At 46.2% G+C, this 144,179-nt stretch overlaps 1 protein-coding gene across 5 annotated transcripts; it reads right to left on the bottom strand.

Moving 5' to 3' along the window:
- Positions 1–33,981: 33,981 nt before the first annotated feature.
- Positions 33,982–141,700, bottom strand: UBE3A (ubiquitin protein ligase E3A). 5 transcript variants are annotated; one of them, XM_040425118.1, is made up of 11 exons: positions 141,610–141,700; positions 119,256–119,300; positions 107,719–108,029; positions 102,979–104,225; positions 96,249–96,393; positions 83,123–83,328; positions 79,592–79,756; positions 75,141–75,296; positions 74,983–75,056; positions 68,071–68,214; positions 33,982–35,090 (listed from the first exon to the last, which is right to left on the bottom strand). In XM_040425118.1, coding segments are annotated over exons 2-11 (2,571 nt in total). In that variant the 5' UTR covers positions 119,258–119,300; positions 141,610–141,700; the 3' UTR covers positions 33,982–34,969. The 5 variants fall into 5 exon arrangements, with proteins under 5 accessions (XP_040281052.1, XP_040281055.1, XP_040281050.1 ...); XM_040425121.1 differs by having other exon boundaries at positions 107,719–107,833; positions 141,610–141,667; XM_040425116.1 differs by lacking the exon at positions 141,610–141,700 and adding an exon at positions 141,162–141,556.
- Between the last annotated feature and the right edge of the window lie 2,479 nt (positions 141,701–144,179).

The following is a 144,179-nucleotide window of genomic DNA, read 5'->3' as shown; positions in this document are numbered from 1 at the left end:
CGCGCTGTACGGCTCAGGCGGCACGATGACATCTGCACCAGCCTCTGATAGGTTGCAGGCCTATCCTACGCCTCTCCCTCCCCTGCTGCAGCACATCCATCTGTATCGCTGTCCTGAACACGAAGCACTCATCTCCCTGTGCCCTGCTGCTGCCGCCCCCCACTTGTCACCAGGGCCTGGATAGGCCCAACTGCCAGCCAGAGGCCAGATTGCCTCCCAGATATCGATGCAGTTCCCAAGATCTCTCAATAATCCTGGTGGTTTCTCCTTTTGGTACAGAACCTATTGGCGCACATAAACACAAGCTTAATCACAGCATATACTACTATCAAACTTTTGATCATCAGGCCCTTTTTTGTGAGACAAACTGCCAACAAGACATATGAATAAGTTCTTTAAAAGTCAAAGGGATTGCCAGATAAGGCATAGCTCTTGAACTGACGGGACTGTGAGTACAGATCCAACAGTCTTTAATTTTACTGTCAGTGTCATTGAGTCCTCTACACAGCACCTGGTGGTGTCGGATAAGTGCATTATCCCAATTATCCTTCAGTTGTTGGTACAGGGCCGTTGTTCCCAGGATTAGGGCGGCCATCAGCAGGAGGATCCTCATCCTCGAACGTCGGAACTTTCTTGCAATGAGAAGCGTGTATCCAGTTAGGCTTTCCTTCTACCTTTACTGCTGTATGAGTAGTCAACAGGACTTGGAAAGGAACATCAAATCTGGGATCCAGGCCTTTCCTCACATGTCTTTTTATCACCACCCAGTCTCCTCGTTGCATTCCTTCTACTAAATCTGGAAGGGAAGCAAACACTTGTTTATAGGTGTGCTCAAGCCTCTTTCTGAGGGCCCACACGTAGCTATCATGTAGGCTATCATGTTTGCAACTGTTGTGGAAAATACAATCCTAATCTGGAGGCGCTTCCAAACTGAACCTCAAATGAGGATAACCCTGTATATCTGTTTGGGGTGGTCCTGACTGAGTATAAGGCTAAAGGCACTCTGGCCAAGGCCGCTGAGTTTCTTGCATGGCTTTCTGAATTTTCAATTTGAGCATGCTATTCAGGCGCTCGACGCGGCCGCTGCCTTGGAGGTGATATGCTGTATGGAAAGCTTGGGTGACCCCCAAAACCTGCATCACTTCCCTCATTACTTCTCCTGTGAAGTGGGAACCCCTGTCTGAGTCAATAACTTCAGGGACACTATACCTGCACTCCAGTTCACTGACCAGCTTCTTTGCTGTGTTCTTTGCATTTGCCTTTGCTACTGGGAAGGCTTCCGGCCACCCTGAAAAGAGATTAACACACACAAGGACAAATTCATATAATCCTACCTTAGGCAGTCGTATATAATCGATCTGCAGCTCTGGACTGCGTAAAGTGGCCTGGGGGTGTGCTTGCTTGGAGTCTTCACCACTTGACCAGGATTGTTCAATGCACAGACCATACAGCCTTGTGCGAGTCGAGCAGCTACTGTAGAAAATCCTGGAGCAATCCACCCTGCATTAACCACACTTACCATGGCAACTTTTGATAGGTGAGTGGGCCCGTGAGCCTCCTGAGCCATAGCTGGGTGTAGATGGCGTGTGAGACAAATTTTGTCCTTGTTTCTCCAAATTCCATGTTCATCAGGTTTGGTCCCTTGTTTTGCCCAAAGTTCTTTTTCCTCAGGAGGGGCTTGTTCGAGCATTCTTTGAAATGTGCTTACTGAAATGTTCTCAGGTCTCAAGGCTATCACCGGGGTGGCATCAGCATTTAGTGGCTGGAGCGCAGCTCGTTTGACAGCCTTGTCTGCTCGATCATTGCCTTTTGCTTCCACCATGGTACATCTTGTGTGAGTCTTTACCTTAATAATAACAACCTTCTCTGGAAATAACAGAGAGTTCATAAGTTTAAATATAGAATCTTCATTTTTAATTGGCTGGCCTGCTGATGTTAGAAAGTCTCTAGCCTGCCATATAAGTCCATAGTCATGTGCAATACCAAAAGCATACCTTGAGTCTGTGTAGATGTTCACCTTCTTCCCCTTGGCCAATTTACATGCCTCAGCGAGTGCCTTCAGCTCCGCCTCTTGCGCTGACATGTGAGGTAGTTCAGCTATCCCTACCTCATGCTGTGTGACCACTGCATATCCAGTGTGGAACCGGCCGTCCTCTCCTATGAACCTGCTTCCTTCTACAAAATACTCAAAATCAGGGTTATCAAGGGGGTTTTCATGTACATGATTAATTCCTGACGTTTCTTGTTGCATTAATTGTACACAGTCATGTGGGTCATGTTCCATCATGTCATTTAGGAGGCTGCCTATACCTTCTATGCCCCCTTCCCCCATTTCTGAAAGTAGCAGGATTCTGAGTAGTTCACCTTTTGAATTTCTTTTTTTTGCGGTCATGAGGAGTGCACACTGGAGTCTAAGTTGCCTAGCCATAGAAATATGCTTAAGTTGAACCTCTGTTAATATGCCCTGTATGTGATGAGGTGTTTGTACAATCACGGGGTAGTCTAACACAATTTCAGAAGCTTTTTCTATCATTGCCTGCCCTGCCGCTACCGCCCTGACACAGGAGGGGGCGCCTCTGGCAACAGGATCTAATCTGGCTGAAAAGTACGCCACTGGCCGCTGGCGGTCACCATGTTTCTGAGTCAGTACAGCCATGCTGTGACCTTGCATTTTTGAACAGAACAGGTGAAATTCCTTGTCATATTTTGGAATACCCAGGGCTGGGGGCGAGGTTACGCTCAACTTCAATGTATAAAGATTATTCACTGCTTCTTCTGTGAGGTGAAATGGGTCAGATGACAGACAATCATACAGAGGCTGCATTAACATGGAGGCATGTCTAATCCAGGTGCGACAGTATGACACCAGCCCCAAAAACACCCTTAGGCTTTGTGCTCCTTTGGGCACTTGTATCCTTTCAACAGCCTCCTTTCTTTCTGGGGTTAGGTGGCAGTCTCCATGGGAGAGACAGTGTCCCAGAAATAGAACCTTGTTTTTAAGAAACTGCAGCTTCTGTTTTGAAGCTTTACACCCGTTCTGATGCAGGAAAATTAAAAGAGATATAGTTGCTTTAGAGCAAATGTCATTGGTTTCAGCACACAGGAGCAAATCATCCACGTATTGTAACAGGACCACTGAGCCGGGCAGTGCCCAGTTTGTAAGGACAGATTGCAGAGCCTGCGTATACATGGTTGGGGAGTTCTGAGCTCCCTGAGGAAGGACGGTCCAAGTAGACTGTTTACCCTTAAATGTAAAGGCAAACAGATACTGACGGTCAGGATGCAGCGGGACACTAAAGCAAGCATTTGCCAGGTCTATCACTGTGAAACACGTACCAGTGGATGGAACTTGCGACAGTAAGGTATGTGGATTTGGCATTATTGTAGTTTGTAAAACTGTCACCTTGTTAACTTCTCTAAGATCATGAACCATCCTGTAACTGACAGGCTGTCCCTTGACTGGTTTCTTCTTTATTGGGAACAGCGGGTTATTAGCAGGAGATACTGTTTTTATCAATACACCGGCCTGGAGGAAAGCATCAATTTGACTGGCCACTGTTTTCTCCTGGGCATGACTAAGGGGGTATTGCTTCACTAGAGGGGGCTGACATTCTGGCCTGAGATGCACTATAGCCAGAGACACAGGAAGTCTTCCAATATCTGTGTTAGATGTTGCCCACAAATCCTTCAGTACCACCTCAACAACAGCTTGGTCTACAAGAGTTAATTCTGCCGGTTTAGTCTCAGGCAGGGCCAGTGTCGCTATTAAGGCACATAATACTTCCTCTGGGGCTCCAAAATCTACATTGGTAGTGCCATCGGGATCAAAGTGAATGTGGGCTCCCAGTGCTTGCAAAACATCAGTCCCTAAAAGAGGTTCTGGCAGGTTTTCTTTAACTAACAATTGGGTAACAACCGTACTGTGTTTTATCTTTAGTTTAACTGGCTCAGATTCACGGACAAACTGTTTCTCCTGTAAATCCCACAGCCGGTACATGCCAAAGTGTTAACTTATGTGGCTGTAAGAAACTCTAGTCTACTACTGTTTTGGCTGCCCCATGTAAACCAGGAATGGTACTGCCTTTCTGTTGCCTATAGATACGGGTACATGAAGTTTAGCGCCCTTTTCTTCAGTTTTTGCGAGCAGTACCGGCACGGGGTTACCTATTTCCTAGCAGGCAGTATAAATGGCAGTGGAGGTCTGTTGATCTCCACTGTCAGTATCATTGGGTGCCTCGTGTTGCCGGCGCGGAGTGCGGAAATCTCGTTTTAGGCTACTTTAACACTAGCGTTTTCTTGCGGATCGTCATGGATCTGCAAAACCGCTTCCGTTACCATATTACAACCGCATGCATGGATCCGGTTGTATTATGTCTTCAATAGCCAAGACGGATCCGTCATGAACACCATTGAAAGTCAATGGGGGACGGATCCGTTTTCTCTGACACAATAGAAAACGGATCCATCCCCATTGGCTTACATTGTGTGCCAGAAAAGATCCTTCTTGCTCCTCACCACATCGCGGACAGGAAAAAGCTGCTTGCAGCGTTATTCTGGTACGTTTTTCAGGTGGACTGCGCTCAGGGCCGGCGCCACCTGTAAGGCGACATAGGCAGCCGCTTAGGGCGGTTTTAAAAAAAAGCGTTGCTGCAAGTTTTCTTTTTAAAGTATGGCGGCGGGCCCTCCTCCGCACCGAGCGGCTGCCACACTGCCCAGAGAGAGGGACTGACAGGAGGGAAGGGCGGCAGCACCTCTAATGTAGCGTGGCCGAGCTCTGTTCGGTCCGCGGTACAGGAGCTTTTGTTTCCTGTACCCGGCCGGACTGACAGGAAGTGCTCACTTAGTGTGCACTTCCTTTAAGTCCGGCCGGGTACAGGAAACAAATGCTCCTGTACCGCGGACCGAACAGAGCTCGGCCACACTACATTAGAGGTGGCGGTGGGGGGGAAATGGAATGAGAGTGACAAGGGAGGGGGGGGGGGAAATGATGAGAGTGACAAGAGAGCGGGGGGGGGGGGGGAAATGAGAGTGACAAGGGAGTGGGGGGGATGAGAGTGAGAAGGGAGGGGGGGAGGAAATGATGAGAGTGACAAGGGAGTGGGGGGGAATGAGAGTGACAAGGGAGGGCGGGAATGAGAGTGACAAGGGAGGGGGGAGGAAATGATGAGAGTGACAAGGGAGTGGGGGGGAATGAGAGTGACAAGGGAGGGGGGAATGAGAGTGACAAGGGAGTGGGGGGGAATGAGAGTGACAAGGGAGGGAAGAATGAAAGTGACAAGTGAGGGGGGGAGGAAATGATGAGAGTGACAAGGGAGTGGGGGGGAATGAGAGTGACAAGGGAGGGCGGGAATGAGAGTGACAAGGGAGGGGGGAGGAAATGATGAGAGTGACAAGGGAGTGGGGGGGAATGAGAGTGACAAGGGAGGGGGGAATGAGAGTGACAAGGGAGTGGGGGGGAATGAGAGTGACAAGGGAGGGAAGAATGAAAGTGACAAGTGAGGGGGGGAGGAAATGATGAGAGTGACAAGGGAGTGGGGGGGAATGAGAGTGACAAGGGGGGGGAATGAGAGTGACAAGGGAGAGGGGGGAAAATGAGACTGACAAGGGAGTGGGGGGGAGATGAGAGTGACAAGGAAGGGGGGAATGAGAGTGACAAGGAAGGGGGGAATGAGAGTGACAAGGGAGGGGGGGGAATGAGAGTGACAAGGGAGGGGGGGAATGAGAGTGACAAGGGAGGGGGGAATGAGAGTTATAAGGGAGGGGGGAATGAGAGTTATAAGGGAGGGGGGAAATGAGAGTGACAAGGGAGGGGGGAATGAGAGTGACAAGGGAGGGGGTGAGTGAGAGTGACAAGGGAGGGGGGGAATGAGAGTGACAAGGGAGTGGGGAGAAGAGAGTGACGAGGGAGAAGAGACTGACGAGGGGGGAGAAGAGAGTGACAAGGGAGGGGGGGAGAAGAGAGTGACAAGGGAGGGAGGGGGAAGAAGAGAGTGACGAGGGAGGGGGAGAAGAGAGTGACGAGGAGGCGGGGAGAAGAGAGTGACAAAGGAGGGAGGGGGGAGAAGAGAGTGATAAGGGAGGGAGGGGGGGAGAAGAGAGTGACAAGGGAGGGAGGGGGGGAGAAGAGAGTGACAAGGGAGGGAGGGGGGGAGAAGAGTGTGACAAGGGAGTGGGGGAGGGAGAAGAGAGTGACAAGGGAGGGGGGGAGAAGAGAGTGACAAGGGAGGGGGGGAGAAGAGAGTGACAAGGGAGTCCTAAGAGCCAGACCAAGAGCCAGACTGTAGCCAGAGACCAGATCATCTTATTGTCCTGGTGGTAAGTAGACAATGCAATATGTTTATTATTTAATTGTTTAGTTATTAATACTACATTGGAAACTAATTTACCTCACATTAAAAGGACACTATAGTCCCAGAACCACTACAGTTTAATGTAGCGGTACTGGTGTCTATAGCCTGTTCCTGCAGAGAAAAGACACTGTGCAGTACTGGTGTTAAAGGAGCACTATAGTGCCAGGAAAACAAACTCATTTTCCTGGCACTATATAGTTGTTAGGAGTGGGGCACCCTCGTGTCCCCCTCCCACTGGGCTGAAAGGGTTAAAACCCCTTCAGCCACTTACCTTTCTCCAGCGCCGGCACTGGGAACTCTTCTCCCCGATCCTCCTCTCAGCTGCGAATGCGCATGCGCACGCATTCAAAACTATGTTCCGAGTCTTCCCACTGTAATTTTCACAGTGAGAATCGCGGAAGCACCTCTAGCGGCTGTCAGGGAGACGGCTACAAGAAGCTTGATTAACCCTAAAGGAAACATAGCAGTTCTTTTTATTTAAATGTTGAGAAAGTGGTGGAACATATGTGATGTCATGATATGGGCAGATCATCTGATAAAGCGGGGGGGGGGGGGGGGGGGGGGTGGCAATTTTTATCTTGCCTAGGGCGGCAAAAGTCCTTGCACCGGCCCTGACCACGCTGCTCCAGAGCATACAGAAAACCCTCCTTTCCGAATCAAGCAAATATCACTGGATATGGGAAAGCATTCAGGTCACATAGATCCAATTTCTCCTTCCTTTGTGCACTCCTATGGAGGATCAAGGTTGCCGCAGATAGTGAAGTACAATCACAGAATTTAAACTGCAAAGGTTTTATTGTACTTACAAGATAAAAGCGGGTTACAAGCAGTGTACAAGATAACAATCACCCCAGGGTGATTGTTATCTTGTACACTGCTTGAAACTCGCTTTTATCTTGTAAGTACAATAAAACCTTTGCAGTTTAGATCCTGTGATTCTACTTTACTATCTGAGTTTAAATCCTGTGATTCTACTTTACTATCTGCGGCAACCTTGATCCTCCATAGGAGTGCACAAAGGAAGGAGAAATTGGATCTATGTGACCTGAATGCTTTCCCATATCCAGTGATATTTGCTTGATTCGGAAAGGAGGGTTTTCTGTATGCTCTGGAGCAGCGCGGTCCACCTGAAAAACGTACCTGTATACGTGAACTATACACACTTCACAACTGGAATCCGCAAAGCACCGTAAAAAGGCAACGTATTAAAGGCTGTTTTATATATTTTTATTTGCAGCGTTATTCTGTCCGCGATGAGAGCGCAAGCAAACGGAACGGAATGCATTTTGGTGCATTCCATTTCGTTCAGTTTTGTCCCCATAGACAATGAATGGGGACAAAACTGAAGCGTTTTCTTCAGCTATTGAGATCCTATGACGGATCTCAATAGCGGAATTGAAAACGCTAATGTGAAAGTAGCCTTATGTGGCCAGATTTCCCTCAGTTATAACATCTAAAATGTCTACAGGATGTTTGTTGCTGTCCTTGGCCCTGATTAACATATTTGACTGCAGTCCCTGAATTCTTTTTCATGTCCAGTTTTAAACCTTTTGCAGCAGCAATTAATTGTGGCAGTGGAGTGACTAGCTATTCAGGTTTACAGGCTTTTAATTTGGCTTGCAGAGCAGGTCTCAAGCCTTCCCTAAATGCTGATATCAACAATTTCTCATCCATTGGTCCAGTCTAATCACACCCCATGTCAGTCCAAATCGTCCACAGTCCAGCTGCATACGTCTCTACTGTCTCTTGAGGTCCCTGAACTACGTCTTTTAGGCTTCTGGAACTCTCATCTTTTTTTCCCCTTGCCCATTCTGTAAAAACTCGGACAAACTCTTCCCCTGATGGTAGAGTTTTCTCCCAGTCTTCTAGAGACAAATTGTCAAAAGCACTCCTATGTTCAGTCAGGAAAGGGCCCACAACCTGATACTGTGATTCCCCTAGTTTCAGCAACATCAAGTCCTTCAGGTCAGCCCAGGTGGCTCTGTATGTCGCCTGAATCTGTTGTAACATCCTGGCAGTGGGCATTGGTCTCATCAGGGGGTCTGGGAGTCTAGTCAACAGTTCTAATTGATCTTTAGGACTCCAAGGGTGATATTCTGTCACAGTAACGTAACCATATTGTCCTGACTGTTCTGGGGCTTCGGGAGCCATAGGGGCGGATGGGTCCGTGGCGTCTGTTTTGGGTGTCTGAGCAGGTAGGATTCTAGTCTTAGTCAATACAGGATAAATGCCTGCTGGTTTCTGGGGTTGACATGCCCCACAAACCTTACAAGTGTCAGTCCAGTCTGGGTTCTGATTTCCACAGACGTTACACGTCAATCCCTCTCGCTCTGGTCCACTCCTGGACCGTCTAAGGCCCCTTTCACACGAGTGAGAATTCCATGCGGGTGCAATGCGTGAGGTGAACGCATTGCACCCACACTGAATCCGGACCCATTCACTTCAATAGGGCTGTTCAGATGAGCGGTGATTTTCACGCATCACTTGTGCGTTGCGTGAAAATCGCAGCATGTTCTATATTCTGCGTTTTTCACGCAACGCAGGCCCCATAGAAATTAATGGGTCTGCATGGAAATCGCAAGCATCCGCAAGCAAGTGCAGATGCGGTGTGAATTTCACGCATGGTTGCTAGGAGATGATGTAAGTAAATTGATAAAAGTAAATTTACTATATTATTTTCCCTTATGACATGGTTATAAGGGAAAATAATAACATTCTTAATACAGAATGCTTATTAAAATGTGGCTTTAGGGATTAATTTTTTTTTTTTTAACTCCCCTCATCCTGTTGTTCGCGCAGCCAACACAATCTTCTTTCTTCTACTTTCAGGACCTACAAAAGGACCCTTAATGACGTACTCGCGTTCACCACATGGTGAGCGTGATTAGGTCTTTAAAAGGTCCTTTGGCAGGTCCTGAAAGATGAGGATGCCGTGTGCGCGAACAACAGGATGAGGTGAGTTAATTTTATTTATTTTTTTAACCCCTAAAGCCACATTTTATTAAGCATTCTATATTAAGAATGCTATTATTTTCCCTTATAAGCATGTTATAAGGGAAAATAATAAAATATACAGAACACCTAACCCAAACCTGAACTTCAGTGAAGAAGTCCGGGTTCGGGTCTGGGTACCACAGTCAGTTTTTTATCACGCGCGTGCAAAACACATTGCACCCGCACAATAAAACCTAAACATCAGAACGCAATTGCAGTCAAATATGACTGTAATTGTATACCTACTCGCACGATTTTCCCTGATCGCAGACGCAATGCATCCGGACATAATCCGGACACGCTCATCTGCAAGGGGCCTAATAGGGGCACTGGCCAGGGAATATGGAGGTGGCGTATCTCCAGTTTTCTCACATTTCTGTTTCTGAGTATACAACAATCTACCTCGTACAACTTCTCCTATCCGTCTTTCAGTTTCAACCTCAAAAGCTACTTTTATCCATATATCAACCACTTCTTCACATCCATGATCCTTTATCCAACCACAATGAGTCTTTCCCAGACTTCTAGGTTAAGATTCCCATACTGTCGGGCGGAGACAAAAAGAAAACTCACAAAGGAAACTGACCACAAGAAAGATATACCAAAAGAAACTTGGATTATATTTGGAGAACTGGTCCCATCTGAAACTCTGTCTACCTTTGACCCGGTAACGTATACTGTGCTTATTGCTCGTGATTAGAGTTGAGCGGACACCTGGATGTTTGGGTTCAACGAGTTCGGCCGAACGTAAAAAAAAATTCGGGTTCGGGACCCGAACTTGACCCCGAACCCCATTGAAGTCAATGGGGACCCTAAATTTTGGGCACTAAAATGGCTCTAAAATAGTCCTGGAAAGGGCTAGAGGGCTGCAAAAGGCATCAAAATGTGCTTAAGAGCATGGCAACTGTTCTGCAAACAAATGTGGATAGGGAAATGACTTAAAATAACAAAATACAGAAAAATAAAAAATAACAATCTGGATCTAGAAGTAGGAGGTTGAGGAGGCGGTGGATGGGTGGATGTGGTGGTGTAGGTTGACGTGGCGGTGTAGGTGGAAGCGGCGGTGAAGGAGGAATAGGTAGCCAACACTGATTTGTGTTATTTTTTATTTTTAAATTGGGGTATCCCCCAAAATATTGGGACATATAACAAAATAAAACAAAGAATAAGTGCACTTGAGTACAAGAATGGATGGTTGAGGCTGGTATAAATGTCTATTCTGCACAAGGTACGGACAAGTCCTGTGGGATCCATGCCTGGTTCATTTTAATAAACGTAAGCTTGTCCACATTGGCTGCGGCCTGTGATAATGCTCTCTGCCGTGCTAAACACACGTTCACACTATACACTGGCTACAGGGCAGGTCAGCACCTCCAAGGCTGACAAAGCTTTTCCACATTTTGGCCATGCTAACCCTGCCTTCTCAGGTGCTGGCGGCGCCCCAGCTGCGTTGGCGACCTCTTCCTCCTCCTCTGCCTTCGCCTTGTGCTTCCACTGTGCCCCCGCTGTCAGGTGGGAATGCTATCATCAGCGTGCGCTTGTAGTAGCACATCTTCCGATCAGTAACAGATGTTTTCACTAAATTAAGTTCCCTGTCAGCAATGCAGAGCAGGGGGTCATTCATGGCAAAAGGGGATTCATGTCACCCAGCAATAGAACAGAGGATTTTGAGAGATTTAGGCCCCTGTCACCCAGGCACAGCAGGGGTTCATTCATGGCAAAAGGGGGTTCTTGTCACCCAGCAATAGAACAGAGGATTTTGAGAGATTTAGGCCCCTGTCATCCAGGCACAGCAGGGGTTCATTCACGGCAAAAGGTGGTTCATGTCACCCAGCAATAGAACAGAGGATTTTGAGAGATTTAGGCCCCTGTCACCCAGGCACAGCAGGGGTTCATTCACGGCAAAAGGGGCTTCTTGTCACCCAGCAATAGAACAGAGGATTTTGAGAGATTTAGGCCCCTGTCATCCAGGCACAGCAGGGGTTCATTCACGGCAAAAGGTGGTTCATGTCACCCAGCAATAGAACAGAGGATTTTAAGAGATTTAGGCCCCTGTCACCCAGGCACAGCAGGGGTTCATTCACGGCAAAAGGGGGTTCTTGTCACCCAGCAATAGAACAGAGGATTTTGAGAGATTTAGGCCCCTGTCACCCAGGCACAGCAGGGGTTCATTCACGGCAAAAGGGGGTTCATGTCACCTAGCAATAGAACAGAGGATTTTGAGAGAACGAGGCCCATGTCACCCAGGCACAGCAGGGGTTCATTCATGGCAAAAGGGGGTTCATGTCACCCAGCAATAGAACAGAGTATTTTGAGAGAACGAGGCCCATGTCACCCAGGCACAGCAGGGGTTCATTCATGGCAAAAGGGGGTTCATGTCACCCAGCAATAGAACAGAGGATTTTGAGAGATTTAGGCCCATGTCACCCAGGCACAGCAGGGGTTCATTCACGGCAAAAGGTGGTTCATGTCACCCAGCAATAGAACAGAGGATTTTGAGAGATTTAGGCCCCTGTCACCCAGGCACAGCAGGGGTTCATTCACGGCAAAAGGGGCTTCTTGTCACCCAGCAATAGAACAGAGGATTTTGAGAGATTTAGGCCCCTGTCATCCAGGCACAGCAGGGGTTCATTCACGGCAAAAGGTGGTTCATGTCACCCAGCAATAGAACAGAGGATTTTGAGAGATTTAGGCCCCTGTCACCCAGGCACAGCAGGGGTTCATTCACGGCAAAAGGGGGTTCTTGTCACCCAGCAATAGAACAGAGGATTTTGAGAGATTTAGGCCCCTGTCACCCAGGCACAGCAGGGGTTCATTCACGGCAAAAGGGGGTTCATGTCACCTAGCAATAGAACAGAGGATTTTGAGAGAACGAGGCCCATGTCACCCAGGCACAGCAGGGGTTCATTCATGGCAAAAGGGGGTTCATGTCACCCAGCAATAGAACAGAGTATTTTGAGAGAACGAGGCCCATGTCACCCAGGCACAGCAGGGGTTCATTCATGGCAAAAGGGGGTTCATGTCACCCAGCAATAGAACAGAGGATTTTGAGAGATTTAGGCCCATGTCACCCAGGCACAGCAGGGGTTCATTCACGGCAAAAGGGGGTTCATGTCACCTAGCAATAGAACAAAGGATTTTGAGAGAACGAGGCCCATGTCACCCAGGCACAGCAGGGGTTCATTCATGGCAAAAGGGGGTTCATGTCACCCAGCAATAGAACAGAGTATTTTGAGAGAACGAGGCCCATGTCACCCAGGCACAGCAGGGGTTCATTCATGGCAAAAGGGGGTTCATGTCACCCAGCAATAGAACAGAGGATTTTGAGAGATTTAGGCCCATGTCACCCAGGCACAGCAGGGGTTCATTCACGGCAAAAGGGGGTTCTTGTCACCCAGCAATAGAACAGAGGATTTTGAGAGATTTAGGCCCCTGTCACCCAGGCACAGCAGGGGTTCATTCACGGCAAAAGGGGGTTCTTGTCACCCAGCAATAGAACAGAGGATTTTGAGAGATTTAGGCCCCTGTCACCCAGGCACAGCAGGGGTTCATTCACGGCAAAAGGGGGTTCATGTCACCTAGCAATAGAACAGAGGATTTTGAGAGAACGAGGCCCATGTCACCCAGGCACAGCAGGGGTTCATTCATGGCAAAAGGGGGTTCATGTCACCCAGCAATAGAACAGAGTATTTTGAGAGAACGAGGCCCATGTCACCCAGGCACAGCAGGGGTTCATTCATGGCAAAAGGGGGTTCATGTCACCCAGCAATAGAACAGAGGATTTTGAGAGATTTAGGCCCATGTCACCCAGGCACAGCAGGGGTTCATTCACGGCAAAAGGGGGTTCTTGTCACCCAGCAATAGAACAGAGGATTTTGAGAGATTTAGGCCCCTGTCACCCAGGCACAGCAGGGGTTCATTCACGGCAAAAGGTGGTTCATGTCACCCAGCAATAGAACAGAGGATTTTGAGAGATTTAGGCCCCTGTCACCCAGGCACAGCAGGGGTTCATTCACGGCAAAAGGTGGTTCATGTCACCCAGCAATAGAACAGAGGATTTTGAGAGATTTAGGCCCCTGTCACCCAGGCACAGCAGGGGTTCATTCATGGCAAAAGGGGTTCTTGTCACCCAGCAATAGAACAGAGGATTTTGAGAGAACGAGGCCCATGTCACCCAGGCACAGCAGGGGTTCATTCATGGCAAAAGGGACTTCATGTCACCTAGCAATAGAACAGAGGATTTTGAGAGATTTAGACCCATGTCACCCAGGCACAGCAGGGGTTCATTCACGGCAAAAGGTGGTTCATGTCACCCAGCAATAGAACAGAGGATTTTGAGAGATTTAGGCCCCTGTCACCCAGGCACAGCAGGGGTTCATTCACGGCAAAAGGGGGTTCTTGTCACCCAGCAATAGAACAGAGGATTTTGAGAGATTTAGGCCCCTGTCACCCAGGCACAGCAGGGGTTCATTCACTGCAAAAGGTGGTTCATGTCACCCAGCAATAGAACAGAGGATTTTGAGAGAACGAGGCCCATGTCACCCAGGCACAGCTGGGGTTCATTCATGGCAAAAGGGGGTTCATGTCACCCAGCAATAGAACAGAGGATTTTGAGAGATTTAGGCCCCTGTCACCCAGGAACAGCAGGGGTTCATTAACGGCAAAAGGGGGTTCTTGTCACCCAGCAATAGAACAGAGGATTTTGAGAGATTTAGGCCCCTGTCACCCAGGCACAGCAGGGGTTCATTCACGGCAAAAGGGGGTTCATGTCACCTAACAATAGAACACAGGATTTTGAGAGAACGAGGCCCATGTCACCCAGGCACAGCAGGGGTTCATTCATGGCAAAAGGGGGTTCATGTCACCCAGCAATAGAACAGAGTATTTTGAGAGAACGAGGCCCATGTCACCCAGGCACAGCAGGGGTTCATTCATGGCAAAAGGGGGTTCATGTCACCCAGCAATAGAACAGAGGATTTTAAGAGATTTAGGCCCATGTCACCCAGGCACAGCAGGGGTTCATTCACGGCAAAAGGGGGTTCTTGTCACCCAGCAATAGAACAGAGGATTTTGAGAGATTTAGGCCCCTGTCACCCAGGCACAGCAGGGGTTCATTCACGGCAAAAGGTGGTTCATGTCACCCAGCAATAGAACAGAGGATTTTGAGAGATTTAGGCCCCTGTCACCCAGGCACAGCAGGGGTTCATTCACGGCAAAAGGTGGTTCATGTCACCCAGCAATAGAACAGAGGATTTTGAGAGATTTAGGCCCCTGTCACCCAGGCACAGCAGGGGTTCATTCATGGCAAAAGGGGGTTCTTGTCACCCAGCAATAGAACAGAGGATTTTGAGAGAACGAGGCCCATGTCACCCAGGCACAGCAGGGGTTCATTCATGGCAAAAGGGGGGTTCATGTCACCCAGCAATAGAACAGAGTATTTTGAGAGATTTAGGCCCATGTCACCCAGGCACAGCAGGGGTTCATTCACGGCAAAAGGTGGTTCATGTCACCCAGCAATAGAACAGAGGATTTTGAGAGATTTAGGCCCCTGTCACCCAGGCACAGCAGGGGTTTATTCACTGCAAAAGGTGGTTCATGTCACCCAGCAATAGAACAGAGTATTTTGAGAGATTTAGGCCCATGTCACCCAGGCACAGCAGGGGTTCATTCACGGCAAAAGGGGGTTCTTGTCACCCAGCAATAGAACAGAGGATTTTGAGAGATTTAGGCCCCTGTCACCCAGGCACAGCAGGGGTTCATTCACTGCAAAAGGTGGTTCATGTCACCCAGCAATAGAACAGAGGATTTTGAGAGAACGAGGCCCATGTCACCCAGGCACAGCAGGGGTGCATTCATGGCAAAAGGGGGTTCATGTCACCCAGCAATAGAACAGAGTATTTTGAGAGAACGAGGCCCATGTCACCCAGGCACAGCAGGGGTTCATTCATGGCAAAAGGCGGTTCATGTCACCCAGCAATAGAACAGAGGATTTTGAGAGATTTAGGCCCATGTCACCCAGGCACAGCAGGGGTTCATTCACGGCAAAAGGTGGTTCATGTCACCCAGCAATAGAACAGAGGATTTTGAGATATTTAGGCCCCTGTCACCCAGGCACAGCAGGGGTTCATTCACGGCAAAAGGTGGTTCATGTCACCCAGCAATAGAACAGAGGATTTTGAGAGATTTAGGCCCCTGTCACCCAGGCACAGCAGGGGTTCAATTACGGCAAAAGGTGGTTCATGTCACCCAGCAATAGAACAGAGGATTTTGAGAGATTTAGGCCCATGTCACCCAGGCACAGCAGGGGTTCATTCACGGCAAAAGGTGGTTCATGTCACCCAGCAATAGAACAGAGGATTTTGAGAGATTTAGGCCCCTGTCACCCAGGCACAGCAGGGGTTCATTCACGGCAAAAGGGGATTCATGTCACCCAGCAATAGAACAGAGGATTTTGAGAGATTTAGGCCCCTGTCACCCAGGCACAGCAGAGGTTCATTCACTGCAAAAGGTGGTTCATGTCACCCAGCAATAGAACAGAGGATTTTGAGAGAACGAGGCCCATGTCACCCAGGCACAGCAGGGGTTCATTCATGGCAAAAGGGGGTTCATGTCACCCAGCAATAGAACAGAGGATTTTGAGAGATTTAGGCCCATGTCACCCAGGCACAGCAGGGGTTCATTCATGGCAAAAGGGGGTTCTTGTCACCCAGCAATAGAACAGAGGATTTTGAGAGATTTAGGCCCCTGTCACCCAGGCACAGCAGGGGTTCATTCACGGCAAAAGGTGGTTCATGTCACCCAGCAATAGAACAGAGGATTTTGAGAGATTTAGGCCCCTGTCACCCAGGCACAGCAGGGGTTTGTATACGCCAAAAATGGTAAAATGTCACCCGACAATTAAAAATAAGAATTTTTTCAATTTAGGGCACTAAAATTGGCACTTTTTTGCATTAAAATGGCTCTAAAAGGGGATGTAAAAGGCAGTAAAACGTGCTTAAGAGCATGGCAACTACTCTGCAAACAAATGTGGATAGGGAAATAACTTAAAATAAAATAAAATAACTAAAATTACAAATTTTTAACCTGCAACTCAGAGAAGAAGGTGGATATGGAGTCGGAGGTTGAAGAGGCGGTGAATGTGGTGTTGTAGGTGGAGGCAGCAATGGAGGAGGAGGTAGCCAACAATGTTTTTTAGTTTTTTTTTATTGGGGTAGGTAGCCCCCAAAATATTGGGACAAATAAAAAAAAAGAAAACAAAGAATCATTGCACTTGACTTGAGTACAAGAATGTATGTTTGATGGTGGTATAACTGTCTATTCTGCACAAGGTACAGACAAGTCTTGTGGGATCAAAGCCTGGTTCATTTTAATGAACGTGAGCTTGTCCATGTTGGCTGTGGACAGGCGGCTGCACTTTTCTGTGATGACGCCACCTGCCGTGCTAAACACACGTTCAGATAATACACTGGCTGCAGGGCAGGCCAGCACTTCCAAGGCGTAAAGGGCAAGCTCAGGCCATGTGCCCAATTTGGAGACCCAGAAGTTGAAGGGGGCAGACCCGTCATTCAGTACGTGTAGGCGTGTGCACACATACTGCTCCACCATGTTGGTGAAATGCTGCCTCCTGCTAAGACGTTCCATATCAGCTGGTGGTGCAGGTTGTTGTGGCATGCTGACAAAGCTTTTCCACATGTCGGCCATGCTAACCCTGCCTTCTGAGGTGCTGGCGATGCCCCAGCTGTGTTGGCGACCTCTTCCTCGTCCTCTGCCTTCACCTTGTGCTTCCACTGTGCCCCCGCTGTCATGTGGGAATGCCACCAGCAACGCGTCTACCAGCGTGCGCTTGTACTCGCACATCTTACGATCACGCTCCAGTGACGGAATTAAGGACGGTACGTTGTCCTTGTAACGGGGATCCAGCAGCGTGGCCACCCAGTAATCAGCACAAGTTAGAATGTGGGCAACTCGGCGGTCGTTGCGGAGACACTGCAGCATGTAATCGCTCATGTGTGTCAGGCTGCCCAGAAGCAACGAAAAGCTGTCCTCTGTGGGAGGTGTATCATCTGTGTCCTCTGTATCCCCCCATCCACGCACCAGTGATGGCCATGAGCTGGTCTGGGTGCCACCCTGCTGTGAACATGGTTCCTCCTCCTGCATCTCCTCCTCCTCCTCCTCCTCCTCATCCTCCAGAACTGTGCCCTGGCTGGACAATTGTGTACCTTGGGTTTGTGGGTGCAGGAACCCACCCTCGGAGCCACTTGGGAATGACTGGCCGGAAACCCTACGAAATGATCCCTCTTCCTCCTGTGCCACATACTCTTCCATCATCGCCATGAGCGTTTTTTCAAGGAGGCATAGAAGTGGGATAGTAACGCTGAGAACGGCGTTATCGGCACTGGCCATGTTGATGGAGTACTCGAAACAGCGCAACAAGGAACACAGGTCTCGCATGGAGGCCCAGTCATTGGTGGTGAAGTGGTGCTGTTCCGCTGAGCGACTCACCCGTGCGTGCTGCAGCTGAAACTCCACTATCGCCTGCTGCTGCTCACACAGTCTGGCCAGCATGTGCAAGGTGGAGTTCCACCTTGTGGGCACGTCGCATATGAGGCAGTGAGCGGGAAGGCCGAAGTTACGCTGCAGCGCTGACAGGCGAGCAGCAGCAGGGTGAGAACGCCGAAAGCGCGCACAGACGGCCCACACTTTATGCAGCAGCTCTGACATGTCAGGGTAATTTTTAAGGAATCTCTGCACCACCAAATTCAGCACATGCGCAGGCAAGGGATGTGCGTCAAACCGGCTAGTCCCAGAGCTTCTATGAGATTTCGCCCATTATCGCACACCACCAGGCCGGGCTTGAGGCTGACTGGCACAAACCACTCATCGCTCTGTTGTTCAAGGCCCGTCCACAGCTCCTGTGCAGTGTGGGGTTTGTCCCCCAAACAGATACGTTTTAAAACTGCCTGCTGTCGTATACCCCTGGCTGTGCTGAAGTTGGTGGTCAAGGTGTTACGCTGACCGGATGAGGAGCTGGTAGAGGATGAGGAAGCAGAGTAGTAGGAAGTAACAGGAGGCAAACTGAAGCACCCTGCAATCCTCGATGGTGGAAGGACATGCACCAAACTGCTATCCGCCTCAGGCCCAGCCGCCACTGCATTTACCCAGTGTGCTGTTATGGAGATATAACGGCCCTGACCGTGCTTACTGGTCCACGTATCCGTAGTCAGGTGCACCTTGCCACAGATGGCGTTGCGCAGTGCACACCTGATTTTGTCCCCTACTTGGTTGTGAAGGGAAGGGATGGCTCGCCTTGAAAAGTAGTGGCAGCTGGGCACGACGTACTGTGGGACAGCCACCGCCATACGGCCTTTAAAACTATCCGTCTCCACCAGATGGAATGACAGCATTTCAAAGGCAAGTAATTTAGAAATGCTGGCATTCAGGGCTAGGGATCGCGGGTGGGTAGGGGGGTACTTCCTCTTCCTCTCCAGCGTTTGGGATATGGAGAGCTGAACGCTTCCGTGGGACATTGTGGAGATGCTTGGTGACCCAGGTGTTGGTGTTGCTGGCAGATTCTCTGTTTGCGGGGTGGCAGGTGGCACTATCACTCCAGAGATGGATGAAGAGGCTGCAACTGCAGCAGAAGAGGAAGCAGGAGGAGCCAGAGACCTTTCTTGGTTTTTGAGGTGTCTACTTCACTGCAGCTCGTGCTTTGCACTTAAATGCCTGGTCATGCAGGTTGTGCTCAGGTTGAGAACGTTTATGCCTCGCTTCAGGCTCTGATTGCACAGCGTGCAAACCACTCCTGTCTTGTCGTCAGCACCTAGTCTGAAGAACTGCCACACCAGGGAACGCCTTGGAGCTGGCTTTGGTGTGCTTGGTCCCTTGCTGCGGTGGGCAGTATGAGGCGTACTGTCTAGAGGACGGCCGCTCCGCTTTTGCACCCTGCTCCCTCTTCTGCTGTGCTGGTGGCTCTGTGCAACCACCGCCTCTTCCTCCGAACTACATCGGTCACTCGCATGACCTTGATTCCATGTGGGGTCAAGGACCTCATCGTCCTCCACATCATCTTCCACCCACATGAATATATAGTGTTAAGCGCCTCCATAATGCTGATTATTCTTTTAGCAAAGATGCATATTGCTAATGGAAGATCTGACATTATTTAAAAAGAGTTCTAAACCCTTGAGAAGTTATATTCCGTAGTCTGATTGCCGAGCTGAATATTTTATCATATTAATATCATATATTTTTGATTGGTCATAGGGAAACAGAGTCGAGGGATAACATTTATTTCTACTGTATAATCCGTTTGGTTATAGCCTGTTTGGTAAACAGAAGATCCTAAGTTTCTCCTGGTATATAAATTATTGGTCTGTTTGTTAAAAGTATAACACTGGCGTTTTGTCATAAGTAATTTTAAGTTGCACTGGTGCTGGTGAGATAGTGGTGTGTTAGCACCACCGTGTGGCATATTTTGGATATTATTTTACAGCTTCATTGTTTGTCTTTGCAATTGTATTGATTTTATATTCTTGGTTATAATATAATAAATGACATATATTTTTGCATAGACGACTATCCCTTTGTTTCACTGCTTGCACAAATCAAATTAAGATACTCGATAAAAGAACTTAGAGGCGAATATGTCCGCCTGAAGGATCATATAATTTTTATGATCCTCTCTTTTATATGATTCTTTTTATATAGAAGATATTCGAGAATACTTCATCCCTGCCTTCTCCAACACTCTGTCGACATTCTTCAGACCCTCTTTACCACCCCTTTCCTTCACCAATGTTTTGGCTGCCTTATAACCTTCGGGTATACTGTACTAAGATTATTCCTCATTGCTCTAACTGTACCAGAACAACTATAGAATGTAACAAAATTCTGACGTCTATTTCCTCAGAGCTTCCTCACTATATTCAGTGTACTCTGTTTCTGAGATTTATTATACAAATCAAATGTCTACAAACCGGACATCAGAGTCCAAAGACTTTGATTTCCCTTTCTATAATGTTCTGCAATTTTACAAACACAGTAAAGAACAAACAAAACATATACAGTGAGACTAAAAATATCCCAATCAAAGTTCCTCATGATCAGAAACTAAACCAAACAATCATAGGTATTTTCAACTTTCAAGGTTATCAATATGGACTCGACTGTAAAAGGACTTCATACGTACGGTTCTCCAACAATCCCTTGAACCAGACAACCGGTCAGGGAGGCACAGATACAGTTATGTTCAAAATAATAACAGTCAGACATCACTAACCTGATAAATCACTGTTTTTGGTAGAAATGATATTTGTCCATGGCAAATAATTTACTAGCAAGTGTAGTAGAGTAATAGAAATCCAACAGACCCAACAGTCATGACATGCATTCTGCTGATTCTGTGTAATTGAAAGGGGCATGTTCAAAATAATAGCAGTGTGGAGTTCAATGAGTGAGGTCATTCATTCTTTGAAAGGTGGCAATTATTGCCCTTATTTAAGGAAGGAAGGCAGCAAATGTTGTACATGCTGGTTACAGTGCATTTCTCTCTTAAATTCTGAGGAAAATGTGTAGTTCCAGACATTGTTCAGAAGAATAGCGTACCTTGATTAAAAAGTTGATTGCAGAGGGATAAACATACAATGAAGTGCAGAAATGATAGGCTAAAATGATTGCAAATGCTTTAAAATGGCAACCAAAACCTGAAAGACGTGGAAGAAAGCGAAAAACTACCATTCGAATGGATAGAAGAATAGCCAAAATGCCAATAATCAGCTCCAGGAAGATCAAAGGTCTAAAGTTACCTGTGAGTACTGTTACAATTAGAAGACACCTATGTAAAGCCAAGCTATCTGCAAGAAGCCTCCACAAAGTCCCACTGTTGAAAAAAAGGCATGTGCTGAAGAGGTTACAATTTGCCAAAGAGCACATTGACTGGCCTAAAGAGACATTTTGTGGACTGATGAAAGTAAGATTGTTCTTTTTGGGTCTAGTGGCCGGAGACCGTTTGTCAGATGACCCCAAACACTGAATTCAAGCCACAGTACACTAAAGACAGTGAAGCATGGTGCCGTAAGCATCATGATAGGGGGATGTTCATGATACTACGGTGTTGGGCCTATTTATCACATACCAGGGATCATGGATCAGTTTGAATACATCAGAATACTTGAAAAGGTCATGCTGCCTTATGCTGAAGAGGAAATGCCATTGAAATGGGTGTTCCAACTAGACAACGACCCTAAACACACCAGTAAACGTGCAACATCTTGGTTCCAGACCAACAAGATTGACGTTATGGCATGGTCAGCCCAATCCCCGGATCTTATTCCAATAGAAAACTTGTGGGGTGACATAAAAAATGCAGTTTGTGAGGCAAAACCAAGAAATAGTGAAGAACTGTAGAATGTAGTCCAATCATCCTTGGCTGGAATACCTGTTCACAGTTGCCAGAAGTTGGTTACCCAACATGCAACACAGATGTACAGCAGTTCTCAGAAACAGTGGTTATACAACTAAATATTAGTTAAGTGATTCAAAGGAAAGCAAAATCTTCAAGCATTTTTCAGTTTAAATAGTAAATGTTTTAGTTTGTAAAGAAGAATACAAACACTGCTATTATTTTGAACAGTCTAATATTCACTTTTCTTCAATTTTTTTTGAGGAACAACACAAATTTGATATATTATTCTTCATGTTTTGGTTTGGAATAGAATGTGTAGTGTTCCCAATGCATTTGTGTGTATGGAAATAAAAGCTATTAGAAGGATTTTGAGCTTTATTAACTTTTTTAAACACACTGCTATTATTTTGAATACAACTGTATAATGTAAGATAAAGTCTCTTATCTTTCAGCGCTGTCTTTTATATCTGTCCATCCCGGTCCGGACTATCCAAGTTGTCGGAGGTCCTTTAGTCGAGCCCCATGTTGGGCGCCAAGTTTTTTTTGGGCAAAACCCCCTCTCTCTATGATTGTCGTGGTCCCAATTAATGTGGATGTATGAGCGCTCGGATAACTGACACAGACACAAGCTGAATCAGATTCTCTCTACATAACTCTCTTGCACGTCAAACTCTGATAAAAGAACTCCCCACACCCTTCCAGCTGGCTCATTAATTTTCCACATATGCACAAGATGGAGGAAATACTTGCACAAAATGTATTCTCATCCCTCACACACGGCATGCCCCCTAAATTGCCAGCTTGAAATAAATCTAGCAGAGCAATTACAACAACGAATGGGAGAATCTCTAAATCCAAATGAGGTACAAGGCTGGTCTAAAGGGGTTGGATGACGTTAAAAAGAAGTCAACACCCTCTTCTCAGACACAGCATTGTTTCTAGGGAGAGGGAATAGATTATTTTTTTTGTTTAAAATATCATACAACTCCTGTAGTACTTCCTATTTCACTGTAGAAGTCAATGTTTACATCTCCATGTTCAGTCAAGAGTCTCTGATGCAGATTCAGTCACATTTGAGGAAAAAACAAACAAAAAAAAACAGTGCTATGGCCACCTCGGGGTACACATGGTGGCATTGGTAGCCATTAGCGATAAGCCGAAGTTCTTCAAGAAATTCAATTTGGTCCAAATTAATTTTCCACAAAATCTAGATAAATCTGGTATACCCAGGCCACACTGCCTAATCATATGCATCCCACTTGGTGGCCCAATCTTAGTGTGAAGGCTTGGAACTTAACCACCTAACTGTCCAGCTTTGGCAGTGGGAAAGGTAGCTAACTGGAGGGGGGAGGACTGCTTTAGATGTTGCTATCTCCTGAATGGAAGCAGCTAGAAACATGCAACTGTTTGGTCTTGTTTGAAAGCTGACATTCCAAGATTTCAGACAATATCAGAATGACAGCAATATGTTCAGTACATGGGAAGTTATCACGGTTAGAAATCGGGATGCTATGAATGGAGTTGAAAGTGAAAGTAAAAGTGATTTCTCCTCTGTTGCTTGGTCAGCTTTCAAACAAGACCAGATGCATGTTTCTAGCTGCTACCATTCAGGAGATAGCAGCATCTAAAGCAGCCCTCCCCCTCCAGTTAGCTACTTTTCCCACTGCCGAGCTGGACTCAGGAAAAACAGTTAGGTGGTTAAACTGCAGGTAGAGTGCAGTAGAGTGCAAGTGCAGGGAGAGGGTATCACCATGTGCATTACGTTCTAGTGCACCCACATTCATAGTTAATCCATTCTGTAGGTACTGTGCCGTCAGTATTATAGGCAGTTGTAATTTATCACCATCTACATCACTGTGCAGGGCACCAAGATTCATAGCTAATCCCGTCTGTAAACTGTGCAATTACTGTGCGTCAGCATTACAGGTGAATTAAGTTGTCAGGTCTAATTTATCGCTGTGGACTTAACCGTGCATTGCCCCAAGATTCAAGTAGTGGCCCCATGACAGAGTGGGGACGGTGGCAGCAGCAGCAGCAGCAGCAGCAGTAACCATGACAAATATGGCCCCATGACAGAGTGGGAGGAGGGGTAGCAGCAGTGGCAGTAAGGCTAGGTTAACATCACTGTTTGTTTCCGTTCTTCTGATCTGTCAGAACATAAAACAAAAATAAAAACAATCCTGTACTTTGAGCATCCATAAAGACTCTTTCAGAGGGTTAGCATTTTGTCAGTGTTTTGCATCACTTTTGGATAAGTAATTGTAAGCCAAAAACAGGAGTGGGTCCAAAATAGAGATAAAATGTAATGGAATTATTTGCATCTCATCTGTGTTTTGGATCCACTTCTGCTTTTGGCTCACAAATTCTGATGCAAAACACTGACTAAAAGAACATATTAGCTACGATGAATTTGAGTCGAGTTGGTGGAGTAATTTGTGTGGTTCATTCCAATAACCAACAACACTTCTTCCATATGGCAATAATCCAGTTGCCAGGTTTGATCCATCCAGCAAGTTTGGCTCATCTGGTGTTAACCCTAATAAACGTTAAAAACAAAATACCATTTACTTCATAGTTTGGAGGGTTCCTGGACCCTATAGAGGGATGCACATGGAATAAAATTTTTGTTGCACTGCACAGGGACATACAATTTGTTTAAAATTTGTCGTGGCTGTCAGAGTGATAAAGAATAACATTTTCCATAACAGAACGTAGTAGCTAGGAATGATGAATTTGGGTCTAGTTGGTGTTGCAATTTGTCTGGTAACACCATCGTAGTGCTCACCATAAACGATAACAACAACGATGCAGACAAATTTTTTTCGCTAAAAGAACGTTTTTGCTACGATGAATTTGGGTCCAGCTGGTGGAGTGATTTGTGTGGTTCATTCCGATAACCAGCACTCCTCCCGTATGGCAATAATCCAGTTGCCAGGTTTAATCCATCCAGCAAATACAAAGAGTTATTATACCCCAGGTGTTTCATGTCTAACTTCCGGGAGGGCCAAGCAGTGTTCAGCACTAACTGTTCTGTGACGCCCCTTACATGTCCAGGGCTGCAAACGCACTGCACTGAAAGGATCGCTGTGTCTCTACCCTTTGCTGACAGGTGCGGGTTACCCGCTCAACAGTCATCATAGGGATCGGGGATTGTAATACTGGAGCAGACTAATTTATTTATTAAAAGAGTAATTTTTTCACTACAAGACTCGTTTTTCAGATAGAAAAATTTTTCAAGAAGAAAAAAAACTAACTATCAACTTGTGGGCAACACTCCTGTGCGAAGAATCAATTTATTTGCACTGCCCACAGGGCGTTAAATAAGACCGCTCTGTAACACTAAATCACAGTAACTGTTTGGCTAACAGAAGCAGTTAGATATCAATGTGTACACGCCACAAACAGTAGAATGAGACAGGTGTATCACTCAAATTTGTGAATCAGGGCCTAATAGAATTGCTTATATAATAATCAAAGTGGAAACGGCACAAACAGTAGAATGAGACCGGTATATCACATATATTGATTAATAGATAAGCAATTCTATCTATAACAGAACAGATTAAGTATTACTGGCGTGGCAAGTGAACTAGATAAACGTGCCTGTTGACAATGAGTCTGATGCACAGTAAGTCTATGTACAACAGAACAGATTAAGAATGAATGATGCAGGGGGGCGGAGCCAGCACCGGAGATAGATGGACGTGAGAAGTGTGGCTCTCCTGCTAGCATATCCCTCACAGCTTGTTTCAAACAGCCTACTGGACCCAAAAATGGTCAAGATCGGTGGCCCAAAGCCCACAGACCTGACGGGACACAACCGTTCTTCGAGCCAGCCAGGTGAAATTCATTAAAAAGGCAGTCGCAGCAGCGGTGAACAAAGACTCCAAGATGGCGCCCTGAACTCCACGCGCAGCAAGCCACAAACAGGCAGCAGCGGCAAGCGCTGACAAGGTAGGGGAAGATCCCACTGAGACTGCCTTCCTATGACTCGGGCTAACCTGAAGGAAGCCCTGGCAGACGCGATGGGACCCCTTAGCCAATATCTCTCCTCTAAAGAGGATGTGCGCCACATAGGCCGGAGGGTGGAATCTCTAGAAGAAACCCAGGCTGTAATCATAAATCATCAAATCGAGGTGTCTACCAGCCTGACAATATGCCAAAACCACATCAACTCCCTGTATAACGCCATAGAAGACCAAGAAAACAGGAGTAGACGTAATAACCTGCGTTTCCGAGGCATTCCTGAAACAATATCTCCGGTCGATATTCCTGAAACAGTGATTCAGATCTGTCTAAAATTACTGGGGCCGGACTCTGCTCATGAAGTAATAATCACATAGGGCTCTCCGCCCAAAGCCACAACTTACAGAACCCCCCAGAGATGTGATCTGTAAATTCCTACATTTTCCTGTTAAAGAAGCTATACTGGCCAGTGCCAGAAACACCAACTCATTAGAATGGGAGGACAATGTTATCACCATATTTCAGGACTTAGCCCAATCAACACTTAGGAAACGTAGAGAAATAAAACCGCTTACAGATTGGTTACGTGATCGCAAGATCATCTACAGTTGGACCTTCCCATTTGGTCTTTCATTCCTCCATTATGGTCGCCACATCACTATCTCCTCCTACAGCGACCTGGATAAAGCCTATGACCACCTCCAGATTTCACCATTACCTAAAGTTGCACCATGTGAACTTCCTCGCACTCCAAAGAACCAGAAGAGGGAACTTTCCATCTACATCAAAGAGACTCTCACTTATGGATAAGTAATCTGTTCACAATCACTCTCATCTAGCTTAAAAAGATAGTCTATGGACTTACTATATGAGAGTAGTTGTTAACAATGTAACAGCGTTACGTATTCAGCCTCATATTGCTCTCCCTATTGAGCAGAGATAAAGGAGTACTTATCTCCACACTATCTAGTCCAGATATAATCTCTGTTCGATATGGGACAGTAGAAGTCCTCCCTGCATATCTTCCGTCTAAGGCCTCATGCACAAGGCCGTGTTCCGCGGCAGAGAGCGGTCTGTGGCAACACGGCCTGGATTCCTGTTGAGAGCAGGAGCGCACGGCGTCATTGGTTGCTATGACGCCGTGCGCTTCATGCCGCCGCTGCACTACAGTAATACACTCGTATTACTGTAGTGCAGCAGCGGCATGAAGCGCACAACGTCATAGCAACCAATGACGCCGTGCGCTCCTGCTCTCAACAGGAATCCAGGCCGTGTGCATGAGGCCTAAGGCAAACTTGCAAATAGTGAATTGTTCTCAGGGTTCACATCCCTTTGCATTTAGCATTATAGCATATACCGTTTTGCATAAAGCTGGGGGAGCATTCACTCCCATATCATCAGTACCTCACTAGACTCTCTACTAGGGATCGACCGATATAGATTTTTTTTAGGGCCGATACCGATAATTTGTGAATTTTCAGGCTGATAGCCGATAATTTATACCGATATTCTGGGAATTTTCATTTTTGAAAAAAAAAAATTCCTACACAAATTTGCTGAAAATGAATATGTTTATTGTTAACGTGTAGTTTTTTTTTTTTTGTAAATCTTTATTTTTCATTTATACTTAATATATTTTTTTTTTTTACTAACTCTTAGCCCCCTTAGGGACTAGAACCCTTGTCCTATTCACCCTGATAGATCTCTATCAGGGTGAATAGGAGCTCACACTGTCCCTGCTGCTCTGTGCTTTGTGCACACAGCAGCATGGAGCTTATCAAGGCAGCCAGAGCTTCAATAGCGTCCTGGCTGCCATGGTAACCGATCGGAGCCCCAGGCCTACACTGCTGGGGCTCCGATCGGAGGAGCAGGGGCTTGGGTGGGGGGCGTACTGCGCCACCAATGATTAATACTGGGGGGCTGCACTGCGCCACCAATGAAGAGAAATCTCTCATTCATTCATATACAGGAGGCGGGAGCTGGCTGCAAAATCACATAGCCGGCTCCCGACCTCTATGAGCGGTAGCTGCGATCCGCAGCACCTGAGGGGTTAACTACCGTAGATCGTAGCTATTGCTCATAGAGGTCGGGAGCCGGCTATGTGATTCTGCAGCCAACTCCCGCCTCCTGTATATGAATTAATGAGAGATTTCTCTTCATTGGTGGTGCAGTGGCCATAACCCCTCCCCTTCTCTTGTCCTCCTTCCTCTCATTGGCGGCGGCTGCAGCACAGGGGGAGGGAGACACTGCTTCCTTCTCCCCTGTGCTGCTGAGGGAACACGGAGAGTGCTGTCAGCAGCGCGATCTGTGTTCCCAATAAGTTATCGGAATATCGGCAAAATAGATGCCGATAACGGTCAAAATACTGAATATCGGTAAAACCCTACTCTCTACTCCAGTCGGGCCAGGGGGTTTTACCCCCTTTTCAATTAATTAGGGAAACCTTAATATTTGCGATCTTCCACAAATAGAAGATTCCTTCAGATTCCTGTTATTGCAACTCTCCAGTATTAATAGTTCCAAAGAGGGAAATGCCTCATGGTATTTTACCTATTCCCCCTTATGTTGCCTGAGCAGAAATGCTCTACTACTCAATCCTCACCCGATTTACAAAACTGCTGTTTGTTTTGTTTTTTATTTTATGTTCTAAGTTCTTGTTATTACGACAGGTACCACCGACTAGCTTTGCTAAATACCCGTAGGAAGGAGAGACGTCTTTGGAACTCTGCAGCTCCATCTTGGGAGGCTAAGTACCCACAACGTTTATTTACATATATTACTAAATCAACCAGCAGCTGTACTCACTCAGTCACCTTTCTAAAAGATGGCTGACCTGGGCATAGCCTCATTCAATGTCAAAGGTTTTCACGCCCCATCTAAACGTTGCCAAATTTTCGCTTATGCGAAAAAAGAAAAATGCTCTGTCCTGATGCTTCAGGAGACACTTTGACTTTAACAAATACCTGGATCTTACTCGCTCAACATACCCACATTGGTATCACTGTGGCTCTAATTCTTCTGCTTCTAGAGGAGTAAGCATTGGGTTCCAGAGAGGTCTCCCTTTCACATACGTATCACACATCCAAGATGTTGAAGGTAGATACATCTTTGTTAAAGGAAGTATTGCCAACCAGTTATATACCTTTGCAAATGTATATGCCCCTAATGTTCATCAGGTGTCATGGTTTGATGAGGTGTTCTCCCTCCTGGAAACGTATAAGGAGGGTGTGGTTGCGCTTGGGGGCGATTTTAACGTAACACTTGACCCCTCAGATTCATCATCCAAGAAATTCTCGATTTCTACTAAAGCACTTAGGACACCTTAAGAGAAAACTACATCAAGGATCTATCTGTGATACATGGCGTATCCTCAATCCCTCCACGTGGGACTACACCTTTTCCCCGCCCCATGGCTCTTACCATCGGCTGGATTATATATTCCTGTCTAAAGAACACCTACACTTATGCACCCAAGCCTACATAGGCACTATGCACCTCTCGCACCATCCTAGCTCCCACATTAGAGCCTCGAGAATTTAGATGGAGACTTAACGAACAACTTATTTCCACAGAGGAAAACATGAATCGCACACAAACACTAATGGAGGAATTTTTTTCTCTTCATTCTCACACGGAAACCTCCCCACATGTACTATGGGACACTCATAAGGCTTACATGAGAGGACAATTTATTAGCATGGGGGAAAGACTTTAAAAAAAAAAAAAAAAAAAGAAAAGAAAGCTCGTACAGAGAATCTTTTATCCCAGATCCAGCGACTAGAAACCCTTCATAAAAAATCCCTGTTGGACTCATCTTGCAGAGCTAACTGAATTAAGAACAACCTTAAAAAACCTCCTTAATACTACATCAGCTAAATACTATCTTCACTGGCAGTTTAAATATTATGCTCACGGTGATAAAGCTTCTAAGTTCATGATGCACTGCATCAAACAGGGGAAATCCCATAATTATATTCATAGGATCAGAAATAGCTAAACAATTTTAAAGCTTCTATTATTCCTTATATAACATACATAAGGCTGAAACAAACACATGCACCCCCCAGTTCCTCCCCTGAAAGAATCGATGTCATCCTTTCTCAATTCCCTTTCCGTACCGACCTAATCAGACACCCAAACCCATGCTCTTTCAACATCTTTCACTTTAGACGAACTCATGGCAGCAATTAAACAACTCCCAAATGGGAAGAGCCCAAGTCAGGATGGTTATCCAGCTCTTTATTATTACTGTACTTTTCGCAATACACTAGGACCATATTTACTCTCAATATGCAATAGCTCGTCAGGCATCCCGCTATCTACAGACATGACCAGAGCTCACATGATGCTGATCCGTAAGGAGGGGAAAGATGGCTCTGATTGCGCTAATTACCGCCCAATCTCCCTGCTAAATTTAGACTTAAACTACTAGCTAAAATGCTAGCCACTCGCCTTTCCAGATTTCTCCCCAGTCTGATCAAAGGAGATCAAGTTGGCTTTGTCCGTGGTAGGGAGGGCAGAGATAATACCGCTAAAGTCTACTTTGCAAAAAAGACTAAGCGCCCATTGGTCCTACCTAGCACGGACGCTGAGAAAGCCTTTGATAGGGTGAGTTGGGAATATATGAGAGAAGTACTTTTAGCTTTTAAATTCCCCGATCAGTATATCAAGGCTATCTTCTCTCTATATACACATGCCTCGGCTTCTATTATTATAAATGACATTTTGTCCCCATCCTTCATAACCCGAAATGGCACTAGACAGGGCTGTCCATTATCACCATTATTATTTGTCCTAGTCATGGAATCCCTTTTGCAAACAATCAGGAGAGAGGGAAAGATTGAGGGCATTAAAGTAGGTCAGTGCTAATACAAAGTAGCTGCCTTCGCAGATCTACTTATATTGAACACCAACCCAGTAACTGCTCTCCCACTAATATATAAGATAACATGAATAAATCCCATATCCTTAGTATAGACCTCCCAACCCCAATCAAAAACACATTGAAAGCCAACTCCCCTTTTTAACTGTGACACCCCTCAGTTACTTAGGAGTCAAGATAGGACCCGACCCTTCATCACTTTTCAGATTGAACTATACTCCTCCAATCGATAAAAGACCAACTAAACATGCTAAAAACTCCAATGTTGTCATGGTTTGGTAAGAAAAATATGGTTACTTCCCTAGTACTGCCCCGACTGACATATCTCCAACAGGTTTTACCTATTCCAGTACCAAAGATATATTATACTAAAATAAAAAAGCAAATCAGCTCGTTAATATATGGGCTGGGAAGAGGGCCCGACTGGCTCGCTCTGTTCTCTGCAGACCCAAGCAATGTGGGGGAATAGGACTTCCTGACCCTGAGTTATATGGGAGATCTGTTCTACTTTCAAGGTTAGTCGATTGACTAGCTAGGCCATCGGAGAAGCCATGGGTTTGCATGGAGCAGTGCGATCTAGGTTCTGATCCTTTGGGTCTTTTAGTTGGACAGGGAAATTTCCCAACCCAAGGCAGACCTCTAAACCCAATTGTGAAAGCAACACTCAGCATGGAAATGGCTACCATCACCACTGATCCAAATACGCGACGTTTTGGCTTATGCACCCATAACTCTGCGGGAATGCCTACCACACGCTATTCGGAACTCTACACTTCCGATACTTTCTTTGTATGGAGAAGATGGAGTAGATTTTGAACAACGATAACATTTTACAAATCTTCCCAGATTTCAGGCCCTTTCCCCCTCTATTATCTTTTCTACGCTCATTTGTTTCCAAAAACATCACCATGGAGGCATTAATGCGCCCTCTGACATAGCTCGAAGGGTTAATAATCGACCATTCAAAACATACTAGATTAATAACCCAGCTTTATAAGAAATGAAGTAACCCAGTTTCTTTGATTAAACCAGCATTTGTGGGCCTCAGAGAGAGATCTAGGTTCTTTTTCTCAGGCCGACGTCTCGAGGCTCTTATTGCTTCCACAAAAATCATCCAGATGTGTCCGAACACAGGAGAATGGATACAAGATTTTAACCCGATGGCATAGGACCCCTGATATAACGTGCAGATATAACCCAGAGGGCTCATATACCTGCTGGAGGTGTAAAGAACAAAAAGGCTAATTTTTTCATATATGGTGGTTATGTCCCCTTATCCAGACTTGGTGGTCTGAGATCTTTAACATGGCTAACAAAATACGCAAATTAAAAATACCAGTTTCACCTCAATTGGCCTTGTTGGGTCTCTCACTATCCAACTCTACTTTAGCCCCTCCCCGGCTTTTCCACATTATGTTAAGTGCTGCTCGCCTCTTAATCCCAAGATTTTGGTTATCCACGGAACTCCCCTCCATATCCCAATGGATAGGGAAAATTGACCAGATATACAGATTTGAAGAGAAAGCAGCATGGGAAAGCCGTAAGATACATCTTTTTAGCTCCAAATGGAAAATATGGATCTCCTATAGGAACTTTTTGTGAACTCCTTTGCATTAATATGTCTGACCTCCAGAGATTGTTTCTGCTTTGTTTAGTATCCAAAGATTGCCTTCTTCTCGAAACATGCATTGTACATGTTATTTCAACACTTACATTTGTACAATGTTTACAATATGTGTACATTTACACTTTTTTTCAATAAAAATCTTAATGTAAAAAATTGTAACGCTATATTAGCTAAAAAAAAAAAAAAAAAAAAAAAAAAAAAAAAGAAGAATAAATTAATGATGAAGCAGGGGAACAAGATGCACAGGGCGATTAGCGATTACACCGAGCCTGCACTGTCCCTTCAGTCTACATATGCTCTCCCTACAGTGTCTAAAAACTCTCCCTACACTGTCCCTATCCAAAATTCTACAATTAAAAGCTTTCTAACACACTGTCCCTAGCGCTTGCCACATTTCTCCCTATGCTCAGTTCACAGTGAAATGGTGGCTACCACGCGGGATGAGGCTTTTATAGGGCTGTGACATTACAGAGGATGGTTATCTACTTATTGGCTGGCTGCACGGCATTATGGGTCATATCACGTTCCCGGGCTTCTTATGTTCACTTTGTAAAACGAGTAGCTGCCATTTTAGGGACAAAATGATTTGTTCCCTCGAAGCAGAAGGAAATTCGGATCAAAGTCAATTTGTTTCACTTCAATTTTCTCAACACTAGTAGCCATCATACAGAAATGGCACTATTTTGTGATTTAAATTATACGTATACTGTATATACAGTATCTTTACAAAAAAAAAAATCACAGGGAAAGGGGCACCAGCTTTCAGTTAGGCTTTCTATTCTCCTAAGGCTACTTTCACACACTCGTTTGGTGCGGATCCGTCATGGACGGATCCGTTTGTATTATCTTTAACATAGCCAAGACGGATCCTTCTTGAACACCATTGAAAGTCATGATCCGTTTTCTATTGTGCCAGATTGTGTCAATGAAAACAGTTTGGCTCAGTTTCATCAGACGGATCCGTCCCCATTGACTTACATTGTGTGCCAGGAAGGATCAGTTTGCAAGCAGCGTTTTGGTGTCAGTCTCCAAAGCAGAATGGAGACTGAACGGAGGCAAACTGACGCATTCTGAGTGGATCCTTTTCCATTCATAATGCATTAGAATGCAAACTGATCCGTTTTGGATCGCTTGTGAGAGCCCTGAATGGATCTCACAAACGGAAAGCCAAAATGCGAGTGTGAAAGTAGCCTAAAGCTACTGTTCTCATTTTACAGATAATAATCATAATCCGCTACTCTAAGGGTCCATTCACACGTGCGCAAAATGGGTCCACATTGCGGACAAGATTAGGCATTTTCTATTATAGTGCCAGCGATGTGCGGTCCGCAAATTGCGGAATGCACATTGCCAATGTCCGTGTTTTGCAAAACACTTACGGACGTGTGAATGGACCCTAACATGCACAGTAGATTTCTAAATGATAAACCAATTATGTTGTCAGTTAAAAATGGATATTCCCTTTATTTCATATTGCAACATGAGTTAACAATACACACGAAGAAGTCCAGGAAAGAGAAAACAAATACATTCGGGTATAGTATTTTTGAGGTTACCTACAATTAATCCAATTACAGATCAGGAGTCTAGTTATAATTATTGTCTATAAAAAATTGTGTACATCACTTTAAAGAGATTGGCCTGAAAAAAGGAGGTTGTGTGTTTCAGTGCCATGGTAAATCCTTACTGATGATACAGTGGCACTGCTCTAGTGCCTTGGGTACAAGTCATATGAAAAGAATAGGATACTGACAATGTATAGGGAAGACTTTGGATTGTCTATTTAAAAGGTTTATTTAATATGCAATTCATATTTCTCATGTAAGTGCACTTTCACAAGCTTATTTTTTCATTTAGGGTGCAAATGTTCATTTTAGGTTTTTTTTCCTCAGACATCCCACCATCTACTGTACATAGTTTGGCTGAAAATGCACTTGTCAGTAAACACAAATCAAAAAAAAAAAAAAAAAAAAAAAAAAGGTAAAAGCGCTAAATTCTACCCCCTTTCACAGACCCAGATAAAGGATCTCCTAATGAAACACAATATACCTTACAAGACGTGAAGACAACAAATTATGAAATGTTTTTTTTCCCATATCTTTAATTTGTATTTTTTTTTTGTGCTGTGGCTAAAGTAAAAGGTTGCAAGGCTGTAGTATAACATTCCAAGTACTCCCTTCCATCTTTAATGACTACATGATTTTTGGGGCTAGAACAGCAGTAATCGTCTCACACTGTTTCCATCAATTCAAGTTTTATAAGCAAACTGTAAAAAAAGAAAAAAAAGGAGGGGGAGGAGGTAAAAAGAAAAAAAAAAGAAAGAGAAAGAAAAAACAGTTCATGATTTAAGTAGATGCAGGACAAACTGAAGCCGTAACTTGAAAGTCTTGAAATTCCTGTAAATGATAGCATATTTCATGAGAGTATCGGTCGAAGACTCAAGTAGGCTCAATTTCAAGCAGTATTAAACACAAGCAAAAGTGATTTAACCCTTAAAATAAATATTTAGGAAAACCTCTCTGTACATACATGTGAAAGATTGTACAACACTTTCACGCAAGGGGAGGGAGAAAGACTTTGTTCATATAAGCAGCAGAAATCTGCTGTTCCAGCCCAATGTCCCAGTGGAGGAGGGAGGCACACATACAGTTGACTACATGTAGCTGACTATCTTATGGCCTTTGTGGATAGGGACTTCAATACCACGGATTGTTATCCCTTTCGTTAAGCTTCCTTTGACTTGCATGTTACAGCATGCCGAATCCCTTGGCATACGTGATAGCCTTTAATAATCGCTCTTTCAGTTTCTCTTTGCTTGAATACTCCGGAAGTAAGAGGACATTAAAGCATGTATGAGATGTTGGTAACCTGCAGGGAAACATACAGCAAAGGGTTAAGTCACATTACCAGCATCTATTTGGCTGATCATTTCTTAATGAGGATTATTTTAAGGAAATCTATCTTGATACAACCTAAACATTCATGAGACACTGACATTTTATAAAGTCAGTTAAATGAGAAATCCCCCCCCCCCCCCCCCACCAAAGAAGGGGTTATCCCAGGAAAAGTATTCCTATGTAATGAATAGGACATTTCAGTTTAAGTATTACTGCAATATACAGTAAATGCAATAAAAATATTGTAAAAAATTTTTAAAGTACATTTTACAAGTTTCTCTCTGGTAGCGCCCCCTGCTGTTTACCATTTTGGTCCACTTACTCCTGCATTCAGCGGTGGACCAACACCACTTTCCCAGCTCCTTTTTTCCTTGCCTCAGTGCTGATGTAGTGATATCATAGTGAAGCGGCTCAATCATCCTTCATTTATTCATTCACCTACAGGTGCATCTCAATAAATTACAATATCATCGAAAAGTTAAATTCAGTAATTCAATTCAAAAAGTGAAACTCATATATTCTATAGATTAATTACATATAGAGTGATTTATTTCAAGCATTTATTTCTTTTAAAGGGGTTTTCGGGGATTTTAATATTGATGACCTATCATTAGGATGTTATCAATATCAGATTGACTGGGGTCCGACACCTGGCACCCCCGCCGATCAGCTGTATGAGAAGACTGTGCAAGTGCCGTCTCGCGTCTCTCTTCCTGCTCGCTGCTGCTTTGTCATAGATAAAGGAGCAGCGAGCAGGATGACAGACGGGAAACGGCACTTGCACAAGGCGTCTCTTTATAAGGCTGATCAGCGGGGGTGCCAGGTCTCGGACTCCAGTCAATCTGATATTGATGACCTATCCCGAGGATAGGACATAAAAATTAAAAGCCCGGAGAACCGGAGAATGTTGATGATTATGGCTTACAGCTAATGAAAACCCAAAAGTTCTCAGAAAATTAGATTATAAAAGGCAAATAAAATAAAAATATTTTTAAACACAAAAATGCTGGCCCATTGAAAAGTATTGTGGTAAGGTGCATATTTCACCCAGTATCCTCAAATGGGTGAGGTACATTAAATCCAGAAAGATGCAGTGGTTTCAGCAAAGTGTAGTTTGCTGAGACAGGTTTGGTTAGATTCTAGTCTGGGTTGGATCTAGGGTCCATTCACACATCCGTATGTGTTTTGCAGATCCGCAAAACACGGACACCTGCAATGTGTGTCCGGCATTTTGCGGAACGCACATCACCGGCACTCGCATAGAAAATGCCTTTTCTTGTCCACAATTGCGGACAAGCATAGGACATGTTCTATTTTTTTGCAGAATGGAAGTGCAGATCCGGAGGTGCGGATCCGCAAATGCAGATGCGGACAGCACATTCAGGCCCCTTTGAAAATGAATTAGTCCGCACCTGTTCTGCACAACGGATGCAGAGCCATTTTGCAGACGTGTGAATGGACCCTTAGGCAAAATGCGAATCCGCAAAATACACGCGGCAGACACACCAATAGAACTGCCTATTCTTGTCCGCAATTGCGGATAAGAATAGGACATGTTCTATTTTTTTCCAGAGCCGCGGACTGGAAGATCGGGAGCGCGCTCTGGAAATGTGAATGCGGAGAGCACATAGTGTGCTCTCCGCATCCATCCCGTCCCCATAGAGAATGAATGGGTCCGCACCCATTCCGCAATTTGCGGAACGGATGCGGACCCATTATACGGACGTGTGCATGGAACCTTAGGCCTCTTGCACACACTTTTTTTTCCCCCCCGTTTATGGACCGTATACAGAACTATTCATTTCAATGAATCCGCCAAAAAAACAAAACGGAAGGTACTCCATATGCCTTCCGTTTCCGTTCAAAGATAGAACATGTCCTATTATTGTCCGCATAACGGACAAGGATAGTACTGTTCTAGCAGGAACCATCTGTTCCTTAAAAAATAGAATTCCACACAACGTCATCCGTATTTTTTGCCTATCAGTTTCTTGCGGATGCAAAGTACTGAAAAAGCCGTACGGTCGTGTGCAAGAGGCCTTAGTAGGACTTCCACACCCTTCCAGCATGGCTATTTCTCCTAGCCTGAGGTAATCTCAGGTATGACTGCTAGGATCATTACTGGGGAATGACATGTGGCCTCACAGATTTCTTGATAGAGTGTAAGCTCTTGCTAGCAGGACCCTCATTCCTCTTGTTCTAATTATTCACTATGTTATTTATGACTGTTTGTACATGAACCCCTGAATTGTAAAGGGGGCGGAATATGATATATATATATATATATATATAATTTATATATATTACACACACACACACACCTCTCTATATCTATATACACACACACCCTGCAATTTTGCAAGTTCTCCCACTTAAAAAATCATGGAGGGGTCTTAAATTCACATTGTAGGAACATTCCCACTCAGACAGAATAAACGAAACAAAAAAACAGCAAATCATATTGTATGATTTAAGAATTTATTTGTCTTGCACTGCTGAACATAAGTATTTGAACACCTGAGAAACAACAAACATTCTGGCTCTCAAAGACCTGTTACTGTGCCTTTAAAAAGTCCACCACTACTCCACTCATTAATCTAACTTAGTAGCACCTGTCTGAGCTCTTTAAATGACACCTGTCCACCCCAGTCAGTCAGACGCCAACTACTACCATGGGCAAGACCAAAGAGCTGTCAAAAGACACCAGAGACAAAATTGTGGACCTCCACAAAGCTGGAAAGGGCTACCGGGCAATTGCCAAGCAGCTTGGTGAAAATAGATCAACTGTTATAGCAATTGTTGGAAAATGGAAGAGGCTAAAGACTACTGTCAGTCTCCCTCGGACTGGGGCTCCATGCAAGATCTCACCTTGTGGGGTATCACTGGTGATAAGAAAGGTAAGGAATCAGCCCAGAACTACAAGTGAGGAGCTGGTCAATGACATGAAGAGAGCTGGGACCACAGTTTCAAAGTCACTGTCGGTAGAACACAGTCATGGTTTCAAATCATGCATTGCACAGAAGGTTCTCCTGCTCAAGTCATCAAATGTCCAGGCCCGTCTGAAGCTTGCCAATGACCATCTGGATGATCCAGAGGATGCATGGGAGAAAGTCAGGTGGTCAGATGAGACCAAACTTTTTGGTCTAAACTTCACTCGTCATGTTTGGAGGAAAAAGGATGAGTTGCATCCCAAAAACACCATCCCTACTGTGAAGCATGGGGGGTGGCAACATCATGCTTTGGGGGTGCTTTTCTGCGAAGGGGACAGGACGACTGAACTGTATTAAGGAGAGGATGAATGGGGCTATTAATTGTGAGAATTTGCGCAACAACCTCCTTCCCTCAGTTAGAGCATTGAAGATGGGTCGCAGCTGGGTCTTCCAACATGACGACCCGAAGCACACAGCCAGGATAACCAAGGAGTGGCTCCGTAAGAAGCATATCAAGGTTCTGGAGTGGCCTAGCCAGTCTCCAGACCTAAATCCAATAGAACATCTTTGGAGGGAGCTGAAACTCCGTGTTGCTCAGCGACAGCCCCGAAACCTGACAGATCTAGAGGAGATCTGTGTGAACAAGTGGGCCAAAATCCCTGTTGCAGTGTGCGCAAACCTGGTCAAGAACTACAGGAAACGTTTGACCTCTGTAATTGCAAACAAAGGCTTCTGTACCAAATATTAACACTGATTTTCTCAGGTGTTCAAATACTTATGTTCAGCAGTGCAAGACAAATTCTTTAAAAATCATACAATGTGATTTCCTGAATAAATATTTGTTTTTAAATTCTGTCTCAGAGTGGAAATGCACCTACAATGTGAATTTCAGACCCCTCCATGATTTCTCTAGCCTTCCTAGGACCCCCTTGCATGAGCCCTGGCACAATAAGCAGTCCCCAGCCCCACCATTGCGGGACCAAGGGGACAGCAGCTCTCCTCTCCCCTCTGGGCCAGATCTCCAAGCCCTCCATCACTTGCTGTTATGGACCCCCCACCCCTGCCTGAACCTCCACAGCCCTGGGCAAGCTATTTTAGCCGTTTTCCTACAAAAGAGGACTTTTGGGTTCTTATCTCTGAAGTTACAGAAGCCTGTAGAGCTGAAATTGCGCAGTTCGCACTGATATTAAACATGTGGTGCACTGGGTTGACTCCCTGGAAAATTCCCATGATGACACCAGGCAATATATATCCACTCTTCGTGAATCAATTTCTGCCCAAACGGCAGTGCTCAGGGGCATGGGGCGGCATTTAGAGGACTTGGATAACCGAGGCCGCCAGAATAATATCCGGGGACGGGGCCTTCCGGAGACCAGGATCTCTTTGCTACACTGGAAGCCATTTTTAACATGATCTTGGGACAACGACCCTCACATAAGATCAAGTTGGACAGAGCTCATAGAGTACTCAAGCCTAAGGGCTCTGCTGCATGTTCTAGGGACGTAATTTGTTGTGTCCACGACTTCACCCTTAAAGAAGCCATCATGGCTAAGGCGAGATCTCTACGCAACATTGACTTTGATGGCGCTCCGGTACAATTGTTTCCTGACCTATCCTGGTTCACACTCCAGAAAAGGAGACATCTCAAGCCTCTCCTCACATCACTCAGGGACCGCCAGATTGCCTACCGCTGGGGATTCCCCTTTGCACTGACTGTCAGTCATCAAGGAAGAACTGAGACTCTCCGTTCCTTCTCGGATCTTCACCCTTTTTGCGAATCACTCGGAATTCCTATCCCCGACATGTCGGATTGGGAGTTTGAGTCTCCAGTGCTTCCGTCACTACACATTTGGTCTCCTGTAACCAGGAAAAGGAGGCCTGGTCCAAGTGCATCCTCTTCTCCGCGGTCTCCTCCGTCATCAGGGCATCGTCCATCTGCCTGACCGCCAATGGATTGGAGGACTTGGTCGTCCAGAACTTTGCCCTTAATCCTTTAAGCCCTCAGGATCGACGGTCTCTGATGGGCCCCCATATTGGTTGTTTATTACCTCTGTTAAGCCAGTTATTGCTTTCCTGTTGCTACATTACGGTGCGGGCTATCTGAAGGGGCCCACCTCGTTGTTACTTGTTTCTTTTCTCTCAGATACTTGTAGTTGGCTCCTTGGCCAGCCTCAATTCGTTGGTCTCCGACACTTACACCCCCAAAGGGGCTTCTTATTTGCCCCTAGCAGGGATTATATCGCTGGGAATAGTTGTTTGTCTGTCTTTGTGTTGTCTCGTCCTGTCTGCCCCCCCCCCCCCCCCCCTTGTGTCCTTTCTCCTGTTGTAGGTGCCTGAACTTCCTTGCCTGTGGAGATCATGTACCTCAGTTTTGCCTTTGATCCGTTGTCCAACTAGTGCGAAGCCACTGACGTATACGGACTCCCTCGGTGAGCTGTACTCTGCATATATTATATATCATCACATACTCACATGATGCGGTGCATAACCTTCAATGTCAAGGGGCTCAACGCCAAGAGGAAACTCTACTCATAGCCGTCGGAAGGCGGGGGGTTGCCATCTTGGTATCTGCACGATGTCCCCTCAGGATTGAATCCTCAATTATAGACCCACAGGGGAGTTATATTATTCTCCGTGGCCGTTTAGCAGATAAACCCATCACCTTATGTAACATTTATGCCCCAAACACTTCCCAGATCTGCTTTCTCGGCGGAATCTTCCGCAAGGTTTTTGTTGAGGGAGTGGACTCTTCGGAGCCCCTGGCCCTCCTAGGTGGGGGACTTTAATGCAGTGTTCTCTGAATCGATGAATCGCATGGCCCTCCCGGGCAGACCAATACATTAGACGCAGCAGCGCTTAGCCAGGGACTAATGCGGAAATACTCCCTGTATGACCTCTGGCGTCTCACTTATCCCACTGATAGGTCCTTCTTCTTTTACTCTGCCCCACATGGTTCACACAACAGTATTGATTACCTCTTTGGTACCATCTCGACCCTCAGAATATTAGAAGGAGCGGACATGGGTCATATCTCCTGGTCAGACCATGCTCCTGTACTAGTGGACATTAGAAGTGAGTCGGGCCACGTTCGCCATTGCCACTGGAGACTTAATGACTCCCTCTTGAAGCAGATCATTAGGTAGGAACTCTGCGAACACCTGAAAACGTACTTTGAACTAAAGGAGGGATCAGTAGGGGATGTCAGTCCTTTGTGGGAGGCGCATAAAGCGGTCATGAGGGGACACTGTATTGCAATGAGCTCAAAATTAAAGAAGGACTCGACTGCTTTGGTCAAAACCCTTAAGTCTCGCTTGCTAACACTAGAAGACAAGATGGCTGCTCACCCCTCCCGATGCACACTCAGACGAATTGTTGATACCAGGGCCCAATTGAAGAGTCTAGCTTTAGGTCGTGTCAGCAAGTTATTACTCTACACACGACAGCGTATTATGCTTGGGGGAACAAACCTCACACTTTGCTGGCCAGACAACTCAGGAATCACAATTCCCAAACGGGTCCGAGTGCTATTAGGGGGGCTGATGGAACAATCCACTATGACCTCAGATTGATAGCAGAGAGGTTCTCGACCTACTACTCCTCCCTGTACAATTTACCCTCCGACCTCCCCTCAGATGAGGGACTTAGAGATAATACAATCTGGTCTTATTTGGCATCCTGTCACCTTCCTACCTTGCCACCCTTTATAGTCCGATCACGCCGGAAGAGATTGGAGAAGTGGTGAACCATCTACCCGAGGGTAAATCCCCAGGGCCTGATGGCTTTTCGTACAATTATAATAAGACTTTTAAGACTGAACTAATCCCTCACTTAGTAACCCTTTTCAATCATTTTTTAGCTGGCAACGCAGTACCTGCCCCAATGTCTCACTCTTATCTCACGATGATTCCGAAACCTGGGAAAGATCCTCACGAATGCCATAATTATAGGCCCATTGCCCTGCTTAATTCAGACCTTAAGATTTATACCAAAGCCCTAGCCTCCCGAAATAAACATTTTTCTCCCCTCCCTGATTCACAAAGAGCAGGTGGGATTTGTCCCAGGCAGTCAGGGGGCAGACAACACATGAAGAAACATTGACTTGATAGATGTCATATCTCGCTCGGTGGGGAGGCATTACTTCTTAGTTTAGATGCTGAAAAGGCGTTCGACCGTTTAGGTTGGCCTTTCCTTTTTGCTACCTTGCAGGCTTATGGCCTTTCTGGCCCCTTTGTTAGGGCAATTCGTAACCTATACTCCTCCCCCACAGCGACAATCAGACTACCTCATGCTCAATCTCGACCCATACGCATTGCTAACGGGACGAGACAGGGCTGCCCACTGTCTCCCCTACTATTTGCCATGTGTATCGAACCCCTGGCAGCCAAGATCAGGGCATGCCCAGACATCAGAGCTGTTATGGTCAAGGACAGGGAGTTTAAGCTATCGCTATATGCAGACGACATCCTTCTTACCCTTACCAAGCTTCATATTTCCCTACCAAACCTCCACTCCATCCTACAGGAGTTTGGTCAACTCTCGGGGTATAAGGTCAACACCCATAAAACTGAGGCCCTCCCTCTTAATCTTTCTCAGATGGCCCTGAGCTCCCTCAGGGTTAACTTCCCTTTCCATTGGAAGACAGACTGCCTGCGATATTTGGGTGTTGACCTCACTCCCCAATATGGGGAGCTTTATAAAGCTAACTTCCCACGCATATATGCGGAGATCAGGGGTCTTCTGGATAAGTGGCACGCTCTCCCACTCTCTCTCATGGGACCTATTGCTGCGACTAAAATGACGATCTTGCCCAAGCTTCTGTATCTTTTTGAGACCTTACCGATTATAGTTCCCCTCAAGGATCTGAGATCCACTCAATCTCACCTCCTTAGATTCATATGGGCGGGAAGGCGACATAGAATCCCACAGTCAGTCCTTCTATCTAGTAGGCATCAGGGTGGACTAGGGGAAACGGATCTGTCCAAATATTACTGGGCGGCCCAGCTACGTTCTGTCACAGCCTAGGCTTCCTTGCACCCATACTCTGTCTGGATGCAGGTAGAAAGACTGGCTAGCTCCTGTACATCCTAACTCCAGGTTATGGTCCGGACCTGACAGGACTCTACCAGCCAAGGATCTCCTAGGTCCCATGGCTTGTACCAGACGCATCTGGCAGCAGTGCAGTGGCAAATTCCCTCTTGTTTCCAATCACTTTGCCATGACCTCCTTTTTGTATCACCCTATGCTCCCTGCTAGTCTTACTACGTCCACAACGAGGTTTCAGCGGGGGTGTGGGGGGGGGGGTGGTTTAGGTTTGCAGATATTGTGGACCCCTTCACTAGGGACCTTTTGCCATTTTCTACCCTCCAGACCAAATATGATCTCCCCCCCTCCTCCAATTACTTTTATATCCAGATTAGTCACTTCGCTCAGTCCATTTTTTCAGGGATCACAGTCTCCCTCCCGACTGCCTTTGAACGCCTTTGCAGGGAAGAGGTACATGCGAAAGGTCTAATTTCTGAGATTCACTCCATATTGCTGACTCCCTTCCCTGATCGGGTTCAAAGGCATTCCTACATGGTGCGGTGGGAGGAGTATCTGGGGAGGGCCTTACCGGACACACTCTGGCACCTTATATGGAGGAGGGCAGCGAAATCCTCTGTGTCGGTACTTCATCAGGATAACCAATATAAAATCTTAATGTACTGGTACCACACTCCTGACCTCCTCCATAGAATGAACCCAGTAGTCCCGGGAGACTGCTGGAGATGCGGCTTACATAGGGGTACATTGCCTCATATTTTCTGGGACTGCCCCAAGATATGCTCCTACTGGACCGGAGTAGGCACCCTCCCGAGTGATATTTTTGGAGTTGAAATCTGACCTGATCCTATGTCCTTCCTGCTTAATGTGGTCCCCATTCAAGTTAAACACTCACTCAAGTTATTACTATTGATACTAACAGCAGCTCGTTGTCTAATCTCCGGAGCTTAGAAAAGCCCCGAATGCCACAGTTTTCTGATTTGTATGCTAGGGTGATGAAGGTCCGAACAATGGAATATTCCACTGCTATGTTTCAGGACAAAATAGCACTCTTCAATGCCATATGGGACCTGTGGGATAATTACTGGGCCACAAGGCAACCTTAATGACCTCATGTGAAAGAGGTGTTTCTCACCCCCCCCCCCCCTAAGACTCTTCCGCTACTACCCGATGTCCTTTTGTCTAGGATACAACGCTAAGTAGTCCTTCGGACTGATTACAGATAGACACAGTCTCCATTAGTACACTTTATTGTTATATTTCTGCTCGGTGTCATTTTTCATCACTGATTATTATCGAGTGTTACAAGTGCTCAATCAATATGAATGTGATGTATTTCATGTTTCATCCTTTACCTTGTACTATTGTGCATTATTCTATTGTAAATGTGCATTTTCATTTCCATATTATTTAATAAATACACAATTACAAAAAAAAAAAAAAAAAAAAAATTTTGGTGCTTACTCAGCTTCTGAGCGGGTGCCATGTTTAACCGCTGAACTTCCGTGAGACATGTACGGTGGAGGTCTGGAAGGGGTTAATCACAATCACCAGCCCTAAAGTAAATTTCTGTAAATAGATATATTATGAGACCCCTCCATGATTTATAAGTGGGAGAACTTGCAAAATAGCAGGGTGTTCAATTACCTCTGTTCCTCACTATATATACAGTGGATATAAAAAATCTACACACCCCTGTTAAAATGTCAGGTTTCTGTGCTGTAGAAAAATTAGACAAAGAAATCATTTCAGAACTTTTTCCACCTTTAATGTGACCTATAAAAAAACTGTACAACTCAATTGAAAAAACAAACAAATCTTTTAGGTAGAGGGAGAAGAAAAACTATAAAAATAAAATAATATGGTTGCATAAGTGTGCACACCCTTAAACTCATACTTTGTTGACGCACCTTTTGATTGTATTACAGGCACAGCACTCAGTCTTTTTGGGTATGAGTCTATCAGCATGGCACATTTTGACTTGGCAAGATTTGTCCACTCTTCTTGGCAAAAATACTCCAAATCTGTCAGATTGCGAGGGCATCTCCGGTGCACAGCCCTCTTCAGATCACCCCACAGATTTTCAATCGGATTCAGGTCTGGGCTCTGGCTGGGCCATTCCAAAACTTTATTCTTCCGGTTAAGCAATTCCTTTGTTGATTTGGATGTATGCTTTGGGTCGTTGTCATGCTGAAAGATGAAGTTCCTCTTCATGTTCAGCTTTCTAGCAGAAGCCTGAAGGTTTTGTGCCAATATTGACTGGTATTTGGAACTGTTCATAATCCCCTCTAGCTTAACTAAGGCCCCAATTCCAGCTAAAGAAAAACAGCCCCAAAGCATGATGCTGCCACCACCATGCTTCACTGTGGGTATGGGTGTTCTTTTGGTGATGTGCAGTGTTGTTTTTGCGCCAAACATATCTTTTGGAATTATGGCCAAAAAGGTCAACCTTGGTTTCATCAGACCATAACACCTTTTCCCACATGCTTTTGGGAGACTTCAGATGTGTTTTTGCAAAACGTAGCCTGGCTTGGATGTTTTTCTTAGTAAGAACAGGCTTTCGTCTTGCCACTCTACCCCATACATATGAAGAATACGGGAGATTGTTGTCACATGTACCACACAGCCAGTACTTGCCAGATATTCCTGCAGCTCCTTTAATGTTGCTGTAGGCCTTTTGGTAGCCCCCCCAGACCAGTTTTCTTCTCATCTTTACATCAATTTTGGAGGGACGTCCAGTTCTTGGTAATGTCACTGTTGTGCCATATTTTCTCCACTTAATGATGACTGTCTTCACTGTGTTCCATGGTATATCTAATGCCTTGGAAATTCTTTTGTACCCTTCTCATGACTGATACCTTTTAACAATGAGATCCCTCTGAATTTCAGGAAAGACTAACTAGAGCAGCTGAACTTTATTTGGGGTTAATCAGAGGCACTTTAAATGATGGCAGGTGTATGCTGACTCCTATTTAACATGATTTTGAATGTGATTGCTTAATTCTGAATACAGCTACATCCTCAGTTATAAGAGGGTTTGCACACTTATGCAACCACATTATTTTAGTTTTGTTTTTTCATTCCACCTAAAAGACTTTAGTTTGTTTTTCAATTGAGTGGTACAGTTTGTAGGTCACATTAAAAGGTGTAAAAAGTTCTGAAATGATCATAGTCTAATTTTTTTTACAGCACAGAAAACTGACATTTTAACAAGGGTGTGTAGACTTTTTATATCCACTCTATATTAAGATTATTATTATTAGGCCTCAGATTGTCATTCAGTGTCAAAGCCCGGGAAGCTAGCTGACCTACTAGCAGTGTGTGCCCGATTCCCCCGTGTGGACTGTGCTTTAATGGTGAGAAAGACGACCTGTCACAGTAGTGCCCAGACGGGAAGGAGTTTATTTTGTTGTTTATGTTATGTTGGCAGGGCCGTCTTTACCAAGGGGCAAAAGGGGCAGCTGCCCTGGGCCCAGTTGCTCCTGGGGGGCCCAAGGCAGCTGCCTCTTGAGTCCTGCTTGCCACTGCCCCGGGTGTCAGGCAGTGAGCTGTGATCTAGGATCTTAGCTGTGATCTAGGACCTTAGATGACATCATCACCATGTGACCAGTAACCTAGCAATATTACTGGTCACATGGCTATGAGGTCATCAAGGTCCTATCAGGAGTGTTGCAGGAGAAGTTTGCCTTAACTGTGGAGCTTTTTTTGTGAAGATTACATCAGAAAAAGGTGACAGGGGCTGTTATGCTAATATACTGTAAACTACTGTATAGTGGGGTGCTGTATAGTGTGGGGGGGCCCTGTATAGTGGGGGGGGCCTGTATAGTGAGGGGGGGGGGCCTGTATAGTGTGGGTGCTGTATAGTGTGGAGTGCTATACTGCTGTACTGTATACTGTGGGGGGCTGTATACTGTGGAGTGCTATACTGCTTTACTGTATAGTGTGAGGTGCTGTATCGTGTATAGTTTGGAGTGCTGTATACGGTGAGGTGCTATCCTGCTCTACTGTATACTGTGAGGTGTTGTATGCTGTGGGGTGCTGTATACTGTGGACTGCTATACTATATACTGTGGGGTACTGTATAGTGTGGGGTGCTATACTGCATACTGTGGGTTGCTGTATACTATAGGGTGCTATACTGCATACTGTGGGTTGCTGTATACTATAGGGTGCTATACTGCATACTGTGGGTTGCTGTATACTATAGGGTGCTATACTGCATACTGTGGGGTGCTGGGGTGCACTGTAACACTAGGGTGAGCCGAGCCCTGGTCTCCTTCCTGCAGAGCGGTGCCCACTTCCAGCCTGAGCCCAGAGCACTGATCCTGAGCCGCTGGAGTCTTCAGAACTGGAAGTATTTCCAGTCATTCACTGTACTCTACCAGATGTGTGGATTTTATGTGTGTGTGTTGTGGTGGAGGGCGTGATTGCCTGCTAAGGTGTGGGAAGGCGGGATCCAGGGGGCCCAAGTAAATTTTTTCGCAGGGTCCAATCAATATTAAAGAGTTGGTGCCACAGCTTCATTCAACCAAGTGAAGTTATAACTTGGATGTGTTTTTTGTTATGCGGTGTAACAGAAAAATAGGCTTTTTTTGTGCTTACCTGTAAAATCCTTCTCTCGCCGAGTTCATTAGGGGACACAGGAGACCATTGGTATAGCTGCTGCCACTAGGAGGCGACACTAAGCAAAAAAGTGTTAGCTCCTACTCTCAGCTATACCCCTCCTGCATACACCGAGCTAATCAGTTTGTACAAAGGCAGTAGGAGCAGCCAGGAGAAGCCAATGGAAAATAAGAGTAAGAAGAGAGCTGATGATGGGTCAGAACCAAGAAAGATGGGACCCACCAGGAAGAGCCAGCAATGTACTTATTGTGTGGGAGCTGTGTCCCCCAATGAACTCAGTGATTAAAGGATTTTACAGGTAAGCACAAAAATTTTATTTCTCGCTCGTATCATTGGGGGAACACAGGAGACCATGGGACGTTCTAAAGCAGTACTATGGGGAGGGAACAAAAAACAAGAACAAATCTAAGGCTGGCAATAAGATCCCGCCAGAAAATGTGGGGAAAGATTCACAGGAACCCTGAATAGGACAGCAAGACTAGGCAGGCCAGCCAGAGAGAATATAACACGCAGCGGCAGACCGGGCCGACAGAAGAAAACCCAGTGAAATAAAGCCAAAGGGCTGAAGCTACATCAGAAGAAGTCGATAGCAGCACAGAATATCCACAAGAGGAATAAGCAATTCTGACGAATGAAATTGATGTCCAGATGGAACCTGTGGATATCGAATACCACAGAACTGCTGTGGAAGACTGGACTGGAAAGCCAGGATATCTTGCATGACAATAGGCAGCACGGAAAAACAGAGTGAGGTCTACCCAATAAAAATGGGTCTGTTAGATCCGGTTATGTCTGAGACGAGGCCAACAAGCAACAGGAGGGCCCAGACAAAACTATCAAATGTGTAATTCCCGAGAAAGGACATAGGGAAAAAACATGGTAATCTGAAAGAAATCAACTAGGCAGTAGTCAGAGGACCAGTTCTGGAGTGACCTCCCCGGTAGAGGAGGAGACATCTGTAGGCCAATTCATAAGCGAAATTAGGGATGGCCACGGAAGATTTATCCACAATGGGAACCGGAATAGGTGGTATGGAAAAACCATATGCAAATGGCGAGTAGTCCAGGAGTAAAAACTAGTGTCCTCAGGGAAAAGTAATATCCCAGCCACACTTGAGAGAAAAAGCTGCCTAAGAGCCGTACGAACTGCCGTCACTAGACAAAAAGAAGACTGAATGATGCCGGATCCTGGACAACAGCATGATAGCTGCTAGGAAGCAGAACAGAGACAGGGTAACTGCACTGAGAAAAGAGAGTAGGCGTGAGAGAACACAGACTTAAACCAGGGATATCTGGGGATGTTGCTTTGAGTACACTCATGGAAGCAGATTAAGCAGCGTACACCTGCTAAAAAAATAAAAACTCCCTGAGAAGGTAATATGGCCGGCAGATGCCCCCAGAGCCGCAGAGGATCGTTGTAAGTTCCCTAACAAGAGATACACCACAGACGAAACTGTCTGGACCGGACAGCACTAAAGGCAGGCTGAAGTGATGACGACGCTAGAAACATCGGAGGAGGGCAGACTCATCAGACCATCTCCCGCCCAGAGGAATGCACAAAGAGGCCAGAAATGGGTGAATACACTGTCCTAAGGGGAGTATAAAGTCGATGTCCACCTCCACAGAAGTAAAAGTGAAAAGACATGTAGTCATGTAGGAAAAAAATGGCGGGAGCGTGGGCGCTCCGGGGCAGTCATGGGTAAACCCAAGACATGAATACTGGTCAGGGACAGAAACAGCAGCTGTGGGGGGAGGGGGAGTTGTGCAACTACACTGCTCAAAAAAATAAAGGGAACACTAAAACACAATGTAACTCCAAGTCAATCACACTTCTGTGAAATCAAACTGTCCACTTAGGAAGCAGCACTGAGTAACAATCAATTTCACATGCTGTTGTGCAAATGGGATAAACAGGTGGAAATTATAGGCAATTATCAAGACACCCCCAATAAAGGAGTGGTTCTGCAGGTGGTGACCACAGACCACTTCTCAGTTCCTATGCTTCCTGGCTGATGTTTAGGGCACTTTTGAATGCTGCCGGTGCTTTCACGCTAGTGGTAGCATGAGACGGAGTCTACAACCCACACAAGTGGCTCAGGTAGTGCAGCTTATCCAGGATGGCACATCAATGCGAGCTGTGGCAAGAAGGTTTGCTGTGTCCGTCAGCGTAGTGTCCAGAGCATGGAGGCGCTACCAGGAGACAGGCCAGTACATCAGGAGACTTGGAGGAGGCCAACAACCCAGCAGCAGGACCGCTACCTCTGCCTTTGTGCAAGGAGGAACAGGAGGAGCACTGCCAGAGCCCTGCAAAATGACCTCCAGCAGGCCACAAATGTGCATGTGTCTGCTCAAACGGTCAGAAACAGACTCCATGAGGGTGATATGAGGGCCCCACGTCCACAGGTGGGGGTTGTGCTTACAGCCCAAAACCGTGCAGGACGTTTGGCATTTGCCAGAAAACACCAAGATTGGCAAATTCGCCACTGGCGCCCTGTGCTCTTCACAGATGAAAGCAGGTTCACACTGAGCACATGTGACAGACGTGACAAAGTCTGGAGACGCCGTGGAGAACATTCTGCTGCCTGCAACATCCTCCAGCATGACCAGTTTGGCATTGGGTCAGTAATGGTGTGGGGTGGCATTTCTTTGGAGGGCCGCAAAGCCCTCCATGTGCTCGCCAGAGGTAGCCTGACTGCCATTAGGTACCGAGATGAGATCTTCAGACCCCTTGTGAGACCATATGCTGGTGCGGTTGGCCCTGGGTTCCTCCTAATGCAAGACAATGCTAGACCTCATGTGGCTGGAGTGTGTCAGCAGTTCCTGCAAGACGAAGGCATTGATGCTATGGACTGGCCCGCCCGTTCCCCAGACCTGAATCTAATTGAGCACATCTGGGACATCATGTCTCGCTCTATCCACCAATGTCATGTTGCACCACAGACTGTCCAGGAGTGGGCAGATGCTTTAGTCCAGGTCTGGGAGGAGATCCCTCAGGAGACCGTCCGCCACCGCCTCAGGAGCATGCACAGGCGTTGTAGGGAGGTCATACAGGCACGTGGAGGACACACACACTACTGAGCCTCATTTTGACTTGTTTTAAGGACATTACATCAAAGTTGGATCAGCCTGTAGTGTGTTTTTCCACTTTAATTGAGTGTGACTCCAAATCCAGACCTCCGTGGGTTAAAAAATTTGATTTCCATTTTTTTATTTTTGTGTGATTTTGTTAGCACATTCAACGTAAATGTAAAGAACAAAGTATTTCAGAAGAATAATTAATTCAGATCTAGGATGTGTTATTTTTGTGTTCCCTTTATTTTTTTGAGCAGTGTACTTTGCCTGTGGACGGGCATAAAATAGAAAGGGTGTTTCAATATTGCAACAGATCCCCCCATGAGCGGTGACAACCAATGACAGCACAACCGCTCAACTGGAGAGAGGAGAATGTAGTCAACTCACAGCATGTGAATAGGTATGTCCGCTACAGCCGGACATGTCCAAGCCATTACTCAATCTGCCAAGAGATGCAATGCTGAAGCTGTCACAGAGTCAACCTTTAGCGTCAATGACCCACTTGTGCAGGAAAAAATACGGTAGATGAGCGTCAGAGCAACGAGGGGGTCACATCAGCTGAGGGACTCGTTAGCTATAGCAGCTCATGCAATTGCACATACTGGTGAAGAAATTAATGTGGACGACCAGTACCATTAGGCAGGGCTGTGGAATCGGAGTCCAAAAATATATAATAAATCGGTACAGTTAGGCTGTCTGCATTGTGGTGAGGAGCAAGACGGATCCGTCCTGGCACACAATGTAAGTCAATGGGGATGGACCCGTTTTCTCTGACAATAGAAAACGGATCCGTCCCCCATTGACTTTCAATAGTGTTCATGACGGATCCGTCTCGGCTATAGAAGACATAATACAAACGGATCCGTTCATGACGGATGCATGCGGTTGTATTATTGTAACGGAAGGGTTTTTGCAGATCCATGACGAATCCGCAAAAGACACTAGTGTGAAAGTAGCCTTAGTTCAATGCAGTATGTGCTGAATATATTTTCATAAGAATTTGGAAAAATGATGAAATGTCCTATAAATGTCTGTTCTATTCCTGACGCTACGCCCGCGAGAGGGGCAGGTAAGGTCAGCTTGGTACAGTTTACACAGACACCTCCTGTCCACGCGGGCACAGAGAGGCAATGAGCTGAGAGCCTTTTCACTGCCGCCGTGAAACAGCGCCTTCTCAGCCCGGGTATACTGCCACCAGCTTCTCGTTTGATATAAGCCTGGTCCGCTAACGGGATTATATAGGGTGAGAAACCAACCCGCGGTAGCTTATGACTAGGCCGAAACACGGACGTGGGGATTCGTGATCGAGATACAAGACAGCACAAGATTAAATTATATATTTAATCGCCTTAAGGGCACACTTACCGTAAGTGACTGAGGAGGCACTGGGACTACCGGATCCTTATACTTACAACTTACTGGCTATCTGTATGGACTGAAGGAATGCTTGGGATGTACCCGTGAGCCCATTACGCTTTATGGCAATCTATGCAGACTATATCTGAAGTGAACTTCACGTAGGCCCCGGGACGGGCATGACTGCCGACCTGTGCTAGTCCTTTGGTCATACTGTCAGTTTTTTTGTTGTCTAAAATATGAAAGTTCCTCCTGTCAATGATTATTGGTGCCTTGGTATTATATCATTTGATATTGTTTATCTAGCTACAGATGCCATACTATCCATCACCCATATCAAAAATTACAAGGTTAGTGATTTCTTGATTGTGTTAAAACATAACTTTTAATATAGAATTTAAGAAAATTGGGCCAAAATACATATATACATATTATAGTCAGAGCGGCGGTATGACAGGTAATTGTGCACAGCGGCACCCGATGATAAATTGAGGGTACTCGGCGGCACCCAAAAAGAACCCGTATTCCTACCGCTCTGTTGTCTGCGTCCAGATGATACCACGATGATGCAGACGCTCAACTGCTAAAGGGACGGCGGGGTACAACTAAGGCCCTGATTTGGCCCTGTAAAGTGATCTATGGCTTACCCTGATACTATTGAGGGATAGCAGCCTAACCACAGGGCACTGTGTCAGGTTAAGCCATACCATATCAAAAAACCGCTTTGCAGTAAATATAAGTGAGGGAAGAATAATTATCATGCACTAGAACACCTTCCCAATTAAAATATAAAATATATTTTAATTGGGAAGGTGTTCTAGTGCATGACAGGTTAAGCCATAGATCACTTTACAGGGCCAAATCAGGGCCTCAGTTGTACCCCGCCGTCCCTTTAGCAGTTGAGCGTCTGCATTGGAGTCCATCATCGTGGCATCATCTGGACGCATTCTGCACCCTGGACGCAGACAACAGAGCGGTAGGAGTACGGGTTCTTTTTGGGTGCCGCCGAGTATCCGCCTTAATTTATCATCGGGTGCCGCCGTGCACGATTACCTGTCATACCGCCGCTCTGACTATAAATTTGTATTTATGTATATATGTATTTTGGGCCAATTTTCTTAAATTCTATAGTAAAAGTTATGTTTTAACACAATCAAGAAATCACTAACCCTGTAGTTTTTGTTATTCGATATACAGTGATCTTTATCCTTAGGACCTAGTCCACCAACCCGTTTACCATCACCTATATTCTATAACCCCATGATGAACCCGTGAAAGGGGGAAACGCATCGGGGTTGCATATATCATCTTAATCACGAGGTGGATTATACATTCATTCATAGGTCCCCGACAACATCATGACTGATAGTATGAATGTTATCCACCATTAAGCCCTTTTACACAGGGTTGGGTGTTGTGTTTTTTGTATCTGTTTTGTTGGTAAGCACTTTCCCTTTTTCTAGGGTGTTATCAATTTACTCACCCTCCTTTCCATACCCCTCAGGGTCTGTTGAGGGTAATAACAGCCCAGGTTCGAGGACAGGGAGTCCCCACCATTAGGGGCCGTCCCTGGGCTGAGGAAAAGAGTAGGGAAAGACGAGGGATAGTTTCCCCATTTCCCTTACAATATATGTTTTTAGGTGCTTCCTTTTGGTCCTCATCGATCAGACCTTCAGTGATCATTGTCTGTCCTTTTTTTGGGAGACAGATTCCCAGATTTTAAATTAATTGAAATAAAGTATATTAGACTTTAGGGTTATATTTTTCTGGAATTTGGTATTTTGATAATTAACCTAGGTAGATCTAAGTATCTGCTAATCAGCTGGATCTATCAATGTGGTAGAAATCACAGATCCAATACCTGGTGCAAATGTGCCATGTAAGGGAGGAAGCAACATGGGCGCCATGATAGCATTCAGGAAGAACATAGGCAATAAACCTGAGAAGGGAACTATACAGTTGTAGGCATAAAACATAGGGCTTCCGAAAGAAGTCCACTTGAGAAGGGAGGCATACAGTAGAGAACACAGCACCTAGTGCTCGTGCAACACCCTACACAAGAGGGAGGCCATACAGTAGTAGCCACAGCGCCTAAGGGTAGTGCAATACTCCACCTGACGGGGAGGCCATATCCCACGGTATTTAGTGTCAGCATAGGACTCTGTCTAAGGAGGGCCCGCAGTAGTTGCCACTGAATCTCCACCTGAGGAAGAGGCCATACAGTAGCAGTCATGGTGGTATGTAGTGGTAGCGCAAATACTCCACCTGAGAAGGAGGAGCGCTGGACTTAAAGATGGCATACTGAGTCAACGAAATACATAACCCACCAAGCGGGTGAATGTGGAAGTAACCACCGTATTCTGTGCTAGCACAGCTCCACCTATTGGAGGTGACAATGACTACCATTGTAAAGTGGATTCCAACCGGGACTTAAAGCACAAGAAAGGTTGTAGTGTAGGGAAACACCCTGAGCAGGCAGAGGACACATGTAGTTGCCCAACACCAACATACATAAAATTTATCTGAGGAAGAGGATAATTTTGAAGTAGTGCAGTATCCAGCAGTGTCGCCCGCACACCACCTACTGAAGAGGATAAGGCAATAGTAGGTAAGGTCTCTTTTCAATACTCCACCTGTGAAGGGGAAGGAATATGACGGGAAGTATGGAAGCCAGAGTTAGGACCAATACTCCTAAGTGGCATAGCATTCACAGTATTTAACCATAAGGTAATCACTCCACTCATTAGGGTGATTACCTGCGAAAGAAAGTGATGGGATAGAATATAAAGCATCTAGCGGTAGTCTCATCACTCCACCTGTGGAAGGGGGGGGGGGGGGCAGTTTTTTTTTTAGGGGAATATTACAGGAAGTATAGCAGCCGCTGCTGGGACCAATACTCCACAATATCCAATTATGGTGTAATCACACCACCTGATAGCATGAGTGCCCAACCTGTGAAAGGAGATAAAGGGATAGTATAAACTGTATCCCGTGGTAGCACCATTACTCTGCCTGTGGAAGGGGAGGAATAATTATAGGAGGCACCATATCCGGTGCTAGTAGCACCATTTCAGTGTGGCGTAGTAGTCACAGTATGCAAATGTGGGTGTGATTACTTCACCTGTAAAAGGAGGGAATAAGATAGGATATCCAGTGGTGGTGCAATTATTTTGCAACAGGATATACCATGCCCAGTGGTAGAGCTATCACTCCACCTGTGGAAGTGTGTAATGTGACAGGCTGTACAGCATCCAATGGTAGTGCAAGTGCTCTGTCTATGGACGGGAGGTAATGCTACAGCACTTTATCCAGTGGTAGCCCAATCACTCCGCCTCTGGGAAGAGGGTAATGCAACAGCATCTCATGGTAGTGCAAGTACTCCACCTATGGAAGCAGGGTAATACGACAACATGCAGTGGTAGAGCCGTTACTCCGCCTATGGAAGGGGGTAATGCTACAGGGTGTACGGTATCCAGCAGCAATTACCCTGCTTATTGAGGGTGCGGTAAACACAGCTGTGGAACTGCCCGAACCATGGGACCGAGGAAGATCAGGGACGGGCATATTCAGGGTGAAAGCGGCGGCCGTCACCCCAAGAATGGAATCTTGGAACAGCACTAGCGGGTCCTGGAGGGAAGAAGGTGGAGGGAATAGTACAAGGCGATGGGAGGGGGGAGCTCAAGCACCCGGCAAAAGAAGGAAGGGGAGTACCTAGCCAAGGGGGAGTGGAGTGAGTGAGTGATGGTGGTTAATGGGGATGTTGATGGTGGCGAGTGGGGGTGGTGGAGTGGATGGAGGGAAATATACTCACCCTATCTTCATCCTCTTCTCTTCACCCCCCCCCTCGGGGTACCAGCAGGGTCACCTCCTCAGCCACGAGCACCGAGGTGGTAGTGAGGCTGAAGTGGAGGGGGAGACTGCAGAAATGCAGGTGACCCCATGGCTGTTGGGATGCAGGGGAGCAGGTCGGGTGGTGAAGGGAACTGACACTGGCCTTCCTTCCCAGGTAAACAGAGAGGCCAGGCGTCTCTGCTTCCCATGCCTAAGTGGGAAAAAGGTAAAATAAACTAAAATAAGAAAAAAGGTTTAGCTCAGTGTATGCAAAAGGGGTATAACCGAGAGGAGGAGCTAACACTTTTTTGCTTAGTATCTCCTCCTAGTGGCAACAGCTATACCCATGGTTTCCTGTGTCCCCCAATGATACGAGAGAGAAATAAACTTTTTGGACTTTTTAACCTGCTGTCTCTCCTGAAGTCTGTCATTGTCAACCCCATCCTGAGTACAGATCCCGACAGTATGCACAGTATATGAACTCAATAGTTGGTCAGGGCTCCTTTTGCATGAATTATTGCATCAATGCGGCATGGATGGAATATGTATTTGTCTGTAGTTAGAACCATTAGGTATATACACTCACCTAAAGAATTATTAGGAACACCATACTGATATGGTGTTGGACCCCCTTTTGCCTTCAGAACTGCATTAATTCTACGTGGCATTGATTCAACAAGGTGCTGATAGCATTCTTTAGAAATGTTGGCCCATATTGATAGGATAGCATCTTGCAGTTGATGGAGATTTGAGGGATGCACATCCAGGGCACGAAGCTCCCGTTCCACCACATCCCAAAGATGCTCTATTGGGTTGAGATCTGGTGACTGTGGGGGCCATTTTAGTACAGTGAACTCATTGTCTTGTTCAAGAAACCAATTTGAAATGATTCGAGCTTTGTGACATGGTGCATTATCCTGCTGGAAGTAGCCATCAGAGGCTGGATACATGTTCTCATTCTGTTTACGCCAAATTCGGACTCTACCATTTGAATGTCTCAACAGAAATCGAGACTCATCAGACCAGGCAACATTTTTCCAGTCTTCAACAGTCCAATTTTGGTGAGCTCGTGCAAATTGTAGCCTCTTTTTCCTATTTGTAGTGGAGATGAGTGGTACCCGGTGGAGTCTTCTGCTGTTGTAGCCCATCGACCTCAAGGTTGTGCGTGTTGTGGCTTCACAAATGCTTTGCTGCATACCTCGGTTGTAACGAGTGGTTATTTCAGTCAACGTTGCTTTTCTATCAGCTTGAATCAGTCGGCCCATTCTCCTCTGACCTCTAGCATCCACAAGGCATTTTTGCCCACAGGACTGCCGCATACTGGATGTTTTTCCCTTTTCACACCATTCTTTGTAAACCCTAGAAATGGTTGTGCGTGAAAATCCCAGTAACTGAGCAGATTGTGAAATACTCAGACCGGCCCGTCTGGCACCAACAACCATGCCACGCTCAAAATTGCTTAAATCACCTTTCTTTCCCATTCTGACATTTAGTTTGGAGTTCAGGAGATTGTCTTGACCAGGACCACACCCCTAAATGCATTGAAGCAACTGCCATGTGATTGGTTGACTAGATAATTGCATTAATGAGAAATAGAACAGGTGGTCCTAATAATTCTTTAGGTGAGTGTATATACACATAGGTACATCAGGATTTTTAAATATATAGTTGCGATGTGCTTTAATTTTTTTTTTTACAGTTTTTATTGTTTTTCATAATTTTTATAATATATACATTATAAGGCCTCATGCACACGACCGTTGTGTGTACCCGTGGCCGTTGTTCCGTTTTCCGTGATTTTCTGCGGACCCATTGACTTTCAATTGGTCCGTTAAAACTCGGAAAATGCAGTTTGTCATCCGCCTCCGTGATCAGTGTATCCTGTCCGTCAAAAAAATATGACCTGTCCTATTTTTTTGACGGACAACGGTTTACGGACCCATTCAAGTCAATGGGTCCGTGAAAAAACACGGATGCACACAAGATTGGCATCCGTGTCCGTGATCCGTAGGCTACTTTCATACAGACGGATCCGAAGATCCGTCTGCATAAAAGCTTTTTCAGAGATGAGTTTTAACTTTGTGAAAACTCAAATCCGATAGTATATTCTAACACAGAGGTGTTCCCATAGTGATGAGGACGCTTCTAGTTAGAATATACTACGAACTGTGTACATGACTGCCCCCTACTGCCTGGCAGCACCCGATCTCTTACAGGGGGCTGTGATCAGCATAATTAACCCCTCAGGTGCCGCACCTGAAGGGTTTAATTGTGCGTATCATAGCCCCCTGTAAGAGATCAGGGGCTGCCAGGCAGCAGACCCCCCTCCCTCCCCAGTTTTAATTTCATTGGTGGCCAGTGCGGCCATCCGCCGGCCACCCCTCTATTGTATTATTATTGGTGGCCAGTGCGGCCCCCCCTTCCTCCCTTTATTGTATTATCATTGGTGGCCAGTGTGCAGCCCCCCCTCCCTCTATTGTATTCTCATTGGTGGCCAGTGTGCGGCCCCCCCTCCCTCCCTTTATTGTATTCTCATTGGTGGCCAGTGTGCGGCCCCCCCACTATTGTATTATCATTGGTGGCCAGTGTGCGCCCCCCCTCCCTCCATTGTATTATCATTGGTGGCCAGTGTGCGCCGCCCCCCCGGCCCCAACTCTATTGTATTAATGTCATTGGTGGACAGTGTGCGGCCTCTCCTCTCCCCCCCCCCATCATTGGTGGCAGCGGAGAGTTCCGATCAGAGTCCCAGTTTAATCGCTACTGCAGTCCTGGTTGCCATGGTTACCGATCGGAGCCCCAGCGATTAAACTGGGACTCCGATCGGAACTCTCCGCTGCCACCAATGATCGGGGGGGGGGGGGGGGGGGGGGGGGGGGGGGGGGGGGGGGGGGGGGGGGCGGAGGAGGGGAGGCCGCATACTGGCCACCAATGATATTAATACAATAGAGGGGGGGCCGGGGGGCGCACACTGGCCACCAATGATAATACAATAGAGGGAGGGAGGGGGGCCCGCACACTGGCCACCAATGATATTCAAACTGGGGAGGGAGGGGGGTCTGCCTCCTGCTGCCTGGCAGCCCCTGATCTCTTACAGGGGGCTATGATACAAACAATTAACCCCTTCAGGTGCGGCACCTGAGGGGTTAATTGTGCTGATCACAGCCCTCTGTAAGAGATCGGGTGCTGCCAGGCAGCAGGGGGCAGTCATGTACACAGTTCGTAGTATATTCTAACTTGAAGCGTCCCCATCACCATGGGAACGCCTCTGTGTTAGAATTTACTGTCGGATATGAGTTTTCACGATGTAACTCAAATCCGATGGTATATTCTAACAGAGGCGTTCCCATGGTGATGGGGACGCTTCAAGTTAAAATATACCATCGGATTGGAGAAAACTCCGATCCGATAGTATATTAACTCCTGACTTTACATTGAAAGTCAATGGGGGACGGACCCGTTTGAAATTGCACCATATTGTGTCAACGTCAAACGGATCCGTCCACATTGACTTGCATTGTAAGTCAGGACGGATCCGTTTGGCTCTGCACGGCCAGGCGGACACCAAAACGACTTTTTTTTTTATGTCCGTGGATCCTCCAAAAATCCAGGAAGACCCACGGACGAAAAACCGGTCACGGATCACGGACCAACGGAACCCCGTTTTGCGGACCGTGAAAAAATACTGTCGTGTGCATGAGGCCTAAGTTGAATGTACTAAATATGGCAGTTTGAATTGTGTTGAAAATAACTAATGTATTGCAGTATGAGGATTCTATTGTGCAGTTTGGGGAAATGGGAATATATGGAAAGACAAAACATTCGCCCAAAAAGAAGATCTATCCCAGGTTTTTGGAATACCTTACCCACTATATAAGAAAGGAGTCTTTGGGGGACTGGTAGCTACTGATGAAGGGGTTATTTGATACCCTGAAACGCATCTAGCTAAGACAGAACCCCCAAGTCTGGGACTACTTGAGAAGCTGGAATAACTTACCGGATTTTCACACAGAAAAATAGTCCGCCACACTAATGGTAATTTTGAAAAGCAACACGCAAGACCTGATTCCACAGTGAAGGTCTGACTGCACGTGCCAAACATTTGCCAGCATGGGAAGCAAGAACGAATATCGCTCGTAAACTATTGGTCTTCACACTCACAGGACCACTGTTCAGAGCGACTCTGTGATGGACAAATGATACGGTAATACTGTTTGATTTTATTCCGGCAGAATTTAAAACTTTCGTTGCTAACATTGCAGTGTGACGCCGCTGGTCCATGTAATTAGCGGGACGCCGCTACGCCTTGCCTGTTCATACTGTACTGGGACATTCGAACATCCGATTACTACTGCTAACTTATCGAATTGGGCATATTTTAGGACATTACCAATATCGCTGCCAATAGATTCGAGATTTTTTCCCATTTGAAATTTATACCATTTGCACTAATCGACATCAACCTATCTACTGTGAATCGATTTTTCCATTTTATCTACTCCTCGATTTTTTTATGATATATTGTATCCTATTCGTTTTTACGATGTATTTTTAGCGATTGCTGCTTCCTACTATTAGCCTATGCACTTCAGGTATGCCATTTTAGTTATCCATGTTATATTGCTCACCATTGACCGCTGTTATATATTGCCGCAAATTGAACTACATATTAATTTTATATGCTAATAAATTCCATATGGTTCAGATATCCTGAGAGTGCCCAGTTACCTTTGTCATACTCTGAACCGACACTGGCCTTCCTCCCCAGGTAAACAGAGAGGCCAGGCGTCTCTGCTTCCCATGCCTAAGTGGGAAAAAGGTAAAAAACTAAAATAAGAAAAAAGGTTTAGCTCAGTGTATGCAAAAGGGGTATAGCCGAGAGGAGGAGCTAACACTTTTTTGCTTAGTGTCTCCTCCTAGCGGCAACAGCTATACCCATAGTTTCCTGTGTCCCCCAATGATACCAGAGAGAAAAAAACGTTTTGGACTTTTTAACCTGCCTTCTCTCCTGAAGTCTGTCATTGTCAACCCCATCCTGAGTACAGATCCCGACATTATGTACAGTATATGAACTCAATAGTTGGTCAGGGCTCCTTTTGCATGAATTATTGCATCAATGCGGCATGGAATGGACACGATAAGCCTGTGGCACTACTAAGTTGTTATGAAAGCCCAGGTTGCATTGATAGCGGCCTTCAGCTTGTCTGCATTGCTAGGTCTGGTGTCTCATCTTCCTTCTGACAATATCGAGCACAGTGATATCATGGTTATTAAAACAGGTATTGGTACTTTGGCAGTGTGGGCAGGTGCCAAGTCATGCTAGAAAAGGATATCAGCAGAAGGAAGCATGAAGCGCTCTAAAATTTCCTGGTAGACGGCTGAGCTGACTTTGGACTTCATATAACACAGTGGTCCAACAACAGCAGATGCCATGGCTCCCCAAACCATCACAGAGTGTGGAAACTTCACAACTTGGAATTGTGTTCCTCTCCACTCTTCCTCCAGACTCTGGGATCTTGATTTCCAAAAGAAATGTAAATTTTATTTTCATATGAAAACAGGACTTTGGCCCACAGAGCAACAGTCCAGTCTTATTTGCTTAGCCCATGTAAGGCACTTCTTATGTTCTCTCTGGATCGTGAGTGGCTTGACACAAGGAATGTGACAGTGGTAGCCCATGTCAGTGTGGTAGCTCTTGAAGCACTGACTCCAGCTGCAGTCCACTGCTTGTGAATCTCCCCCAAATTCTTGGATGGCTTTTTCTTGACAATCCTAACAGGGCTGTGGTTATTCCTGTTGCTTGTGGACCTTTTTCTACCACACTGTTTTTTTCCTTATGCTCAACTTTCATGAATACACTTGGATACAGCACTCTGAACAGCTTCTTTAGCAAGGACCTTTTGTGATTTACCCTCCTTGTGGAGGGTGTCAAAGACTGTCTTCTGGACAACTGTCAGGTCAGCAGTCTTTCTTCCCCATGATTGTGTAGCCTGCTGAACCAGTCTGAAGGACCAATTAAAGGCTTAGGGAAGCTTTGCAGGTGTCGTGTGTTGAGTAGCTGATTACAGTGTGACTTCATGAGAGTCTACAATGAACCTTTTCACAATAGTCACATTTTCTGAGTTACTGACTTTTGGGTTTCCATTAGTTGCAAGCCATAATCATCAACATTAAAATAAATAAACGCTTGAAATAGATCATTCTGTGTAATGAAACTAAATATAAAAGTTTCACTTTTTGAATTGAATTACTGAAATAGATTAACTTTTCAATGATATTCTAATTTACTGAGATGTGCCTGGACATATTTCACAAAAATATCTAGCTATATGTCTCTCTAGACAGTGGAGAAGGAAACTCTTGGGACATTACATGCCATATGTATCTCTGGGGGCGATATGTGGGAGACTTTCCTATTCTTGGGAGGAAGGGGTTACCAAAAGCTAATTGCAATGCATCCACGGAGATGCAGGTGCTTGACTGTCTTATGTGAGCTGCTGCCCATCCACAGGAAGGGGAGAAAGTGCTTCAGATAAGCGAGTAAAAGGGTTTTAGATTAGTAAGATAACACATCTTCTAACATAGTGACTTGGGTTAAGAGTAGTGTTCAGCGAACTTGTGTTTTAATTTAAGTTCTGCGTGCAAAGTTCGGGTTATCGAAGAATCCCGTTATGGATTCCAAATTCAGTTATGGTCCGTGGTAGCGGAATCCATAATGGGATTCTTCGGTAACCTGAACTTTGGGCGCAGAAGTTAAAACACAAGTTCGCTTAACACTAGTTAAGAATAGATTCCCATACAGATCACAAAATTTGAAATGGATAAAGTGACATGTCAAAATTAAAAAAATGGGGCTCCGGCAAACTTGCTGTTGCTTAAAGGGGTTAAAGGTTTATCCCACTTTTAAATGGTAAAATGAAAAACACTAGTTTTGGCTGCTATACGCAGGGAGAGGACAGAGTGAGACAAAAGTCTGGACACAGCCTTTTAACTGGTGTAATTTGTAGAAAATTGACTGCCAATGTACGAAAGTATTAATTGGGACAAAGGCTGCATTATTTGGTGGAGGAATCATTTTTGGATGCCATTTTGAAGTTCGTGATATTGAATTCAGCTCCGGTTCTTCCAATGGGAAGAAAGTCATGTGATATATCAATATATCAATCTTGGTTAAAATTTAGTCATTTTAGGCGAGCCATTTCAGGGGAGCCAAAACAGCTCACCTAAAAGGAGAGAAACCTACAATACTATGAAGTATATCCTGCGGTTCTTCAGTGTGTTCACGAAGGCTGGACTAAATGTTGGGTATATAAACCTGAGTAAATTTTTATCTGGTAGTTGTATGTAGGAACACTATCACAGGGGCCAACTACCTAAAATATAACTTTTAATCAAAAATAGCTAAAAAATACACACACATATGTCCCTCACATGGGGACTGATAGACATACAGAAAACACACACAGACAGAAAGCCAATGAAAGGACCAGGTCAGGAGGGCTAGGTGTGATGGTATAGCAGGGCCAGAATCACATGGGTCACTAGGTATATCCCTGTGATATCCCTGTGCTTATCTCAGCCCAGAGATGCACCCTGATGGTGGGAACACTCCGTCCCCGTGCCTAACCTGCCTGTCCTTAAAACGACCCATATGGATGTCTGGGTCCCGAAAAGGCTACTATACAAAAATAGCGTCCTAAATGGAGATCCAGAGAGATATCTGGATCAATCAATAGCGGAGTCACAATTTACATAGATGATCTCCAATCAGTGCTCTAGATCTCAGTCTCGACGCGTTTCCCCTCAAAGATGTGGTTCATCAGGAGACCAGTAAAAATTTCATCAATAGACACAGTGTATGGATGAACAAGTTGCCGCAAAAATCCGGCGACTGCATACCACTGGTTTATCAGTACAGCGACTGTGTCACGATGACAAAGATAAGTCCGCGATCACAGTCCACATAAATGAAATGAAAAAACCAAGGTGACTGGAGCACCACCATGCAGCACTATACTGCTTAGATTAAAGGGTTTCTGTCACCCCATTAAACCGTTTTTTTTTTTTTCTTTACTAATATTCCCTATAGTGCGATCTCATGATACATAAGCAAATTAATCATTTTGGTTCAGTAGAATTTGCTAAAAATCGATTTTTAAAATATGCTAATTACCTTGCTACCAGCAAGTAGGGCGGCTACTTGCTGGTAGCAGCCGCATCCTCCGATCGTAATAACGCCCCCTCGGCATGCTGATTGACAGGGCCAGGGAAGGGAATCGTTCTCTGCTGGCGCTGTTAGAATTTGAAATCCCGCGCCTGCGCCGTACCTGTCTTCAATCGGCGCAGGCGCACTGAGAGGCGGCCGCTCTCTCGACCGCTCCATCCTCAATACGCCTGCGTCGATGACGTCATCAAGTACACCCGGAAGAGATTTATTATTAATAATCGTTGGTGGTATAGTGTTAATAACTGTCATTTTTATAAAATTATTTATTCCCATTTCGTTGGTGGTTTTTGTGGCAGCATGCTTATTATGTACATACTTACCTGATTCGAGCATCCAGCGACGTCACCAGACTCTCCGCCTCCTTCCAGCGATGCCGGCATCTTCTCTTCCGGGTGTACTTGATGACGTCATCGACGCAGGCGCATTGAGGATGGAGCGGTCGAGCGAGCGGCCGCCTCTCAGTGCGCCTGCGCTGATTGAAGACAGGTACGGCGCAGGCGCGAGATTTCAAATTCTAACAGCGCCAGCAGAGAACGATTCCCTTCCCTGGCCCTGTCAATCAGCATGCCGAGGGGGCGTCATTACCATCGGAGGATGCGGCTGCTACCAGCAAGTAGCCGCCCTACTTGCTGGTAGCAAGGTAATTAGCATATTTTAAAAATCGAATTTTAGCAAATTCTACTAAACCAAAATGATTAATTTGCTTATGTATCATGAGATCGCACTATAGGGATTATTAGGAAAGAAAAAAAAAAAAAACGGTTTAATGGGGTGACAGAAACCCTTTAAGGCAATAGAGCTAGCATAGCTAAGTGGACATTACTGATAATGATAAAGTACTTATCCGTTACCTGTCTCCATTTAGGACGCTAGGACAGGCAGGTTAGGCACGGGGACGGAGTGTCCCCACCATCAGGGTGCATCTCTGGGCTGAGATAAGCACAGGGATATACCTAGTGACCCATGTGATTCTGGCCCTGCTATACCATCACACCTAGCCCTCCTGACCTGGTCCTTTCATTGGCTCTGTCTGTGTGTGTTTTCTGTATGTCTATCAGTCCCCATGTGAGGGACATACAGTACAGACCAAAAGTTTGGACACACCTTCTCATTCAAAGAGTTCTCTTTATTTTCATGACTATGAAAATTGTAGATTCACACTGAAGGCATCAAAACTATGAATTAACACATGTGGAATTATATACATAACAAACAAGTGTGAAACAGAAAATATGTCATATTCTAGGTTCTTCAAAGTAGCCACCTTTTGCTTTGATTACTGCTTTGCACACTCTTGGCATTCTCTTGATGAGCTTCAAGAGGTAGTCCCCTGAAATGGTTTTCACTTCACAGGTGTGCCCTGTCAGGTTTAATAAGTGGGATTTCTTGCCTTATAAATGGGGTTGGGACCATCAGTTGCGTTGAGGAGAAGTCAGGTGGATACACAGCTGATAGTCCTACTGAATAGACTGTTAGAATTTGTATTATGGCAAGAAAAAAAGCAGCTAAGTAAAGAAAAACGAGTGGCCATCATTACTTTAAGAAATTAAGGTCAGTCAGTCAGCTGAAAAATTGGGAAAACTTTGAAAGTAAGGGCTATTTGACCATGAAGGAGAGTGATGGGTTGCTGCGCCAGATGACCTGGCCTCCACAGTCACCGGACCTGAACCCAATCGAGATGGTTTGGGGTGAGCTGGACCGCAGAGTGAAGGCAAAAGGGCCAACAATGCTAAGCATCTCTGGGAACTCCTTCAAGACTGTTGGAAGACCATTTCAGGTGACTACCTCTTGAAGCTCATCAAGAGAATGCCAAGGGTGTGCAAAGCAGTAATCAAAGCAAAAGGTGGCTACTTGAAGAACCTAGAATATGACATATTTTCTGTTGTTTCACACTTGTTTGTTATGTATATAATTCCACATGTGTTAATTCATAGTTTTGATGCCTTCATAGTCATGAAAATAAAGAAAACTCTTTGAATGAGAAGGTGTGTCCAAACTTTTGGTCTGTACTGTATGTGTGTGTATTTTTTAGCTATTTTTGATTAAAAGTTATATTTTAGGTAGTTGGCCCCTGTGATAGTGGACTAAATGTTTAACTACAGGTGAAACTCGAAAAATTAGAATATCATGCAAAACTCCATTTATTTCAGTAATGCAAATGAAAAGGAATTGCATTAATGCAGCTTAAATTCTAATTTTGTGAAAAGGTTCAATATTTTAGGCTTAAAGTGTCACACTCTAGTCAGCTAATTAATCCATACCCCCTGAGCAAAGGGTACCTGAGATTCTGACTTTGGGGTTTTCATAAACTATAAGCCATAATCATCCAAATTATAACAAATAAAGGCTTGAAATATCTCGCTTTGCAAGTAAAGCGTCTATCTCATATGTTAGTTTCACCTTTTAAGTTGCCTTACTGAAATAAATGAACTTTGCACGATATTCTAATTTTTCGAGTTTCACCTGTATGTGCATCCAGAAGAATGGGGACACATGGAACACATCATATAAAGAAATTTAGGAAGCCTTGACCTTGGTTCAACTCCTAAACAGGTAAAGATAGGTCAAAAATGAAACTTCGGGTGTGTTTCCAAATAAATTCTAGCCAAGACTGATATATCGCACAAACCATTTCCACTGAGCACCTGAGCTGAATTCAATATGGCGGCCAAAAACATGTCCTCCACCAAATAATGTAGCCTCCCTCAATTAAAGTGGTTGTCCGGGTTCAGAGCTGAACCCCGACATACCCATATTTTCACCCAAGCAGCACCTCTGATGTTAGCATCAGAGCATCTCATGCTCCAATGCGCTCCCTTGCCCTGCGCTAGATTGTGCAGGGCAAGAGCTCTTTTGTTTACAATAAACACACTGCCAGGCGGTGGCTTCCGCCCGGCAGTGTGTTCGGTGACATCACCGGCTCTGATGGGCATGCTTTAGCGCTGCCCTAGCCGTTTTACTGGCTAGGGCAGCGCTAAAGCACGCCCATCAGTGCTGGTGACATCACTGGCCTTTCTGGAAGCTCCATGAAGAGCCCGGTACGTCACCGGAACTTCTGAAAATGCCTTTGCCCTGAGCGATTTAGCGCAAGGCAAAGGAGAGCATCGGAGCATGAACTACTCCGATGCTCAAGTCAGGGGGCTGCCTGGGTGAAAATAGAGGTATGTCTGGGTTCAGCTCTGAACCCGAACAACCCCTTTAAAACTGTCACACGTTAGAAGTCTATTTTCTACAAATGACACTAGTTAAAAGGGTATGTCCAGACTTTTGGCTCAACCTGTAAATATATCACCCTAAACAGACATCCATATGTAAACACCCAATGAAAAAGATATATATTGTATGTATTAGACGTTTAGCCTTTCTGTCTAGGCTAGAAACTTCACTTCTCCGCAGACTTATGTGAATCATCCTGATAAAAATTTCAGTTCCTTCCCGGCAATCGTTAGCGGAGGAGACCGCTGCTATTACGTGCAGCAATCTCCTCCTCAGTATAGGGAGGAGCGATCATTATACCATCGCTCTTCCCTATAGTAAATCATTGTTTGTCTGCAGCAGATTGTGATTACACACCACGATCTGCTGCCTGCAAACAATGATTTTCTAACTTGTCAAAACATTTGTACTGCCCCATGAACTTGCGCTTGCTTGTTCATCGGGCAATCGGCGGACGTATTACACTGCCAGATGATCGCTAATGAGCGTTACTACAAACGCACATTAGCGATCATCTGCCGGCAGGTGAAATACACCCTTTTAGAGAATAAATTACCCATTCTCTTTCAGGTGATCATCAAGCACCGTATTACATTTCGTGTGCACATGAAGTGTGTATCAAGCATGGTATCACTATGTTATATACATAAAGGGCCTTACCGGTCTGTGTCTGGGCCATTTTTGGCTATAATCATCTTTAGTTTTCCTAGTCCACCCACAGGAGCTCTATCTGTGCCAGTTGTAAACTGTAAGAACAATCTTTTCTGCTCATCGGTAAATGAATGTACTATATCCCAGAATTGTCTAAAAAAGAACAATAATGAAAATGTATTAATGGGTCACACATTTTAAATATGGAAAAGTGACAAGTCTACTCTTATCAATCTTACAAACAATTATTTCAATAAAACTGAAAAGACAGGAAAGTGTTTTCCAATGTCCTGTATTAACAGTTTCTTGCTTTTGTTAGATACAAAGGGGAAGATTTATCAGATTGTACACTTTTATAGCGGGAATAAAAGGGCACAAATATGGTGCAATATAATCTGCACCTTTTTACACTTTTTGGCACTTTTCAAAAGTGGTAAGAAAAATGAGCAGAGAGTCACTATAATTTATGTTACAAACTGGTATAAAAGGAGATTTTTGTGAAACTCACCTGTAAAATCTTTTTTCGTCTTTTCCATTGGGGGACACAGACCATGGGTATAGCTTAGAGATATTACTAGGAGGGACACTATGCAAAAAAAGAAGCTCCTCCTCCTCGGGCTATACCCCCAGGCACCTCCAGGAGAACTTCAGTCGTTGCAAAAGCAGTAGGAGAAGGAGAAAGGAAATAAAACACAATGGAAACCATCACACCGCACACCATAAGGCGAAAAACCATAAAAAAAGGGGCGGGAGCTGTGTCCCCCAATGGAAAAGACGAGAAAAAGATTTTACAGGTGAGTTTCACAAAAATCTCCTTTTCTCGTTCATTCCATTGGGGGACACAGACCATGGGACGTCCCAAAGCAGTCCATGGGGTGGGAACAAGAAACAAACCCAACACCGCCTGGAATAAACGTCCCGCAGTTAAACAGGAACCACAGCCTGCAATACCCTGCGCCAAAAAACAGCATCAGCCGAGGCCAGAGAGTGTAGCTGATAAAACTTTGTGAAAGTATGTAAGGACGACCAAGTGGCCGCCTTACACAACTGGGAAACGGATGCGCGATTGCGTCTAGCCCAGGAAGCTCCCACTGCCCTTGTGGAGTGAGCAGTAATCCGAGACGGCGGAACCTGGCCACGAGCGCGATAGGCCGCAGCAATAGCGGAACGGATCCACCGCGCCACGGTGACCTTGGAAGCCGCCAGGCCCTTACGAGACCCTTCAGGAATCACAAGGAGAGAGTCTGAACGCCGGAAGGAGGCAGTAGCCTCCAGGTACACCTTCAGAGCCCTGACGACGTCCAGAGAGTGGAGAGCGCATTCCTTGGGGTTCGCCGGAGAAGGACAAAAAGAGGGCAGGACAAGATCTTCGTTAAGGTGGAAGGGAGAAACCACCTTGGGCAAAAAAGAAGGCACCGGTCTGAGCACCACCTTATCCTGGTGAAAGACCAGAAAAGGTTCTCGGCAGGAAAGTGCGGCCAGCTCCGAAACTCGCCTGATGGAGGTTATGGCCACCAGAAAAACTACCTTCCAGGTGAGTAAAACCAGAGATCTCCCTCAGAGGCTCAAAAGGCGCCGACTGAAGGGCGCGCAGAACCAAGTTGAGATCCCAGGGGGGCAAGGGAGGCACATACGGGGGAACAGAATGCGCCACCCCCTGCAGGAAGGTTTTCACAGGTCTCAAAAAGGCAATGGACTTCTGAAAAAAGATAGCCAAAGCAGAAACCTGACCCTTCAAAGAACTGAGCGACAGACCCATGTCAAGGCCGGATTGGAGAAAGGACAGCACCACTGGGACAGAGAAACGTAGGGGCGGGTAGCCCGACTTCTCACAAAAAACCAGGAAGGCCTTCCAGGTGCGATAATAGATCAGTGAAGAAGCCGGCTTCCGATCATGGTTCTTACCACCGCATCAGAGAAGCCTCTCTTCCTTAGGATGGAGGGCTCAACAGCCACGCCGTTAAACGCAGCTGCCGTGAATTCTGGTGGAAGAGTGGCCCCTGAGACAGGAGATCCTCTCTGTCGGGTAGCGGCCACGGAACGTCGACCAACATACGAGCGACGCTGGAGAACCAGGCGCGGCGAGGCCAATCCGGGGCGACGAGAATGGTTGGTATCCCCTCCGCCTCTATCTTGCGCAGCACCTTCGGCAACAGAGGAATCGGAGGGAAGACGTAAAGGAGGCTGAACCGCTGCCATGGAGCTACCAGCGCGTCTACCCCGTCCGCCCGCGGGTCTCGAACGCGGGCTAGATACACCGGCACCTTGTGGTTGAGCCGGGAAGCCATCAAATCTACGTCCGGACGGCCCCATCGGTTGCAGATGTCCTCGAAAACCTCCCGGATGGAGAGACCATTCTCCCGGATCCACCCTGGTGCGACTCAGAAAATCCGCCGTCCAATTGTCGACTCCCGGGATATACACTGCCGACAATACTGGAACATGCGACTCCGCCCATAAGAGGATCCTCGCTACTTCCTGCATTACTGCCCGACTGCGGGTCCCGCCCTGATGGTTGACATAAGCCACAGCCGTGGCATTGTCCGACTGAACACGCACCGGGCGAGGTTGCAAGGAGAGGAGTCCAGTGGGAGAGGGAGTGGAAAATCGCCCTTAGTTCCAAGACGTTTATCGGGAGACGGGACTCCTCCGTCGACCAGACACCCTGAACTGTGAGGTTCCGGAGAACACCTCCCCAACCGATGAGGCTGGCGTCGGTGGTGACTACCGTCCAGGAGAACGGAAGGAAGGACCTTCCTGACGATAGGTTGAGGGAAGACTGCCACCAAGGGAGAGAAGTTCGAACTTGCCGGGACAGAAGAACAGGAGTGTCTAGACCCCGAGGGCTCTTGTTCCAGAGGGCAAGGATCATTTGTAGTAGCGGACGAGTGTGAAATTGGGCGTACGGAATCGCCTCGAAAGAGGAGACCATAAGGCCCAGCACCCGCATGCACTCCCGAATGGTGGGACGTGGAGAGCGTAGAAGAAACACCACTGCCAGTCGAATCTGGGAAACCTTGGAATCCGGAAGAAACACCCGAGAAATCGAGGTGTCCAAGATCATCCCCAGGAACGAGAGTCTCCGGGAGGGGTGAAGAGAGGACTTGGGAAGATTAATCAGCCACCCGAACCGTTCCAGGGATTGAACGGTGATTCGGACGCTGTCCTCGGCCTGTGGAAGAGACGGAGCTTTTATCAAGATGTCGTCTAGGTATGGTAACAAAGAGATGCCCCTGGTGCGAAGAAGCGCCATGAGAGGCGCCAGAATCTTCGTAAAAACCCGAGGAGCGGTCGCCAACCCAAAAGGTAGGGCGACGAACTGGTAATGACGCCCCCCCTATGACAAAGCGCAGAAAACGATGGTGGGACTCTGCAATAGGGACGTGCAAGTAGGCGTCTTGAATGTCCACAGACGCGAGGAATTCTCCTGGACTCAGAGAAGCAATAACGGAGCGAAGGGACTCCATGCGAAACTTCCGCACCCGTAGAAACTTGTTGAGAAGTTTTAGATCCAAGATCGGACGCACTGACCCCTCCTTCTTTGGAACAACGAACAGGTTTGAGTAAAAACCTGTTCCTTGCTCTTCTGGGGGAACGGGGGAAATGACACCACGGTCCAGAAGAGAGGAGACCGCAAAAAAGAGATCCGAGGCCTTGGCCGGATCCCCCGGAACGCGAGAAGGGAAAAAACGTTCCGGCGGACTGGACGCGAACTCCAACTTGTAACCGGACGTCACCACTTCCAGAGCCCAGGCGTCCAGAACGTGAGCCCTCCAAACTTGTTGAAAGGAGAGCAGACGTCCCCCCACCACGAGGGGTGGGGGCACCCCTTCATGCGGAGGGTTGCTTGGGAGCAGGACGACGGGCTGACTGCGCCCGAGGCCGCCAAGAAGGCTGGGGCTTGAAGAAAGGCTTCTTGCGGGAGTCCTGGGACCCCCCTGCCGATGAGGACGACGGCGTCCTGGCAGTGGAGAAGCGACGAAAGGACTGCGCTGGAAACCTGAAGGCCGAGACCGAAAGGGAAGCTTGGTCCTGGGCTGAGGTAGATGAGTGCTCTTGCCCCCAGTTGCAGCCGAAATAAATTCATCTAGTTGAGCCCCAAAGAGCCTGGACCCTTCAAAGGGAAGGTTAGCGAGTGAACGCTTAGATGAGGCATCAGCATCCCACACCTTCAGCCAGACCTCCCTGCGCTGAATGACAGAGAGGGCCGAAATACGGGCAAAGAGGGAGCCGATGTCCATTGAAGCCTCACAGAGATATTTGGAAGCTTGAGACATCTGAATGATAAAATCCAGAGTATCTGCAGAGGCGTCCTGCTCTGACAGATCCTGGTGGTGGCGCTGCAACCACATTGTAAGGGCTCTGGCGACCCAAGCTGACGTGAAGGCCGGTCGCAGGGAAGCGCCCGCCAGGGAGAAGATAGACTTGGAAAGTGAATCCAAACGTCTGTCCACCGCATCCTGCAGAGAGGAACCGACTAGGACGGGAAGGGCCGTGTTCTTGGCTAACCTGGCCACCGGAGGATCTACCTTAGGGGAAGAAGTCCACTTTTCCACTGTGTCAGCTGGAAAAGGATACAGTGTATCCATACGCTTGGTGGCCGAAAATATTTGATTAGGATGATCCCAAGCTTTTGATATGACCGCAGTGAATTCCTCATGAATAGGGAACACAGCGGACTCCTGCTTCTTAGGTGGAAAAAGGGAGAACTCCCGACTAGTGGAGGGAGGAGAATCCCCTTGTATATTAAAAGTGTCACGGACGGCTGCCACCAACTCGGTTACCATGGTGGAAAGCTTAGGCAGGGGTTCCCGCTCCGTGACTTCGTCCGATCCGGACAATTCCCCTTCGGATTTGCGCTCCCTGCGGGGGGGGGAGAGTCAACCGGGCATGCCTCAAGGCGAGGGGGAGAAGCGGAGTCATCCAAGGAAGAATGCTGCCGCTCACGCTGCCTTTTAGAAGTCAGACGCCCTCTGTGAGAGTCACTGAGAGGAGATGGAGTGGTGGCTGCCACAGGGGTAGTAGCCGCCATGCGCTCCATGAAGGACATGGCTGCCTTGGCAACTAAGGCCAGATCAGCTGCCGCATTAGACATGGCGGAGGCCCAGGCGGGTACCGCTGGTTCCGCAGGGGCAGAGGGAGGACCGGGCTGAGCAAGAGAAGGAGGCTGATCCTGTATAGGAGCAGGGCATGAGTCACAAGAACCAGTGACAGAAAAAGGCCTAAGGCATATCTTACATGACTCCAGTGGAGCCTGAGAGGGAGCCTTGGAAGGCTTAGGGGCCCCAGGTTTAGGCATGATGGATTCCAATGTAAATCAGATTTCCTACCAGGTTGCTGCAATTCCTACCACCCAGGCAAACAGCAGAAGTCTCCGGTCACTGAGGAGCTGCACGGCCACAATCCAGCAGAGTCTCCGGAGTAAGGAGAAAACAGGCCGGACGCCGAAGCTCCGCCCCCTTGAGCACGTCATTGCAGCGCGAAAAAAGCGCGCGCGCGATTCAAACTACACCCCATAGCCGTACGGCGCGGCGGGGGTTAATGAATGACGGAGCGGTCCGGCGGGGAGCTGCAGAGAGCGCAGCGGCCGCAGTCTAAAGGAACAGAAATAATCATATGCAGAGGCGTCCTGTCTCTGCCGATCTTAAGCTGCCGTTTGAGCTGTAGGCAGGTAGGAAAAATGAAGATAGGGAATCATCAGCCCTACCCGGAAGGCCCCCTCCCCTAGGAAAAAATGCCCCCAGCAGGTCCTTTTCCAGCTCACCCAGGCGGCCTCAGAGTGCCAGACAAACGACATGAAGATAGGGGGGAGGGAAGAGAGAGAAGGGAGATTGAAGTAGGCAATACTTATCTGCTCAGCATGCTCCCTCAATGTCCAGACCAGCAGGGAGTCACCTCTTCAGACATCTGACTCCAAGGGAGGGCAGTGCTCTGGGGAGGGTAGGCAGCAGGTGTCCCAGCAGCTGGTGGGATGCCAGAGCTTACATGTCGAGCCTGGATCCACTTTTCTTCTGTGGGGGAATGGGAGGTAGCCAGGAACCTTCAGAAGACCGTGGCAGACACTCCACAGGGGCCAGGAAAGCGCAATGCTGACCTGCTTCCCCATCTGAAAACAGAAAATAACAAACAGGAGAAGAGTAAGAGTCAACCTCCTTGGACGGACACTAAGCAAAGACTGAAGTTCTCCTGGAGGTGCCTGGGGGTATAGCCCGAGGAGGAGGAGCTTCTTTTTTTGCATAGTGTCCCTCCTAGTAATATCTCTAAGCTATACCCATGGTCTGTGTCCCCCAATGGAATGAACGAGAAATTATAGTTTGAATCTATAGCAGCTAATAAGATGCCATAGATTTGATTTTCTGGCGCATGGAACTCCAGAAAATACTGTAAATATGCTGCATCTTACTGAAACGGCGTGCTCACTAAAGCTGGCATATAAGACGCCAGTCTGAGTGAATCTGCCCCATAGCAGGTCTCTAAATTTGTGTAAAAAGAACCTGAAAGTAGTATGTTTGTGGACATAAAACCTGCAGAAGAACCTTTGCAATGAAGCAAAGTATAAGATGTTCACTTTAATGCCTCCCAGATGAAAGGAAAAGCCCTATAAGGTTAGGGCTACACGACGACATGTGTCGTGACTCCAGATGAATAATTTGTATGCAGATACCCGTTCTGCTGTGTGCACGCAAACTGCTATGGAATGCATAGAAAAGACTTCTCCTGGAGTCCTCTCAATTATGCATGCATGCACAGGAGTCCTCTCAATGCATTCTATGGCTGGTTTGAGGGCACAGAGCAGGGGGTGAATATCGACATAAAAATTACAGATCTGGAGTCAGCAATACATGTATTACTGTACTTATTAGGACTTGTCTGAGGTGACAAATTCCTTTTACGCAACACTGTAATCATTGGTCCCCTCACCTAATAATTTGAGAATCTCTGGTGTAGCCTCCATCATATTCAGTTGTTTCTTTAAGAGCTTGGAAGTCCAAGTTCTGTGGAGAAAACACAGGAATAAGCAACTGTCTTGAATGATGGAATGTGCTGTGTGACACTGGAAATACGCAAAAATCACTTACCCTACTTCCACAGATGAGCAGTTCAATTTCCTCTGGTCTAAACAGATATTTGAGAGGGGATTCATTGGTGACCATGTGAAATCCCCTCCGGAAAGCCCTAAACTGTTTCTCCACAGATTTATTTAAAATGTAATCCGTATAGAGATTGACAAACTCCTGGAAGAAAAAAAGATGAGGAAATTCATAAAAAATAGAAGACTTGGATATCTGACCCGTTTCTCTATATTTTTGCTGGTGTTTTAAACAGTATATTTTTTTTTTTATGCTGCACCCAGATGTCACTTTAATGTCTATAGAACAATTCTTGAGAAGTCTACAGACACAAGGTTCTTGTTTTTTTGTGGGTTTATAGCATGCTGTATGTATTTTCCCAGGCTTCTTTAAAGGACTTGGGAAAAAAAGTGTCTTAAATGTTTCAAAAGAAACAAAAAAACATTTCTAAAAAACCTATGATAAACACTTGACATGAGGTGAGATGTCTAATTGTCAGAGAAATGTCAAAAACATGAAAATAGATAGAATATAATTCCATTCCTACATAGCATCTGTGTGTATGGAATAGCTGCAGTAAAAACTGGATTATACAGATCAGGAAAATAATTAAAGAGACCCCTGAAAATTTTGTGTGTCTTATAGTGTGAATGCTAATGACAACTTCCATTTTTTTTCTTCCATTTAAAACCGATATAAACACATATCCTTTTTTTTGCTAATCTCTTTATTTTCAGAATGCTGATTATTTTTCTTTATAAAATTGCTTTATGGCAGCCCCATGGTCCATAGACACAATAGTCAGTAGGGGACCCTATTGACTTCTATGGGAGAGTCTTCTAGACATGCTCTCTGACCTGTGCAAAGGTCATTGTACGAGAAAAGAATAGATCAGCTTTGACAATCACCTATTGCTGGATCATGTATTATCTATCATTATAATCCTGCCTATAATGATATCACCTCTCTATACAGATAAGCAGATAAACGCAGTAAAGTGATCTGTACAGACCAAGATGTGGCATCTATTATCATTCTTAGTGGCCAGTATGAAAACTGCAGGATTTTATATTTTTTGTTTAAATATACATATTGACAACCCTATTTTCACCCACGCAGCCCTCTTATATCAGCATTGGACCATTTCAGGATTAGATGCTCTCCTCTGCCCTGCGCTGAATCGCACAGGACAAAGGCTTTTTCTGGAGATCCGGTGGCTTACTAGGCTCTCCATGGGTAAGTGTAGGGCAAGGGAGAACATTGGACCATAACATAGAAACATAGAATGTGTCGGCAGATAAGAACCATTTGGCCCATCTAGTCTGCCCAATATACTAAATACTATGGATAGCCCCTGCCTTTATCTTATATGAAGGATGGCCTTATGCCTATCCCATGCATGCTTAAACTCCTCCACTGTATTTGCAGCTACCACTTCTGCAGGAAGGCTATTCCATGCATCACTACTCTCAGTAAAGTAATACTTCCTGATATTACTTTTAAACCTTTGCCCCTCTAATTTAAAACTATGTCCTCTTGTAGCAGTTTTTCTTTTAAATATTCTTTCCTCTTTTACCTTGTTGATTCCCTTTATGTATTTAAAAGTTTCTATCATATCCCCTCTGTCTTGTCTTTCTTCCAAGCTATACATGTTAAGGTCCTTTAATCTTTTATGGTAAGTTTTATCCTGCAATCCATGTACCAGTTTAGTAGCTCTTCTCTGAACTCTCTCCAAAGTATCAATATCCTTCTGGACATATGGTCTCCAGTACTGAGCACAATACTCCAAATGAGGTCTCACTAGTGCTCTGTAGAGCGGCATGAGCACCTCCCTCTTTCTACTGGTAATTCCTCTTGCTATACACCCAAGCATTCTGCTAGCATTTCCTGCTGCTCTGTGACACTGTGTCTGCCTACCTTTAAGTCTTCTGAAATAATGATCCCTAAATCCCTTTCCTCAGATACTGAGGTTAGGACTGTATCACTGATTTTATATTCTGCTCTTGGGTTTTTACGTCCCAGGTGCATTATCTTGCACTTATCAACATTAAATTTTAGTTGCCAGATTTTTTACCATTCCTCTAGTTTTCCCAAGTCCTTTTCCATTTGGTGTATTCCTTCAGGAACATCAACCCTGTTACAAATCTTTGTGTCATCAGCAAAAAGACACACCTTACCATTGAGGCCTTCTGCAATTTCGCTGACAAAGATATTAAACAATATGGGTCCCAGAACAGATCCCTGAGGTACCCCACTGGTAACAAGACCTTGGTCTGAATATACTCCATTGACTACAACCCTCTGTTGCCTGTCCCTCAGCCACTGCCTAATCCATTCAACAATATTGGAGTCCAAGCCCAATGACTGCACTTTATTGATAAGCCTTCTATGTGGGACAGTATCAAAAGCCTTACTAAAGTCTAGATAAGCGATGTCTACTGCACCTCCTCCATCAATTATTTTAGTCACCCAATCAAAAAAATCAATAAGATTAGTTTGACATGATCTCCCTGAAGTAAACCCATGCTGTTTTCATCTTTCAATCCATGGGATTTTAGATGTTCCTCAATCCTCTCCTTAAGTATGGTTTCCATTAATTTCCCCACTATTGATGTCAGGCTTACTGGCCTATAGTTGCCCGATTCCTCCCTACTACCTTTCTTGTGAATGGGCACAACATTTGCTAATTTCCAATCTTCTGGGACGACTCCTGTTGCCAGTGATTGGTTAAATAAATCTGTTAATGGTTTTGCTAGTTCACCGCTGAGCTCTTTTAATAGCTTTGGGTGTATCCCATGAGGCCCCTGTGACTTATTTGTATTAATTTTAGACAGTTGACTTAGAACCTCTTCCTCTGTAAAGACACATGCGTCAAAAGATTCATTAGTCTTCTTTCCCAACTGAGGTCCTTCTCCTTCATTTTCCTTTGTAAAAACTGAACAGAAGTATTCATTGAGGCAGTCAGCTAGTTCTTTATCTTCTTCCATATACCTTCCTTCTTTAGTTTTTAATTTGGTAATTCCTTGTTTTAGTTTCCTTTTTTCATTATGTATCTGAAGAATGCCTTATCGCCTTTTTTCCCTGACTGAGCTAATTTCTCTTCTGCCTGTGCTTTAGAAGCTCTTATAACTTGTTTGGCCTCTCTCTGCCTAATCTTATAAATTTGTCTGTCATCCTCGTTTTTTTTTTTTTTTTATAATTCCTAAATGCTATCTTTTTGTTTTTAATGATTTTGGCCACTTCTGCTGAGTACCACAGTGGTCTCTTCCTTTTTTTGCTTTTACTGACAAGCCTAATGCAATCTTCTGTTGCCTTCAATAGTGCCACTTTTAAGTAGTCCCATTTCTCCTGGACTCCAATGAAACTGTTCCAGTCTGATAGGGACTCATATACCACTAATCTAATTTTAGAAAAGTCAGTTTTTCTAAAATCTAAAACTTTTGTTTTTGTGTGGTGTGACTCAGTCACTGTACTTATAGTAAACCACACTGACTGGTGATCACTAGATCCCAAGCTTTCCCCTACAGTAATATCAGATACCAAATTCCCATTTGTGAATACTAAATCTAAAATGGCCTCCTTCCGGGTTGGCTCCTCCACTACTTGCTGTAGAGATAATCCCAGTAGGGAATTTAGAATATCTGTACTCTTGGCAGAACTAGCTATTTTGGTTTTCCAGTTTACATCTGGAAGATTGAAGTCTCCCATAATGATAACTTCCCCCTTCAATGTCATTTTAGCTATTTCCTCAACTAGTAGATCATCTAATTCTTTGACTTGGGTAGGCGGTCTATATATAACACCTACACGAGTTACCTTATGATTATCAAGCTGCAAGGTAACCCAAACTGACTCTAAATTGTTCTCGCTAACTTGTATCAAATTCGATTTTATACTATCTTTCACATACAGGGCCACCCCTCCCCCCTTCTTGCCTTCTCTGTCTTTTCTGTATAGAGAGAACCTTGGTATTGATATATCCCAGTCATTACTCCCCTTGAACCACGTCTCAGTAACAGCCACTACATCTATATTCTCAGATGCCATTAAAGCCTCAAGCTCATTGATCTTATGCTCCGATGCTCATATCAGGAGGGTGATAGGGGTGAAAATGGGGATATGTCCATGTTCTGCTCTGAACTGGGACAACCTCTTTAAATAATGTATCATTTTTGGATGAAACATTCTTTTCAGGAGGGAAGATTGAACTGAAAGCTAAACATGGCAAAATTGCAAATAGACATTAGAAAATCCCTCCAGGGACAAGTTGACTCACGGGTTAGTCCCACTTGTAAGTGCGGCAAACTGTGCAAGAAGAAAAATTTGCTAAATACACACAATGGCCGCCTGCCATAGTTTGGACATTTGCAGTGGCTCAGTGCTCGCCCCAAATTTTCAGTGCACACAAAGAAAGTTCTAGTAAATGTGTGTGACATTAGTCAGGTGCCAAGAGTCATTACCTTCCTGTTCTCATTTGTAATTGGGATTTTATCTCCATTTTCTTTTAAGTCGTGCATCAGTGGATTTCCAAAGAGATCATTATGAGATATCTGAAATGTCATCATCATGTCATCTTCAACGTTGCCTTCGTACTCCAATAGATCTTTTAAACTTTGGTAGAGGACCTGCAAGACACGTCTTATTATTACATATAATTTATCAGCTAAAAAAAAAATGCAGAAACGTACCCTCTGCTCATGCAGATTAGTACATTAGAGAACTGCATGTTTCATAAAAGGGTTTATCCGATTTCTGATCAAAATCGTTTTTATTGATTTTCAATAAAGGTATTCACAAAAAAAAAATTTTTTGTATACATCAACAAATATCTTGTCAGTCCATACATTAGCGTCTTTCCAGCATAATGAGGCTGTCGCCATAATAACATGAAAGCATCATAGTACAGAATAGAAAGACAGGTACATGTTATTATAATACAGGACATTGCATAATTAATATTAGATTATTGTATAATATTAAATTATTGTAAAACTTAACATTTAACCAACCCCTCCCTCCCCCCTTTACTTGATCCAACAGAGAGGCCGTTGCAGCACCTTTATTTCTCTATTAATTACGTCTCAGGAAGGCCATTTCAATGAGAGCTGAGATTAAAGTGATCTAGCGACGTCCCCCTTCAACAGCATGTGCTATGATAACTGACCCAATAGGGAAAACTGCCCTCGTATGCAATCTCTTGATAGAGCCGCAGAAACCCAACTCCCATTCTCCACCCAGCCCCTCCATATCGACAGGAATTTGTTGGGACATTTTCTCTTGATATAGACTCCTCTTTCGAGGCATAAAACTGTATTCAGCCTATTTATATACTCCTGTTTGTTGGGCGGATTACTTCTTATCCAGTATTTATCAAGTAAAACCCTCACCTGGAACAGCATTCTATGAATGCACAGTGACAGCTTGTCTATTTCTGAAGATTCTAGAATACCCAATACACAGACCCTTGGATCATTAGGCAATCGTATCTGGGTCGTAACGGTTATGATTTCACGTATATCTTCCCAGAATTTCTTCAGTTTTTGGCAGTTCCAAACCATATGAAGCAATGTTGCTTCTGTTTCTCCACAGCGAGGGCATGAGGAGTCCGGTCGAGCGCCAATTTTGAATATAAATTTTGGGGTTCTATACACACTGTGTATTAGATATAGCTGGGATTCATTCAATGTGAGACTAGTTGTTAAAGCCAGAACGTCAGTCCATTGTTCTTGAGATATTGTTCCTACGTCCTCTTCCCATTTTCCTTTTACCACCAAGGGAGTTGAGGAGGCATTGGCGTCAAGTATAAATTTATATAGTCGTGATATCAGACCTTTTGTGGACCTGCCCTACAGTAGCTGTTTCACTAGAGGATGGGGGTGGCAACCACCATCCCCTTCAGAAATTGTATATGACAAGCATGCCTCAATTGGAGAAATTGAAAAAATGCCCTCTTGGGTAAGCCAAATTCTTCCTGAAGCTGAGTAAAAGATTTGAACAGTCCTTGAGATTGAATTTGACCCAGAAACAATGGTTTATCCTATTTCAGAAACAATTCCCCCCCCCCCTCCAATGTGTTGGGTCCCTCACAGGTAATATACTTGCGTGATGTGCCAGCCAGACTTTGCAATGATCTTTGTGAGTAAACACCATGTTAATGGTATATGATTTTGTCACTGTGTAGATCGAGAGGAGGAATATATTATTGGTTTTAATCACAGGTGGATGAAAAGAGGATGCACTATATTGGTGTAATTTTCACTTCATTTACATGTTTAATTGGGACATGTGACTTACTGGGAGGGATTGAATGGGTATATATGTCTGTTACTATTCACTCTGTATGTTGCTTGAGAAAGACCTTTACGGTCGAAACGTCACTTTTTTTTTGCTGGTGAAATAAATTCCCCTGAATTGAAGACAGGAGAGTGCTGCGGTTTCTTCTATATGACGCATCCAAGGGGGAACTTCTGACTGGCTCCCAACACGGCTGGCACCACCACAAGATAAGACTTTAATTTTTCGTTGTGCTGCTATACGCATTTTTTCCTAGGTAATATACTTGCACCGCTCCTGGTCCCCGCACTGCCGCAGCTGCTTCTCCCTGCACACTGATCCGGTGTCGGGGGGTGAGCAGCCAATGGCAGGCAGGGACGAGCCTCCCTAGAGTCACCCGCAATGCTAGGGAGGCGCCCCCCCCCCCCTCCCGACACAAGATATTTTCATCGGTGTGCAGGGAGAAGCAGCAGCGGTGGTGTGGGAACCAGGAGCGGCGCAAGTATATTACCTGTAATTGCAGCATGTTCTTTCCTCCCCCAGGCACTTCAGTGGTGCGGCTAAAACAGCGTTGCTAGGTGTCCTCCGTCTCCTATCTTCTATATACAGAAGACGGAGGACGTAGTAGTGGGCAGTCCCGAACGCTGCATGCGCGCTCCTGTTGGACAGGGATAGTGCCGATATGCGCAATAATAATTTGCGATTAGAATATTCACGATCAACTACTCAGGAGGAAGAGGGCGTGTTTAAGTCTGGAGAAAGACGATTGGTTGGGGTGCGTGTTCCTGAGAAGAGCCAAATGAATTCTGGGTAGTTAGGGAGGGAGGGAGGTCTTAGTCTCAGGGTAAGGGCATCAGTGGCCATCTTAAGAAGATAGTCAGAAAGAAGTCTTGTGGGGAGCGGTTGCTATGGACAGAATCTTATTAAACAAGTGGTATGTGAACACAATAATTAGTAATTATGGATTATCACCACAGCAGCAACAACATATATGAAAATTGCATTTTGAGTGAAAATAGGACAGTTATCCTTTAAAGGCTCAAAATCCCTCTAAAAAGAGCCAACAGGAAGCACAAAAATGAGAAACGTATGCAAAATACATTAAAGGCACTAGTATATTGATGACCTTTCCTCAGGATAGGTCATCAATATCAGATCGGCAGGTTTCTGACTCCCAGCAACCTCAGGATCAGCCGTTTAAGAGGCTGCAGCACTAGTGTGAGGACTCCGGCCTCCTCACTGTCTACTGCAGGCCATCTAACTAGTAGAAGCGGTGCAGTGTAACTACTACTGCTCGCCCCATCCAAGCCAATGTGAAGAGCAGTTGTATTTGCACTGATCCGCCACTACAAGTTAGATGGTGTGCAGTTAAACAGTGAAGAGGCTGGAGCACACACAAGAGCGCTACGGCCTCTTCAAATAGCTGATCAACAAGGTTGTCGGGAGTCAGACCCCTGCCGATGTGATATTGATGACCTCTCCTCAGAATAGGTTATCATCAATATATACTAGTGCTGAACAACCCCTTTAAAATGACAAAGAATACACAGCTCATTTCACTTTTTATGTATTTAACATCAAATCTACTCAAAAACCACGGAAGCATTTCCTTCCCTACATCAACTGCACTGCTACAGGCATCTTATGGTCCATAGAACATACAACCTCAGAAAGCAGTAAGACATTTTGGACACTAGAAATTTTATAACAAGACTTACAGGGTGAGAATCGGCCAAATCACGAAACGTTCCTTTTTTCCCCATCAGCTTTCTATAAACAACCATTGGAAAATGCACATCTAGAATGCAATTATTGTAAATTGCAAGGCCCAGAACAATTCCAATGAGCGTAAACTGTCCTTCAGTTTCATATGAAGATGGATTGAACCAGAAGAATCTTGTGGACTCATCGTAGGTAAACATGCCTGCAAATTAGAGAGAATCAGAGAGATGTTAACACAATGCAATGTAGCAAATTCGTGGAATCGTACATGAAGAAAAACACCGTCCGACACTGAACCTGGGTAAAACGTCTCCATATTAGAGCAAAAACTCCACATGAAGGGAAAATGATGATTACGCACCAGGAGAGAGGATCCTCTGCCCAGGACAGGAAACCCACAGATATTTAAGAAGGAGGGGCCCCTCCATTGCTCAGTGGCCTTCAGAGACTAAAGAGAGCATCCTTGATATCCAGCCTTCTGATTCATCTGAATCCATCGAGTTTAATGCAAACTTTTTTTATTTTTATTTATTTGCGCACCATAACAAGACCCATCGTCAACACTAACAACAAAGGGAGGGAATATAATGGTGCTGTCATGGACTCTGGAAAATCAAGTTACCGGTAAGAGTCATCATCATTTTTCCCTTCGTCCTATAACAGCACCAGGAGAGATCCCAAAGATAGAGAGTTAGGGTGGGATAACAGCCTGCAAGACCTTAAAGGGGTTCTGCACTTTCATTTAACCGATTATCTATCCTCTGGATAGATATCAGCTTCTGATCGGCGGGGGTCCGACACCCGGGACCCCCGCCAATCAGCTGTTTGAGAAGGCAGCGGCGCTGTTTACCGCCGGCCCACTGACATCACGACTAGTATCAACTAGCGTGGGCGCGGCTAAGCTCCTTTCAAGTGAACAGAGCTTAGCCCCGCCCATGCTAGTTGATACTAGTCGTGATGTCAGTGGGCCAGCGGTAAACAGTGAGAAGGCCGCAGCACTGCTGGAGCGCCGCTGCCTTCTCAAACAGCTGATTGGCGGGGGTCCCGGGTGTCGGACCCCCGCCGATCAGAAGCTGATATCTATCCAGAGGATAGATAATCGGTTAAATGAAAGTGCAGAACCCCTTTAAGACCAAAAGAAAGGTCAGAGACAGAAGAGAGGTCTAGTCTATAGTGCCTATAGAAGGTTAGAGCAGAAGACCAGGTAGCCGCTTTGCAATATCGTGGATAGATGCAACCGCTCTCTCTGCCCACAAAGTAGATACCGCTCCACGTCCCCCGACCAATCATTAAGCCAAAGGGCTCTACGAGCAAAATTAGCCAGGGAAGATGAACGAGCAGACAAACTAACAGCATCGACGGAAGCATCCGCCAGAAAGTCAGCTGCCTTGGCAATAACAGGGATGGCTTCTAATAACTGGTCTCTGAGTCTTATCCCTAATCTGGTCCTCTAACTGCTTAACCCATAAAATAAGGGCCCTAGCAGAACATGGGGCCGCGATATATGGTTTAAGGGAAGCCCCCGCTGATTCCCATGTTCGCCTTAGGAAGCCATCTGCTCTCCTGTCTAGGGCATCTTAAAGCTGCCCTAGATCATCAAAAGGCAAAGACGATCTGCGCGAAACCTTAGCAATTGGCAAGTCAATTTTCGGTGCGCGGTCCCAGAGTTTTGAATCCGCGGCGTGAAAGGGGTATTGGCGCTTAACCGACGAGGGAATAAAGCTGCGCTTGTCCAGATTCTTCCACTCGTTCGTTATCATAGCTGCCACGGTTTTGTGAATGAAAAATAATCTCTTTTCTCCCTTCCAACCCCTCAAACATTACATCCTGTACTGATCTCACCTCCTTGGGGTCCTCAATATTCATTGTACACGTAGCTCTAACGGCTTTCAGAAGTTGATCAACATCCTGAATGGGGAAGAACGGTCTACCACCCCTACCCTCCTCCGAGGACGAGTCGGATAAAACTTCCCCACTTTCTACCGCCAAGGTATTTTCATCTGAACTAGAGACATCCGAAAACTTCTGCACAGAAGGGGATCTGTCTTTCTTTCTATGGTGGTCTTTTTTAGATTTAAGTGCATTACCCACTTCTCCTCTAATCAGTTTTTTCATACATTTGAACATTGAGGGGGACTTTGGCTTTACATATTCCACATTCCTTATGCTTTGTCTTAGTCGACACCTTCCTGGGTTTATCCTAAAAGACAATATGCCACCATAAACCCACATGTCAAGGAAAAAAAAAAAAGGGGGGGGCCCTACAGTCTGGATAGATCATCCGCATCTGATCGGCGGGGGTCCGACACCCGGGACCCCTGGCGATCAGCTGTTTGAGAAGGCACCGGCAGTAGTGCCACTGCCTTCTCGCTGTTTACCGCAGGCCCAGTGACATCACGACTAGTATTAATGGCCTGGGCGGAGCTAAGCTCTGTTGACTTGAATGGAGCTTAGCCTCGCCCAGGCCCTTGATTGATGCTAATGATCTATCACGAGGATAGATCATCAATTTAAAAAAACTGCAGAACCTCTTTAAATATCTGTGGGTTTCCTGTCCTGGTCAGAGGATCCTCTCTCCTGGTGCTGTCATAGGACGAAGGGAAAAATTGAATCTCCATACAATCTCTAGCGCTTGTGAAATTTATAGAACTTTCTATAGCTACATGGAACTGTACTGGTTAATATGAACAGCCACAGTGGCGTGCTAAGGAAGGTGGGTGGGGGACATCATGGCGGTCCACCCCAGGTGCCAACTCTCAGGGGGTGCCAGAGCCCAGAAGCAATGAGCGCTTCCATCAATACAGACAGAAGCGCTCATTGCTGGAGCGCAGGGAGCTGCGGTCTGGTCACTCACTGCTCAGCTCCCTGCTCTCCTCCTTTCCTTCAGGCCGGGAGCGCGCTGAATGGTGAAGCAGGAAGACTTTGAAGGAGGCACAATGGGGATTATTACTGTGAAGAGGGCACAATGGGGATTATTACAGTGAAGGACACAATGGAAATTATTACAGTGAAGAGGGCACAGATAGGGCATTACTACGGTGAAAGGGGCACAGAGAAACCATAACTACTGTGAAGGGGGCACAGAGAAACCATAACTACTGTGAAGGGGGCACAATGTAGGGATAAGTACTGTTAGGGGGGCACACATATGTACAAAATTACTGTGAAGGTTGTACAATGAGGGGGTACAATTTTTTTAAAGTATTTGGGGGTGGGGGAATGCCAGAGAAAGGATCTGCCCCGAATGCCAAACAACCTAGGCATACCACTGAACAGCCATACAATAATTTTCATCAAAAGAAGTTTTCTGGGACTTATTGATGACCTGCCCTCAGATGTCTGAAGGGGCAGTTCGGCAAACTCTTCATGGTGTACCAAGCACAATGTCCTACATTGTGTAGTGCAGCTCAATCTCATTCACTTGAATGGGACCGAGCTGCACAAAGGTCATGTAAACCCTGGAAAACCTTTTCAAATAAAATGATGATCATTTTTTGGGAAATTGCTAGTCTCATTAGGGAGAATCAGAACTTTCCGATTTCAGGCAGTCCCTCTTGGGATATATGCAAAAAGCCCTCCTCCAAAGAGAAGAAACTAGTCACAAAAGTTATGGATATCTTATTATTATTATTAAAGCGCCATTCATTCCATAGTGCTGTACATATGATAAGGCTACTTTCACACTTGCATTCGGGGTTCCGTTTGTGAGCTCAGTTTGAAGTCTCTCACAAGCGGCCCCGAACGCATCCGTCAAGCCCCAATGCATTCTGAGTGGATGCGGATCCGCTCAGAATGCCTCAGTCTAGCTCCACTTGGCCTCCGTTCTGCTCAGCAGGCAGACATCCTACGCTGCTTGCAGCGTTCTGGTGCTTGCCTGGCCGTGCGGAGCCAAACGGATCCGCCAGACTTACAATGTAAGTCAATGGGGACGGATCAGTTTGAAGTTGACACAATATGGTGCAATTTTCAAACGGATCCGTCCCCATTGACTTTCAATGCAAAGTCTGGACGGATCCGTCTGACTAACTTTCACAATTTTTTTGTGAAATATAATGCAGACGGATCCGTTCTGAACGGATACCATAGTTTGCATTATAGGAGCGGATCCGTCTGTGCAGACACCAGACGGATCTGCTCCGAACGCAAGTGTGAAAGTAGCCTAAGGGGTATACATACATAATACAGACAATTGCACTAACCATGAAGAAGAGGAGTTATAAACTGGTACAGAAGGAGAGAGGGCCCTGCCTGTGAGGGCTTACAATCTACATGGTATGGGAGAAGGACACAGTAGGTGAGGGTGAAGCTGGTCATGGCGGTATAGAGGCAGGAGGGTCACGGGTTGTAGGCTTGTCTGAAGAGTTTTTTTTTTTTTTTTTAAGGACTTCACTGTAGGTGAGAGTCTGATATGTTGGGGTAGCGATTTCCAGAGTATAGGGGATGCACGAGATAAATCTTGGAGGAGATTGTGGGAAGAGGTGATAAGAGGAGAGAAGGAGGTCTTGTGAGGATCGGAGATTGCATGTGGGGATGTATCGGGAAAGTAGCTCAGAGATGTAGGGAGGGGACAGGTTGTGGACTGGGCAATGGGGAGCCAGTGAAGGGAATGGCAGAGGGGAGAGGCAGAGGAGTGACGGGGTGAGAGGTGGATTAGTCGGGTAGCAGAGTTGAGGATAGATTGGAGGGGTGCAAAAGTGCTACCTTTGTTGCAATTTTTTTTTAAATCACTTGAATTAGGCTTTAATACAATATTTCAACTAATTTAGGCCTCATGCACACGACCGTTATTTGGGTCCGCATCTGAGCCGCAGTTTTTGTGGCTCGAGTCCGGACCCATTCACTTCAATGGGGCCACAAAAGATGGGACAGCACTCCATGTGCTGTCCGCATCCGTTGCTCCGTTCCGTGGGCCCGCAAAAAAAAACATGTCCAATTGTTGTCCGTTTTGAGAACAAGAATAGGCATTTCTACAATGGGCTTCTGCTTTTTGCAGATCCGCGGTTTGCGGACCTAAAAAAACTTAACGGTCGTGTGCATGAGGCCTTAACTGTACAATTTCCACTTTCAGTGCATTTGCAGACATTAACTGAATCTGTCACAGAGCAGCTCTGTCGGCTGGATCTGTATCCTGGATGCAGACCAAAAATACGGTTCCAAGAAAGGGGCCTTATCTGTACTTTCCTAAGCGCTCCTATACACTCCTAGACAGCAACCTTTTCATCAATTTGCTTAAATGAGTTTTAGATGATGTTTATGAGCTGTCAGTAGTTGACACATAAGGGCTAAAAATCCAGCCGTCAGAGCATGGATTCACTGAGAAGAGGCATTAAAAAATGAAAGCTGTAGAGGAAAAACTGTTGAAATGAAAACGTGATTTATTCCAAAATGAGCTAAATACAATGATAAAAAACTGCCCCAAAAGAAGCCCTTAGGCCCCTATTCACACGGGCGAGTTTTCCGCGCGGGTGCAATGCATGAGTTGAACGCATTGCACCCGCACTGAATCCTGACCCATTCATTTCTATGGGGCTGTGCACATGAGCGGTGATTTTCACGCATCACTTATGCGTTGCGTGAAAATCGCAGCATGCTCTATATTGTGCGTTTATCACGCAACGCAGGCCCCATAGAAGTGAATGGGGCTGCGTGAAAATCGCAAGCATCCGCAAGCAAGTGCGGATGCGGTGCGATTCTCACGCACGGTTGCTAGGAGACGATCGGGATGGAGACCCGATCATTATTATTTTCCCTTATAACATGGATATAAGGGAAAATAATAGCATTCTTAATACAAAATGCATAGTACGATGGCGCTGGAGGGGTTAAAAAAATAATAATTTAACTCCCCTTAATCCACTTGCTCGCGCAGCTGACATCTCTTCTGTCTTCGATTTCTGCTGTGTGCAGGAAAAGGACCTGTGGTGACGTCACTCCGGTCATCACATGGTCCATCACATGATCTTTTACCATGGTGATGGATCATGTGATTGACCATGTGATGACCGGAGTGACGTCACCACAGGTCCTTTTCCTGCACACAGCAAAGACAACAGAAGAGAAGCCAGACTGCGCGAGCAAGTGGATTAAGGCGAGTTAAATCATTTTTTTTTAAAATCCCTCCAGCGCTATTGTACTATGCATTCTGTATTAAGAATGCTATTATTTTCCCTTATAACCATGTTATAAGGGAAAATAATACAATCTACCCAGCACCTAACCCAAACGTTCGGGTACCAAACATGCCTATTTTTGTCACGCGAGTGCAAAGCGCATAATGTTTTGCGCATGTTCCCGCAACGCACCCGCACCTTTTCCCGCCACGCCCGTGTGAAAGAGGCCTAAGCCTTACGTGTTCTTTACATTTCCTCCTTGCATTGCTTCTTTTTCTTTTATCTTTTTTATTGAAAAAAGGTACAATAATAAAAGTATACATGTACAATTCCTCCTGTGATCATTAGACAATCAGACATTCCAAATGAGAAAGCAACAGGAATGACATTACAGATACAGCATCAAAAAGCAGCTCAAATCAAGTCCAGACAAATAACGTCTTATCCTAAGAAATCCCGAGAATCGGGAAAATGAGTTACATACTCTGTTATGATATTAAAAATAGTATGAGAAAACAATTAAGAGACAAGACAAGACACGAGAGGAGAGACAAAAGAAAAGGGGAAGGGGGTCCTAGTCGCTCACATCAAAGAAAATATCCCAAGGCTGCCAGACCGTATTAAATTTATCTACTGTGTTATTAATAACTGCTGCTTCTTCTTTTTCTATGGAAAGCTAGTTTTCAAGTAAGGTAATAGCCACCACTACTCAACAGCTAAAGTTATGTTATGTCATCTCTGAATGGATGAGGTCCAAAGCAGACCCGGCCATTGATAGGCGATGTGCTGAGTCATGTGTCCTCCTAGCAACCGTCACAGACAGATTTGGGCCAATATGATGTTTTAAAAGGGGGTTATCCGACTATTTCAAGAGAATGGGTCTGAGCTGTGCCCAGGCCACGGCCTCTCTTACCTAGGGCAAGCAGTGTGAAAGCCGCGGCACTCACAGGTGCCCCAGGCCTTCTCAAAAAAGACTATACAAAGGTAAAGGACGGCTCACCTCTGGCTCAAGATGGCAAGGTGCGCCAAACAGATGTCGTACCCTAATCACCAAAGAACAATTGAAAAATAGAAAGAATGGGCACTCTTATACCTGGTTCACAAGGTTAGCAAAGTGACACTAGTTTATTAATAACAATTCATAAATATACAAATAGTCACCATACATAAATGAAAACATATCCTAAACAGAATGTTACCCTAAAAAATGCTGCAATAAAACATCAAATAAAATAGCAAATGTATCAGTCCACTGATATAACTACTAGACGGGGAAGTGGACCTGTGGGTCCGGCCGAAGTTAACCAGGCTGCATAGGAATAAGCGGACTGTCTGTCCTCTATTAATTATAGCAGTGGCCGATGCCGAGGAATTCTCCAGACAAAAAACGTGAAAATAATTATAAATCAACGTGTGTACGTATAAAAATCAATGTGATAAATAACAATAATTGTATAAAACAGTTCTATAAAGTGAAAATGCCTATAAGGAAAAATAAAATAATTATGTGACTAAATATATAGCGGTGCTCAAATTATTCAAGTGTTTGAATGCCTAGATAGAAGCATAAAGTGTCGCTGGGGACCCGGCAATAATAAAGGACGGTAAGTCTCACTGATGGTTCTATTCCTAAACAGCGATCTTCCTGTTGTAATACAGATCTCCTAGGGATCGGCTTAATATAACACTGTTCAGTCGGCACAGTTCGTCAGAGTGCACTATATTACACAAAGTTGCGATCCAGCGATGTAGCTAGTTAAGCAAACTTTACATTCCAAAGTGGCAGTGCCGTGTAGATGGATTAATTGTGCAGCGATACATATAACTGCAGCAGTATTCAGTTCGTTACTCACGTACAGTCCTGTGAGCCCCACCGTGGCGTCCCACGTGGTGTAGAATCAGGGTGAGTTTTCCTTGTGGGCAGCAAATTAAAAAGCTGCCTTACTGCTGGATAAAGGTGCTGCGCAAAGGGTCTTTCAATTTTGCAGATCCGGCTGTGAATAGAGACGCTCGTTCTCTTGCGCTATAGATTCACAGATTCACATTCAGTTTCATTAATTGGAGTAGGTGTTCACGGTGGGGCTTACAGGACTGTACGTGAGTAACGAACTGAATACTGCTGCAGTTATATGTATCGCTGCACAATTAATCCATCTACACGGCACTGCCACTTTGGAATGTAAAGTTTGCTTAACTAGCTACATCGCTGGATCGCAACTTTGTGTAATATAGTGCACTCTGACGAACTGTGCCGACTGAACAGTGCTACATCAAGCCGATCCCTAGGAGATCTGTATTACAACAGGAAGATCGCTTTTTAGGAATAGAACCATCAGTGAGACTTACCGTCCTTTATTACTGCCGAGTCCCCAGCGACACTTTGTGTGTCTATCTAGGCAAACACTTGAATAATTTGAGCACCGCTATATATTTAGTCACATAATTATTTTATTTTTCCTTATAGGCATTTTCACTTTATAGAACTGTTTTATACAATTATTGTTATTCATCACATTGATTTTTATACGTACACACGTTGATTTATAATTATTTTCACGTTTTTTGTCTGGAGAATTCCTCAGCATCGGCCACTGCTATAATTAATAGAGGACAGACAGTCCGCTTATTCCTATGCAGCCTGGTTAACTTCGGCCGGACCCACAGGTCCACTTCCCCGTCTAGTAGTTATATCAGTGGACTGATACATTTGCTATTTTATCTAATATTTTATTTGATGTTTTATTGCAGCATTTTTTAGGGTAACATTCTGTCTAGGACATATATTTTCATTTATGTATGGTGACGATTTGTATACCTATGAATTGTTATTAATAAACTAGTGTCACTTTGCTAACCTTGTGAACCAGGTATACGAGTGCCCATTCTTTCTATACTTCTCAAAAAAGATGCTGGTCATCAGTTACAAATAGTCAGACAACCCCTTACACTTCTACATGTAAATGTTTCACTGCCAGCACAGAACCAGATGAATGCAATAGTGGTGCACAATAACAAAAATATCAATAAAGTAGAAAAATCCTAAAATGCTGTATACCAACAACCAGAGGTCGCGGTAATTTTTTTTTTGGAAGAGTAAAAATACTCGTCTTACCATTTTTGAGGAGTACTTTCAGCCAATGAGGAGTACGAAAGTTACAGTAATTGAAATGGCTAATACGAAGGCCTACATAACATTAAGGGGTTGCTATTTATGCAGGGAAACCATTACTAGTACTCTAGAACTGTCTTCCATGCATAAATCGCACATTTAGACAATTTTAAATTTAGCTGACATCATATACAAAACATAAGACCACAGCCACCTAAACAGGGCCACCAGTTTTTGCAGGTATAGATGCGAACAGTAGATGCCTTATTACAGTCATTCCTCCAACACCTAAAGCTGGGGACACTGTTACACTCAGCGGAAATGGAGTTTAGGGGCAACTGGGTACAAAGCACGGGCTCATGAGGGCTTCCCCCTCTGCAGCGGTCTCGGATTGGATGCTATGTAGGGTCAGGGTGGCACAGAATGAGGCTATGTAGGGTCAGGGTGGCACAGAATGAGGCTATGTAGGGTCAGGGTGGCACAGAATGAGGCTATGTAGGGTCAGGGTGGCACAGAATGAGGCTATGTAGGGTCAGGGTGGCACAGAATGAGGCTATGTAGGGTCAGGGTGGCACAGAATGAGGCTATGTAGGGTCAGGGTGGCACAGAATGAGGCTATGTAGGGTCAGGGTGGCACAGAATGAGGCTATGTAGGGTCAGGGTGGCACAGAATGAGGCTATGTAGGGTCAGGGTGGCACAGAATGAGGCTATGTAGGGTCAGGGTGGCACAGAATGAGGCTATGTAGGGTCAGGGTGGCACAGAATGAGGCTATGTAGGGTCAGGGTGGCACAGAATGAGGCTATGTAGGGTCAGGGTGGCACAGAATGAGGCTATGTAGGGTCAGGGTGGCACAGAATGAGGCTATGTAGGGTCAGGGTGGCACAGAATGAGGCTATGTAGGGTCAGGGTGGCACAGAATGAGGCTATGTAGGGTCAGGGTGGCACAGAATGAGGCTATGTAGGGTCAGGGTGGCACAGAATGAGGCTATGTAGGGTCAGGGTGGCACAGAATGAGGCTATGTAGGGTCAGGGTGGCACAGAATGAGGCTATGTAGGGTCAGGGTGGCACAGAATGAGGCTATGTAGGGTCAGGGTGGCACAGAATGAGGCTATGTAGGGTCAGGGTGGCACAGAATGAGGCTATGTAGGGTCAGGGTGGCACAGAATGAGGCTATGTAGGGTCAGGGTGGCACAGAATGAGGCTATGTAGGGTCAGGGTGGCACAGAATGAGGCTATGTAGGGTCAGGGTGGCACAGAATGAGGCTATGTAGGGTCAGGGTGGCACAGAATGAGGCTATGTAGGGTCAGGGTGGCAAAGAATGAGGCTATGTAGGGTCAGGGTGGCACAGGGTGGTAGGCTTAGGGTAGGTGTGATTGTGTACTGTTATACTATTATAATGTACATAGTAGGGATCGACTGATATTGATTTTTTAGGGCCGATACCGATAATTTGTGAACTTTCAGGCCGATAGCCGATAATTTATACCGATATTCTGGGAATTTTCATTTTTGAGAAAACAAAAAATTTCCTACACAAATCTGCTGAAAATTAATATGTTTATTGTTAATGTGTATTTTTTTTTTGTAAATCTTTTTCATTTATACTTAATATTTTTGTGTTTTTTTTTTTTTTTACTAACTTTTAGCCCCCTTAGGGACTAGAACCCTTGTCCCATTCACCCTGATAGATCTCTATCAGGGTGAATAGGAGCTCGCACTGTCCCTGCTGCTCTGTGCTCTGTGCACACAGCAGCATGGAGCTGAACATGGCAGCCAGGGCTTCAGTAGCGTCCTGGCTGCCATGGTAACCGATCGGAGCCCCAGCATTACACTGCTGGGGCTCCGATCGGAGGAGGAGGGGAGAGGGGATCCTGTGGCCACTGCCACCAATGATTAATACTGGGGGGGGGGGGGGCTTGGGTGGGGAGGCGCACTGCGCCACCAATGTTTTTACTTTTGTGATTGGGATGGGGGTGGGGGGGCGCACTGCGCCACCAATGATTAATACTGGGGGGCTTGGGGGGGGGGGGGGGGCGCACTGCGCCACCAATGAAGATAAGTCTCTCAATCATTCATACACAGGAGGCAGGAGCTGGCTGCAGAATCACATAGTCGGCTCCCGACCTCCATGAGCGGTAGCTGCGATCCTCTGCACCTGAGGGGTTAACTACCGCAGACCGCAGCTATTGCTCATAGAGGTCGGGAGCCGGCTATGTGATTCTGCAGCCAGCTCCCGCCTCCTGTATATGAATTAATGAAAGACTTATCTTCATTGGTGGAGCGGTGGCCACAGCCCCTCCCCTTCTCTTATCTTCTCTCCTCTCACTGGCTGCAGCGGCATCACAGGGGGAGGGAGACACTGCTTCCTTCTCCCCTGTGCTGCGGAGGGAACACAGAGAGCGCTGAGAGCAGCGCGTTCTGGGTTCCCAATACGTTATCGGTATTTTGGCAAAATAGATGCAGATACCGATAACGTTCAAAATCCTGAATATCGGCCGATAATATCGGTCAAACCGATAATCGGTCGATCCCTAGTACATAGTGTGATAATGTGCTGTACATACTGTTATAGTGTACATAGTTATACGGTATATAGTGTGATAGTGTCCTGGACTATAGTGCACATTGTTTAATAGTGTATGGTAAAAAGTGGGACAGTGATGCTTTTCCTTGGCCACTACTGTCTGTGTGTGAACCCGACCCTGCCCCTCATGCAGCCTCTTGTTTCATGGTGCTTGCAGCATCCTCTCTTCTCCCCCTGCCATCTCCAGGATTTGCATTGGCAATGAGAGTAGGGGTATCTGTAAGTCAGTCATGCTGTGACATCTGTGTATCAGCCAGGAGGCTTGTGCTGGGCCCAGCATCGGGTACACAGGCACATCACAGTCTGCTGCATCTATAAGCTGCTCCTCCTTTATTTTTCTGGCTACGGGACAATAGAATGACCTGCCCTGAGGGTCTACCTCCCATGTCCTCGCTGTCTTGCAGCTGGTGGTCAGACCCAAGTCTGAGGTTGGTGTTGCTTGCTGCTGGTCTCCTGTTGGTGTGTCCAGCGCCGAGACCCTCGCTGACTTCTATAAGCAGGAGTCTGAAGCGCTCAGCCACTTTTCCTCACTGCTGAGCGCAGTAGTGAAGACTGTCCCCTAGACCTTCTATTGAGGCCGTCTTCAGTACTGCACTCAGCAGGGAGGAGAGACTGCGCTCGGCTGAGCGCTTCACATCATTATAGAGAAAAACAAGGCGCTCAGATCTGGGACCCCCACTATATTTCACAGCAAGGCCCCTTACCCCGCCAGTGAGGATCTTGCGCCTCCTTCCTTCAGAGCGGTGTGCTATAAGATCCGGCAGCCCGCTCAAAACGACCAATCACTAAGCTCCTTAGGGTCCATTCACACGTCCGTAATTCCGTTTCGAATTTTGCGGACCCATTCATCGTGCGGCCCGGCTCCGGAAATGCGGACCCGCACTTCTGGGTCCGCATTTCCGTTCCCGAAAAAAAAAATAGAACATGTCCTATTCTTGTCCACTATTGCGGACAAAAATAGGCATATTCTATTAGTGCCGGCGATGTGCGGTCCGCAAAATGCGGAACGCACATTGCCGCTGTCTGTGTTACGGACGTGTGAATGGAGCCTTACTGTAAGGAGCTTTGTTATTGGTTGTTTCAGGCAGCAGCATCGCTGCGCTGCCTGGGCCGTTCACAGCGCTCACTGCACTGATGAATGGCAGGGAAAAGTCTAAGGCGTATTGGTACACCTTAGACTTTTTTACCAGGGAGTAAAATGGCCTGAACAGGAGCCTATGACGCTTGTACAGGCGTTATTGCGACCTCTGCCAACAACCCATATGTTCATTTACAAGCATAAGTACTGAAATACATTAGGACTAGTGACACTTACCTATATCAGGGTTAAATATTTCCTCAACAACCAGTTGGAAAAACTCTTTGGAAACTCCTCCTTCGTCTACTCCCTGCTCGCCCTCAAACTCCACATACAACTGCTTCTTTAGGTCTGCCGGGTTTTCCATAGCAATCATCTCTAGCTGAAGGGAGGGAACAGGCATATGGATATATAGTCATTAGCAAAATTCATGTCACTTCATTCGTCGGAAGTTGATGCGGTCACAGAAAAACAGTTTAACTGGTTCCTTTCTAAGTAAAGGCTTCTAATCACAAAGGGAGTCTGTCACCTCCAAAGCCGGCTTCAAAGTTAGCATAGTGACATGTAGTGTATGTGCTCTGAAACAGGACCATATATTTTACAATCTGCTCCTGAAAATTGGCTCCTTATATTTCTATGTAAATAAGGTTTTCGGTGCACCGTGGGCATGGCCGTTTAATGTGGTGCAACGGGCTTCCCTATGTCCTTGCTACTGGTTCTGAGATCTCAGGGACAGTCACTCAAGCAAGAGGGGGAAACGTTGGGAGGAGTTATGGTGGAGTGAGTGCACCAAATGGGGTGGCCCCACCCACAGTGCACCAAAAATATTATTTACATAAAAATAAAAAGCAGCATTTTTTTAGGATTAGAGAAGTGGATTTTCACAAGAAAGGTATGGTAATGTTTCAGGTCACCAATCCTTCATGACTCTAATGCTACACTGACTCATCCTGGCGGCTGGTTAGAGATTATTCAGATATTATAGACGAGCTCTGCGTGTGGGAGTCCTAAATGTAGCACAAAAATACCAAATCAGAACTTATAATAGCAACAAAGAATTTATTTTATTTTATTTCTTTAAAATGGAGCAGTTTGCCTGCACTGCCCTGATAGGACCTGATCGTCTTTTGGTGCAATATGCACCATTTTCACGCGCCTCTAATACACACGTCTGAACATGATCTTAGAGACACTCAATAGTGGAATTTCCCGTTGTACCATGTTAGCCAGAAAAATCTGTGAACTTTAATACTTTTTTGTTAAAAAGCAGAAAATTATTATAGGAGTAATACATTTACTGCCTAAAAAACTAAACGATATTTGAAAACTTTCGGGGCTCTGGTATACGAATTAATGAGCGAGAAAAGCAGAGCATTTGTACACAGGGGTGATACATCATTGAAGGACCCTTTACACAGAACTATTATCGGGCAGATTATCAGGTACGCACGTTCTTTCCCAATAACTGGCCTATGTAAACGTGTTGCTGGTCATTATACTGTACACTAAAATCATCATTTCGGGGCAGCAGACTGTGCTGTGTAAACAGGGACAATAAATCTGTATATGAGGATGGCAGAAGTGTTAGCTCATTCTAATGCAGCAGAATCAATTATCGAGAAAATATGGTTCCTTCCTGATCATTTTCAGCTCAGTCGGCACATATAAATACGCCATAAAATAAGCCAGAGTTTTAAAACTGAAGGAAGAGGAATAAGGTTACTTTCACATTAGCGGCAGGGAAGTCCGGCAGGCTGTTCCGGCGGGTGAACAGCCTGTCAGATCCGTCCTGTCGCTAGTTCACGTGTGCCCGCGGACTGCCGCTCCGTCTTCATTGAATATAATGGGGGCGGAGTTCCGGGGGCAGCACGGCGAGAGGCAGCCGGACTAAAAGTACGACATGCAGAACTTTTAGTCCGGCTGCCTCTCGCCCTGTGACTCCCCTGCCGCTAGTGTGAAACTAGCCTTAATGTTGTCAGGTCTCCTCTTGAAACCAGACAACCCTCGGGATCCAACTGCAATAAATAAGTGGCAAGTACTTACCTGACAGATCCCACACTGCTGTTGCAGCAGTGAACTCACGTCAACAACATGTGACCAATGCAGCCAATCACTGGCCTCTTCAGGTGCACCACTGAGGCCTGTAATTGGCTGCAGAGTTCAAATGTTGTCACAATGATGTCATCGCTGCAGTTGGGTAAATAGGGCTTTTTGAGTGAAAATATCATGATAAAATTAAAAATAAAATCACTTTTTTCAACTTATTTTTTCATTCAAGCATGGCTAATGTGTGACAAAAAAATCCTGACAGCACACAGGTGTTATCTGTGTAGCCATTCCACAAATTCTAGAATGTGTAATTTTTTTTTCCTTTTCTCCGGACAAGAATATGCATTTATTTAATAGGGACTGAGAAAGTGCACAATGCACACCCAGGTATCTGTATTCGGCAGACCGCAAAATGCATACTGTCATGTGCATGAGGCCCAAGAGTCAAAATGAAAATTAACAACGTCACCTACTACGATTTACTTTTCATTTCACACTTTGCCTTTTCATTTATCCATACCATCAAGCTGCCGCTGGGGCCATACCTGGCCCTGAAAAAAACACCTTAGTGAGGTCCCCACTAGCTAGCTTAGGGTACTTTCATTGTGAAGATCCGGCAGGCTGTTCCGGATCCGGCAGGCAGTTCCGGCTACGGAAATTCGTGTGCAAACGGATACCATTTGTAGACAGATCTGGATGCAGATCCGTCTAACAAATGCATTGAAACACCGGATCCGTCTCTCCGGTGTCATCCAGAAAAACGGATCCAGTATTTATTTTTTTGCATTTTTAAAAAGGTCTGCGCATGCGTTTTGCCTGATAACTTGGTGCCGGATCCGGTATTAATGCATTTCAATGGAAAATAATGCCAGATCCAACATTCCAGAAAGAGTTCCGGAATTTTGGATGAAGAAAACACCGCAGCATGCTGCATTTTTTTCTCCGGCCGAATACAGTAAAGAGTGACTGAACTGAAGACATCCTGATGCACACTGAATAGAATGCTCTCCATTCAGAATGCATTAGGGTAAAACTGATCAGTTCTTTTCTGGTATTGAGCCCCTAGGACAGAACGCAATACCGGAAAACTTTAACGTAAGCGTGAAAGTACCCTTAGCTAACAAGTGAACCCCTGGAGTTCTTTAGGAGCCCGCAGTCTCTATACACGGGAAGTTTTCGATAAATGGGTCCAATTGAAAATGTGTTCTGGTTACAGTTATCCAACAGTAAATTAATATTTATTTGTGGGCTACAGCCTGTGAATTTACTCATGTCTGATGGGCAGCCTTACAAAGAGGTTATCACACTATTCAAGAGTAGCTACCCGTGCACAATAGACCAATCTCACTTAGCAGCTGGCGCAGAGTATAGGCCAGCAGTACACTTCACAACTGCTCTGAATATACCAGTAAGGAAACACTAACGACACTTCCTCCATGAGAAATTCACACTGCAATGTGAGCAGAAACAGACAAATCAGTGAGGAGGAGTCTACTCTGGCCAGAATACATCAAATACAGTGTTCTCCCAAGTTACAATATTAATTGGTTCCAGAACGACCATTGTAGGTTGAAATTACTGCAGCTCAAGTCCATAACTCTATGGCAAACTCGCTTTGGTTTCAAAGCCCAAAAATATCATCCCAAAATAGGAGAAAATGAAGAATCAAAAGAGTAGTCTGGTCTGTCTGTTACTAAGGCGAGATGAGACACAGTCCTGACCACCAGCAGAGCGCACAGTGTATGGGAGCTGCTTCCCCGATCTGAACCACAATGGGAGCTACCGAAACAGCACGCGCTGGAGCGCTCTACTGTTACTCAGCCAGATGGTGGCGGGCCTTAGTAACGGAGAGAGGAGACAACCCCTTTAAGAAAAACCAGACAGAGGCAGCAAGTCCTTACACATAGCAGTCAGTAATAGATGCTGGAAGCTGTAAATCACTTCCTATGAGGACAGGAGCTTCTTCAGAGTCCTGTATAACACACAGTGTACCAGACAATAACATGCAGCAACCGTCATCTCATCCTGCTACAGACCGAGGACAGCACAAGACATGTAATACCGCACTGTAGTGTATAGGGGAGCTGCCAGACAACCAATACAGGGGTCATACCACAGAAATGGCCAGGGTGATTGGTTAAATCTGTCTGAGGAATTGTATTTTGGATCTAGTTTCAACTTGGGCTACTTTCACACTCGCGTTTTTTGTGGATCCGTCATGGATCTGCAAAAACACCTCCGTTACAAGAATGCATCTGTCATGAACGGATCCAGTTGTATTAGGTCTTCTATAGCCAAGACGGATCCGTCATGAACTCCATTGAAAGTCAATGGGGGACGGATCCGTTTTCTATTGTGCCAGATTGTGTCATAGAAAAAGTCCCCATTGACTTACATTGTGTGTCAGGACAGATCCGTTTGGCTCAGTTTCGTCAGACGGACAACAAAATGCTGCAGGCAGCATTCTGGTGTCCACCTCCAAAGCGGAATGGAGACAGAACGGAGGCAAACTGATGCATTCTGAGCGGATCCTTTTCCATTCAGAATGCATTAGGGCAAAACTGATCTGTTTTGGACCGCTTGTGAGAGCCTTGAATGGATCTCACAAACGGAAAGCCAAAACGCCAGTGTGAAAGTAGCCTTATGATCGCCCAGGAAAGAGGACTATAAGCTGAACATACTGGAGGAGATTTATCAAAACTGGTGTAAAGAAAGACTGGCTTAGTATGTTGTACATTGCTGTCTATTTATCAAAGACCCCACTTATGTAAATGCATGCATGTAGGGTTGTCACGATATCAACATTTTGATTCGATTTCTATACCATATAAAAGTATTGCGATACTCGATGCCACGCGAAAAAAATACTCGCGCAGTTTTTATTTATTTTATTTTCTGTTACGGCGCTTACCGCATAGGATATATTTTTTATATCTTAAAAGTTTGGACTTTTCAGACGTGGCGATAGGTTATGTTTATTTATTGTTTTTATATATTTTATATGTAAAATTGGGAAAGGGGCGATTTATACTTTTTATTTAATAACCATTTCCCCCCTTAGGGACTAGAACCTGTGATCTTTTGATCCCTTGTCCTATTCCCCCTAATAGAGCTCTATGGTAGCCAAGGCTTCAGTAGCGTCCCGGCTGCCATGGTAACCGATCGGAGCCCTAATCCTGGGGCTCCAATCAGAAGCTGCCACTGCACCACCAATGAGGAGTGGAGAGGGGACCCTGTGGCCACTGCCATCAATGATTATAATACTGGGGGGGTTGGGGGGCACACTGTGCCACCAATGAGGAGTTCATTACTACGGATTGCAGCGCCCTGTCATAGAGGTCGGGTGCCAGGTATGCGAAACTACTGCTGGCACCCGCATCCTACACTTGTATTAACAGGTTAATTATCTTCATTGGTGGCGCGGTGGCCATTGCCCTGCCCCTCCTCTCATTGGTGGCAGCAGCAGCACACTGCGGAGGGAGGCACAGACTTGCCTCCTTCTCCACTGTGCTGCTGAGAAGAACAGGACATGCTCTGAGAGCGGCGAGCGCCATGTTCACTAACTGATAAGGTAAGTATCAAATCCTGATCTAAAAGTATTGATGAGTATCGATACTTCGATACCCGGTGCAACCCTACCCTGGATAACCATGAATAAATGGACAAGTGCTTGTTAACATTACCAGCGCTTATTTGACAGTATAAGAGTGCATTTGCACCAACAGATTATCTGACCAATTTCTGTTCAATCAGACCAATAGATGGGGTCTATACCAAAATATCTGTGTGTGTTAATGGTAATCTGACCAATGATTGGTCAGAAAATATATGAGATAATCTGCTGGTGTAATACATCCTGAGAGTGTGCAAACACCCCCAACTGATAACATCCAATTATCAATTTATTCATACATTTCTACTAAGAACAAAAGGGGAATAGAATAACGTAGTTATAATACAGAAAATGAAATCATTTACTATAGATGAAATGTCAGGAGAGAGGACATTTCCCCTTTAAATGGGTTCTCTAGGAATGATTTAAAATGACCACAAGCAACCTGTTCTAGAATGTAGGCAGGACTTGTTGCCTCCACTTGATGAGCTGCATAGGGGATGGAAGGGTGAGGCTTCACTATGCACTACGCTCAGGTACTTGCATATACTACACATTACTGAGCGTTCCTGTCAGGCTGCTCAGCCATGACAACATATCGTAGGTAGGATCACATCATTATTATGTATTATAGAGCACTGTAGGTCACCTCCCTAGGCAGCTCCGCAAGTGCAAGCAACCAGTCCTACTCATTCTAGAAAAGGTTGCTGGAGGCCATTTTAAATCATTAATGAACCTGTCACCTAAAAAAACGCCTCCCAAACCACCAGCATTACCTTAAAGTAGCCAGCAGTATGTTCCTAAAGATCCATTTCTTCCTCCGGCCAGATGCACCAAAATCTTGAAAAACAAACTTTAATCCCCTGCACGCACTATGTAACAGCAGAGTTTGAAGTCAAGGGGGCAGCGGCCGCCTCGCTTCAAGTCAAGATGACCACGGCCACTTTCCCTGCCCCTTCGCTTTTGATTGACAGCCGATAGCTTTCAGCTGTTCAGCAAAGCCAGCCGAGTGTGACGTTCACGTGCGCGGCTGTCAATCTGAGGTGAAGGGAGCGCGGTCATCTTGACTTGAAGCGAGGAGGCCGCTGCCCCCTTGACTTCAAACTCTGCTGTTACATAGTGCGTGCAGGGGATTAAAGTTCGTTTTTCAGGATTTTGGTGCATCTGGCCGGAGGAAGAAATGGATCTTTAGGAACATACTGCTGGCTACTTTAAGGTAATGCTGGTGGTTTGGGAGGCGTTTTTTAGGCGACAGGTTCCCTTTAAAGATGCAAATTTTAAGGAAAGAAAGTCAGTAAAACTTACCCTGACTAAAGCATCATCAATGATGTGATCTCTTCGAACCTTAAGCCTTAAGTATGGATTGAGTTGCTGTCCTTGAACAAGACTGTAAAGCACGGTGATTCTTCTTTCACTATACATGCGGATCCTGTTGTCATAGTACAGTCCCAGATTTTTCGTTACAGCATTCAGGATGAAGGGACAGGTCATAAAAGAGAATTTATTTTCAGTTTCTACTTTAAAGAAAGTATAGTCCTTGTCCATTTCAAGAACATCATTGAGTGGTTCATTAACAAATTCTTCAAAGGGGATGAGGGGTTTCCTGCAATCAATAGTTTTTACACCAAGTTCTGTTTCAAGGGGGTCTACTCTGGGCCCCTTCTTATTTCTTCTCTCCTCTCCCAAAAGCTCCTGCAGGGTTAACTCGCTAGATTCTGGGATGGGTTCGTCATCTTCCTCTTCATTGTGATCTGTCTCAATCTCTCCTCCGACAACATTTGCATAGTTAACCATTTTCAGGCATTTTGATGCAGCCACTATGGCGTCATCATCATTCACCAAGTTGCGACTGTTAAACTCGTTACTTATCACTTTGTAAGTTATTAGTTGCTGAAACGTTTCCATCATTCTTCTTATCTGCTCGGCACTGTATTTTGACCATAGCCGGATCAACTTTGCTTGCGCCGCCAATGGCAATTTGCTCATAGCTTTGCAGAACAATGGTAGAGCCATCTCCAGGTACTCGGGGCTATGGAGATTACAATTCTCCATGACTATTATGAATAAATTGAGATAGTTGGGGTCCCTTGAATATACATTATGATAAGTTAAGTCACATTCGACATTGGGAGATAGGTACACAAGTGCATTAAGAAAGGCAGATTCTATTTTCTCATTAGAAAGTAACGTGTGGTAGACCCGTCTAACTGCTTCAATGTCTAGAGATACTTCTTCTGGGCCTAGTTTCGGTATATTGTTATCTCCCTGTGTACCATCATTCAGTCTGGAGGATGAAGCTGCAGAATCATCTTCCATAGCAGCAGCAGATGAAGCTGCTTTTTCTTTCTCATCTTCATCCTTATCCTCATCCTTCTCCTGTAAAGACTTCAGCTCCTCCTTAGTATGTTGTTTTGCTTTTCGGAAGCTCTGAACCAAGGCGTCAGCACTGGAAAACACTCTACCTATCACCCGAATAAGAGGAGAGTAATCCTCCCGTTCTCGACATAGTTCAAGAATTTCATACACCTTTTCTTCAGAGAGGAAAGTCACATCTGAAAAGGAGAAGATAGAAGAGTTTCTAAGATAAGTCAGCATCGGCAGAAAGAATAGAATGGAAGTCCATAAGAAAACGTCAAGGATGACCATTCAGCATACAGAGGTGGTTCTTTGGGACTTAAACATTTAAGGGATTGTAAAGCACTGCGGAATATGTTGGCGCTATATAAAGACTAATATTATTGATGGTCTATCCTCAGGATACGTCAAAATCAGATCGGTGGAGGTCTGACTCATGGCACCCCTGCCAATCAGCTGTTCAAAGAGGTCGCGGGGTGCTCAGTGAGCGCTTAGGCTTCTTCCTTACATTGGTCACATGGCCTAGGTGCAAGTCAGTACCATTCAAGTATATGGGGATAAGAAGCAATACCAAACACAGCCACCATACAATATATGGCGCTGTGCTTGGTAAGCTGTGAAGAGACTGCAGCCTCTTCAAACATCTGATCTGTGGGGGTGTGGAGTGTCAGACCCTCACAGACGTGATCATGATGACCTATCTTTAGGATAGTCCACCTGGAAAATACCATTAAATAGGCACAGGCTCCCACATGGACAAGTTGCTGTGTACATGTAATGGTACAGCTACACAGCGACAGCTGTTAAGGCCAGGATAGCAGGGTTATCCCATAGGAATGAATTGGTCCAAAACAGATTTTTTTGCGATTCAGGGGTCACAGTTGCAGCACACATACGACTTGCGCTACGAACCCATGTAGAGATGCCTCTGCAATCCTGGCTACAGCTTTTGCACGACCAGTGTTGGTGTGTAGTCATACACAAACAGGACCTTTCATCGGTCCAAACATTGTGAACTAAGTATCATGACATAGTAAGTGCAGTGAGATCCCTGGGCACTGCTGTATATTATCCCTGGGCGCCTCTCCATTCTCCCATTATGTCCTCCGGTATGTTCGGTGACTTGGTTATAGTAGGCGGAGTCTGCCCTTGTTCTCCTGGGCGTCTCCTTCTCCTAGGCTGTAGCGCTGGCCAATCGCAGCGCAGAGCTCAAAGCCTGGGAGGTTTTTTCTCCCCGGGAACAGCAACCTTCGGCACTTCAGCTGTTCAGAAACTACAATTCCCAGAATGGTTCATTCACTTCTATGGGAGTTAGAAGAACAGCCAAGCATGTTTGCATGGTGGGAGTTGTAGTTTCACAGCAGCTGGAGTGCCGAAGGTTGCTGATCCCTGTTTTAAAAGAGTACAGGTAAAAGATTAACTCAAAAAGTAAAGTCAGTCTGAGTATATAATGTAGAGCATGACTATCCCAGACTGGGCATGTGACCAGTGATGTGGTGTGTACAGGACATCCCCACTGCAAGCAGGAAAACAACCCCTGGTGAGGAGGACAGGAGCACGGCGCAGGAGGCTCCAGTGAATGCATTTGTTTAACGTTTCCACATTGCCCTACGAGAGCAGATGGACGTCCTAGGTGGTGTTCTTCTGAGGACTCGCCCTGTAGAGAGCCAGTCTACTAGAGCAGATGCAGTTCTGGAGGAGCCATCTAAGTATTACATGGATGTGCATTCTTTTCAAATGCTGCCATGTATTACTACCCTTCTCTGGATACTGTTTTCACTAGCAAAATTAGCCGTTTACTGGGATCCAGACTGGTGACAGCTCTTTCTGAAAAGAATGCATATGCTGTGAAAGCTATTTTAACTTACTGTGGACTACAACCGTAGCTTTGTTAGCTTGTTACAAGTAAGGTGACAGCAACCAGGGTAGGTTTTAAGCTGCAGTAAGGAAGCAGTGTGGTAAATGCTTTGAAGACAGTGACATGAGATTTGGAAGACTAAACCTGGCTGTATACATTAGATGTATGTCAGCCTCCTGACTCTCCGCTGAGAGATGTGGAGTTCAACATGTCTGATCCTTTTGTTCTCAGAGAGAAATAAGGCTGCCAGGGGAGTGTGGCATCAACTTTCTCCACTCTCCCATTCACATGCTGAGCTGAGCATCCATATGTATGGCGGAAAACGGGAGACAGACGTTATGTTAAAGCATGGCTGGCTTAACACGACAAAATGATCTGTAAAACAAATCCAGCTCAGATCCAATGTAATATCAGTTTTAAGTGTTAGAAAAGATAATTAAAAAGAATCAGGTATGAGAACAGCTACAAACAATAATCACTTCTTTATACAGTTTATTGGCCATACAATTAACAATGCACAAGCTGTGAACAACATGTCTGGTAGCCAATGTTAGGGTCCATTCACACATCCGTATGTGTTTTGCGGATCCACAAAACACGGACAACGGCAATGTGCATTACTCATTTTGCGGACCGCACATGACCGGCACTATAATAGAAAATGCCTAATTCAAATGCGGACAAGAATAGGACATGTTCTATTTTTTTCGGGAACGGAATTGTGGACCCGGAAGTCCCGATGCGGACAGCACATAGTGTGGCCCCATAGAAATGAATGGGTCCGCAAAATGCCAAACAGAATTGCGGACGTGTGAATGGACCCTTAGGCTGCTGGGCTCTTCTTGTGCAATAGTAATATTGAAAAGGATGTATGTTAACATCACATGTGCCTGCTCCTCCCAAACATTACAGGACAGAGCACCAGGCCATAAAATACAAACTGCCCATAACAGCCAATTCAATGGAAGTAACCACCGGGTATCATTTAAAACAAGGGTGAGAAACTTCTGGCACTCCTGCTGTTGTGAACCTAAAACTTCCAGCATGGTCCAATCACAGCCAAATGAGCGTGTATGCTGGGAGATGTAGTTTTACAACAGCTGGAGTGCCGGAGGTTCCTGAGCCAATTTAAACTAAGGCCTCATTCACATGACCATATGTGTTTTGTGGTCTGTAAATAGCGGATTCGCAAAACAAGGATACCAGCCTCGTGCGTTCTGCATTTAGCTTATTCTTGTCCGCAACTGCTCTTGAAACTGCTCTCTTTTTTTGGGCGGGGAAGCGGAACAGAAGTACTTTTGTGGGGCTGCATTAAAATGAATGGGCCCGCATCTGTTCCGCAAAATTGTGGAACGTATGCGGGCCCATAAATATGGTCGTGTGAATGTACCCGAATACTGAAAAAACGGAAGATTTACTACGTTAAATGCACCAATATTCTGGCTTAAAGGGGTTTGTCAGGAGATTGTCGGGAAGGAAACCACTACATGTAAATGATCTTCTCCACAGTATTGGGAGGAGTGATCACTAATGTCATCCCCCCATAAAGAATCACTGTTTGCCGGCAGCAGAGGCTGCTTATGCAGCACGACCCATAGCCTTCAAATGACGATTTAGGTGTCCAGGTGAATTATGCGATTACACAATGAATGAGCGTTTCACTCATTCATCAGATAATCGCTAATGAATGTTCCTATGAACGCTTGTTAGCGATTATCTAGTGGATTTTCAGACAGTGTAAAGGGCCCTTTGGCTATATATACACACAATTCAAACTAGCCCAGGTCAATAATATGCAGTGTGTATTCAAGCTCATCATTGTGACTCATTACCTTTGAAGTCATCCCTGGGTCCGTGTACTTCCTTCTTGTTCATCTTTCTTTCCGAGCACGGGTTGTTGTGGGCACTTTTGGAGTTGTTCTCTAGATAAGAGGAGCTTGTTCCTTTCTTGGAGGGATGAGGATCACAGAGTTTTGCATTAACCTTATATAAGTCGAGGGCCTTAATGGCTGCTGCATTGTTATCCATACGAAGAAAAGTGGGACAGGAAGCACAAAACTCATTCGTGCAGGAATCATTTCCACAGCCCTCAGTTAACTGGTGGTAGTAGCGTTCTATTAGATGCTTTGCAGCTGCTCGCTTCCTGTAGCAAACATTCAAACAGGCATGTGGATTAGTACAGCTCTCATATACCAAGCTCATTCAAATTAGTAGTAAAGCCTCGTTAGTCTGGAACATACATAATAACCACTACTACTGCACAGGTCCTCTATTAAAAGGTATGTAAACTTAAAAAAACACACAAGAAGGAGCAAAAGTGCTGTTCTGAGCACTCTGCAACTTGGCTTTCATAACTTCTGCTTAGATGTTCGAGTATGTGCAGTACGGACCTCATATACGGTACTTTCTATGGCTACACAGCTTAGTTAAAGGGAACCTGTCATCAACTTTATGCTAACCTCACTGAGGGCAGCATAAGTTAGTGACAGAAATGCTGATTTCAGCGGTGTGTTACTCATGAGCTAAAAGTGGTTGCCGAGAACCAGCATCATAATCATTGCAGCCCAGGCCTGGAAAAAGAGTCAAATCTACCTGAGAAGAGTCATGGTTATTCCTAATCTCCTGCTCCCTCATCCATCTACTAATGATTGGCAGTTCTCTCCTAGAGAGAAAGGGAGAAAACTAGGTAGAAGACTGTCAGTCATCAGCAGGAGAGCAGGACTTCATGAATATCCATGACTCTTCTCAGGTGGCCGGGACTCTTTTCCAGGCCCAGTCTGCAATAATTGTGATGTTGATTCTCGGCAACCACTTACTTTTAACTTAGGCTACTTTCACACTCGCGTTTGATGCGGATCAGTAAAGGATCTGCACAGACGGATCAGTTCGGATAATAGTCATGAGGAAGGATCTGTAATATATGTTGATCCGAAACATGTTGATGAAATGAGCCTGATGTTAACGGAGGCAAACTGATGCATTCTGAGCTGATCCTTTTCCATTCAGAATGCATTAGGGCAAAACTGATCCGTTTTGGACCGCTTGTGAGAGCCCTGAACGGATCTCACAAACGGAAAGCCAAAACGTCAGTGTGAAAGTAGCCTTATAAATGACAGATCAACTCACCTATCTCTACTTTATTCTGCCGTTAGTTTGGGCAGCATAAAGTTGACAGGTTCCTTTTAAACCAATGAAAGCCTGAGGTGCAGAGTGAGCAGCGCTTCTCCCTTTTATGTTTTTTTTTTTTTTTTACAAGAGTTACTTTCCCTTTGATAGACATTCAAATTTAAGTTAAAAATATAAATAGATTTTAAATCATAATTATCATAATGTGGTCTAGAAGAAACCGATAAGACGTAAACCCATGAATGGTATTCTGGATACACCATCAGTCAAGTACTTAGTAGTCTACATTCTGGGCCATAGCTTTACATTCAGGGTACGGCCACAAGGGGAGGAATTTCCCCTGCAGATCTGCCATGGATATCACCCTATGCATTGCAAGTTGTGAAATCACGGTGGATATTAGAGCATAAATTGGCACGCTGTGGATTTAAAATCTGCACGACAGGTCAAATTAATTTTTTTATCGCATCCACACAACCAGTACTGCAAACCCGCAGCGTATCTATCCTTTGTGGACGTACTCTAAAGGGGTTTATCAGTTGTTCAAAACTGATGGCCTATCAGTAGGAATAGATCAGTGCAAAACCTATTCTCTGCACCATCGGCAGAGCACTGTAGCCCCTTCCAAAACCTGATTGGCAGGAGTTGATGAGAATTGGTCTCTCACCAATTTAATACCGATGACCTACCCTAGGGAGAGGCCATCCATTTTTAACAACTGGAAAACCCAGTAACATCTTCGACATAGCAGAAATCATATCTGGGAAACCATTAAATGTTTCACATTTACAACATAAATGAAAGCTTAAAAGAGTAAGTATTTTACTTCCAAGGAAAAAGCGAACGTTCAGATATTTACGGCCCTTCAGTAGGTCTTCTTTCTGCATTTTAGTTACAGTTCCTCCAGTCAGAAATGTTTTTGAGGGACATGTATCTCCCTGAACCACTTTTTTGGCATAGAAAAGTAACAAAGTGGAGTTTTTACGGTGCCCTCGCCACTTGCCAAAAAGGGGGTGTTGTGAGGGCAGGGTCAGCGGGCCCGAGACATTTATATTCATTTGTGCCAGTTTTCTGCGGGGAGAGAGAGGGAGAGAGAGAGAGAGAGAGAGAGAGAGAGAGAGAGAGAGAGAGAGAGAGAGAGAGAGAGAGAGAGAGAGAGAGAGAGAGAGAGAGAGAGAGAGAGAGAGAGAGAGAGAGAGAGAGAGAGAGAGAGAGAGAGAGAGAGAGAGAGAGAGAGAGAGAGAGAGAGAGAGAGAGAGAGAGAGAGAGAGAGAGAGAGAGAGGGAGAGCGGGGAGGGAGAGGGGAGAGGGGGGGAGAGAGGGAGAGGGAGAGAGAGAGAGAGGGAGAGGGAGAGGGAGGGAGAGGGAGAGGAAGAGTGAGAGGGAGAGGGAGAGGGAGAGGGAGAGGGAGAGGGAGAGGGAGAGGGAGAGGGAGAGGGAGAGGGAGAGGGAGAGGGAGAGGGAGAGGGAGAGGGAGAGGGAGAGGGAGAGGGAGAGGGAGAGAGAGAGGGAGAGAGAGAGAGAGAGAGAGAGAGAGAGAGAGAGAGAGAGAGAGAGAGAGAGAGAGAGAGAGAGAGAGAGAGAGAGAGAGAGAGAGAGAGAGAGAGAGAGAGAGAGAGAGAGAGAGAGAGAGAGAGAGAGAGAGAGAGATCTTGGCAGTCTCTTACCGCTAGTGTGTAACTATCCTTAGTAACTACTTACATTTCCCAGTTCTGCAGCATCTATTCTTATGACTATGTTGTGCCATTCCTTTATTAAACCTGCTAGGAGTTATGAATACATCGCTAGCAATTTGCAATGGAGTTCCAGATGGGTGTTACCAGTTGGGGGCAGGGGTGTTGTGTCCCTGCAAACTATGATATTATCCAATCAGAGCTGCCAATGTGAGACTGTGCGTGGTCACCCATATGGACCTTTCTTGCTGACTGCTGGCAATTCATTTAATAAACTAATAGTAGGAATAAGAGAGGAACGGTACAACAGAGTCCTAAAAATAGATGCCCCTGAATTATTATTACATGGGGAATGCAAGTAGTTTCCAAAATAAGCATGTCAGGAGACAGGTTCTCTTTAAAAAGAGTCTATCCATGTTGATGACCTAAACACGGTAGATGGGGCCAGAATCAGAAAGCTCAGTCCACTGCGTAGTGGCCACAGGTTCAGCTGCATTCAAGGGAATGGGAGGACAGGTCATCAATACCTAAAACCCGGCCAATTCCTGTTAAGTACAGTATCAAGTGAGTAACGGCTTTCTAATAAACTACAATACAATTTGGCCGGTCTATAATAAATTATCTGTGCTTTTCAACAAACTGGAAACAGCTAATTAGCAGAAAAAATAATATAAGAGATCAGACAGGTTAAAAGCAGGTAACATAAGAACATTATGAATCCTAACAGTAATTATAATGCTTACTCAATGCCACACTTTCATAGTATGTCCTTACTACTACTAACAATCAAGGTCTTGAGTGCTGAGCTGGCTATACACAACAGACATCAGCGGCCCAGTATGTACTGTGCATGAGGGTGTCCCGATTCATCCAGGGAAAATAAGGACTGGTCATGTCAGATTTTATGAAATAAATTTATGCCTGCTTTGAGAAACTTTAGGCTAATCTGAACTTTAAATCTGGCAATGGAATAGCGAGCCGTATATATTGCCGTCCACCACCGGACTCCACTGACCATGATGGGATCCGGACGGTTTCCAGAATGAGTGCCAGGTTTCAGCCGGACAAAAAACTACGCATGAAAAAGTTTGTCCAGCCAAAATCCGGTACTCATAACCAAATCCAGACCGATCACCATCGGATTCCATTGTAGTCAACGGGATCTGGCTGTGAACGGCAGTATCCAGCCGGCTGTATAGCCAACACTGGTTCCACCCCAAATTTGGGGGTTTCTTTAAAGAGGACCAGTCACCTCACCAGACGTGTTTTACAAAATAATTGTATTGCCAAGCAAGAATGATTCTGGAACATCTTATATAACTCCATGTTGATCCGTTCCTCAGTTATTGCTACTAAGTTTATTAATGAATCTGCAACTGGGTATTACCAGTGTAGGGAGGAGGTCTTGCAACTGATGTCTGTCCAGCTGTGGCTGAAAGCTGTACTGTCACCATATCAGAAGAGCCACTATACTAAATGTTTAAAGGGATTATTTCACTCTTGTCTCCCTCATATGGAATATATGAAAAAACTATATGAAAAACGCTCCTGGGCTATTTCGTAAGTCTTGGGATTTTCTTTTTGTACTCTGAAGATTTTTTACTGTGCTTGTATGGCCTCATGCACACAAACGTTGTTTTGGTCCGCATACGAGCCACAGTTTTTACGGCTCGGATGCGGACCCATTCACTTCAATGGGGCCACAAAAGATGCAGACAGCACTTAGTGTGCTGTCCGCATCCGTTGCTTCGTTCCATGGCCCCACAAAAAAAATATAACATGTCCTATTCTTGGCCGTTTTGTGGACAAGAATAGGCAGTTATATCAATGGCTGTCCGTGCCGTTCCGCAAATTGCGGAACGCACATGGACGCCATCAGTGTTTTGCGGATCTGCAAAACACACAACGGTTGTGTACATGAGGCCTATCTTGTAGGAATTTCACACTGAACAGCTCTTGGCAAGTCGTGGATTAAAAGGGCTTCAAGGTGCCGCACTAATGACATTTATTTATTTCTATAGTTTCAGCTATTAAAACGACTGACAGGAGGAGTATTTTAGACACAACTGAACTTTTACATACACTGCTAGAGTCCCCTTTAAAGAAAGCTTAGCAACGTCTAGCGCCACACAGAACATGGACACAAGCCAGAAGTCACTTCTATAAATACAGCCTTGAATAGCACGTGCTTGGTCTCTGTGATGTCCCCTTGATGGCCACATTCCCACAGCTTCTGCATGCAGGACTCTCATGCTTAACATAGCTATATGCATGTATAATGCACCCGCAAAAGCCATGTGAAGAGCAGACTCGAATAATTCACAGCACATCATAGAGCAAGTGCACAGGAAAAGACTGATATGGTGGCATCACCACCCCACAGCATCAAAATCAAAAAGCAAGGGTAAAGCTTTATTTCTTATTCTGCAAGGTATGAGAGTTGCCAATGTTGTCAGTGTATGTTTTGCCTTTTATGAAGGAATTCAGGTCTTAAAGGGGTTCTACAGAATTTTACAAGTGATGGCCTATCCTCAGGTCAGGCTGATCAGCTGTTCTGCATTAGCTCCATTGCCAGAACTGCTCTGCTCCTTCCATAGTGTGGGGGGCAGAGCAGGTTGCTCCCACTGAAATGAACAGGAGCAGGGCTGATGTAACCAACTATGTCCGCTAAGGCTATTGTCACACTTGCAGCAGTGTGATACGGCAAGCAGTTCCGTCGTCAGAACTGCCCGCCGGATCCGACGATCTGGATGTGACTGAAAGCATTTGTGAGACGCATCCGGATGCGGATCAGTCTCACAAATGCATTGCAAGAACGGATCCGTCTCTCCGCTTGTCATGCGGACAGACTGATCCGTCTTGTATCTTTTATCACATTTTTACCGGTCTGCCCATCGGATCCGGCATTCCGGTATTTTGAATGCCGGATCTGGCACTAATACATTCCTATGGTGAAAAATGCCGGATCCGGCATTCAGGCAAGTCTTCAGCATGCTACAGTTTTATCTTTTACCTGATCGGTCAAAATGACTGAACTGAAGACATCCTGAACAGATTACTCTCCATTCAGAATGCATGGGGAGAAAACTGATCAGTTCTTTTCCGGTATAGAGCCCCTGTGATGGAACTCTGTGCCGGAAAAGAAAAACGCTAGTGTGAAAGTACCCTAACTTGAGCTGTGTAGTTCTGACACTGGGGATGCTCAGAAACAGCTGATTGCAGTGGTGTGGATGTTTCAGACCCCTGCCGATCAGATATTTATTGCCTTCCCTGAGGATAGTCACACCCCCAACAATCTAATAATTATCTCCTGTCCTGAAGATAGAGGATAACTTCATCTAACCAGAACAGCCCTTTACAGTGTAACTGCAGATTATTTATTTTTTTATACCCTAATGGTATAGTACACCCTGCTGTACACATGCTTTTGTGCACTGGGAGGAGGAGCACTGCCCCGAGTGCCTGGGGAGAGCACTGGGAGGAGGAGGAGCACAGCCCTAAGTGCACTGGGAGGAGGGAGAGCACAGCCCTAAGTGCCCTGAGTGCCTGGGGAGAGCACTGGGAGGAGGAGGAGCACAGCCCTAAGTGCCCTGAGTGCCTGGGGAGAGCACTGGGAGGAGGAGGAGCACAGCCCTAAGTGCCCTGAGTGCCTGGGGAGAGCACTGGGAGGAGGAGGAGCACAGCCCTAAGTGCCCTGAGTGCCTGGGGAGAGCACTGGGAGGAGGAGGAGCACAGCCCTAAGTGCCCTGAGTGCCTGGGGAGAGCACTGGGAGGAGGAGGAGCACAGCCCTAAGTGCCCTGAGTGCCTGGGGAGAGCACTGGGAGGAGGAGGAGCACAGCCCTAAGTGCCCTGAGTGCCTGGGGAGAGCACTGGGAGGAGGAGGAGCACAGCCCTAAGTGCCCTGAGTGCCTGGGGAGAGCACTGGGAGGAGGAGCACAGCCCTGAGTGCCTGGGGAGAGCACTGGGAGGAGGAGCACAGCCCTGAGTGCCTGGGGAGAGCACTGGGAGGAGGAGCACAGCCCTGAGTGCCTGGGGAGAGCACTGGGAGGAGGAGCACAGCCCTGAGTGCCTGGGGAAAGCACTGGGAGGAGGAGCACAGCCCTGAGTGCCTGGGGAGAGCACTGGGAGGAGGAGCACAGCCCTGAGTGCCTGGGCTCCGGCAGAAAAAGGAGGGGGAGGGCTGCTTTAGATGCTGCTTTCTCCTGAATGCAGCTAGCAGCTAGAGCTAGAGCACTCAGGAATGAAAGTACAATGCAAAATAAAAGAAAAAAGCTCCAAACACCTCCATAGCATTTAAGGCATTTTAATCTGAAATACAAACTTCACAGATAAACTATGACTGAAAAGTGGTTCTGAAAACGCTGATGAATGCCAGTTCGAAGGAGGTGAGCTCCTGTGATTTTATTACTACGCACCTGCCAGGCATGCACAGACAGAGAAAAGTAGGAGGTCTTTTGAAAAAAAAAAAAAAAAAATGAAAAAAAAAGCTGCCATGATTGCTCCCTAAACAAAATGAGCCATTATAAATAATTAAATGTATATAGGAATATACACTGCTCAAAAAAATAAAGGGAACACAAAAATAACGCATCCTAGATCTGAATTAATTAAATATTCTTCTGAAATACTTTGTTCTTTACATAGTTGAATGTGCTGACAACAAAATCACACAAAAATAAAAAAAATGGAAATCAAATTTTTCAACCCATGGAGGTCTGGATTTGGAGTCACACTCAAAATTAAAGTGGAAAAACACACTACAGGCTGATCCAACTTTGATGTAATGTCCTTAAAACAAGTCAAAATGAGGCTCAGTAGTGTGTGTGGCCTCCACGTGCCTGTATGACCTCCCTACAACGCCTGTGCATGCTCCTGATGAGGTGGCGGACGGTCTCCTGAGGGATCTCCTCCCAGACCTGGACTAAAGCATCTGACAACTCCTGGACAGTCTGTGGTGCAACGTGACGTTGGTGGATAGAGCGAGACATGATGTCCCAGATGTGCTCAATTGGATTCAGGTCTGGGGAACGAGCGGGCCAGTCCATAGCATCAATGCCTTCGTCTTGCAGGAACGGCTGACACACTCCAGCCACATGAGGTCTAGCATTGTCTTGCATTAGGAGGAACCCAGGGCCAACCGCACCAGCATATGGTCTCACAAGGGGTCTGAGGATCTCATCTCGGTACCTAATGGCAGTCAGGCTACCTCTGGCGAGCACATGGAGGGCTGTGCTGCCCTCCAAAGAAATGCCACCCCACACCATTACTGACCCAATGCCAAACCGATCATGCTGGAGGATGTTGCAGGCAGCAGAACGTTCTCCACGGAGTCTCCAGACTCTGTCACGTCTGTCACATGTGCTCAGTGTGAACCCGCTTTCATCTGTGAAGAGCACAGGGTGCCAGTGGCGAATTTGCCAATCTTGGTGTTCTCTGGCAAATGCCAAACATCCTGCACGGTGTTGGGCTGTAAGCACAACCCCCACCTGTGGACGTCGAGCCCTCATATCACCCTCATGGAGTCTGTTTCTGACCGTTTGAGCAGACACATGCACATTTGTGGCCTGCTGGAGGTCATTTTGCAGGGCTCTGGCAGTGCTCCTGCTGTTCCTGCTTGCACAAAGGCGGAGGTATCGGTCCTGATGCTGGGTTGTTGCCCTCCTACGGCCTCCTCCACGTCTCCTGATGTAGTGGCCTGTCTCTGGGTAGCGCCTCCATGCTCTGGACACTACGCTGACAGACACAGCAAACCTTCTTGCCACAGCTTGCATTGATGTGCCATCCTGGATAAGCTGCACTACCTGAGCCACTTGTGTGGGTTGTAGACTCCGTCTCATGCTACCACTAGAGTGAAAGCACTGCCAGCATTCAAAAGTGACCAAAACATCAGCCAGGAAGCATAGGAACTGAGAAGTTGTCTGTGGTCACCACCTGCAGAACCACTCCTTTATTGGGGGTGTCTTGCTAATTGCCTATAATTTCCACCTGTTTATCCCATTTGCACAACAGCATGTGAAATTGATTATCAGTCAGTGTTGCTTCCTAAGTGGACCGTTTGATTTCACAGAAGTGTGATTGACTTGGAGTTACATTGTGTTGTTTAAGTGTTCCCTTTATTTTTTTGAGCAGTGTATTTACAATAAAGCAATATTTAAGTATTTTCATTTTCTAAATTCCAATAGAACCCCTTTCATGTCCTATCCTCTGGGTAGACATAACATACATCAATAGTAGATCAGCAGGGGTCCAACACTCAGCACCCTGCTAATCAGCTTGAAGTGAACGAGACAAAGCTGAAATACCTTGCACCTCCACCTCACGGTAGAAGGTATGCAGACCAATGTAAACAATGAAAAGACCGCAGCACTCACACAAGTATTATGACCCTTCAAACAGCTGAGGAGTAAAGGTGCCGAAAGTCAGCCCCCATGGATCTGATGTCGATAGGTTTTCGTGAGTATAGGCCGACAATATTCTGAACCCAAGATTACGGCGCGTCAACCCTGTGAAGTCGGGGGAGCAAAGAGGAGATTCAGAGGATACGGGACGTTGCTAGGCTCCTTCACAGTGGGGGTGGCTGAGCTCCTGAAATGTTCGTAACAGCCTCTTGGGCTCCTTACTCGACTCATTTGTATATATATATAAAATCTTTTTTGACTGAATAAAAGCATTCAGAGCTATGAAAAATATGTATTGCAGACGTACTAGTGGTAATCTAGCAGCACATGTGAACTGCTCAATATGCAAAACTCGCTGACAGAATCCCTCTAATTGGTTAGGTTGCAAATTACATAAAATCTGTTAAAATTGTGATTGTCACGTTCAATAAAATGTAGTTTTATAGTACGATCATTGAACAGTAAAAAAAAAAAAAAAAAAAAGTGTTCAGTTTCTTTTGAGGTAAATCTTTGTGTCTGCTTGTGATCAGACAACTGATCGGTCAGTGCAAATGTCATCTCTATGACTACCTGGTCATGTGACAATAAAATAAAAGTGGAGGTACACTTGTTAGTAAAATCCATAAAGGTACACTTGTGTGAGCATGCCAAATACGTAAGCATAAGAGCAGAACTATAAAGGGGGCTTGTGTCATCACATATCTGACACTCGCACAGGCTGCCAAGAACATGTAATGTGGTCCACAATGGTGATGGAGTGTGTGGTGGGGCGGTTGGGTCCTACTGCTCTGGGGGTTTTCACAAGTAGAACACTGATGACCTATCCTCAGGATAGGTCATCAATATCTCATCGGTGGGGGGTTGTGCCGCCAATCAGTTGTTTGAAGAAGTTACAGCACTCCTGTGAGCACTGCGGCCTTTCTTTCAGCACCGTACATTGTATAGCAGCCCATTAAAGGGGTATTCCCATCTCAGACATCTCGCTAGGATAAGCCCCCATTGTCGAATAGGTGCAAATCCCACCGCTGGGACCCGCATCGACAACGAGAACGAAGCGGGGAGCGCTGTGGCTGGAGGATTTCCCGGGGTCCGTCCACCACCTAGCGCTGCTCCCAAAGAAGTCAATGGGAGCGCACCGCACATGCGCGGCCCATGCTACCATTCATTTCTATGGGGCAGACGGCTAATTTCGTCTGCCCCATAGAAATGAATGGAGTGTGGCTGCGCACGCGCAGTGCGCACTCCATTCATTTCCCGTCTTCATTCTCATTGTAGGTGCGGGTCCCACCGGTGGGACCCGCACCTATCAGACAATGGGGGCATATCCTAGCGATAGCACTTTAACTTGAATGGGATTGAGCCGCACATAGGCTAGTAATTGATGAACATGATATCACAAGTCTAGAAAGAGGCCACAGCAATCACCTCTTCGACCTGCCGATCAACGCATGTGCTGGGTGCCCCACCAATCAGAATAAGTCATCAATATTCTACTCCTGGAAAAAAAACTTTAACCCTGAATGTAGCTAAATTGGTAGTTTTGATTGTCCATTTTTCAATCTTCATAGAACCACAAAAATACTTCATGTGCTTACATACAAGAACCTCTGCCTCACTTTTCCGTTTGTCTAACAGAACAATGCATCAAGATCTGAAGAGGGCATGCAGTTAGGCACGGCGCCATCTAGTTTCTGAATTTCTAGTTAAAGGGGTTCTACACTTAGCCGTTCCCAGGCAAGTTGATACTAGTCGTGACGTCACTGGGCCAGCGGTAAACAGTGAGAAGGTCACGGCGCTGCTATAGCCAGAGGATAGATCATCAGTTTAAACAAAGTGCAGAACCCCTTTAAAGAGAACCTGTCGCCACGAAATGCAGTGCAATCTGCAGGAAGCATGTTATAGAGCAGGAGGAGCTGAGCAGACTGGTATATGGTTTTCTGGGAAAAGATTCAGTAAAATTCAGCAAAGGTTTAAGTGTATAAATCACACGTTTTACTGAATCTTTTTCTATAGAACTCTATATCAATCTGCTCAGCTCATCCTGCTCTATAACATGCTGCCTGCAGATGGCGCTGCATTTTGTGGTTACAGGTTCCCTTTAACCAGGTCTCAAGGACGTAGATTTAAGTCCACACAGTATGTATGTTTCTGAAAAGTTCCATCATACTTACATTCGGCTATTTTCTAGGTTTTCTGAATTAGGATCGCCTGGTAATCTGTAAAACATAGACATCAGTGCTTTATATGTATCTTACAAAGTAGTTCAGTGCAGGAATAATGCCTTACAACAGACACACTTACATTTAAGTACACCTTACTACTAAACAAGGGTAAGACGGGCACGTACTCTGTGATGCTCTTAGACCGGTGTTTGGACCAGAACTTTAGCCTATATTATCTCTTATGTAAAATTAGCCTTAAATGGCTTGCCCTACCTGGGACACCTATTACATATCTACAGAATATGCCATTAATGTCTGAGAAGTGCAGGTCCCACCTTTGAGACCCTCTGCTACCTCAAGAAAGGGGCCTTGTCATTGCCTATTGAAGAGAATGGAGCGGAGCATGCACGGCCACCTCTCCATTCAGAGTGGGGCACAATGGAGCCATGTTCTCAGAGGTGGGACCCACACTCCTGTGGATATGCCATAAATGTCCAAGATGGGAACACCCCTTTAACTGAGGCATTTCATGTTATACAATGACATATGGCATCTGCACACCGCTACCTTTATTTCTCATTCTAGTTTGCAAGGGCAATTAGCTAGACTTTTTTTCTTTTGAGCATATTAAAGGGAATCCGTCAGTATTAAAGTGCCCTAAAATAGGGTCCTATTACACCTGCAGATAAAGGAGATGATTGTCGGGAAGCAAGCGTTCCTTCTGTGCAATCGCCTGCTTGCTAGTGGAGGAGACTGTTTTATTACATGCAGTGATCTCCTCCACAGTATGAGGAGGAGTGATCGCCAACATCATCTCTCGTCCCCATACTGAATCACTGTTTGCTGGCAGCAGAGTGCTGATTACATGGCACAATCTGCTGCCGGTAAATGAAGATTTTTAAACCTGCTAAAAGATTCCCATTACACTGCCAGATCATTGCTAACGAGCGTTACTACGAATGCTTGTTAGCGATAAGCTGAACGATTATCTCCAGGTGTAATAGGGCCTTAAGGGAAACAAACTAGTGACAGATCCCCCTTAGCAAAATGCTAAGGGTCACTTTCTTTAATTACCCAGCCATTTTGCCAACATCTTGTATTGAATAAATGCAGCATATGCCAATGAGTCCTGATATTCATGAGCTCACGGCTCTCCCCACCCACCCGCTGATTCATATGGAAAAAACTGTCAGTCAGAGGCAGGTGGGTGGGGAGAGCAGTGAGCTCATGAATATCAGGACTCATTGGCATGTGCTGGAGCTGTTCAATACAAGATGTTAGCAAAATGGCTGCTAAGGAGACCTGTCACTAGTTTACGCTGCGCTTAGGACACCATAAAACTGGTGACAGATTCAATTTAACCTCCTCAGGACCGCCGTACGCAGGATTGCGTCTTTGCGGCGGTCCTGTTGTTCTGGGTGGACGCGCCGGTGCGTCCTCTCGCGAGACGCGAGATTTCGTGCATTGCCGGCCCGCGCATGCGCATCACGGGCCGGCAAAAGTTAAAGAAGTATTTCGTCACCAGCCTGCCAGCCACGATCATTGGCTGGCAGGCTGGCGATTTTCAAAAAATCAAATCAGAAGCCAGATAAGGCCTCTTTCACACTTGCGTTGTTGGGATCCGGCATGCACTTCCGTTGCCGGAGGTGCCTGCCGGATCCAGAAAAACGCAAGTGTACTGAAAGCATTTGAAGACGGAACAGTCTTCCAAATGCTTTCAGTGTTACTATGGCACCCAGGACGCTATTAAAGTCCTGGTTGCCATAGTAGGAGCGGGGAGCGGGGGAGCGGTATACTTACAGTCCGTGCGGCTCACGGGGCGCTCCAGAATGACGTCAGAGCGCCCCATGCGCATGGATGACGTGATCCATGCGATCACGTGATCCATGCTCTTGGGGCGCCCTGACGTCACTCTGGAGCGCCCGGGGAGCCGCACGGACGGTAAGTACACTGCTCCCCCGCTCCCCACTACACTTACCATGGCTGTCAGGACTTTAGCGTCCCGGCAGCCATGGTAACCACTCTGAAAAAGCTAAATGTCGGCTCCGGCAATGCGCCGAAACGACGTTTAGCTTAAGGCCGGATCCGGATCAATGCCTTCCAATGGGCATTAATTCCGGATCCGGCCTTGCGGCAAGTGTTCCGGATTTTTGGCCGGAGCAAAAAGCGCAGCATGCTGCGGTATTTTCTCCGGCCAACAAACGTTCCGTACCGGAACTGAAGACATCCTGATGCATCCTGAACGGATTACTCTCCATTCAGAATGCATTAGGATAATCCTGATCAGGATTCTTCCGGCATAGAGCCCCGACGACGGAACTCTATGCCGGAAGACAAGAACGCAGGTGTGAAAGAGCCCTAACAGATCATATTAGTAAATATGATCTGTTATATGGCTTCTCTGCTGGTCCTTTTCGTCGGTTGGATCCAGCAGAGGAGCAGAGATCACTGTGAGTACCCACCAACACTACACCTTAGCCCCAGATCACCCTCCATCACCCCCATCATCCTAATTAACCCCTTGATCGCCCCCTGTCAATCACTTAGTGAAAGACAAAAAGTGATCAGTGTAAACTGTCACTTTTTTTTTCACTAGTATTGGCTGTTAGGTTTTAGGGATAGTTTAGGCCCCTTGGTTAGGTAGTTAGCGTCAGTTAGCGCCCAGCCCACCGCACCGCAGTCACTTTTATTCGCTGTTTAGCGTATCGCTAATCAGCATTTGTACTTTTATAGTATCTGTAAGTGATCAAAACTGATCACGGTCAGATCTATAATAGTATTAGTGTCACCTTAGCTCGCCCTCCACTCAAAACGCAGTGTTTGCCCGATCAGGCCTGATCGGTCGCCCACACGTGCGTTCACCCACGCCCGCCCCACCGCAGTGACAAAAAAAAAATTGTTTTTTGATCACTGCACATTCACTTTACACGCACTGCGGCGATAAAAAAAAATCCGTTTTGATATTTTTTATCAACCGCAGCGGCCTCCGGTACTTCGCTAGCCTCCCCTTTGTAAGACAGGCTTGCTTTTTTTCTTGGGTAGTCTCAGGGAATACCCCTAAATTTAGTAGTCCAAAATGTCAAACAGGGGGTATTCTTCTGAAGAGGCCTACAGGATTCTGACCCAGTCGGATGAGGAGTGGGAACCCTCATCTGACGAATCTAGCGGGTCAGAATATGAACCTGTGGAAAGCAGTGGCTCTCTGACCCAAAGTTCGGACGAGGAGGTGGAGGTCCCTGGCAGCACCAGGCGTACCCGGCCCCGTGTCGCTAAACCACAGGTTATGCAGGATCCGCTTCAAGAGCAGCAGAGTGGGGCTGTCGCTGCCGGATCACGTGGTGAGGCATACACCAGCAGCGCAGCCCTTCCTGGACCTAGTACCAGCACTGCCGTACAACATGGTGACGTGGCGAGCACCAGAAGGGCAGTTGAAGCTGGTACGGTGGCACGTGCAGTAGTTACCCCGTCGCAGCCACCGCAAAGACAGGCCCGTAGAGCCCCTAGAATCCCTGAGGTGCTGGCAAACCCTGATTGGCAGTCACCAACTTCAGCCGCACCTGTAGTTCCCCCTTTCACCGCCCAGTCTGGAGTTCGGGTTGAGACGGCTCAAATCGGTTCGGCCCTGGGATTTTTTGAGCTGTTCTTGACTGCGGAGCTCTTGGACTTAGTCGTGGCAGAGACAAACCGGTATGCCACACAATTTATATCCGCCAACCCGGGAAGCTCTTATGCCCAGTCTTTCCGGTGGAAACCAGCCCAAGTTTCCGAACTTAAAATTTTTCTGGGCCTTCTCCTCAACATGGGTCTAACTAAAAAGCATGAATTGCGGTCATATTGGTCCACGAACCCGATTCATCACATGCCCATGAGCTCTGCTGCTATGTCCAGGACACGATTTGAGACCATCCTGCGTTTCCTGCACTTTAGCGACAACACCACCTCCCGTCCCAGAGGCCACCCAGCTTTTGACCGGCTCCACAAAATTCGGCCCCTCATAGACCATTTCAACCAGAAATTTGAAGATTTGTATACCCCCGAGCAAAACATCTGCGTAGACGAGTCCCTAATACATTTTACCGGGCGCCTTGGCTTCAAACAATACATCCCAAGCAAGCGTGCCCGGTATGGGGTCAAATTGTATAAGCTCTGTGAAAGGGCCACAGGCTATACCCACAAATTTCGGATCTATGGAGGGAAAAGATCAGACCCTGGAGCCGGTCGGTTGCCCTGACTACCTGGGGAGCAGTGGGAAGACAGTCTGGGACTTGGTGTCACCCTTATTCGGCAAGGGGTACCATCTTTATGTGGACAATTTTTACACAAGTGTGGCCCTCTTTAGGCATTTGTTTCTAGAACGGATTTGCGCCTGTGGCACCGCGCGAACTAGTCGCGCGGGCTTCCCCCAACGGCTTGTAACCACCCGTCTTGCAAGGGGGGAGAGGGCTGTCTTGTGTAACGAAGAACTGCTCGCGGTGAAATGGAGAGACAAGCGTGACGTTTACATGCTCTCCTCCATTCACGCAGACACGACAATCCAAATTGAAAGGGCAACCCGTGTCATTGAAAAGCCCCTCTCAGTCCACGACTATAATGCGCTCATGGGAGGGGTGGACTTCAATGACCAGATGTTGGCTCCCTATTTAGTTTCCCGCAGAACCAGACGCTGGTATAAGAAGGTGTCTGTATATTTAATTCAATTGGCTGCCTATAATAGTTTTGTTCTCTACAGTAAGGCTGGGAGAACAGGATCCTTCCTCAAATTCCAGGAAGAGATCATCGAGAACCTCATTTATCCAGGAGGTTCCGTGGCCCCATCCTCCAGTGTACTTAGCCGTCTACACGAGCGACATTTCCCCAGTGTCGTTGCTGGTACCTCAACCCAACCGCCACCCCGAAAAAAATGTCGTGTCTGTAGCAGGAGTGGAATAAGGCGTGACACCCGCTATTTCTGTCCTGACTGTCCGGACCACCCTGCCCTATGCTATGGTGAGTGTTTCCGGAAGTACCACACACAGGTACACCTAGCATAGGGATCACATCTCACCAGGACAGGCACACAGGGCTATTAGGGCCCTTTCTCTCACAGCTGCTGCAAACCTCTCCTTTCACCTGGGATAAAGTGCATAACGTACTTCGCCACATCTTTGGCCGATTTGCGCTTTGCACATTGTCCCATGGGGAAGGAGATGTTTGTTCTATAAAGGTAAAAAAAACGAAACAAAAAAAAAATTACCAGTAAGTAAAAAAGTTAAAAAAAAGTTAATATGTTCTGTTCTAAAGTTAATAAAGTTATTGCTTTGCGGCCTGGTTTTTTCTTTTTTGTTTTGTTTTTTTTACCTTCCAGGTGGACCAACCGATCGACTAGCTGCAGCACTGATGTGCATTCGGACAGAAGCATTGCGCTGCTGTCAGATTACACGCAAGTCGGTGTATGCGGCGCTGCAAGACGAGATTTCTCCTCTGCAGTAAAAGATATGTTTGCCGAGGCATATGAGCTGAGGAGGTGGCGGTGTTCATATACTTTGGCAAACACTTTGTATATATATAAAAAAAAAAAATCCCGGCAATAATTTATTCATCCACATCGATTGATGTGAATGGAGAAATCTGGTTTGCCAGGGCATACGAGCTAAGTGGGTATGGATGTTGGGCGGAGCTCCTATGTCCTGGCAGACGCCTTTCCCCTCCTTTTTCTTTTTTTGGCAGAGATTTTTTCATCCACATTGATCGATGCGAATGAAGAAATCTGTGCCGTTCATTTTTTTCTTTCAGCCCAGAGGCTGAACGGAAAAAAAAAATCTCATTACCCGTATGCTCAATATAAGGAGAATAGCAGAAACTCCTAATGCTGGGCATACATGTAATGATTGCGGAGACCCTCAAATGCCAGGGCAGTACAAACACCCCACAAATAACACCATTTTGGAAAGAAGACACCCCAAGGTATTCACTGAGGGGCATATTGAGTCCATGAAAGATTTAAATTTTTGTCCCAAGTTAGCGGAAATGGAGACTGTGAGAAAAAAAAATAAATCAAAAAAATCAATTTCCGCTAACTTGTGCCAAAATTTTTTTTTTTCTATGAACTCGCCATGCCCCTCATTGAATACCTTGGGGTGTCTTCTTTCCAAAATGGGGTCACATGTGGGGTATTTATACTGCCCTGGCATTTTAGGGGCCCCAAAGCGTGAGAAGAAGTCTGGTATCCAAATGTCTAAAAATGCCCTCCTAAAAGGAATTTGGGCACCTTTGCCCACCTAGGCTGCAAAAAAGTGTCACACATGTGGTATCTCCGTATTCAGGAGAAGTTGGGGAATGTGTTTTGGGGTGTCATTTTACATATACCCATGCTGGGTGAGAGAAATATCTTGGCAAAAGACAACTTTTCCCATTTTTTTATACAAAGTTGGCATTTGACCAAGATATTTATCTCACCCAGCATGGGTATATGTAAAAAGACACCCCAAAACACATTCCTCAACTTCTCCTGAATACAGAGATACCAGATGTGTGACACTTTTTTGCAGCCTAGGTGGGCAAAGGGGCCCATATTCCAAAGAGCACCTTTCAGATTTCACTGGTCATTTTTTTACAGAATTTGATTTCAAACTCCTTACCACACATTTGGGCCCCTAAAATGCCAGGGCAGTATAACTACCCCACAAGTGACCCCATTTTGGAAAGAAGACACCCCAAGGTATTCCGTGAGGGGCATGGCGAGTTCCTAGAATCTTTTATTTTTTGTCACAAGTTAGTGGAAAATTATGATTTTTTTTTTTTTTTTTTTCATACAAAGTCTCATATTCCACTAACTTGTGACAAAAAATAAAAACTTCCATGAACTCACTATGCCCATCAGCGAATACCTTGGGGTCTCTTTCCAAAAGTTTTGAGAATGACACAAATATTCGTTTTCACAAAGTTTGCTGCTAAACTGCTTTTAGATCTTTGTTTAAGTTGTTTTTGTGATGTAGTGAAATACACTGCTCAAAAAAATAAAGGGAACCAAAAAATAACACATCCTAGATCTGAATTAATTAAATATTCTTCTGAAATACTTTGTTCTTTACATAGTTGAATGTACCGACAACAAAATCACACAAAAATAAAAAAATGGAAATCAAATTTTTCAACCCATGGAGGTCTGGATTTGGAGTCACACTCAAAATTAAAGTGGAAAAACACACTACAGGCTGATCTAACTTTGATGTAATGTCCTTAAAACAAGTCAAAATGAGACTCAGTAGTGTGTGTGGCCTCCACGTGCCTGTATGACCTCCCTACAACGCCTGTGCATGCTCCTGATGAGGTGGCGGACGGTCTCCTGAGGGATCTCCTCCCAGACCTGGACTAAAGTATCTGCCAACTCCTGGACAGTCTGTGGTGCAACGTGACGTTGGTGGATAGAGCGAGACATGATGTCCCAGATGTGCTCAATTGGATTCAGGTCTGGGGAACGGGCGGGCCAGTCCATAGCATCAATGCCTTCGTCTTGCAGGAACTGCTGACACACTCCAGCCACATGAGGTCTAGCATTGTCTTGCATTAGGAGGAACCCAGGGCCAACCGCACCAGCATATGGTCTCACAAGGGGTCTGAGGATCTCATCTCGGTACCTAATGGCAGTCAGGCTACCTCTGGCGAGCACATGGAGGGCTGTGCGGCCCTCCAAAGAAATGCCACCCCACACCATTACTGACCCAAACCAACTGGTCATGCTGGAGGATGTTGCAGGCAGCAGAATGTTCTCCACGGCGTCTCCAGACTCTGTCACGTCTGTCACATGTGCTCAGTGTCAAACTGCTTTCATCTGTGAAGAGCACAGGGTGCCAGTGGCAAATTTGCCAATCTTGGTGTTCTCTGGCAAATGCCAAACGTCCTGCACGGTGTTGGGCTGTAAGCACAACCCCCACCTGTGGACGTCGGGCCCTCATAGAGTTTGTTTCTGACCGTTTGAGCAGACACATGCACATTTGTGGCCTGCTGGAGGTCATTTTGCAGGGCTCTGGCAGTGCTCCTCCTGTTCCTCCTTGCACAAAGGCGGAGGTAGCGGTTCTGCTGCTGGGTTGTTGCCCTCCTACGGCCTCCTCCACGTCTCCTGATGTACTGGCCTGTCTCCTGGTAGCGCCTCCATGCTCTGGACACTACGCTGACAGACACAGCAAACCTTCTTGCCACAGCTCGCATTGATGTGCCATCCTGGATAAGCTGCACTACGTGAGCCACTTGTGTGGGTTGTAGACTTCGTCTCATGCTACCACTAGAGTGAAAGCACTGCCAGCATTCAAAAGTCACCAAAACATCAGCCAGGAAGCATAGGAACTGAGAAGTGGTCTGTGATCACCACCTGCAGAACCACTCCTTTATTGGGGGTGTCTTGCTAATTGCCTATAATTTCCACCTGTTGTCTATCCCATTTGCACAACAGCATGTGAAATTGATTGTCACTCAGTGTTGCTTCCTAAGTGGACAGTTTGATTTCACAGAAGTGTGATTGACTTGGAGTTACATTGTGTTGTTTAAGTGTTCCCTTTATTTTTTTTAAACAGTGTATAATTACACGCACTTCATACGTTTCAAAGGCTTTTATCGACAATTACATGACATTTATGCAAAGAGTCAGTATTTGCAGTGTTGGCCCTTCTTTTTCAGGACCTCTGCAATTCGACTGGACATGCTCTCAATCAACTTCTGGGCCAATTCCTGACTGATAGCAACCCATTCTTTCATAATCACTTCTTGGAGTTTGTCAGAATTAGTGGGTTTTTGTTTGTCCACCCGTCTCTTGAAGATTGACCACAAGTTCTCAATGGGATTAAGATCTGGGGAGTTTCCAGGCCATGGACCCAAAATGTCAACGTTTTGGTCCCCGAGCCACTTAGTTATCACTTTTGCCTTATGGCACGGTGCTCCATCATGCTGGAAAATGCATTGTTCTTCACCAAACTGTTGTTGGATTGTTGGAAGAAGTTGCTGTTGGAGGGTGTTTTGGTACCATTCTTTATTCATGGGTGTGTTTTTGGGCAAAATTGTGAGAGAGCCCACTCCCTTGGATGAGAAGCAACCCCACACATGAATGGTCTCAGGATGCTTTACTGTTGGCATGACACAGGACTGATGGTAGCGCTCACCTTTTCTTCTCCGGACAAGCCTTTTTCCAGATACCCCAAACAATCGGAAAGAGGCTTCATCGGAGAATGACTTTGCCCCAGTCCTCAGCAGTCCATTCACCATACTTTCTGCAGAAGATCAATATGTCCCTGATGTTTTTTTGGAGAGAAGTGGCTTCTTTGCTACCCTTCTTGACACGAGGCCATCTTCCAAAAGTCTTCGCCTCACTGTGCGTGCAGATGAGCTCACACCTGCCTGCTGCCATTCCTGAGCAAGCTCTGCACTGGTGGCACTCCGATCCTGCAGCTGAATCCTCTTTAGGAGACGATCCTGGCGCTTGCTGGACTTTCTTGGATGCCCTTGAAGCCGTCTTAACAAGAATTGAACCTCTTTCCTTGAAGTTCTTGATGATCCTATAAATTGTTGATTGAGGTACAATCTTAGTAGCCACAATATCCTTGCCTGTGATGCCATTTTTATGCAACGCAATGATGGCTGCACGCGTTTCTTTGCAGGTCACCATGGTTAACAATGGAAGAACAATGATTTCAAGCATCACCCTCCTTTTAACATGTCAAGTCTGCCATTTTAACCCAATCAGCCTGACATAATGAACTTTTCCAATTTCCAATATTTGCCTTTCTTAAAACTTTAGTCCACGACTGTACACTTTGCTTGTTACTTTACTAGTTATGCGAGTATTTACCATCTGGATTTTGCTGGAGGTTATATTCGTAGCATACCACATTAGCAGTAAAGTGGATGAGTATTCCAGCTCCAAGCTCAATTTTATTTTGGCATAAAACAGTGTTGCATTCACCTGCTCCCTGCCGCACCATTCCAGCGCCACTGCCGATCGGGTTCACATGCACCGCTACAGCCGTTCACTTGCCTCAGCAGTGACATGTCCCCATGAGACACATCATTGCTAGGTCATGTACCGCTTGGGGACACTTCACCGCTGAGGCTAGTGAACGACTGCATCGGTGCAGGTGACCCCAACCAGAAGGAGCACAGAACAGAGCGGCAGGGAGCAGTTAGTGTATTTTTTTACTTTACGTACAACACTGTACTAGTGTTCAAAAAGCAAATCCCACAAACCTAACCAATGAAAGTGACAAACGCTAAAAGGACGCCTTCACACAGGTCAGATTTTGTTGTAGACATTTCTGATTCTGAATGGGGTTGCTTTGGTGGAGTTCTGCAACAAAATCTGCCACTTATGAAGGCCCCATAAATCTCGTCATGGACAGAAACTGCTGCACTCATTTATCCATACTGACATGGGAGTCAGGAAAGAGCCAAAAAGATATTTCCCAATTAAACAAATTTTCTGTCATGGAAACCCATTTGTTCTGTGGGCAGTCGGACAATATTATACACGGTGGCCCAAGAAAAAGTAGCCCGCCTTCATCGATAGTATGACAAGATGGACTGTTTTTTCTTAATTACCCACAAGTCGCAAAAGATGCTTTAAGTGGTCCCCGTTCAAGTCTATGCATCTTTGGGCATGCCGGATTTTGTAATAGGCAATAATTTAAAATGTTCCATAGTTGTTTCTACAGCTCCTATGCAGACTGACGCAGTCACGTTTCTCCTACTCTACACCATCAGCAAGAAGCAAAGGACAGAGAGAAGGGAATCTGACTGCAGGGTCAGACAAGGTTTCTTTGTCGTCTGTAACCATGGAGACGCACAGGTCTGAAGAGGAGCTGCAGAGACAAAATAAGTTTTGAGACTTTACTCTGGATAGTTCATCAGTATCTGATCAGTAGGGGTCCAACCCCCAGGACCCCCATCGATTAGCTGTTTGACAAGGCAGCGGAGCTCGCAGTAGAACAGTGGCCTTCTTGGTGAGCAGAGAGTAGGCTGTGGCACTCACAGGAGCGCCAGTGCCTTCTCAAACAGCTGATCGGCGAGGGTCCCGGGCCCCCACAATCAGTAATAGACTCTCAGAAAACCCTTTAAACTACGCCCAATTACAAAGTAGCTCATTTTAGATGCAACAGCACACTAAAAATGGTTGGAAAAAGAAAGGGTACTTTCACACTAGCGTTTTTCTTTTCCGGCACTGAGTTCCGTCAAAAAGGTTCAATGCCGGAAAAGTACTGATCAGTTTTATCCCCATGCATTCTGAATGGAGAGCATTCCGTTCAGGATGCATCAGGAGGTCATTTTGACTGATCAGGCAAAAGATAAAACCGCAGCATGCTACGGTTTTATCTCTGCCGCAAGTGTGAAAGTAGCCTAAGCTAACAGTACCAGCTTTTGTGTGTTGATTTCATGCTGAGGCCTTCCACCAACTCCAAGTAGAAGCCTAAAAAAGCCGCCAAGGCACAGCTGACTGAGAACATTATGGACTATATCAGGCCGCGTCTGACAAACTGCACACTTGCATTCCTCTCCAGTAAACTGATACAGATGTTACATAGCACCAAACATAAAAGTGGCAGTACATGCTTGTCATGAGGCCAGGCGAGCAGTTACTAGGAATATGCAGCACACAAACACTCAGAAAGCAGCTTCCATGCTCTGCCATACAGATCCAAATTTACAGGTTCTGTCAGCAAGATCACCTCTATTAAAGCAGGCATGATAGGGTCGATCCTGCTAAAACAACCCTAGCCCCTCAGTGCACTGCAGCTCCTCTACATTCCCACCTTGGGCACTCCCCCTGGATTAACATGGGCAGCCGTCCTCATTGCCCTCCTGCCTGGTCCTGTAATCCCACACATGTGCTGCGGCACCAGAGAAAGCTGAAGTACTGCGCATGCGCCAGTTGAAGATTCCTCAGAACATGTAAGTGATTACAGGTCCAGGCTGGAAGACAGCGAGTATGCCTAGCCCTGTCACTCAAGGAAAGAGGGAGTGGCTAAGGTGGATGACAGAGGCTCTGCGTCAAGATGCACTGAGGCCTCATTAGCATATGGAATTGAAGACTAAGGCCTCTTTCACACTTGCGTTGTCCGGATCCAGATGTACTCCATTTGCCGGAATTACACGCCAGATCCGGAAAAACGCAAGTGAACTGAAAGCATTTGAAGACGGATCCGTATTCAAAATGCGTTCAGTGTTACTATGGCAGCCAGGACGCTATTAAAGTCCTGGTTGCCATAGTAGTAGTGGGGAGCAGTATACTTACAGTCCGTGCGGCTCCCGGGGCGCTCCAGAATGACGTCAGAGCGCCCCATGCGCATGGATGACGTGTCCATGTGATCACACCATCCATGAGCGTGGGGCGCCCTGACGTCACTCTGAAGCGCCCGGGGAGCCGCACGGACGGTAAGTATACTGTTCCCCCGCTCCCCACTACACTTTACCATGGCTGCCAGGACTTTAGCGTCCCGGCAGCCATGGTAACCACTCTGAAAAAGCTAAACGTCGGATGCGGCAATGCGCCGAAACAACGTTTAGCTTAAGGCCGGATCCGGATCAATGCCTTTCAATGGGCATTAATTCCGGATCCGGCCTTGCGGCAAGTGTTCAGGATTTTTGGCCGGAGCAAAAAGCGCAGCATGCTGCGGTATTTTCTCCAGCCAAAAAACGTTCTGTTCCGGAACTGAAGACATCCTGATGCATCCTGAACGGATTTCTCTCCATTCAGAATGCATTAGGATAAAACTGATCAGGATTCTTCCGGCATAGAGCCCCGACGACGGAACTCTATGCCGGAAGAAAAGAACGCAAGTGTGAAAGAGCCCTAAGTTCGCTAAAATGAATTTGAACAAGACCAAGCAGCGCTCCAGATTGGTCGCCAATGCGCCTTAAAATTTGTAGATGGCGACAAGACTTTGTTTTAGCCTTGTCGCCATTTGCGACTGGGCGCTGCGCTGTAGCTGAATATTGCGACGGGGCATGGGAGCTAATAATTCCTTGCCCTGCCGACGATCACCTACGCTACAGGCCTGAGGTCTATTTGGTAGTGAAATCCCAGGGCTGGCAGGAGTGACGACATCACGCCCGCCTGTGCCGGGAAGCACAGCAGTGCGGTGTCTGCGTCGCACCATCCCGGGCAGTACCAGCAGCTAGTGAGCGCCAGCGAAAGGACACAGGCAAGTATAAGATTTTAGCTTTTTGTTTTTATTAAACTTTTTTTTTTTTTTAAAGTGCCAACATTACTGGCCGTAAGGGGGGACGACGACATGACTGGCCGTAAGGGGGGACGACGACATGACTGGCCGTAAGGGGGGGGGGGGGGGGGGCGACGACGACATGACTGTCCGTAAGGGGGGGGGGGGGAACATGACTGGCCGTAAGAGGGGACGGACGGGGGGACGGGCGGAACATGACTGGCCGTAAGAGGGGACGGACGGGGGGACGGGCGGAACATGACTGGCCGTAAGAGGGGACGGACGGGGGACGGGCGGGACATGACTGGCCGTAAGAGGGGACGGACGGGGGACGGACGGGACATGACTGGCCGTAAGAGGGGACGGACGGGGGACGGGCGGGACATGACTGGCCGTAAGAGGGGACGGACGGGGGACGGGCGGGACATGACTGGCCGTAAGAGGGGACGGACGGGGGACGGGCGGGACATGACTGGCCGTAAGAGGGGACGGACGGGGGACGGGCGGGACATGACTGGCCGTAAGAGGGGACGGACGGGGGACGGGCGGGACATGACTGGCCGTAAGAGGGGACGGACGGGGGGACATGACTGGCCGTAAGAGGGGACGGACGGGGGGACATGACTGGCCGTAAGAGGGGACGGACGGGGGGACATGACTGGCCGTAAGAGGGGACGGACGGGGGGACATGACTGGCCGTAAGAGGGGACGGACGGGGGGACATGACTGGCCGTAAGAGGGGACGGACGGGGGGACATGACTGGCCGTAAGAGGGGACGGACGGGGGGACATGACTGGCCGTAAGAGGGGACGGACGGGGGGACATGACTGGCCGTAAGAGGGGACGGACGGGGGGACATGACTGGCCGTAAGAGGGGACGGACGGGGGGACATGACTGGCCGTAAGAGGGGACGGACGGGGGGACATGACTGGCCGTAAGAGGGGACGGACGGGGGGACATGACTGGCCGTAAGAGGGGACGGACATGACTGGCCGTAAGAGGGGACGGACATGACTGGCCGTAAGAGGGGACGGACATGACTGGCCGTAAGAGGGGACGGACATGACTGGCCGTAAGAGGGGACGGACGGGGGGACATGACTGGCCGTAAGAGGGGACGGACGGGGGGACATGACTGGCCGTAAGAGGGGACGGACGGGGGGACATGACTGGCCGTAAGAGGGGACGGACGGGGGGACATGACTGGCCGTAAGAGGGGACGGACGGGGGGACATGACTGGCCGTAAGAGGGGACGGACGGGGGGACATGACTGGCCGTAAGAGGGGACGGACGGGGGGACATGACTGGCCGTAAGAGGGGACGGACGGGGGGACATGACTGGCCGTAAGAGGGGACGGACGGGGGGACATGACTGGCCGTAAGAGGGGACGGACGGGGGGACATGACTGGCCGTAAGAGGGGACGGACGGGGGGACATGACTGGCCGTAAGAGGGGACGGACGGGGGGACATGACTGGCCGTAAGAGGGGACGGACGGGGGGACATGACTGGCCGTAAGAGGGGACGGACGGAGGGACATGACTGGCCGTAAGATGGGACGGACGGGGGGACATGACTGGCCGTAAGAGGGGACGGACGGAGGGACATGACTGGCCGTAAGAGGGGACGGACGGGACTTGACTGGCCGTAAGAGGGGACGGACGGGACTTGACTGGCCGTAAGGGGGGGGGGGGGGGGGGAGACGTGACTGGCCGTAAGGGGGGGGGGGGAGGGAGACATGACTGGCTGTAAGGGGAGGGGGGAGACATGACTGGCTGTAAGGGGGGGGGGGGAGAGACATGACTGGCCGTAAGGGGAGGGGGGGGGGGGGGGGGGGGGGGGAGACATGACTGGCCGTAAGGGGGGAGACATGACTGGCCGTAAGGGGGGAGACATGACTGGCCGTAAGGGGGGCACTGGGGGGACATGACTGGGGGAGTAATTACTGTGTGTGGGGGGGGGGGGGGGAAGAATTAATCTAATCTAAGGCTTTATTATTACTACTGGGGGCACTCTAGGTGGCATTGGGGAGCACCACGGGCACAGTATTGGGAATGGCAGAAGGATGACATTGTTGGGACACCAGGATGGGGGGGGGGGGGGGGTTGATGGAAAAATTGAAACCGTCTGTAACAAACTCTGTAGAGATGCGATGCGGTTTGAGGTTTGAAGAATTTGTCATGGAGGTCTGGGTCAAATGGATGAGAAGAGAAAAGAGGGTCTTCATGACAGGAGATGTCACTGGATGTAAGAGGTATGTGGTGCTGTATTCTCCTATATGTAGTGCTGGCTCATTACTGTGACCTGCGTCTCATCTTCTCTAAGTCTTATTTATTTTATATTATAATTATATATATTTTCAAATTGGCGACTAAAAATTAAATTTGGCTTCTAAATTTTTCAGTTTAGGAGCCAATGGCTCCTGTTTATTTTATTTTTTATTTTATTTTAAGTCTGGAGCACTGCCAAAGTTGTTTCACTGAAGAATCAACCCTACAGGGCAGTATGCCTGAGTTTATAGGGTTGATCCTGCCGAGAGATGCTCTTTAATCGATGATGACCTGTACTTGGTACAGACTGGCAATCAGTGATAATCCACATGCAGTTCCCGCGCCCAGTCACATGGCACCCTGAAGCTGCATTTAGGTTTTATGTAATTGATTATTAGTAATCAATCCCTTTTAGTTAGGCTACCATCTTGGGAATCCTTTCTATAAGGAAACTCGCAACATATATGGGCAGCTTTAAAGGGGTTTTCCCACCAAAGAGATTTATATTTATCATATGGGTACACAAAAAATATCTAATAGATGGGGACCTCCATCATAGGACCCTACTCTCAGGACCCCCTCCCCATTTAAGAGAAGTGGCTGCCGCCTTTAGAAAGGGATTAACGGAGAAGCATTCGCTTCTCTTCCCTCAAGTCTATGGCAGTTACGGATCTTGCCGCACTAGCTTGAAGTTCTCCTCAGACTTCCAAATCTAATTCTGCATGGACCTTGTGAAATAAATACGTGCAAAAATTATATTCAATTGAAATTGTATTAAAATCAAAAAGAAAAAAAAAATTGGTTTTGCCATGAATTTGATTTTTATTTTTTTATTTTATTTTTAACAGGAAAGCAAAAACATAAGGCATTTTTTACGCAGGTCTGAATATACCATAAAGGGGTGGTCTCTCTGACCTTCTCACATGAATGGACAACCACATAATGTATGGACACGCTTATGGAGTACTGGCTCATAGGTGTCCAGAGGGAGGGACGCCGGATGCCTCAATAGGGCTTATGGACAGGGACTGTTTTTATGAGAAAAATCTCTTTAGCTGCATTCACTTGCATTAAAATTTAAATAAGAAATCCCCTCTAAGTTTCTGAGTGATTTCACACATAGTGGGGCATGCATCAATCATGGCATTTCTTACGCCAGTCTTAAAGAGCATCTGTCAGCAGATATGTACCATGAAACTGGCTGACCTGTTACATGGGCACTTGGCAGCTGTGTTGGTCCCATGTTCATACGTACCAGCATTGCTGACAAAAATGATGTTTTATTATATGCAAATGAGCCTCTAGGAGCAACGGGGGCGTTGCCATTACACCTAGAGGCTCTGTTCTCTCTGCAACTGCTGTACACTCTCCACTTTGATTGACAGGGACGGGCAGTGTAAACATCATCATCACGCCTAGCCCTGTCTATCAAAGTGCAAAGGCCACGGCAGTTGCAGAGAGAGCAGAGCCTCTAGGTTCAAACAAGGGATCGGTGGGGATGTGAATTTTAGTAAAAGGGGAGCGAGACCCAGATTTCTAGTACAAAAAGACCGCTCTCCTGTCTGCAGAAAGTCCTATACGAGAACAGATGCGTCTACATGTAGGACAGCAGAGGCTGAATAAAGCTTAATACACCTGGAAGAACTGTAGCCCATACACTGACCGACTGCTGTTCTTTCCGACTCCCTCATACACATGCAGGCTCACCATGTGTTCGGAGTTGGGAGAGGGGAATAGGCCGCTGCCACGCACCCCTGCGAAGAAATGGATCTGGTACTGTAATTCGACATGGCCTACCTTTCTTTCCTCCAACATGGTCTGTCAGCAAAGAGCAGGGAGGTCCCAGATATGTGGTCAGCCGGACCTGGCCAGGTCGAGATTTGAGGAATTGAACTTACTGGAGCTGAGAGAGTCTGGTGACAACAGGTTTCCATCTGATTGGAAAGGTACAGGGTTGTCAAGTATTGTCCATGTCCCTGTGCATACAACTACCGGCACACTACTGCCACCCAGGCAGTGGTGGACAACCCAGGGTAAGGCCGCACTGGATTTTCCACAGTGGAATTGTATGCAGGAACATCTGTAGCATTTACATTTGCAGTGGAGCGGATCTCATCCACATACTGCAATGAAATCCGTACGTATCCTTACCTGTACCATGAGAACACAAACTCCAGACAAGTTCTGTACAAAACCTACAAGGGATACGCTGCAGAGTTGGAAATCAGCTCCGCATCCTGAAATCAGCATGAAAAATGATCGAAATTCCACCAACATAGTGGACGTGGAGAAAGTCTCCAGCACACAAACCCAAAAAACAGCTCAAAGGGGCCGCCAATGGTGGTCCAGAGAGTAGCGTCCGACTTTGGAATCTCCTCCCTGCACTGAGGAGGTCTCTCCGGAACATTCACATGCAGCAGACATTTCTGGGACAAGTTCCATTAACCTGGATTTAGTCGTTTCTGCGGCATGTGCACTTTTTTTTTTTTTTTTTTTTTAGATGAATGGGCCACAAACTTCAGCAATACAATCTGACCCATGTGAATTCACCCCTTGAACACGCCCTGGAAATCTCATCCGAAAACAGCGCCCCATGTGTAGAAAGCCCATCCTAGAGCAGAAGCTGCTTGCCATAGGATAGTACTGACTGCATTAGACCACCAGGACATAAGACACGGCTTCATGAACCCGTGTCTGGCTTAGGGTACTTTCACATTAGCGTTTTTCTTTTCCGGCGCTGAGTTCCGTCCTAGGGGCTCAAATCCGGAAAAGAACTGATCAGTTTTATCCCCATGCATTCTGAATGGAGAGTCAGTCCTTCAGGATGCATCAGGATGTCTTCAGTTCAGTCTTTTTGACTGATCAGGCTTTTCAGAAAAACGTAGCATGCTGTATTTTTACCTCCGGCCAAAAATCCTGAACACTTTGACTGAACGCCGGATCAGGCATTTTTCCCATTGACTTGCATTAACGCCGGCGCTGTGTGTTCAGTCAAAACGGATCCGGCTTTTGCATGTTAAACCCGAAAAATGTGAAAAAAAAGTTAAAGTCCATAAATGGCGGATCCGTTTTTTCCAATGCATTTTTTCATTGTGATCAAAATCCTGATCAGGATTCAAATGTAATCCGTTTTCACACGTTTTTCCGGATCCGGCGGGCAGTTCCGGTGTCGGAATTGAACGCCGGATTAAAACAACGCTAGTGTGAAAGTAGCCTTAGGTCTCTTGCACCCAACCTTTTTTTTTTCCCCCGTTTACGTTCCTTTTTTTGCGCTCCGTGTACAGAACCATTCATTTCAATAGATCCGCAAAAAAGAACTGAAAGTACTCCATATGCCTTCCGTTTTTCCGTACAAAGATAGAACATGTCCTATTATTGTCCGCAAAAAGGACAAGGATAGTACTGTTCTATCAGGGGCCAGCTGTTCCGTAAAAAACAGAATGCACACAGACGTCATCCGTATTTTTTGTGGATCCGTTTTTTGCGAACCGCAAAATACTGAAAAAGCCATATGGTTGTGTGCAAGAGGCCTTAGGCTCCATTCACACGTCCGCAACATGTTTTGCGGATACACGGAGCCGCGGATCCGCAAAAGACGGAAAGCGGCAATGTGTGTTCCGCATTTTGCAAACCGGACATTGCCGGCACTAATAGAATATGCCTGTTCTTGTCCGCAATTGCGGACAAGAATAGGACATGTTCTATTTTTTTTGCGGAACGGAAGTGCGTACCCAGAAGTGCGGATCCGAAATTCTGTGTCCGGGCAGCACATCATGCTGCCCCATAGGAATGAATGGGTCCGCAATTCCGTTCCGCAAGATGCAGAACGAAATTGCGAACGTGTGAATAAAGCCTTAGGGTGAGGACAGGGTGTATATCATTAGTTGTGTCCCATCCTAATTCCTGAACATAAAATTCTGCCAAAATAAAATGTTACTGGCCTGGCATCAGACGCGCTGATTGTTTCATGGTTCTGGCAGAAGGATGACATACCATACCTGACATGTGACAGCCACACTGGTCGGTATGGACACTACCACAATGCAGCCAGCTGTCTACTGTCACATATTAAAGGGGTTTTCAAAGAGTTTTTAATGATGGACAGGTTATCAGTATCTAACTGGTGGGGGTCCGATACCCAGGACCCCTGCTGATCAGATGTGTGAGAAGGCACCAGCGCTCACAGTAGTGCTGCAGCCTTCTCTCTGCTTACCAAGCACAGCGCCGTACAGTGGATGTGCTTGGTATCGCAGGTCAGCCGTCAATGGGACTGAGCTGCGCCTAGGCCACGTAACATCACTGGCCTAGAAAAAGCTGGAGAAGGCCGCAGCGCTACTGCGAGTGCCGATGCCTTCCCAAACAGCTGATTGGAGGGTGTTGGACCCTCGCCGATCAGATACTGATTACCTATCCTGAGGATAAGTCATCAGAACAAAACTCTTGGAAAAGCCCTTTAAGTAAGTTGACCTGGGTATTAACACATGGAAGAGGCTAGATTTTTTACAGGGGAGACTGACAATTTGCTATTTTTACGCTGGTGTTCGAGCGATCCTGGTCAGGCATAAATGCCAGCTGTCGACTGGGCAAAAACCGCTACACGGAACGTTATTTGTCCGACTGAAATCCGACATTTATGTTGGAAATCGCCCGGATCACCAGATTCCATTATAGACTACTTTCACACTGGCGTTTTGGCTTTCCGTTTGTGAGATCCGTTCAGGGCTCTGACAAGCGGTCCAAAACGGATCAGTTTTGCCCTAATACATTCTGAGAGGAAAAGGATCCGCTCAGAATGCATCAGTTTGGCTCCGTTCAGTCTCCATTCCACTCTGGAGGCCGACACCATAATGCTGCTTGGAGCGTTTTGGTGTCCGTCTGACGAACTGAGCCAAACGGATCCGTCCTGACACACACAATGCAAGTCAATGGTGACGGATCCGTTTTCACTGACACAATTGAAAACTGATCCGTCCTCCTTTGACTTTCAATGGTGTTCAAGACGGATCCGCCTTGGCTATGTTAAAGATAATACAAACAGATCCGTTCTGAACGGAAGCAGACTGTTGTATTATCTGAACGGATCCATCCATGACGGATCCGCACAAAACGGAGTGTGAAAGTAGTCATAGTCAATGGGAATGTGGAGCTGAACAGCGGCATCTAGCAGGTCGTTCTCTGTCGGACCAGCCTGACAGATTTCATCCTGCTACACGCCTGGTTTACTACTTCATATGTACAACAGAGGAACGAGAGGACCAGGGGGCGACAAAGTAGGCAGTACCACGTTAGGGTGACCCCGCTAACTCCTTGCTCTCGGCCAATCACAATCTCAGTCAGAGTGGAGAAAGGCGGGAACCTGTCACATCGGCCAGCCTACCTGACCAGCTCAGTGCACATGAGAAAGTCGCGTCCATATTGCGGATGACAATAGTCCTTTCTATTGACTGGAGTGAGAACAATGCAGAATGCACACAGAAGGGATCTGTATTTTACGGATCCGTTGTTTGAGGACTGTCTTAGGGGGCACTGACATCCCCTTATCCTTTTTGCAGTCCACAAACTGCAGATCTGCAAAACACGGATACCGCCCGTGTGCATTTTAGGGTCAGCACGCCCTGCCCTTTCTTAGAAAGGTCCTATCCTTGTCTGTAAAACGGACAATAATAGGACACGTTCTATCCTTTTGGCGGGGGTTGCAGAATGGACGTGTGGATGCGGACAGCGCACGGTGTGCTGTCCACATCTTTTGCAGCCCCACTGAAATGAGCGGGTCCACATCCGATCGGCAAAAAATGCAGAACGTATGCAGACCGAAACTGCGGCAATGTGAATGCCCCCTTAGGGCTCATGCACACGACCACATGAATGGCTCCGCATCCGTTCCGCAATTTTGCCCCTTAAAAAACAATAGCGCATGTCCTTTTCTTGTAATAGGCATTTCTATCATAATGCCAGCCATACGTGGTCCGCAAACTGCAGAACGTACACCGGCCGGTATCGGTGTTTTGTGGACCACAAAACACTATGGTTGTCTGAATGAGCCCTTAGTCTGTGTTCAAATGTGCACTAGCCCTCCCTCCCCCACTGCAGATTCTGTGGAAAAAAACGTTGGGACTAAATAGCGCAAACGTCCACCGGGCTCACTGACGGAAAGTCGATCTGGTCCGTCAGGCATTTGACAGAAACAAAGCTTCTGTTATTTTTGGCGGTGATGTGAACATAGCCAGCACAAGCACAGATCATGATAATGGAGAAGAATTCTCAAAATTTGGAGTAAAAAAAAAACTGGCTTAGTTGTCCATAGCAACCAGATTCCATTTTCCAAAAGAGCTGAAAATTGAAAGGTGGAATCTGGTTGCTATGGGAAACTAAGCCAGTTTCCCTTTCTCCCCCTTGGCCTCCTGCGGTCATTGACCCTGTACTCTAGCCCTGTGAGGATAGGCCTGGTCCCAGGAGCTGTACCTAGAGGTGTCAGACCTGTCTCCGCCGGGGCTGCGGTCCGGGCTGAGCGCGCTCCTCTCCTCGGGCTCCGGGGCTCCCTCTCTCTGCTGCTGCTGCTGCCGCCGGTTCTGGTCCGGGGAACTCATGCGAGAACCCGACACAATCCAGCTAGTCCAGCAGGGCCATGCACACAGGGACGTGACGCGCGTGTGACAGCACTGGATGAATGAGCGACACTGTCACACGGACATGGGGCAGCGCGGGCACACTATGGCTGTCACACACTGTCACCGACTACTATAGGGCTCGCTGGCGGCTTCCTTCTCCTCTCGTCTGGTCACCCCGAGCCCAGTTCCGCCATCTTGCTAGAAGACACGGACCTCGGGCAGCGCAAACTGGGAGGACCGGCGGGGAGGGCGGGGGTATCCCAAAGTGCAGCGCAGCACGGTACCATAGACTTTAGACTAACCTTCACTCATTACGGTGATAGTCCAGAAGGGGAGGCGGAAGTTGTAAGGCAGTTTCTCTCTATGGTTCGGGCAGGGCGTAGGCGGAGCATGCGCAGATGTGCATGACTAAAAGGGAAGCCGCTCCGCTGACAGATTCGCTAAGAATACGCCAGTGCGTGGTGACGTCACGGAGATGGCGCGTACTGACTGGGCAAAACTCGGTCATTGCTCCCTTGTGCCGTTATATACGGGCACAGAGGATTTTCCCGTTATTTGTCACCTTCTTAGGAAAACAAGAAGTTTGTTTATTCCTTACATTGTATTTTTGAAAAAAATAGAATTGTATTTCATCATTCTGCAGGTAAATACTTGTATTCCCCTTGGAATTCTTCTCTTAGAACACTGCATTGTTTCGGTGTTCCGACAATCAAAATAACAAAAAAACGTTTTTGTCCTTAGACTACTTTCACACTGGCGTTTTGGTTTCCGTTTCTGAAATCCGTTCAGGGCTCTCACAAGTGGTCCAAAACGGATCAGGTTTGCCCTTAAAGGTAAGGCTACTTTCACATTGCCGTTCAGAGCGGGTCCATCTGATGTCTGCTCAGACGGATCCGCTCCTATAATGCAGACGTTTGGATCCGTTCAGAACGGATCCGTCTGCATTATAGTTTGAAAAAAAAACTAAGTGTGAAAGTAGTTCAGACGGATCCGTCCAGACTTTACATTAAACGTCAATGGGGGACGGATCCGTTTGATGATTGAGCCATATAGTGTAATCTTCAAGCGGATCCGTCCCCATTGACTTACATTGTAAGTCTGGACGGATCCGCTTGCCTCCGCACGGCCAGGCGGACACCCGAACGCTGCAAGCAGCGTTCGGGTGTCCGCTCGCGGAGCGGAGGCTGAACGCTGGCAGACTGATGCATTCTGAGCGGATCCGCGTTTTTTTACAGTATGCAGCAACCGATGGAAGAATGAAAAACATCATTGTGAACACGCTGGGGGCTACTGTAAGGTAATGATGTCGGTATTTATATGTGTTTTGGAGATGACAGGTTCCCTTTAATGCATTCTGAATGGATAACGATCCGCTCAGAATGCATCAGTTTGCCTCCGTTCAGTCTCCATTCCGCTCTGGAGGCGGACACCATAATGCTGCCTGCAGCGTTTTGTTGTCCGTCTGACGAAACTGAGCCAAACGGATCTGTCCTGACACACAATGTAAGTCAATGGGGACGGATCCGTTTTCACTGGCACAATAGAAAACCTTTTTTTGGCTATGTTAAAGATAAACGGATCCGTTCTGACACACAATGTAAGTCAATGGGGATGGATCCGTTTTCTATGACAATCTGGCACAATAGAAAACGGATCCGTCCCCCATTGACCTTCAGTGGCTATATTAAAGATAATACAAACGGATCCGTTCTGAACGGATGCATGCGGTTGTATTATCTGAACGGATGCTTTGTGCAGATCCATGACGGATCCGCACCAAACGCGAGTGTGAAAGTAGCCAATTATGCAACGAGGATGGATACTTCTTGCTGCTGGATCCACAAAAGGGAATAGGTCCGTGTTCCCACTATCAGGATAAATCATAATACGGGATCCGCGCTAGATCTCTGGAACAACTGAAATATCTGATGTGGGACAAGTGTTCCTAAGAGCTCTTTCCCACGAGCGGATCCCGTGCGTGGAATCCGCTGCGCGAAAGAGTGCCAAGTCCCGTTCCAGGCAGCAGAGACACGGATCAGTAACATGATTAATAATACTCTTTGCCTTCTTGTGACCTTTTTACGACAAAATCACGGTAACAACTTTATCTCACTGTGATTTTGTAGTAAAAAGATCACAGAGAGGAATAGAGCATTATTAATCATGTTAATGCTCTGTGTCTCTGCTGCCCATAATGGGGCTTGGCTCTCTGCAACCGCTCGTGTGAAAGAGCCCTAATTCTGGTTGCCGCTTTAGAAGGAATCCACACCTTAAAGGGGTTGTCTCATCATGGACAATGGGGGCATATCCCCAGCGGTGGGACCCGCACCTATATCATAGAAACATAGAATGTGTCGGCAGATAAGAACCATTTGGCCCATCTAGTCTGCCCAATATACTGAATACTATGAATAGCCCCTGGTCCTATCTTATATGAAGGATGGCCTTATGCCTATCCCATGCATGCTTAAACTCCTCCACTGTATTTGCAGCTACCACTTCTGCGAGAATAGAGCCCCTCAAGTGAAGGAGGGAGCAGCCATCCTCCATTCAATTTTCTATGGGGCTGGCGAAAGTAGCAGAGCGCTGGCTCTGCTTTTTCCGTCGGCCCCATAGAAATGAATGGGAGCGGGGGCTGCGCATGCGCGGTACGCTCCCATTCGCTTCTATGGGGGGCCGGTTTGGTGGTGGCTGGACCGGAGTCCTCCAGCCACCACCTTGCGGGGCTCCGGTCTCTATATAGGTGCGGGTCCCAACGGTGGGACCTGCACCTATAAGACAATGGGGGCATATCCTAGCGATATGCCCCCATTGTCCATGATGAGACAACCCCTTTAATTCACATCATCCCTTGTCTCCTTCTCTGGAACTG

This window comes from Bufo bufo, chromosome 3, assembly GCF_905171765.1.
Source record: "Bufo bufo chromosome 3, aBufBuf1.1, whole genome shotgun sequence".
In the NCBI taxonomy this organism is placed as follows: Eukaryota; Metazoa; Chordata; class Amphibia; order Anura; family Bufonidae; genus Bufo; species Bufo bufo.
Note: the sequence above shows the minus strand (reverse complement) of the source record. Positions and strands in the feature narration are given on the sequence as shown.

Excerpts from the sequence above, each read along its gene's own strand:
- UBE3A (XM_040425116.1), bottom strand. The coding sequence starts at position 141,286 with ATGAGTTCCCCGGACCAGAACCGGCGGCAGCAGCAGCAGCAGAGAGAG. Across the intron at positions 83,329-96,248 it reads AATATTTAACCCTGATATAG|GCATGTTTACCTACGATGAG; the intron begins GTAAGTGTCACT and ends TCTAATTTGCAG. Across the intron at positions 75,297-79,591 it reads TTACAAATGAGAACAGGAAG|GAGTTTGTCAATCTCTATAC; the intron begins GTAATGACTCTT and ends TTTTTCTTCCAG.